Source organism: Camelus dromedarius, chromosome 5 (assembly GCF_036321535.1).
Source record: "Camelus dromedarius isolate mCamDro1 chromosome 5, mCamDro1.pat, whole genome shotgun sequence".
In the NCBI taxonomy this organism is placed as follows: domain Eukaryota; kingdom Metazoa; phylum Chordata; class Mammalia; order Artiodactyla; family Camelidae; genus Camelus; species Camelus dromedarius.
In genome coordinates this window covers 69,016,952-69,160,693 of record NC_087440.1, presented here as the reverse complement: position 1 = coordinate 69,160,693, position 143,742 = coordinate 69,016,952, and the positions used below count along the sequence as shown (strand labels likewise).

The 143,742-nt window shown below is 44.0% G+C and overlaps 4 protein-coding genes across 8 annotated transcripts in view; 2 read left to right on the top strand and 2 right to left on the bottom strand.

Moving 5' to 3' along the window:
• Positions 1 to 24,208: 24,208 nt before the first annotated feature.
• On the top strand, positions 24,209 to 89,701 carry MIDEAS (mitotic deacetylase associated SANT domain protein). 5 transcript variants are annotated; one of them, XM_031454022.2, is made up of 13 exons: positions 24,209 to 24,340; positions 67,581 to 69,262; positions 70,423 to 70,722; positions 75,613 to 75,958; positions 77,918 to 77,984; positions 78,465 to 78,607; positions 78,741 to 78,844; positions 79,315 to 79,390; positions 80,085 to 80,173; positions 82,281 to 82,430; positions 83,603 to 83,815; positions 85,364 to 85,560; positions 85,904 to 89,701. In XM_031454022.2, the coding sequence occupies exons 2-13, from the start codon at positions 67,817 to 67,819 to the stop codon at positions 86,082 to 86,084; spliced, it is 3,312 nt and encodes a 1,103-aa protein (XP_031309882.2). In that variant the 5' UTR covers positions 24,209 to 24,340; positions 67,581 to 67,816; the 3' UTR covers positions 86,085 to 89,701. The 5 variants fall into 5 exon arrangements, with proteins under 5 accessions (XP_031309882.2, XP_064342173.1, XP_064342171.1 ...); XM_064486101.1 differs by lacking the exon at positions 24,209 to 24,340 and adding an exon at positions 47,255 to 47,446; XM_031454021.2 differs by lacking the exon at positions 24,209 to 24,340 and adding an exon at positions 48,458 to 48,981.
• A 685-nt stretch (positions 89,702 to 90,386) lies between these two features.
• On the top strand, positions 90,387 to 93,046 carry PNMA1 (PNMA family member 1). The gene has a single exon (XM_010976535.3). The coding sequence runs from the start codon at positions 91,215 to 91,217 to the stop codon at positions 92,274 to 92,276; it is 1,062 nt and encodes a 353-aa protein (XP_010974837.1). The 5' UTR covers positions 90,387 to 91,214; the 3' UTR covers positions 92,277 to 93,046.
• A 6,265-nt stretch (positions 93,047 to 99,311) lies between these two features.
• Positions 99,312 to 128,920, bottom strand: DNAL1 (dynein axonemal light chain 1). Its single transcript, XM_010976536.3, has 8 exons — positions 128,845 to 128,920; positions 124,265 to 124,303; positions 120,415 to 120,524; positions 117,753 to 117,808; positions 111,648 to 111,703; positions 104,293 to 104,419; positions 103,282 to 103,422; positions 99,312 to 99,870 (listed from the first exon to the last, which is right to left on the bottom strand). Exons 1-8 carry the CDS (start codon positions 128,845 to 128,847, stop codon positions 99,830 to 99,832), a joined length of 573 nt encoding a protein of 190 aa, XP_010974838.1. The 5' UTR covers positions 128,848 to 128,920; the 3' UTR covers positions 99,312 to 99,829.
• A 10,347-nt stretch (positions 128,921 to 139,267) lies between these two features.
• Positions 139,268 to 143,742, bottom strand: part of ACOT6 (acyl-CoA thioesterase 6) — a 5,085-nt gene continuing 610 nt past the window's right edge. Inside the window, exons 2-3 of the mRNA XM_031454016.2 lie at positions 141,447 to 141,649; positions 139,268 to 139,917 (exon numbers count right to left, since the gene is read on the bottom strand). Coding sequence (XP_031309876.2) covers positions 139,312 to 139,917; positions 141,447 to 141,649 — 809 coding nt within the window. The 3' untranslated portion in view covers positions 139,268 to 139,311. The remainder of the gene's footprint in view (positions 139,918 to 141,446; positions 141,650 to 143,742) is intronic.

The following is a 143,742-nucleotide window of genomic DNA, read 5'->3' as shown; positions in this document are numbered from 1 at the left end:
GATATCATTTGTTCAGAGGCATAATGAAGGATTTCCAAACCCAAACATCTTGGCAGACAATGGCTCAGACAATGGCTGACTCGAATAATCAAAACCACTGGAACAATGAGCCACAGATGACACAGGAAGGGCCCTGGGTTGTCGGGCTAGTGGTGAGGTGATGGCTTGCTAAGCATCAAGCCCTCTCCCCCACCCCCGACCTCCCCCACTCCCACTGTATTCTTTCTTCCCCAAGATTGAGCTCACAGGATATTATCTGTCCTGGTTTAAACTACAAGCTTCAAACCATCTCCAAAGTTTTTAAAGCCTAGAGAATCTCTGCTCTTGTTCTGTGGCAGGGTACAGCGTGATGGGAGTCTGGAAAACATATTTTATTACATATGTGTGTTTTTTTTTTGACATAATGGAAGTCAAAGGTTGTTAAACGTATAAATATCTATTTCAAAGAACAACTAAATATGAATAGCTTTATTAAGGATGTGTCTCATCCCAGTGTAAAGGCAACAGATGATGCAGAGATTATTACACCAAAAGACCTGCTATAAAATACATTTGTCCTTGGGAGATGATAAACCAATGAGAGGAGGGGCTCATGAATCTAATATCAGAACTAAAGACTATAAAACTCTTAGAAAACAGAGGAGTAAATCTTCATGGCCGAGGATTAGGCAGTATTTCCTTAGATATCACATTCCAGGTGACAAAAGAAAAAAATAAATAAATTGGATTTTATTGAAATTAAAACTTTTGCTCTTCAAAGAACATCATCAAGAAAGTGAACAGAAAACTCACAGAATGAAAGGTATTATTTGCAAATCATATATCTGATAAGGGGCTTGTAGCCAGAATATAGAAAAACACTTAAAATGCACTAATAAAAAGACAAATAACTCAATTTTTAAAGTAGACAAAGGAATTAAATAGACATGTCAATAAGCACATGAAAAGATACTCAACATCATTAGCCATGAGGGAAATGCAAATCAAAACCCAATGAGATACCACTTCTTACTCACTAAAGTAATAAAGACAGATAATCACAAGTACTGGCAAAGATATGGAGAAATTGGACCCTCATATATTGCTGGTGGGACTGTGAAATGGTACAGCCTCTTTAGAAAACAGTCTGGCAGTTCCTCAAATTTAAACAGAAAGTTACTTTGCGAGCCTGCAATTCCACTCCTAGGTATATACTCAAGAGAACTGAAAACACAGTTTCCGTAAAAACTTGTACATGACTGTTCATGGTAGCATGATTCAAATAGCCAAAAAGTGGAAACAACCCCAAAGTCCACCAACTAATGAGTGAATAAATAAAACGTGTTATACCCATACAATGGAATATTATTCGTCTCTAAGAAGGAGTGAACTACTGATACATGTTACAACATGGAAGAACCTTGAAAACATGCTAAGCGAGAGAAGCCAGACATAAAAGGCCATGTATTGTATGATTCCACTTATAGGACATGTCTAGAACAGGCAAATCCATAGAGACAGCAAGTAGATTAGTGGTTGCCGAGGCCTGGGGGAGGGGAGAATGGGACGGGACTGCTGGTGGGTGTGGGGTTTCTTTTTGGGGGTGATGAAAATATTCTGGAATTAGGTAGTGGTGATGATTGCACAATTCTGTGAATATATTAAAACCACAGAATTTCACGTTTTGAAAGGGTGGGTTTTATGGCATGTGAATTATATCTCAATAAAGCTGTTACAGTAAATACGTAAATAAATTAGGAGGAACATGAATAAATGAATGGAGGTCACTGACAGCCAGCTACCCTCTCTCTGGTGAGCAGGAGCCTGAGGCCCTGGGTACTGACCTGGGGTGGGTGGCAAGGCCTGGCCCAAATATAAGCTGCCAACAGAGGAGTGAGGAGCAAGCAGGAGGAGACACACACAGGCAAAAGTGTCACCAGGGCTTCTCAAGACGTCCCTTCTCAGTGGGAAGATCCTGATAGGTGGCAACCCATGGAAACTGAGGAAACCTGAACCAAGCAAGAGGGATTGGCAGGGAGGGAGGAGGAGGAGCTGGGATAATCCCCAAGTTAAAGAGCACAGCGGATTTTATAGCGGCCTGGAACCGGGTGTGAGCAGAGAGGGAAAGAATAAGGGCATCAAGCAGAAATTTTGTGGTTTTTAAGGAGGCAGTCATCCATTGTACCCAAAGTAATTTGTGACATTCATTTCATTCAGTCAGATTGTGTGCCTGCCAGGTTACTAGTCATCAGCAATAAAAGGAAAGTAGTTCACAGGAGCTCACAGACTGGAAAGAGAGACAGACAATAAATTGCTCTATAGTACAATAGGTGCCATGGTGAAAGTAAGTGCCAGAGCACAGAGAATGGTCACCAGATTCAGGCTGGGTGGTCAAGGAGGGCTGCCTGGAGGAAGAGGCATTTGAGAGGAATCCATGCCTTTGAGGAAATACTGCCACTTCAGGAAACAGCAGCCTGGGGAAGCTGCTAATCCAAGATAGAGGCCAGGCAAGAGCCTAGCCCCTATTCACAAACCAGCCATCTCTCTTGTGCTGAAACCTTCATCTTCCATGAGGAAGGACTCCACCCTGGAGAAGACTGTAGTCACAGGTTCTAGCTCTGATCCTAGACTAGGCACTGGACACCTCAGATCTATTCTACTTGTGAACAATTTCCTCCCCTAAGAAATTAGAACTGTGGCCATTCTTCATGGAGGTGATATAATTTAGGTTCAGTTCTTTCCTTTTGTTCAGGTGAATCAGGTGTACATGGATTTGAGGGAAAAGTCTAGAGCTATCAGATGGAGACCCACTGAGGGGAGGAATGGTGGTGGTAGAGTCAGAGTCCTGCCTCTAGGTTGACATCTGGGTATAATCGTCTAGACCCAGGCTTCCTCCCCAGTGTCCACAAGTAGGTAGGTGTTTGGTGGCCTGAGATGGTGATCTCTTCAGTGTTCAGAAAGCTAGGCAGGGCCTGAGGTGGCTAGATAGGCCCTGTCCCTTTTCCCCGTTGCTTTATAAGTGCCACCTTTTAGCCCTTTGTGTGTCATGATGTAAATAAGTGTGGAAAAGCATCAATCTGGCATCAGTGGTGTTGCCAGCCCTGGAACTCAAACTATTTCCTACCACAAAGGGCCAGAGACTGACGAGCAAATAACTTTTTGGCCCTCGTGATGCATCTGTGATCATAGAGTTTCTGCTCAGGAAGAAAGGGCAGATAAATATTGTCTCCCAGAAATGAGTTACCCACACTTAGCGTGACCCTTGGGTTAGAGTTCCATAAACCAGAAAGGTTTGGCCAATCAGACTTGGCTCATCCACTGGGAAATTCGGTGAACTGGAGCCTGATGATTCATCTGGACTTTCAGAAGGTAGGGGCCAAGCAGCTAACAGTTTATTTCTCTGGGTCATTTAGGTCCCTGAATCCCGTTTTAATTGTAACATGTTCCAAAAATGGCGTCTGTTACTAATTGGGTTGTGTTCCCCTCAAAAAGATATGTTGAAATCTTAACTCTAGCACTTTAGAATCTGACCTTATTTAGAAATAGGTCATTGCAGATGTGATTAGTTAAGATGGGGTCATAGTGAAATAGGAAGGACCCCTAATCCAATGTGACCGGTGTCCTTATAAGAGGATGGTCATGTAAAGACAGATGCACTGGGAAGAGCTGGTGTGAAGATGAAGGCAGAGATTGGGAACACGCAGCTGCAAGCCAAGGAGTGCCAGGGACGGCCAGCAAACCACCAGAAGCTAGGAAGAGACACGGAGGGGTTCTCCTGCAGGTTTCAGAGGGAGCACGGCTCTGCTGAGACCTTGATTTTGGACTTCTAGACTCCAGAACTGTAAGGCAATAAATTTCTGTCAAGTCATCAAATTTGTGGTACTTGTTTACAGCAGCTTAGGAAACTAATAGTCTCCCAAGGCCGAGGTTTTATCGGTGTGCACAAAAAACAGTTTGTAGCCTTCATTTGAAAGGCAGAGTTTTGGCATTTGTTTCCCTAAAAAAATTTTTTTTCAAGTCCCCGGAACTCCAGTGCTCTTCTTGGAAGTGCTGGAGTATCCAGGTGGAGTCTGCTGCTGGCTCTAATTCCTCTTATTCCCATAACATGGACTCAGCTTCTTGCAGAAGCACCTGAAAATGCCATTTTCAGGTTCTATGTGACACTGAATGAATGAAAAAATTGAGCCCCTTTTTTTCAGTCTCTCACACACACTGTGCAACTTACACTTCCTTGTGCATTGATAGTCTTTCTCATTCACTCATTTGTTCAGACCCCGACTGCCCACCTCCTGTGTGTCAGTGATGGGCAGGTAGGGCTTTGCCCCAGTCCAGGCGCCGTCTCACACCACGCCACTGCTGTTGACGCTGTCTCTGAACCCTTCCACGCTTCCTCACTGAGTAACGCCTACCTAACTCACAGCACATCCCCCATGGTGACAAACCTCCATCTTTGAAGGAGGAGACAAGTTTGGGGGGCAAACCAGACTCCTCACAGCCATGTCTGGGGAATGAGGTGTATGAGTAAACTGAAAAAAACTTTAGGTCTTTGTTTTTCCCCTAAAAACCTCAGAAAAAACCCCCAAATATTTTACTAGCAATACCAATGGGATACTTTCATAACTCCTAAGATGATGATATGGAAGAACAATGTTATTCAGATATTTTTAAAATGTCTCCTTACATCATGGTCATGTACGGAGACACTGTAAATGCAAGCTTACTGTTCTCACTCAATAGCCTTTCCCTCATCTTTTTTCTTTGTTTTTTCTTTGTTGTAGATAGAGGAGCAGATGAAGGAGGAGGATCTCCTGTCTCTTCTTTCTCCTCTCTTCTTTCTTTCTCTTGATATTACTCTTGAGTAAACAGATGGTGATGAGTGCAGGGCTCAGAACTTTCAAAGCAGCCAGCCGGTGCTTCTCTGAGTGAGACTCTTGATTGCTCTCATTATTTTTCTCAACTTGTCCAGGGATCTCCTCCCAAGGTCGTCACCTAATTGTGACGTGAGCCTCATCACAGCTGCCGTAACATGTCACAAGAAGCATACACGGCGGACGCTCAGAGGTGAAGCTGCAGGTGAAAACAGGAAGCGAGCTGGGCTTTTCATCACTGAGGAAAATATCTCAAGATGCCTGGGAGAATGTCGCCAGCTTCTGCCTCAGTAAGCTGACCCTGGTCTTTAAGTTTAAAATATTCCTTTATGGTATATAGAAATGGCCAAGATTAAATTCAGTGTTTCATGAAGAGGTATATATCTAATAACCACATTTTGTTATATCAGAAGAAGACCACCATCTCTGCAAAGGGTGAAGGGGGATTCATTCATTCATTCATTCATTCACCAGATATATATGAAGTGACAGGCACTTTGACAGGCAGTGGGAAAGCTAAAGCTGGAAACACAGTCTCTACCCTTGAGGGGCTCATGGTGGGGAGAGATATAAACAGAATCTGGTGTGCTATGGCATGAATGTAACCAGGATTTTGAGCCACCTTGCTATACCTGAAGATCTATCCCAGCATCCAAATCACCCAGTTCCGAAGGCTTTCCACGAGCAGAAAAAAGAGGGGCATATACCACTCATGACCAATAAAACTTCCTCATCACTCCCTTTTTAAAGCACCTCTGCTCCTTTCCCAAAGCATCTCTCACCTTTCAGTGCTGCCTCTTGGCTGTCACCTCATTCCACCTCCAAAGCAGAATCTTGGCTTTTTCTCTTCTCTTCACGTGACCCCTCCATTTGCAGCCTGGCTTAGTAAAACAAGATTTGATCTCAAGTATCTCTCAAGATTGCTTCCAGGAAGCCTTGAGGCCATGTGTCTTGTGCTGCTGGACTGTAGAGTGTCAGGCAGGAGGCATGAGACCAGAGATGAAGCTTGCTCTCACGTGGACCTCCTAAGACAGACTATTTTTCATAGAGGCTGTACCTACCTTTGATCTTTTGAATCAGAGTCCAAACAAACTTCTCTTCTGCCTCCCCCCTCCCCCCTTCTTTTCTCCTCTATTTGTTGAAAACGTATTTATTGAAAAAAACCTATCTGTTGAAAAAAATTGGATGGTCTGTCCTCACAGTCCTTATATTGCTGATGACATGGCTGTGGTGGTGTCATTGAACATATTTCATTGTCTCATCGTATGTCCTGGTAGTTAAATTTTGAGGCTTAATCATATTCAGGTCTGACTTTTTGGACCAGACTTCTAGGGTTGCCAGGCTTGGTAAATAAAGATTCAGGATGCCCAGTTAAATCTGAATTTCAGATTCATAATGAATAAGTATATCTCATGGAATATTTGAGGCATACGTATGCTTCACATTATTTGTCAATTATCTGAAAGTCATCTTTTACTACTTCCTAAGAGGTACTGTGTCCATCCAACAGGAGGCACATAAAATCTTGCTCACTCTCTTCTTTTGCAATGTTTTTGGCCATTGATGATCACAGCCTAGATTGATTATTTCCCTGGAGGTTGTAAAATTGTGATGTTCTAATTGTATTTTTTCTTTTTCTTCATTTCTTAGCTAGACTCTGTCTACAAAGAGAAACTCATCAACTATTTGGTTCACCTGGTCATTTTCATATAGGAAAGGCAGGATATCTGCTTACTTCTTTTCTTTTATTTACCAGTTTTCAGAATAATTGGTCTCCTCCTATCCTCCAAAGGTGGCCAATGAGTTGTGTTCTTTCCTCTAAAAGTATCATCATGAACTCAGGGATTTTGACACATATGGCTTTGGACCTGTTGCTGTCATTATTCTTTTAGACACTCAGGCTGTCCCATGTTTGGGCTCTTGAACTTGACTTCTGGGTCCTTGTGATGCCATCCCTGTGGTCCTTTCCTTGCTGGTGTAACAAGTTCCAGACTTATCTTACACATTTTCAGTCTAGATTTGGAATCAGACATTTCTCTTAGAAACCCCTGTAGTGGGAAATGATATTTAGAGATCACATATTTCTGACTCCCCTATTTTAAATTATAACAACTTCCTGTAACAAACACATAAACATACGCTCCCTGGCATTCCTTTGCTCTGATTTATTTTGTTTCATACCATCTTCTAACATATCATATCATTTACTTTATCATGTTTATTGTCCACCTCTCACCACTAGATTGTAAGCTCCTTGAGGGCAGGGACTTTTGTCTATTTTTTCACTGCTGGTACATAGTAGGCACTCAACAGACATTCCCTGAATGAAAAAATGACTGAACATCACCAAATTACATGTTAATTTTCACTGCTGGTAGAGAGTGAATTTGGGATGCACCATTGTGAAGCAGGGAAGCCAGGCAAGAGCCTATTTCAGTTGCCCAGGTGAAAAATTATGGTGGCTTAGACTTGGAAGGTGTCCGTGGAGATGGAGAGAAAAGATGGGGAGTAAAGACAAGATGTATTGGAGGCAGAACTGACTGAATACGGTGATGGATTGGATGTGGTGGAGGAGGGAAAAGAATGAAAGGTGATTTCTAGAATTTTGGCCTGAGCAAAAAGAGGATAAAGATGCTAAAAGGGTGAGAGAGGAGAGAAGAGGGGGAGAATTCAAGGATGGTGGGAATCGAGGACTCCATCTTGGAAATATGTGATTTGAGGTGTCTGTTAGATAACCAAGTAGAGACATAAAACAGACAGTTGAGTCTGGGCTCAGGGATGGAGGTGTAAAAACAAAGTCATCAGTATTCAGGTGGTATTTAGCGCTCTGGGACTGAATGAGATCATCTTGAGAGATTTAGACAGAGACTAGAAACTGTTTTAGGACCAATCCCTGAGATTCCTCAACATGGAGCAACCAGGTGAAGGAGAAGGAACCTGCCAGGGACACAGAAAAGGAGGCTAGAGAAGCAGAAGGAAAACCAGAACAGAGTAGCATCATTGAAACCAAGAAAGACGAGTGCTTCACGGAGGAGGAAGTGGTCAGCTGTGTCACATGCTCCTGAGGGGTCAAGTTTGATGAGAACAGAGACTCAGTAGATTTTGCAATATAGAAATTTCAGACCAGAAGGCAAATGCCAGGGTGCCTAATCTCTCAAGATCCAAACCTACCTGCTCACAGCCTCCTCACTCTCACCCCAGATAAACACACATATCGAAACTTCACACTCTCCAAAAGCATAGAAAGCAAGATGCATATTGGCAACATGGACAGATGCCCAACTGCCCCCCGGATGGCCTGATCTGGGTTCAAGGCCAGGAAAGCACACAGAGTTTCCTTGTTCCCCCCACTGGATTTAAGTGAGTTTTTAAAGTGCTCTTCTCTGGCTACCCAAGGATTAGCCACATGTTTCAGCAAGTGATTTAAAATCATTACTCGTCTCTTTTGGTTGAACCTCAAACGTCTGAAATGTACACAGCTTGGCAGGCTGGCCAGGCAGCTGAGCGTCAAGAGGACACGTCCCGGCCATCTGTTGCCCTGCTTCATACCAGCCTTCTGCCCTTCCCGCTGCCGAGGAGCCCCGGGCTTGACAGGCAAATGTGGGACAAAGACAACTGCAGCCTTGGCTTCAAACAGTTGCTCACAGGGTGTCTTGGGTGGAGGTGGGGGGAAGGGAAGTTATGGTGTTGTTTTGAAATGCTTTGCCTTGAGATACGGAGTTTTTTCCTCCATCTCAGAGATCCAGAGAGTTTCAGGGACAGAAACAAATGACATGACCTGTGATTTCCTCTCCACCAGAACAGCTCAGACTGTGCTTAGCTACTGTGAGGAGATTCAGGGATGCAATGTGAAGATTAGAATTTCATTTAAGAAAATTATTAAAATATTTCAAAACCTGCTTCTAAAAAGTGGTTAGCCTATAGCAATGTGAATGCATTCAAAAGACACAGTTAGCACACTGAGACCTCAGTGGTTTAAGTTGCATCATCAGATAAACTAACTTTTTTGAGGGGAGGGCAGTCAATTTTATGATTCTTTTTAAGTAACAAACTTTTTAAAATAAAAGTTTTAGATTTACAAAGAAATTGAGCGGATAGTACAGAATTCTCCTGTTACCTACCCCGTCCCCAGCTCTCACTTTCCCCTATTAATAACATTTTACATGGGTGTGGTACATTTGTCACAATTGATGGAATCAATATGGAGACATTATTTTAAGCTAAAGTCCATAGTTTATTCAGATTTCCTTAGGTTTTACCTAATGGCTGTTTTCGGTTTCAGGATCCCATCTGAGAAGCCACATTACATTAAGGTGTTGTCTTAGGCTCCTCTTGGCTGTAACAGTTCCTCAGACTTTCCTTGTTTTGGATGACCTTGTGAGTACTGGTTGAGTATTTCATCCTGCTTGCAATCCCTCCATTGGGATTTGTCTGATATTTTTCTCACGGGTAGACTGGGGATATGGATTTTGGGGAGGATGATCACAGAGGTCAAGTGCCATTTTCATCACCCGTCAAAGGTAGGTACATGCTGGCAACATGATTTATGACTGGTGGTGTTGATCTCATCACCTGCCTGCAGTCGTGTTTGTCAGATTTCTCCACTGCAAAGTCTTCTCTTTCAAAGACTTTATGTCAGGAGGGACTCATGGATATTTACTTTATACTTTGAATTATTATCAGATTGCTTTATTTTATTCCTCAGATTGTTCCAGCTTTGGCCATTGGGAGCTGCCTCGGTTGACTCCTGTGCCCCTGTGACATACTGTCATCAATGTGGTATCTTTTTTTTGTAAATTCGGTTTTGTGCAGACTTTGGCATGAGCTTCTCCTGGTGTCTCTGAGCCCAGGCTGGCCCTGCTAGTGGGTGTGCCTTGCACCAGCCTGGGCACGTCTGCTTGCCAAGTCAGAGCAATGAAGAGCTGAGTACTTCCTGCACTGGGATCCATGAGGCTCCATAAACCACCAGGCTTGTAACAGTGAATTCAGAGTGATCAAATTGTCTTGTTTGTTTAGTACTTGTTGTAAGTTTTAGTTGTTTATTGCCTGACTTTTATGTTTATGATGAGGACGAAGAGCAGTTACTGGATATTTTGATTGTTACTCATTCAACTTTGAAGTAAAAATTTCCACTTCTCTTTCTAGCTTCTAAAGTGGTTTAATGGAAGACTATTCTAATCTCAAAAGACAAATTGTGAAAAAAATACTGTTAGCAGGAGTTAAGAGCACAAACTTCATTGCAGGACGGCCTTGATTTAAATCCTTGACCTTGGGCAAATTATTCCACTTCTTGGTACCTCAGTTTTCTCATCTATAAAAGGGGAATGTTAATGACAGACCTACCTCAAAAGTTTGTTAAGTGAGTTAATATTTGTTAAAATGATTAGAATAGGGTCTGGCATACAGTGGGTGTTATGTAATGGTTTGAATGTATGCCCCACCCCCAAATCACATGTTGAAATCCTAATCCCCAAGGGGATGGTACTAGAAGATGAGACCTTTGGGAGTGACTTTAGGTAATAGGGTAAATCCCTAATGATTGAGATCAGTGCCCTCATAAAAGAGGCCCCACAGATCTCTCTAGCTCCTTCTGCCAGTCTGTAACTTGGAAAAGGCCCCACACCCAACATGCTGGCACTCTGATCTTAGACTTCCAGTCTCCAGAACTGAGAGACATAAGTTCCTGTTGTTTATAAGCCACCCAGTCTATGGTAATTTGTCATAGCTGCCCGAACAGACTAAGTTATCATCCGTCTGTATGATCAGAATTTTCTCAGAACTATGTGACCAAAGCAAAATACAAAAAGAAGTTGGATGCTGAGACTGACAAAAGACCACGAATCGGCTTGGGCCCTGACTTAAAAATGCAACAGGAACTGGCTTTGGACAAGTTAAGCGGAAGAGGAATTCATGGGAAGGATGTCGAGTAGCCCACGGTCCCTGGGAAGGCAGGAGAGCCCGGCTCAGGGCCTGAACAAGAACAAGGATGTGGGTGGCAGTCAGGAGCGTGCCCACAGTGGTGGCACAGAGGCTCTCCAGAGAGTCCTGCCTGGACCTCAGAACCCTGGGAAGCTTGTGCCACAACCGCTGTCAGAGCCTGAATGCGACACTGCTGCTGCTGATACCCTGGAATCTGGACATGGCCGCTATAGCTGCAGCCACCCCACTGTAAAAGGTGATCTCAGAGGCTCCCTCTGTGGTCTCTGACTCAGAATCCAGAGCACTGCCTCGGATTGGCCGAGCTCAGGTCACGTGTTTAAACCCTGCCGAGAAAGGAGGCTGGGAAGTGTCTGCTGGTTTCAGCCTCTGCACTGAGAGATGAGCAGTGGGCTCTAACTGCCACTAACACTCTTAAGTTGGAGTCTTCCATACACCTGGGAAGGGATTCTGAAGCCCAGCAGCCAAAAAGTGACAGATGTCACCCATCATCCCTGCTTTCAAATTTTGTTCCATCATATTAGCATCATGATGGACTTTATGATAAGTAAAAGTTTGAAAAACACTTGCCCAGGAATGTGGTGTCCCTCATATTTTTCAAGTCAGAGGTATAGGTAACTAACTTCTCTGAGTTCTAAGGAAGACAAAAGCTCTGCTGGTTGGATCTGAGTAAAAGTTTTTCATGAAGGATGTGACTCTGGGCCACTAAGGTTGTCGCACCCCTAATTTTTGTAAATGACAGCAGATGCTCCTGTGATTGATAAAATGCAAATTCCTTTAAAAGATATAAAAGCTTTTTTTTTAAATCATGTTGCATTTTCTTTTGATCAACAGATACCAAAAAGACCACTGCCATCCTGTAAAGTCTTTGAAATTTTTTGCTTTGAAAAATAAGTCTTTAGATTGGAAGGTTGGAAACCCTTAGCAATGTCCTAACCCTCCTTTTCTAAATGGAGGAATGGAGGTCCAAGATGTGAAGGGACTTAGCAAGGCTGCACAGCTGGTTTAGAGGCAGGCTCCAGGCCCTGTGCTCCAGGCCTCGTGTCCCGGTCCTCGGTGTTCCCACATTGCCAGCAGCTGGCCCAGGAGCAGGCCCCACTGTCCAAGCCCACAGCCACTGCCTTCCTGAGGCAGGTCTTGACAGGAAACCCAAAACTGCTTTTGAATACTGGCCTGTGGCCACTGCTGCTCTCTTATTCACCCTTACTTTTAGGGGCAGGAAATCCTGAGCACCTTTCTCTTTGCCTTCAGTCTTCTCCCTGGAGAGAAGAAAAAAAAATGAAAAAAATAAAAATAAAAAAGAACAAGCAGGCAATAGCCCCCACGCTGGTGCTGGGCTTCACCTGCTAAACTCTGATCTTTGCTAGCCTCAAATCTGCCTCTTCTCAGTGTGACTGACATTCTGCCCTAACCTTTGATTTGCTCCAGATGCTGGAAACCAGATTCTCTGGTCCCTCATTCATGCTTTGGCTCTCAGGCATGTGGCTAGTTCAGATCCTGACATCTGCTGAGTGCGCCCTGCGAGGGAGCTGCCTATCTCCCTGCCTGGCCAGCCAGATCTGACCCTGGCCACCCCTCAGGAAGCTCCCTGGAAGCAGGGCTCACACTCTCCCCTCAGTACCCAACAGGGTATGGCCCAGAAAACCCTCGTTGAAGGGACGAATGCCCTGCTCTGGTTGGGTGCTGCCCACACCTAGTCATGACAAAGTAGAACCAAGGCAAGTAGAGGTATTGAGACGACAAACTGGGAGAGATTTTTCTTTGACACCACCAGGGCTCTTTCTTACCTGTATTGACACCAGTTGTTTAGAGCTGAAATCTCACTGCCATAGACAAGATTTGGGCTGTGACCTGCCCAGGCCAGAGCAGGGAAAACTGTTCTTGGGAATCCAAAGAGAACTTCAGGATCAGGCAAAGTCAACTTAGCTAAACTAGGGAGAAAGACATTCATTCATTCACCCACTGAGTAAACATGTATTGAGTACCATATGTGTCAGGTTCTGTGCTAGGCACCCAGAGATTCAGTGGTGAATGAGCCACCCTCGCTGCCCTCAAGATGCTTAGAGTGAGGAAGACAAAACAGGGGACTGGTCTTTACAGTAGTTTACGGTGTGTTTCGGTGTGTGCTGAAAAAACAATAGCCAGTATTTATTAAATGCTCACTATGTGCTAGACACTGCACTATGCCATTGACCATGCTTTATCACTTTTAATCTTCACACAAACCCTACTAGTAGGTACTTTTATTATCTCCATCTTACAGATGAGGAAATGGAAGCACAGAGAGGTTGAGTGACTTGCCCAAGGTCACACAGCTGGGGCAAGTGGAATACCTAGAATTTTAATCCAGCTCCTCCGCTGAAATTGTTCTGCCTCACTGTGATAGTAGATGACCCAGGATACTATTGGAGCAATACAGGTGCACCGACTGTGTGCCAAGGACATCCAGAAGCATTCAGAGACTGTAACTAGTGTCAACACCACTGGCTTGTCATAGGGAGAGAATAGGCTAAAGGGTTCAGTAGGCACCAGTTCACAAAGATTTTTAAAAGCCAGGCTGAAGGATCATGATTTTATCCAAAGGATGGTGGGAAATGCTGAAGAATAAGTGGGAGAGTTTCACAATCGGTGGCACTTCAGAAAGCTCAGGGGGGCTTTGTTTGCTTGTTTGTTTGTTTGTTTTGATGGGGGGAGGCAATTAGGTTTATTTTTAAACAGAGGCACTGGGAATTGAACCCAGCACTCTACCTCTGCATGCACTCAACCCCCGAGCTCTATACTCCCCACTAGAAAGCCCAGTTTTAACTGTACTCTGGAGAAGGAATGGAGTCAAGCAAGACTGGTGCCCATTAGAGTTGTCCAGTTGGGAGATGATGGTGGCCTGAAGTGTGGATTGGCAGTAACCCTAGAAACAGCCTAGGTGCTGCCCACACACTGAGTCATGACAAACTAAAGCAAAGGAAGGTAGAGGCTCTGAGAGGACAAACTGTGTGAGAGAAATTACTTTGCTGTAGGGGAAGTCACCATCGAGCCAGAAGATTGGTGGAGACCAAGACACCTAGCTGAGTCCCACAGGGTCAAGGGTTAGCACTGGTCCAATGTCAGGCAACTGGCCAAAGTCCAAACAGGGAAGAGGATGGTAGAAGAAAAATCCAACAGAAGGTGGGGATCCAGCAACCTGAATAAGCAGCCAATGAAAGGTCTCCAGCACCTGGAGGATTGGATGAAGAAAGAGAATTTTCCATTGGACAAGTGGGAACAGGAGAGACAGTGGGAAACCAGGACCAGGAACCAGGGTCCCCGAGGCTGTCCCAGATTGGCAATGAGACCGAGGATGCTCATAAGCAAGACAGGGATTCACAGTTCCTTCTGTGTCCCCGTCTCCCCATCTCTAGCCAGGTGGTTCCTATTTAATCAGGTCTGGCTTCAGAGTTAGTGGGAGGCAGCAATGTGATGATTTGGGAAAAAGCAGATCTTTGACGTCAGAGAAATTGGGGTTTGAACCTCATCTGGATCCACTTACAGGTTCTAAGACTCCAGGCAAGTTACTCACCCTCTCTGAGCCTCAGCTCACTCGTCTGTAACATGAGGGGAACAGTACCTACCGCATGGGGTTACTGAGCGAGAATAACAACACCCACTGCACGGGTTACTGTGAGGATGTGGGAGCTGACATGTGAAAGTCCAGGGCTGGCACCAGGGTGGGTGCTGAGTCAAGTCGTCAGCCTTTTTCCCTTATCACAAGTCATCTCCTAGCTGAGCCCTGGGCTGAGGGTTTCAGGTGTTATGTTATCTCCTTCTTAACAAACCGAGGGAGCTATCACTCTTCCCATTTCGTGGGCCAGGAAACAGTGCTGTCTGTGAAGTGTCTGAGCTTCTCTCGCTTTGTCAAAAAGAGAGATTAGCAAGTATTAAAGAGCCACTGAAGACACACTAGCACTAAACTGAGACATAATCAGAAAAATAAAAAGAAAGTTGAAACTTACTTTTTCACTGTGGGATTTAATGCCACATCCTTGAGCCACCTAAAATCATTTTGCCACTTAGCTAAAGCTGAGTGACTTGTCCAGCATCACACAGCTAGGTAGTGGCAGCCTGGGCCTGGAATTCAGGCTTCATTTTTTCTTTTTTCGCAGTAGTGAATAACTTTATTAGTAGAAAGAAATGTTTTCATTGAAACCCAAACCTAAGACAATTTAACCCATGTTTTATCTAGATCTTATGAATATCCCTCTTCTGTTTCAAAAAAGAGAAAATCAAGTAATTTTAATATTTGAATATTAAAAGACCTACTACACATTTAGTTAATAGTATTTTTTAGAATATATCACCTCTTCATTTTGGAATTCAAGCTTCTTAATTTCTAATGCTATGTTCTCTCTACTATACCATAGTCTTCTTTGCAATTATTCTTTTAATTTAGGTCACATGCCTAGTGTCTGTGCTCAGCAGCTCTGTTACAAGTTTATAAAGCACAAATTTTATAGATGGAAAGAACCTCAGGAATAATCTAATCCAACTCATTTCATTTTACATATGAGTAAACCAATGTGTTTATTTACCTAAGTAGGTTGAGAATTGCCTGTCAGTCAGTTGACTAGAACATACAACCAACAATATAGCCATAAAAAGCCCAGAAGTATGAAGATCCTCCTCTGCTCTTGGGCTTAAACCAAGTCTCCTATATCTCATTCGAGCCCTAGCTTTAGCCTTGCTCTTCAATTTGATCCTTTGGTTTGTCCCCACCTGGGTAAAAGTAGTTTCTCTTTGGCCCCAAACCACCAAGTTGGCTTTAAGGATCACAGACATGAAGGGTATAGTTGGTGGGTCAAGGAGGTATGTTTTATGAGAAAGAAATAAGGGGTTGTCAAGAACTGTGAAGGTGCTCAGATTTTTTTATCCACTTTGCAAGCTAACAAGTTAGCTTGCCACGGTTTCGTGGATGCTGGCAGAACATACAAGACTTCTGGGTCAGAAACAAAGAATTCCTTTATTCACAGCAACAGTAGCAAGAGTATTGGCATTTTCTTACAGTGGCTCCTGAGCCCCAGTTCCCAAAGGCAACACAAAGAGAGCCAGGTGACACCCGCTCACAGTGAGGCCCGTGGAAGAGAGGAATCCTAAGCTTAGGGAACCAGATTTCAAATAATGGACAGTAAGCATGCCTGTACTTTGCTCTGAGAAAGACACTATCTTAAAAAGATAGTTTGGAACAAAGGGCAGTCAATGGCTCTGCTCACAAGGCATGCAGAAATGTAGCGGGCGTGAGCTCACAGTCCTCTAGCTATACCAGAAGGCAAGGGATGGGGGAGATGGGGAAGTGCAGGGCAGCTAATCCTGTCCTTGCTCTATGCATTATTGCTGGTTTCAGTTGCAGAAAGAGCATTTGGAGGTTTGTTTGTGGTTTTTTGGCATGTGTCTCACTTTTTGATGCATGAAGCCCTCAATTCACTGCCTTGACAGGATTTAGACAATTCAAATCATTCCTTTGTGTAGCTGTTAGAAATCTCTAGAAGCTCCATTTAACTCCACAGAAGGGAGAAGAATGTAGCCTTCCATAGGTTATCTGCTTCCTGGAGATAGCTTGTGCTGGGAGAACCCCTGTGGCCACACTGCACTCAGGTGTGGATGTACACCCACCTCTTGCATCATGTCCGTTCATACCTATAAGTGTGGTAAGGTTGGCCAGTCACCACAATACAGTCAACAAGACCCTGACTTGGTGTAGGCTCTCATTTGAAACCAGGACTAGCTGGGCCACAAAGCCAAGCTTTATTTGTTATATGGGCTCCTTCTCTAGGGTAGCTGTTATGAATCTGTAACCAACACCCAGAATCCAGGCCTCTGGCTATTAGCCCTCAAGGCTGTTAGTTTTGTTTCTCCTCCTGGGGGAGGATGAATTCCTAGGCTAAAGGAAGGTGAGTGCAGCTCAGGACAGAAATTCATAGATATTGCCAGAACCACACCAGGACCTGGGATTTGGACCACACAGGGGTTCTGTGGCATTCCACAGGTCCTCCAGCTCTTTGCAGCCACATCAGATGGGAGTTAACCAATCGACTGGAGTCAGACAAGGAGAGTCTGGCAGGTGAGTCAGTGACCACACCTTCCCACTAGGGGCAAAGGGAAAAATTCATGTCAGGAAACCAGGCAAAGCCCAACACTACAGGGCAAAGGCTGTTCAAATGAGATAGCTTTAGAGAGTGATTCTAAATGAGTGATAGAAGGGCCAGAGATGGTCCAGCTGACATGCTGGGCTGCTCTAAATATAAATGTAACATAAATGTAATTTAGAGCTAGCCATCCAGGGTGGTCCTTCCATCTCATTGCCTTCTGGGGAACTCTTTGTAATTAGGAAGTAGAAGGGGATACATTAGGGAGTCCACAGGGCCTTGTGCCCTCTCCAAGAAATCCACAAACTACAGCTTTTATACACAGTTCCTTGGAGCTACTGTGAAGAATCCCACGTTCACAAAGATCTCCAAAGAGCTGTAGCTCCTTATGGACTCTGTATACTGCCACAGTATATGGTCCCTTGTTGTAATCCCCAGATATGACCACTCCCATAATAGGAGGACTTCCTTCTTCCTTTAAGAGATCATGAGACCTAAAGTAACCTCATGAATGTCTAGCAACTTCTTGGCCTGAGAACTCAAATGACACCTCCCACATTAATGCTAAGACTGATGTCCCAGGACCAATATTATGTTACTGGCAGAGGATTGTGAAAAGACTTCCTTCCCACTGTGCAGCGAGCTTAACTTTTGAGCTATGCACACCAATAAATATTTGCCTGTCTCAGACAGGAAAAAATCAACCTGTGCAGGGTGATTGAACCCCAGCATTGCTGCTGAGCTGGATGCCAGGAATGCTGTGCACATTGCCTTGACTCTTAAGTTTGTGTTTTTCTCTTCATTGTGAAAAGAAAGACTCATTTACAAACTCTGGGTGGTTATACAACCTTGCCGGGGAACTGTGGTCATCAAAGGCACGGAATTTCCACAGCAGCTTTTGACGGCTGACTCTGGTTTATTTTTGTTAACCATTTCTATACTCAGCCTCCACACTGTGGCCTGCTAGTACCAACAGTTATCAAGTCCGAGAAGAAGCTCCAAGAAACCATTTGCATATTGGAGTTCATCCCTCAGCCAGAGGACTGTATACAGACTGTACTTTAAGACTACTGTCTCAGAGTAACTTCTTGGCCTGTTGCTCTGGGAACCTCCTGGTGAGCTGGCATCCTGGGACTGCCTTGCCCACCCAGCCAGACTTCCTGCTCAAACTATAATCTGAAAACTGGGGCTTCTAATGCACATTGTAATACATGTATCTAATACATGATACGAATACTTTCCAGAAACTAACACATTTAGAAAATGTTCCCGCCTTAGTTTTCCATGGCTACTGTAACATTACCACAAAACTGGTAGCTTAAAACAATGCAGATTCTTATCTAACAGGCTAAAATCGAAGTGTTGGTACGGCTGCATTCCTTTCTCGACTCTCTATGATAGAATCTGTTTCCTTGCCTTTTCCAGTTTCCAAAGCCAGCTGAATTTCTTGGCTCATGACCCCTTTTTCTCCATCTTCAAAACCAGCAACCTTGTATCTCCCTGACCATTCCTCCATAGTCACATCTCCCTCGGACTCTTTTAAGGATCCTTGTGATTACATTGGCCCACCCTGACAATCCAGAATAATCTCCTTATTTTAAGATTAGCTAATTAGCAACCTTAATTCCCCTTTGTCATGTAACCTAATATATTTGTAGGTTCTGGGGATTTGGACATGGATATTGTGGGAAGGACTGTTATTCTGCCTACCACAGTCCCCTCCTGAATTACATTTGGACAACTGGAGGTAAGTAATGTCTTACTTAAAAAATTGCTCAAGGGGTGGATATAGCTCGGTGGTAGAGCACATGCTTAGCATGCATGAGGTCCTGGGTTCAATCAGTCCCCAGTACCGCCATTAATCAAAAACAAACAAACAAAAACAAACAAACAAAAAACCCCTGCTCAATGTTGGTCTTCCCAGTTGGACTATGCAGAGGGGTCAAATCTTTCAATTTACACCATATCTTAAATGTACAGTCGATAGCTGATCCAGCTTTCTTCATGAGCTGATGATTGAGGGGATTTTTACTGAAAGTCCAATTTGGAGATCTTGGGATCATGTGATATCCTTATAGAATCCTTTTGGTTGGTGAATAATTTATTTATTCAACTTAAATAACACCTATATATAAGAACACTTTATATATAAGAGCTTAAAGAACACTTCATATATAAGAGCTTCACAGACTAATTTAATTCTTAGAACAGCCTATTGTTATCATCATCCTCATTTTACAGACAAGGAAACCAGGGCACTAAAAGGCTAAGTAACTTGTCCAAGGTCACACAAGTAGTATGTGGCAGAGATGGGAATTGAAGCCAGGCAGAGTGTGGGCAGCCCAGAATCTTTGTTCCTAACCACCACCTAACTGTCCTCTTGGTTTCTGCTGGTACCCGTTATGCGGGCCCCGCGGTTATGGTGCATGAACTTGTGGATTCTTCAGCAAGTTCCCCCCCACTCCTCCCACCCCAGCTTCCCAACACTGGCTTCTCCCCTTTGCAGCTGGATGCTCATTTCCCCTGTGTTCTCACTGGTGCAGACCCCTGCCTTTCCTGAGCTTGTTGCAGGGTCACCTTGTTCCACTGGGCCAGTCCCACAGCAGGCTGCTGGCTCTCATAGTAGCAGCCACGCATTGTGGAAACTGCAGGGACCCAGGAGAGCTAAGCCTCAGAGCCTCTCTCTGCCCAACGGCTTGACCAACAGCTTCACTTTGACCTGGCTGCCCTCTGTTGGTATAAAATCACTTTGGAGGCAGCTTCGTCCCAGAATCCCAGCACGGAGCTGGGTGAGAGCCCCCCGTGCTTGCAGGAACACTGACTAGGTAACGCACCTTTCCTGCTCCATTCTGAGACCTGGGAAGGAGGAAAAAGCATGATGCACTCCTGACTCTCTTCTCTCTCCACCTTCCCCTCCCACCATCCTCCAGGCCAGGAAGGGGGTGGCTACTCTTCTACTGCCTTAGAACTGGCCTAGCTGTCCTGGGTGGAAGGGGCCTCTGCTCTTTTCAGAGAGGACTCAAGGAGCTGGTCCTTCAGGCTTGGCCTTGATTTACTAAGGAAGGAGAATTTGGAAGGATTTGGACAATCTCTTAAATCATGGCTTGTTTCTTCAACGAATCAATGGGATAACACTTTAAGGCCTGACCCATCGCAGGCCCTCAGTGTATAGTCATTATTTATCACTGTCTAAACCCAGAACTTTCACACTTCTTTGCCTGAATGTAGGAAATATGTTTTACCCTCTGACCCCATATGAACACACGTATATATTGTACACAATGGAAACAAAAGCTACACAAATCAATGCTTAATATTACTTTATGCAATGCATTTGATAATTCTGAATTTTTTTTAAAGAAAAATACTGATGGTGACCCATAACCCCCCTCTCAAGACAGACCTGCTTGCTTCCTTCTCTGGAATCTCCTAGTGCCCTACCCAAAACTTGATTATAATACTTCTCGTCTTGCGTTGTAATTGATGTGTCTTTCTCTCCCACAGGGAGAGACTTCATTCTTTCAATCTTTGCATCCCTAGCACACCCAATCCGTAGACATTCAATAAGTGTTAATCGAAGGGGTGCATGAAAAAGGCCTGCTTGTGTGCGCCACCGAAAAGGACAGTGATTTCTCTTACTGTGGTCCGCAGCACCTAGTTCTGCCGTTGGAGACCTTGTCAGTGAGCAACCTGGGCTCAAGATGGGATTTTCACAGAAATTAGTACATATACCTCCTGCAGAAAGGACCTCAATGTGTAGAGAAAGAAGACCAGAGACTTTGACTATTTCCCTACCCTTGATTTTTTTTCGTGAGCTGATCTGTTTGTCTACCTTTACTAGGATGTCTTTATTTCCTCTACAGTAATTTAATAACATAAAACTGTGCAGGCTTCAAATTCAGGGCATTTAGCATTTTTGCAAAGCCAGACTCTAGGAAACGTTCCCACTACTGAGCACATTGGATGTGGTTTAGGTAGCAAAGCAAATGACCTAACAAGGAATATATGTGCTGAGCCCAGCTCCTGTTAAATTAATAGATTCATGTTCTGGCACATCTACAACCTCACAAGTCATAGCAACCGGATGACGACATGGCAACACAGCAGCTGTGGCCACTGCACATGAGAAAAATCAGAGCCTAGTGTTTCTGGAGGGAAAACAGAAATGGGCTCTCCAGTTGCCGGCTTGTGCAGGGTTGGCTGAGGGGAGGGGGACATGAGGGACAAACACAAGTAGATGCCTCCCCTGGTAAGGGATGAAGGAGTATAACACCTTTCCTGCTTCCTAAAACTTTATTGTATGTTTTCAAAGTAAATAATTAGCTCCAGTCAGAGAGGAAATGATGCTGAGAAAGATAACTATCACGTGGACAGACTGTTCTTTGTAGCCCTGGAAGCAGTGTGGAGGCGATTCTTATCAGAGATCGTCCACGGCTTGCCCTTCAGCTGCAGAACCACAAAGCTTTTTTTCTAGCATTTGGACCTCCACTGAAATCACCCATCCATTCTGGCTGCCAGGGTGGAACGCCCATCTTTCAAGCTCCCCTTCTAGGACCAAGACCTGACTCCATGGTCACTAGTTGTACGAAGGCCTCCGGGATCAGGGCAGATGCCTGGAAGGGGAGGAAGAAGACACCTGGACAGATGTTAATTCTGGTGACACAGAAGACATCTGCACATACTATCAGGTTGGTGACACCCAATACCAGGGCTGCCTGGGACTGAGCAGCAGCCTACACCCTCTGACCTAGTTTAAATTCAAGGATGACCCTTGCTCTGCAAAATAGGTAAGGGCTGGGCCTTCTGTTCTTAGGATTTACATGTTACATTTAAAAAAATGGTCTGGTTCGGGACCCTGCCTCCTTCTCCATGTTCTGCTTTCCAGGTGAAGGCCCAGGAAGTCTGTGTGGGGTTCTCACTGGGCCTACAATGACTTAATTCTCTTTTGGCTTGTGCATTAGTTATCTGTGGCTGGGTAACAAGTTACTTCAAAACATAGCAGCTTAAGACAAATATTTCCTATCTTACAGCTTCTATGGGTCAGGAGTCCAGGCAGTTGAGCTGGATGCCTCTGTTACAAGGGCTCTCATGGGGCAGCTTTTGGCTGTGCTGGAAGGTTTCTTCTGAAAGCTCGATTGGTATGGGGGAAGGAGGAAGTATCCTTTTCCAAGCTAACTTATGTGGTTGTTGACAGGCCTCCTGTCTACAGATCTGCCTTAGGACACAGCAGCTGGCTTCCCCCCACAGTGAAAGATCCAAGAAAGAGAAAGAAAGAGAGCACCCAAGATGAAAGCCACAGGTTTTTTTTTTTTAATATAACCTAATCTCAGCTGTGACATCCCATGACTTCTGCCACGTACTGTCTGTTAGAACCGAGTCAACTAGTCCAGCCCACACTCAAGAAGAGATTACATAGGCAAGAATACCAGGAGGTAGGGGATCACTATTAGCAGGGGACTGTCTTCGAAGCTACCTACCACAGCTTCTACACTTTGTGGTGCTCCAGCAAATGCTACCCTATACAGAGAAAAAGCAATGCGTGTCTTTGCATAAACAAGTGTCAAGTCTTCACACATTTACACTGTCTGCTAATTATTCCTGGGCATGCAGAAATGCTGAATATTCATGAAATTGTGACTGAGAATTCAGAATCACAATACTGAAACAAAGCAATATTCTGCTCTTGTTCTAACAAATATGGAGTACCACGTGATTGTTTTTAGAAGTCCGCGTGACATATTCTCACTACTCTTCTTGATTATGTCATTACTTGCCTTAAGCAGAATGCATTAAGGAATTACTTCTACCTATTCCAAAACTGAAATGGACAATCCTTCCACATCTTTCCCCTGCCCCACAATGTGTGATGTCATAAAAATTTCAGAGAATTATAATTATTGAGAGCCTAATAGTGCACTTTTTTCTCAAAGCAACATTATTTTTCTTACATGGTATATTTTGTATTTATAATGCTCCATTAATAATATCTCAGTAGAAATCAGAACTACTGCATAAAGGGTTGCAATTTGGAGGATTTCATGTTGCTAGGAGAGTTTCAATCTTCATACTCCTAATCTTTGGGTGAGACTGTGACTTCCCACTAGGTATTAACATAGACCTGGGGATCATTTCTCAGATGTTACTTTCTATCAATTTTATATCCACCTTTCTGTTCAAAGTCTTCAACTCAACTCTATGGTTTCCTGTGCTTTAGTAAAGAGATGAGGCATTGGATGAGGAAGTCCAATGTGCAAGTAGAAGCAGTATTTGGGGAAAAAGGGAAAATTGTTGAGCCCTAACTGATGCTCCTGAACCACCTTTGAAAAGGTCCCTGTTTTCACAACAAGCTACAATGAAGCTAATGTTTCTGTTATGAAAGCTCTCCACTGCAGTTTCAAATGTCTGCTCTTTTTTTTTTTTTAACCACAGTAAAAGCTAACCCGTTTTCTCTCCAACTTTACAGGATCAGGAATTCTTCCCGAAAGACTGCTGTTTAACTACTTTGTTGCTATTTATCAGAAACCAAAACGACGGCTTTTTGTTGTTGTAGTTTTTAATACAGTGAGTAAATTTATTTTGGGCAATGATCAATTTCAGAATTACTAGTGCGTGAAGCTCCTCTTGTCAGGACTCCAGCCCTACCCTCCGAGTCACTTTTGGTCCCTGACGAAACTCGGAATGCAACAGGCCCCAAAGAGATCTGTGAGTTGAGTATAAAGAAAGAGGTGGAAATCGCGGGGGAGGATTAGAACAGAAACTATTTTGCAGCCCCAACTTGGGCGCTGAAATAGCTTCTTGAAGTCTGAAGAATGCTGAACGTCTTGCGCCCTTATAATCAGTGGAAATGATGAATAAGCGTGCAGATCTTTTGGGGGGATGTGGGGAGAGGAGATCCATGTTTTAAGGCCTAGCTTAGGCATTATTTGGTTCACACACACACAGACACACACGCACGCGCGCACACACGCGCGCGCACACACACACACACACACACTGCACGGTGCTTTCTAACATGAGCTTCTAGCTTCAACACCAAACTGAGAAACTTTCTCTTCCTCCTTCCCCACCCTTTGTTTCTCCGGGAACCCCAGCTCTGGGTCCCTGAACCCCAACACCACCTTCCAGATCCAGCCTAAGAGTAGGCTCGACCGCACTTCCGCGTGGAAATAACCGGGCTGGAGTGAGCCTTCCCCGGAGGGGTGCAGACTCGGCGGACCGCTGCCCGCTTCCCCAGCAGCCGAGGGCGCGCAGAGCTGGGGGCGCGGGCGGCTGCCGGGCCCGGCGCGCCACCGCGCGAGCTGCTGGGTCACAGCCCTGGCCGCGCCACCCGCTCTGCGAGGAAGTGACGACTGCGCCGTCCCAAGAGCAACAAAGTTTGAGTCTGCGGGTCGCGCTCGCTTGCGCCCCGCGCCCCTCGGAGCAGCCCCGGGATCCAGCGCGCAGGTGAGCCGCGTGCTCAGTGCCCCCTCCGCCGCCGGGGCGCCGACGTGGGGCCCGGAAGCGTTCCGGGCCAGGGCTCGGCCGAGCGGGCGGGGATGTGGCGGGCCGGTAGGGCCGGCTGCGCTGGGCTTGCGTGCGGAGGGCTCTGCAGGGAGGGAGCTCGGTGGCCAGGATCCGCCGGGCCCGGGGCTGCGCCGCTGTGGTCGCTGTTTTGTCGCGGGACTTAAACCAGCCAAGGCTGCAGCCAAGCAGCTCCAGGCGCCGTTGCGATCGGAATGGTGCAGGAAAGGGGCTTCGCGTGGCCTGCGTCTGGAGCTAGTCCTCCGCTCGGCACCCCGCCATTCCGACAGGCTGGGAGTGGTCGCCCCCTGGACCCCGCCCCGTGCTTCCCAGGGAAGCGTTCTCTTCCTCTTAGCAGCCCTCGCTGAGGCCGCAGGAAGGAAGTTAAAGGAACTTTCCTCCCACTTTTCTTTGCTTGGCCCTCCAGTGACAAAGAGCAGAGCAATTGGGGAGTTTGGGAAAACAACCCTACGCATGTCCGAAAAGCAAAACCAGAATTGCCCCTAAGCCCTCCTTGATCAAATCTGACTCCCCCGCTCTTACTCTTCCCTCACCACGTCCTGAACTTGACAATAATCACTAAGGCCTAACACTTTGCAATTTAGCCATAAAAACTGTCAGCACACCCACATACATATGTGAGTGTTTTCTATATAAAACTCTGAAACTCGCTTCCAGTGGACTCTGCGGCATCTCGCTCTTTTCTGTTTTCTAAAACTGCTCAGGCTTGCAGGAATGTGCTTGGGAACTTTGATGGTGGTTCCCGCCGCCCTTGGTAGCCTCGTGGCGAAAGGTTGTTTCGTTTTGTTTTGTTTAAAGAACAGCTGAGAAGTTTATGACATCCCTGCAAAGTAACTCGGGGCTGGCAGGCCGGGGCGGGTGGCGCCTGGGCTCCTTGGCTTGGAGTCTGCAAGTGTAGCAGCCGCGGCCGCGGCAGGGACGCGTGGTGTGTGCAGGAATGCACCTCCGTGCCATGGAGACTCGGACATGGGATGTCTGGAGGTTGAATGGTGCAGTTCCTAGCAGCAGCTTCCTGCCGGCCTGTAATTACAGCGTGATTGCACAGTCAGGCATTGTTGGCGTGGATGTTTATACACAGGCTATTGTGCAAGACCTCGGTGGCAGCGAACGAAAGGCAGATTTGCATTGCAAATACCCAGGACAGATCTGGGCCTGAGCTGCAATCGCCAAGTTCTTTTGGGCCTTTCACCCTAGCTAGGTGATTTATTTCCTTGCCTCTCCCCTAACCTCGAACAGTTTGCCAAACGCCAGAGAAGTGAAGTGGACCCAAGAGCGCAAGATCCCTCCACTCCCACCTTCTGCGGCCTGAAAACTATCCCAGGAATTGTACCCTTATTTGTGCCTGTAGAAAATGTGGGATGACGTCAGCAGGAAAAGGAGATGGGAGATGGCTATCAACCTCCCTAAACGGGAAAGCAGTTTGAATTAGCAAAATTGCATGGTGGCTGGATTGGGACTGGTTGCAAAGAGGACACGTCAGACATGTGTGACTGCGCTGGTGAGCTAGACTTTGAGCCTTGAAATGTCAGCTGCAGAAATTTAGTAGGTGGGTCCTAGTTCCTTTATTGTGTTCTGGTCAAAGGGAAAAGGGCTGAGTCTTTGACACTGTGTGTCTGTGACAGTGTCTGGGGTGGGGGTGGGGGAGGCAGAAGAGTGATTCCTGTTAATTTTCTCCAGAGGACGCCCCCCCCCAAGCCCCCTTTCTGAGCAAGGCTTGCTGCACAAGGTGGGGGTCCTCACATCTCAGAGCTGCTGTGCTGCAGGAAGGGAGCCAAGCCTGCAAGCATGGAAAGAAGGCAGATAGGTTCTCCCTGAGGGCCTCAGAGGTGGCTAACTGTGGTACAGGGATTAAAAACACAGTCACAAACATGCACAGGATGCATGCTGGCCCATTCTTCTCGCATGCCAAGTCTCAGCCCACTCGCTCCCTGCCCGAGGTAGAAAACGCTGCCAGGGCAGCACTCAGCCCTGCTGAGGGTACTGTGACTCAGTGGCACCGCCTCACTGCTGGGCTCCGGTAGCCTCTCTGCTCAGAGTGGCAGGTACCAATGGCCCTGGCACAGAGGAGCTTCCCCACGCCTGGCCTTCTCCCCAACCAAGTAATTGAGTTTCACCTGGAGGGAAAAATACTGTTTTGCAACCTCATGCCAGCTGTGTGTCACGGGCAAAGTGACCATTTGTCAAACCAAAACATTAGGGCACGGTCCCTGGCAGACACCTATGTGCTTCCAGAGACTCAAGGAAAAACATGTGAAATCAAGACATTTCTGGAAAGTCTGGGACACATGGACACAGTTGCCAGAGGGGAATGAGGGTTAGAGCAAAACACCACTAAGGCAGGAGTTCCCATGAGTTGCACAACCTCTTTTTTTGGGTACGTTTAGCTTTTTACTGAACTTGACTGTCAAGGTCCTGGTTATCTGTATCACCTGACCAGGGCTGCTTTATTAACGTATGCCACCGCCACCATACTAGTCTGGAGAGTCAGGGGAGGGGAGCAGTCCCTTCTGACTCCAAAGGAAAGACAGCCTTGAGTTTGCAATCCTTTGTGTTCATGAGATTAAAAGTACCCAAAGGCCTTCAGGGAATGTAGCTGGAGAGTGGAGGGGAGGGACCCCTTGCAAAGGCCAGAGACACCCAGAGTTGTGGAGCCACCTGGAACAGTTGCCCGCCCATTTCCTTTTTTTTTTTTTTTCCACCCCTTTCTTCAGTTCAGCCTGACTGATTTTTGTGCATAACTCAGGCCCTTCCCCTGGCTTACTCAGCTTTGCCTCTGCATTCACAGAGCTTGCCCTGCAGTTGTACACAGCCCAGTTTAAGACCGGAAACTTAATCCTGACTTCCTCTCCCACCTTACGTAAATGCTGATTTACGGCCTAAAGTTGCTGCCCAGTTCACGGCCCCAGAACAGCCCTGCCTACTGCCTCGCTATGAACAACTAAGAACAATATTGAAAAAGCTCTGAATCAAAACTTGACAGACTTGAAAAATCATTTTATTGTTTTAAGAGGAGAAGCTGTTTGGGAAATTAGGAAGCTCCCAGCAACTTTGGCAAAAACCCCTAGATTCCACTGAGAGGCAGATGAAGGCCCCTGCCAGAGGGTGGTCATGATATGGGAGGCCTTTTACGCTCTCCAGCCCCAATATTTATATTTCTGTTCATCTGCCTCCTCCCAGCTGCCTCCCTACACCACAATCCCATGTTCTGACATCACAACCAACCTCCAAAAAAGGAGGCAGAACCCCTCCAGCCATAAGAGGGCATTCCAGACTCCGAAGAAAGTTTTGCAGTTTTCCAGATGCCTGGCAGTTCTGTCCTGCAAATCTGTTTCCTTCCTTAAGATGTGCCCCCACCTCATTTCTCCTTCTCTCTGAAGCATCTCTTTGTGAGATCCTTAAACCTGTTTTTTTCCTTCGTCTACATGACACAGGGCAATGCTTTACGACTTTCTGTCTCGAGTGCCACTTGAAATACACACAGGTCTTTGAATAAGCCTGGAATAAAGGGCTCCTCTGTAATCTTGCTTAAAATGCCTGTTTGCCAGTGTGACCCTCCTGCTCAGCAACCTTCAGTGGTTTCCCACTGTCTGCACAGTAAGGATCAAACCTCTAGGCTGGCAGTCAGGGCCTTCCCCACAGGGATCTGACCGCCACTGGTCTTCTGCTCTTAACCCTCTGCTCTGACCCAGTGACCTGCTCCGTGTGCTTGTCCAAACTGCTGGTGGAGAACATTTGTACCTCTCCTGCTTCCCCAGAAGTCTGGAATGCCTCCTCTTTCCTCTCTCCTGCTTGGCTCAGTCTTGCTCTCCTTTTAGCCCTATTCATGTTCCCCTCCTTAAGAATTTCCCCTGACCCACCCTGTGGGCCTCTCCCTGGTAACATCCACTGGGGTCCCCTGATGAAGAAAGGCTTGAAACCTGGTCTAAATGATTTTCAACTTCTCCTTTGGAACATAGCTCTGATCATACCCTTCATTTGGCTCCTCAAATGTGCTTTTGGGTGGATCAATATTATCACTTTTCAACTAAACTGGAAGCCCCTGTTTTATATAGCTTTGTATTCCCAGCCCTGGTGTCCACTCATAGCAAATCCCAGGGAATGTTTGATGATGATGTTGGAGACACAGCAAATGCAGTGGCTTGCAGACATTGTCTGCTTGTGCACAGACATGTACCCCCAACCCAAGCACCAAGCACCATGTTCCCAGTCTTTCTGAACATTTACCCACCCTTTCTCCTTCTGCCTGTTAGCCTCTCCCTGACACCTCCTGGTTTTGCACCTCATTGTTCTGCTTCATTTGCAGCACCTCTTCCCCCTGGGTACCAGATAGTGTCTGTCCAGCTTCAGGACTGGCTCCTCCTTGTCCTGACTTGAGTCCAGTTGACCTGCCTCATGATGTCCTGTGCCTGAGCACTGGCTCTTAGGGGAAACCATTTGTTTACTTGGGTTGGTCTGGTCTTCCAAGGGAACCAGACTGGTAGAAAGAGGTAGGGCCAACTCTCAAGCAAGACTTGTGAGGAAGGCAAAGAGATGCTTCCTGTTTGTCTGCAGCTTTGATTTGCTCAAACAGGTATTGAACCTATAAAATTAGGCTAAACTATAAAACTGAGTGTTGGGGAGATCCTGGCTAAACCCTAACATCAGGCTTACCTAGGAGGATTCTGTTGTCTTCACCCAGTTCTCATGCTATTAATTTCAACCTTGCCATATAAGCTAGATTCTTTCTTTTTAAATTAAGATGTAATTCACATACCATAAAATGTACCCTATAAGCTAGATTCTTTAAGTTTTTTTGTTTTATTTAAAAATAAGATCTAGTAGATTCTTTCCCCCCATCTTTCTATTCAAAAACATAATATACAACCCAAGTGCTCATTAACAAATGAATGGATAAAGATGTGGTATAGGCACGTATGCACACACACGATGGAATATTACTCAGCCATGAAAAATAATTTAATTCTGCAATTTGCAGGAATGTGGATGGACCTAGAAAATACTATGCTTAGTGAAATAAGTCAGACAAAGACAAATACTTATATGTGGAATCTAAAAAATAATACAATGAATGTATATTAAAACAGAAACAGACTCACAAATATAGAAAACAAACTATTGATTACCAAAAGGGAGTGGGAAGGGGGAGGGGCAAATTAGGGGTGTAGGATTAAGAGATATAAGCTACTTTGTATAAAATAGATAAGCAACAAGGTTATGTTGCATAGCACAGGAAATTATAGCCATTATCTTGTAATAACTTTTAATGGAGTATATAATCTGTAAAAATACTAAATCACTATGCTGTGCAACTGACATTAACATATTATAAATCAACTATACTTCAATAAAAAAGGTAATACGTACATATCGTTTAACATCAAAAGAGATGTTATATTTTGTAAAGTAAGTCTCAAAAATAATTTCAACAGAGAAGAGATGCAGACATATATATACATATACAAATGCAACTGAATTAGAAAAATAAACATCTATTTTAACTTTGAGGAATGGAAGACCTTCTAAAGAAAGAAACAAAGCAGAACCCGTAAGAAAATGTTGATAAATTAGATAACATAATAACTTTGAATAAGTAAATTTCCCATCCTCTAATGTTCCTCTTTTATTCAATCCTTTAGTGTTCTTAGGCAACTACAGTTTGTCATTTTTCAGCTATGCTTCCAGATGTAGCCTCTGCAAATAGAAGAAAATATGAATATACAAACAAATGCCAGCATACTATACACAGGCTTCTGCATTCTGTGTTTTTCACTTTTAATGTATCTTGGAGATTATTCTATATCAGTGCTTATAGAGCTGCCTCATTTTTTCCAATGGTTAAATTGTACTCCACTGTATGCAAATACCATCATTTATTTAACTAGTTACTGTTGCAGAGAATTTGGGTTGTTTCCAGTCATTTTGCTATTACATACAATATTGCAGTCAATATGTTGAATTCACTTTTAAGTGAAAATTCGTTTTTTTTTTAAGTGAAAATTCTTGATGAACACCCATATATGGGTGAAATTTGGATATACACAGAGAACTATTCCTGAAAAATTAGGCATAAACTGCATTTAAAAATCAATATTTTCTATAATCTACTGTTTCACAAAAATAATAAACTTTTAGAACTGTAGGACTTTTACAACTTTGAGGCCAACTTTTGGGACCTCAGGGACTGTTATCATCCAGCTCCTGTTTTGTAGTAACTGCAGTAACAACATTTCAGAGAATTTAAAGCTGGGAAGGGCACCTGTGGTAACTCATTTTTAACTAAGATTCAGAGAGGATGTGACTTCTCGAAGGTCGCATAGCTGTTAAATGGAAGAATCAGGGCACAAACTCCACATTCCATTTCCTTTCACTATCCTACATCGATCATCTTAATCATCATAATCGTCAGTTCCAGTCTGTGTATTTGTAAACCAAGGATTTTGTTTACAATTCTACCTCTTTAGTTTCCTTAAGGCAGTACACAAAGATTTAAAAGAAGAAACTTGAGGGAAAAAAACAAACAAACCAGGGTGGAGGTGAGGTCTTTTTTAAAAATTTTAATTAAAAAATTTTTATTTTAAAATTGAAGTATAGTTGATTTACAATGTTTCAGATGTATAGAAGAGTGATTCAGTTGTGTGTGTATATGTGTATATATATATATACATTCTGTATATATATATATATATATTCTTTTTCAGAATCTTTCCCGTTATAGATTATTACAAGACATTGAATATAGTTCCCTGTGCTATACAATAGGTCCTTGTTGTTTATCTATTTTATGTATATTAGTGTGTATCCGTTCATCTCTTTAAGAAGAGGGTGGGATGCTAGAGGGCCCAGGAACACAGACTCAGCACCCTTGAACAGCCAGTCAACCCAAGGCTGACTGTCCTCACTGGGCATTTACAGAACAGCTGCAGTGCTCTCAACACTGTCCCACAACAAGGGGTGTAAAGTGGGGTCCCACCAACCCCTTCCCTTCAGGAGGCTGGCAATCAGCCTCTGAGATGGGTTGTACTCAGAGGGAAAAATAGACTCAGGGTAGATCTGTCACCCAGGAGAATGGAATTTGGTGGAGTTGCATTTTCTGGGGGTCAGGTTCTAAAGTCAGTGTGTCAAGTGAAAAATAAGAATATAGTCAAGATTAACCTTGAAAGTCCCTTAGGAGGGCACTGGGTGGGCGGCAGACATACTGGCTCTTAACACTTAAATTCGTCTTAGGCTGTTCCTCTAGTTCTGGAAGAAGCTGCAGTTTCTAAGGTTGAACACCAGATGAAGTGGTTGGCTTTAGTTTGGGGACTCTGTAGTATGAAAATATGTATGTGTTCAGATACTATAGTCTCACTTAGCGTGCTAAGATGCTTATACTAGGATATCCTGCAGGGCAGGCACCAGGCTCAGGGCTCTTAGCCCATGCTCATCCCTGAATAGATGGCGGGTTTATAAATTAGGACTTAACCATAAGAGGTTAAGCAAGAAATGCTCTTAGATCAGGTGAGCGGGGTGTAATGGAGAGATTCGTGGAGTAGATTTTATTTATTTATTTATTTATTTATTTAATTTATTTATTTATTTATTTATTTATTTAGATGGAGGTACTGGGGATTGAACCCAGGACCTCATACATGCTAAGCTGCGCTCTACTACTGAGCTATACTCTGCCCCCAACCCCTTGCCCCGTGGATTGGGTTTTAAACTGCAGGACTGCAGATGAAAGACTTATGCTTGGGGTGACCTGTTATTGGTGTGGGGCTGGGAGGGGGCAGTGCCATGTGTAGCAGACACTTTGCTCTAAGGCCCTAGCCCTCCATGTCTGCTTTCCTTCCTCCCCCTTTCCCCCTCCCTAGCCTCCTGATTGCAGGTCATTGTAAGAGGCCTGCAAGGAATCTACCGCACGAATCTGTGTCCCCCTCCTCTGTGGTCTCCCAATAGCGTATGCTTTGGAACAACTTAGGGACCAAAGCCGCTCCCTGATCCTCACTTCCACTTGCACAGAGGTGGGGAAAGGCTCAGGAATTCCCCCTAGGAAGCTGTGCTGACCTACCTGGCTGGCATTTAGGATCTGAATTCCCCAGTTATGGAGAAAAAGAAAACTGGCAACAGCAGTTGACAGTGGAACCCTGCCCATCATGGTTTACAGAGTGCTTTCCCTCGCGTTCCTTGTTCTTTCACTCATTCATGTCATTTGCATTTATTGAGTCCCTACTGTGTGCTATGTACTGGTAAAGTACCTAGAGGTAAAGAAGATCCAGCCTCCCCTTTCAAGGTGTTCACAGTCTGAGGGAGACACAAAAAGTCTATGCACAAAAGCCAAGAGCAATTAGTTCCACAGATGATAGTGTAAAAGCGTTCAAGGGTCTGCAGGGCTTGGAGGAGGGACAGGTCACTTCTACCAGGCCAGAGGAGAGAGGACCGTTAGGAAAGGTCTAGGATGGCCCCTGTGCCTTACAGGGTACTTGTGCTCAGTGAAATCTGTGGAATTAATGAATGAGAGGCTTTTTGGAGGAGCTGGTGTTCGAGCAGTGTCCCAAGAAACAAGCAGGCATCCACCAGCTGGCAACGGGAGTCAATTAATTGTAGACACAGGGAGCTGCTCAGGTGAGGCCTGGAGTGGATGCATGACACAACATGGTCTGCTTTGGGAGCTGCAAGCAGCAGGGTGTGATGGAGCATTGGTGGAGGGGGTGCAGCAGGGGACTGCCAGAGGTCAGGTCATGGGCCAGCCATTTGTGTCAGCTAAGAGGTTTGGACTTTACCCTGATGGCAGTGGGGAGCCGCTGAGGATCGATGGTGTGTATGTGTTTGTATGTGTGCATATGAGGGAGAGAGAGAGAGGATCAGATTTCCTTTTTAAAAAGCCACTCACTGTGATGTGGAGATTGACTGAAAATGGGGGAAGACAGGCAGCAAAGAGACCATGAGGAGGTCCTTTCGGTCACTGGGACAAGATGGAGAAGTGGGAGTCAGAGCAGTGGGGGAGGAAGATGCCAAGGGAGTTGGGTTGAAAGGCCTTGAGGACCAACCAAAGGTATAGAGCAAGGGAGAAGTCAAAGTGTTGCTTACGTTTCTGCTTGAAACATTGGAGGAGGAGCAGATTTTAGGGGAGAGACAATGAGTCCAATTTAGGACAGGTTTAGTTGGAGGTGCCTGTGAGACATCCAAGATAGCTGTCTAGTGGGCAGGTGGATGCATGGGTCTGGGGCAGGAGATCGTCCAAGGGATGGTAAAGGAGAGTGTTGCCCCCTCCACGAACTCTAACCAAGCTGCCCCAAATAAACATATCATTTCAGTAAAAATGATTATTTACTGTGTAGCTACAGCTTCAAGACAAGTTCCAGACAAACCTGATTACTTCCCTTGAGCCCCTTCTGTCTATCAGATTCTGGAACAGACCCTTGGGAATCACCAGAACACAGAAGGCAGTTGGAGCTAGGGGAGCTGATGGCATCACCCATGGAAAGTGTGCAGTAGGAGGTGAAGGGATGACCGTTTAAGGGATGCTGTATAAGGGGAATCAGCAGTGGAGACCAGGAAGGAACCAATGGTGAGGAAGGAAGAAAACCTGGAGAGTGTGGTGTTATTGAAGCCAAAGGAGGAGGGAGCTTTGCATTTTATGATAAAAGGGACCACAATTTTGTGCACCTAGTACAGCACATGGCACGTGGAAATTTCTCCATCAGTCTTTTTTTTTTTAAATTTTTTTGGGGGGAAGGTAATTTGGTTATTTATTTATTTTTTAGGAGGTACTGAGGATTGAACCCAGGACCTCGTGCTTGCTAAACATGCACTCTACCATTTGAACTATACCCTCCTCCCACATTAGTCTTTATTAAATTGAGTTGAAATCGATCAACTGTTGATCACTGGGGATGTCAAGAGAGAGGACTGAAAAGAATGACTGACTTAGAAATTAGAAGGTTAGTGGGGCTTTGCCATGCGGGCTTCTCTGTTTCTCATTCAACCTCCCTGAGAAATAGGTGGTGCAGGTATCACCTGTCCCAGGGTTGGTGTGACATGTGCAATTTCTAGAATCCAGGTTTCTAGACTCCAAGTCCACCTATCCCTGAGCTGTTGGAGAAATAGGGAAGAGTCCAAGGGATTGGTAATGCCTTTAATTTCTGATATTAATGCCCCAAATCAGGCACCTGGTCAGATCGAGGGGAAGGGTAGGTTGTTATATTCAGCATTTATGACATTTGTTCATATTTGTGATTATTAGGTGCCTGTGATCCTCTCAGATGTGTGAGTATTTAAACTAGACTCTTTTCACAGAGGGAAATGATAGAAGCTTGAGCAGGTGTTATCTCAGGGGGGTCATAGGTCTAGGTAGAAGGACATGCTGGCGTAGTCCAGATCTTTGGTCTGCAAACAGCAGAAGTTGATCCTGGCTAAATTAATGAGAAAAGGAATGTATTGGAAGGATATCTGGTGACTCATGGAATGTCCTGGAATGTCCTGGAAATCTGGAGAATGATGCTCAGAAATCAATCAGGACCTGTTGGAAGTTGGGTAGCTGGAACCAAAGACAAAGTTTTGATGCCACCGGCCTGGCATCACTGCTACCAGCTAACCTGAATGCTCTACCACCTCCAGAATGAGTTCTGAACTCTCCCCTAATTGTTTGTGTCACTCAATCCAGAGGCAGAGGCCAAGATGAGCATCTGATTGGCCAGCTTAGATCACATGCCCATGTTCTCACTGTTGGGGTCCTGAAGAGCAAGGCTCTGGAGGTTATCACTTCCCCAGTGGCAGGTGGAACTCTCCCTCCCACAAGGACTCACAGTGTTAGGTGCTTGAAACCTGGGGACAGGTGCACATGCCAGGTGAACGTGTCCACTATGGAAGCCAGAGCCCATTCTAGCCCTCGGCGCTGGACATGGTGGAGGAGACGGGGCATCCCCCTTATTCCATTGAAAATATCCACATCTTGATTTTAAGCCTTTTGGACACCTTTCTGCATCCTCTAGCCTCCAGCTAAACTTTGGGATTTTTATGTGCTCTAGAGATCTGAGTGTTTCATTAGCAATTGGATTTGTCCTCTGGACTCTGATTCCAGTGGAAAAGAGAGCTCATCCCAGCATCTGGATCCTCCCTGCACATTTGATTCCACTTGGAAAACTTCAGCGCTGCCTTGTAAGGACAGAGGCCAAGGCTTGGCTGTCTCTAGCTAACAGGCAGCTACAACTTGAATTCTGTTTCTCCTCTGGGGCTGGGCAAGACTCACAGGGCCATGAAGTATTTAGGAGGTGCTACCTTGCATTTGACTGAAGGTTGGAGTTTTGGCTTCAGGCTTGGTTTATGGAATGATTGAGGTCCCTGGTGCAGAGTGACAGGACTGGGCCCTTTTCGTATCTTGAAGATGTCAGCCTAGTGGAGATGTTCTATCCAATATCATGCCTGAGAGAGAGCTAAAGGAGCTAGGGCTTCGTCTGCCTGGGGCTGTCAGCACCTCCAGTCACATCCCTACCCAGTTTCCTCACCCATAGAACTAGAGGGTGTTGGTTAAGTGAGCACTGGCTCCCTTCTTACCTCAGATCCTCTGACTATAGCTTTTTGAAGTAAGGGCACCTCAACTGAAATTTTGGTCATTCAGTTCCAAAAACCTTAGATAAAGAAATTCTTTGCTTTAAAAAGAAAATGCAGTTTTGAACTTACTGGGCTCATGGCTGTGGTGGCTGCCAGCATTTTAAGGGTCTGTTCCCCTGGTGCCTGGAACTGGGGAACTGCTGCCTCCATGAAGCTGGTGTGTCAAGGGCTGAGTTCTTGGCAGCTGGACTGAGGTGATTCCTGAGGCTGAGGCTTGCTCACCAGTGTGGGCTCACGGGGGCCCCCAGGAGGGATGGAGCAGGAGTGTTCCCAGCCAGCGTTGGCTCCAGCACAGTTTACACTGACTTGCTCATTTGTGTCCAGATGAAATGGAATCATGTTAAAAACAACACTGAAGCACAAAAGAGGTCTTGAAGGACCTGAGTTCTCTTACTGAAGCACAGCTTTGATCATGTGCCCCCCCACCCCCGCCCCTTAAAAACCTCTGAGAGCTGCCCAAGTCCTACAGGAGAAACCTCACATTCCTCAGAAAGGCACCCCAGGCCCTTGTTGCAGCCCCAGCCCACCTCGCCACCTCTTCTCCTGCCCTACCCCCTTCCCTAGCACGGCCCTGTGTGTTCTCTCTGCTCCTCAATGCACTTCCACGCCTCTGTGCCTTGTGTATTGTTGTCCTCCTGCCCCAAACATCCTCCCTGCCCCTTTCTTCTTGGTGGACGCCGACAGGACCAGCCAGGAGTCGGCTGCATCCTTACCGCCACCTTAGTCTTTCTGCACTCAGGCTCCCCCCATGAGGACGCTGGCATCAGCTGCAGGTGTGCCTCGTTTCCCCCTGGCCTAGCACTGTGCCTGGCACATAGTAGGTGTCCCGTGATGGGGCAGGAAGCGCAGCCTGAGGGGATGTGAGGGAGCTGTGGGCAGGCCCAGGACCTGGCCTAGGTCAGGGGGTGTGTGTGGTTGGTGTTGACGGCCTCTCTTTTGCACCTGCTGGTGGAGCCGCTGCCTCGGTGGCTTTGCTGTTTCTCTGAGCCTGAGGGAGACCCCGGTGAGGGTGAGAAGGGGATTTCAGGCCACAAAGCCCAGCGCCTGCATCCCCCTCACCCTGAGGAGGACTCTGAGGAGATGTCTGTGGTGAGGAGCTGGTTTAAAGGTGGCAGAGACTTCCTTCCCCTCCAGCCCCAACCCTCACAGAAGGATAAACACCAGCTGCCCTTGGAGGACCCCTGAGTGTCCATGCCTGGCACTGTCTGATGGCTTTGCCCAGAGAAAGAACTAGGAAGAACGAGTTGGCAGACCATGAGAGGAGACACTGAGGCTCTGTAAAATGAAAGCCCTGTTCAGCTGAGTGACGGTCAGGACAGGCCATGGCTCTCTCTGTTGGAGGAGGACGAGGAGCACCCCCCTGACAATGACTGCAGGGTGCCTCGGGAGCCCCAGAGCAGGCACTCGGGGTCTCGGTTTGTCCATAAAGTGAAAGACTTGGACTCCATGTGGTTCTTTCTTACTCAGAAATTCCCTGAGCCTGTGAACAGAGCCTAGCAGGCTGTGTCTTTATGGTGCCTCACAGTGGGACCTGGGTTACCTCTCAAGGATGCTTCTGGTGTGAAATAGTCAGTTATCCAGGGTCTGCATGCCATTTAGAGAGAGAGCGCCGTGCAGAAGCATCTTTCCCACCACGGCTGATGAGGTGGACTTTCTTTCTTAAGAGATTTGCTTTCTCAAAGTCGAGCCACCCTGATGGCTGAGCCCACACGTGCAGGGGCTTACTTGACCATTGGTGAGTGCATGGCTTCTGCTGTTTGCAAAATATGTTTCAGAACCTAGAAGCACGTGGTATTTCTAAAATCTCCTTTAGGAACCCATTGAAGTGTGTCTTTGTTCTTGGCCCCAGGAGGATCAGCTCAGAGGAAGCTTGGTTGGTGGGGTGGGTCTGATGTCCTGGAGAGGTGTTGGCTTGTTTTGGGAGGGATCTGTTTTGGGATCTGCCTTTCTTTCTGCCTCCATGGGGCCTGCTCCCTCCTCCTGTCCATCTCAGTCCTCTACCTTCCTACCCACATCTCTGTCTTCCTTCCCTCATCCCTCCCCCAGCAAATCAACTGAGCTACCTCCAACATCCACTCAATCATAGAGTTTGTGCTTCACACGCCCGACCCATTGGGGAGTTGGGAAAAGTGGATTTTAAGGGTAGACCTTGACTGGTAGGACTGGGAAGTGCTGTCAGGAAAACTACTTTGGAAAATAGTCTAGGTACCTCACACAGAACAATATATTTTTAAGATGTAGAACTTGAAGCTATAAAAATGTTAATTTCCTTTTACATATTAGTATTACTCTTGAGAATTTATTCTAGGGAAAAAATTCTAGAAAGGAAAAGAGCTATACACACAAAGATATTAATAGCAACGTTGTTTAAAGCAGTAAAACACTGTAAATAACCTGAGTTTCCCACATGGCTTTATAGTATGTGACACCTAGACTCAGTGGAATGTTGTGCCACTGTTAAATTAATATGAGGATGGTATTAATTCATGGGAAAATGTTGAAGAATTTTGGTGAAAAAGTGGCTTCTGTTTTAGTCGGCAAAATTGCACATATACTTGGTGAGGGCATCAAAACTGATTACATTGGCTCTAGTATAAGTTGGCATAAGGTAAATACAGGATTTAGGTGAAATGGTTATGAATGGAGTATTTGTGTATTTGAAATTGCTTTAGTAATATACACATAGTGTATATAATTTTCTTTAAAAAACACCTTAACGTAGCAGCGTCTTTGGATCTGGATGAGGAGACTCTAAGCGTCCCATCCGTTACCACCTGAAAGAAGGAACCTTATCAGCCACCTGCACTGCAGGAGCTGAAGAGTTCAGATTGGCTGAGTCTTTTCACAACTGGAGGCCTGACTGTATAGGCTGGCTAACTGTATAACTGTAGGGCTCCCAGTGTGGACTCTGCCTGGTGCAGGCGACCCCCAAGTGTCCCCAGGGCCCCAGATGATTGTTTGCACCTGGATTTCCAGGAAACCAGCCCAGAGAGCACGTGTGGCCATGAGCTCTGCCTCTGAGCCACCCACTCACCTCCAGGCTGCCTGGTCCTGCAGGCCCAGTTGCAGCAGGAGGCAGATTCTCTTCTGCAGCTCACACAGGCAGCGGGGAGGGTGTGCTTTGCAAACTGACCTCCTGCAGCCCTGCCTGACCCAGGTGGAGTCCCAGTGACTTCATTTCTCAGCTGTTTGCAGTATTGCATATATTTATTATAGTATGGAAACTTAGAGCTGCCAGCCTCAGAAAGCCCTCCACATTGATCCAGTCTACCTCTGGCTTAGCCGCAGGGCCCCCTGACCCCTCCCATCTTGCCATGAGCTCTGCTGAGACTTGTAGCTGCAGGTGTGGCCTGGTGGCTGAACAGCTGACTGTCTCTGACCACCTTTTCTAATCTCTGGCGTGCTTGGGACGCCTAGTGAACGGCCTTCTTACCCACCACTCCTCCTTGGGTTTACCTCCCCACAGGTAGTCTGTTCTTCTTAGTGGGGAACTTTCTTGTCGTGTGGAGTGACCGTGTGGTGGCCCGTGATCTTGTTTCTCCGTGATTAGCACAGTTCAGGGCAGGAAATGGAGGCTCTTTGTGTTGTTTGGAGTCCCGAGGTGGGTGGGAGCTGGAGAGCCCTGGGCAGACCTCAAGCAGGCAGGTTGGAGCCTGCAAACACAGAAGCCACCGCAGCAGAATGTGCGGAAAGATGGGTTGTCTCAAGCATATATCCGCTAAAGCCAAATCCCAGAACTGTCAAGGATCTGGAGTTTGTTGTTCTACGATTAGACTGAAATAGGGCCTTGTGGCTGGAGGTTTGCCAGGGTCAGAGAGAAACTGGAGAGTGCGTGGGCACTGGGCTTGCCTGGATACTCACGAGGGGTACTTCAGGCCCGTTTCATGTCTTTCACGACACGCAGGCTTGTGTGTGGGTTTGGAGGCAGGGGTGGAGAATATCCCTGTGCTTCCCTAGAATATCGTATTCATTCCTAGATGCCTTGGTCCCATCCCCACCCCCTACAGTGACTGAGAGCCAACTCCAACGGGATCATTGCTGCTGGTGTATTAACTGACACAGAATTTAAGTAACAAGCCATCTTCCTGAGCCCAAGACCCAGCAATAACTGCTCGTCTCAGTTCCCTAATTTAGAGACCACGTGCATGCCCCCGGGTTGTCAGCAGCTCGATTTCTTGAAGCTTGAAACATATTTCCATAGAAACAATGCTATAAATGGTGGCTGGGTTCCTAGGCTAGCCCACAAAGAGCTCTGGTGTCACCTCCGAAGTTGCTGAAATAAGGTATTAGTAAAATTGAGAGCGCAAATGCAGCAGTCAGAGTTAGCACCCAGGATGTTGGAGCTTAAGTGGTGTGGGTTTATTTGTGTAACTTTGTTTCTTTGGGGAGAGGTGTCTTTCAGAGTCTTCCTGATAAGGGAAGCTCTGGGGCCCTCCCCCTGCCCACAGTCTTAACCCCTCCTCTCCCAGTTTACATCCCTTCTAACTTCCTCATTGAGCCAGGGGCCTGGGCCTACAATGCACCCTGGGACCTACACTGGGGTATTTTTATGATGAGGAGATCCTGTTCAGTGACCTTTACAGTACCATCATCATCATCATCATCATCACCATCATCATCATCATTATTTAAACCATCTTGATGAACTTAACAGAATAAACATTACACATTAGCAATTTACATTGTTCAGAATTCTCTTCTGATTGCTGCTGATGTTCCTGTGGAAGTTTTAACATAGTTTAAAAGTCTGCCTCTACTATTTCTTTGTATTGATTTTGTCATCTAACATGATTTCATCAAACGTTTCCATGTGTCAATCCTTTCATATTTCATTCTGTTACCATCCCCTACTGTAATTTGAATGGAGTTCCATTTTGGAGGTCTATATACAGGTGCTATGAGCGTCTTTTATAAAAACTCCTTTGTGGTGGTATTTTAAATTGTTTTCGTGGAATCTGGTTCCCTAACCATAAGGTCTTAAACTCTTACAACATAATGTCAAATCACATTCTAGAAAGATTTGAAGTTTATAGTGGCACAGCAATGTATGTGCAGTTTTTTCCTGATGACCTTGCCAACAGCAGCTTTCTTGTTTAATTTATTTACTTATTTTCATGTTGACTCTGGCCATAATGGGTCCTTAATGGTGTTCTAATTTGCATATCCTAAATTGCTGCTGATACTGTACATTTTTCATCCCGATGATTTACTGTTTGTGTTTCCTTATGTGTCAAACCATACTCATCTTCTGTGACTGCGGAGCCTCCCACTTACATTTATCTCCTTGAACCACTTTCCTGTTGAGAAATACAAAGTCCTGCCTTCCTCTCTCCCTGCCTCCTTGGGTGGGGCCCCGCCCCTTGACCTGGGCTAACTCACCTCCACACCCCGCTGGTTTACCACCTCAGCCACTCCCTCACCACCTGCAGCCCTGGACTGGCTGTGGGTGGGGATGGGAATGGAAGGGATTAGGAGGGACAGACAATGGGGGCCCTGTGATGGGGACCAAGGGGAGGTAGGTGCGAGGCAGGGGCTTGTCTGAGTGGTTCTGAAATAGGTCCATAAAGTGACCTCCTTGGAGGGAGGCAACCTGGGAGATTCTGGGTGGAGCCACAGGCTGTGAGGGCTGGAGAGGGCACTAGAGTTCATCTGGTCTAAGGATCACCCACTCAAAGGCCCATAGGGAACAGGAGTCGGGGGCTGGGGCGGTTGGGGGGATATCACTAACAGAGACTGGCTGGGTGCAAGAAAACAGCACCAGTGAGATGATAAACAATAGTGACCCGTGGCCTAGGAAGGGGTGGAATCACGTGCTACTCCTATTGCAGTGCTGTTCCTCTCATAATGCTACTCCCCTTGCGCCGCTACTTGGCACCACCTCCAAGAAGGAGGGCTCAGTGGGGCCAGTGTTCCAGTTTTTTTCATGACAAACCAGAAATCCTGATTTTTAGCTTAAATCTCCTGGTTTAAATAAATGTTGACAATAAATTTAATTCAATTAAAGTAAAACATATTATATGGGTCAAATACAATATATCTGGGAATGAGAATGGCTTGTAAGCCTCTAATCTGTGACCTCTCATTTTTTGATTTCCTTACTGGGAAAACCCAGGCCCAGAGAGGTATCCTCATATATCAGAGAGAAAGACTCAAAAAACCAGCGGTCAAATTCCGTCTGTCTGACCTTGGAAGAGCTGTTTAACCTTTTTGAACCTCAGCTTCCTTATCTATAAAATGGGGATAATGGTTTCCTCTCAGGGTGCTGGGTGGGTTCATTAGGCTCACATCACGTCAAACATTTAGTAAGTGTTCAATAAGTGTGTTGATAGGTTCTGTGTGTGGTCATCCAGAAAATTAGAAGAAAAACCAGGCTTAGAACTTTGCTCTCCTGACTCCCAGTCCAGAGTACGTACCGCATCACACTGGTCTGCTTTCGTGGGAGTCCACGGGTGTCGGGAGACAGGGGTCTTTCTGATCCTTGGAGAACTGCAGGTCACTTTATGAGAGCTTGCCTGAGAGCTACTGAGCTCAGGTAACGGGGACTTAGCTCCATGGACTTTGCCCTGCAATCCTCAGAACCCAGGAGATCGAGTCTCTGTAGCAGTAGTAGTAGTAGTAGTAATAATAATAATAATAATACCATGCACCATTGAACCTAGGAAGCGAATGATTATAAAATGGCCATTATTTTATGTACAGCTATGAAGGAGAAAATGCCACTAATTAAACCATGATATGCTATCAATTGTAAGATGCATCCTGATTTTGGAGATATTAAAATGGGAGAAAATGTGCATCTTAGAATGGAAGGAACAGAACAGTAATAAAAGTTGTGACAATAATAGTTACATTTTATTGCTTACCTCAAGGTTTCACAAATATTTTACTCATGCATCTATCAACAAGCATTTCCTAAGCACCCACCATGTGCAGGCACTTATGCAAGGGATACAAGGTGACTGACTAGGCTGTGCCCTTCAGAAGCTCTGATCCTAGTAGGGAGATGGTGCAGTAAGCAATGGTAGAACAATGTTAGGGGATAGAGTAAAGATAAACAGAGGATGCCGTGGGAATTAGGAGAGAGAATGGCTGTTCTGGTCCTTAGGGGCAGAGCCTGAGACAGTTCGGGGTCCCTGGGATTGATTTAGGAAGTACTCTCATGAGGAGGGGAGGGAGGAAAGCAGTTCTGGACTGGGGGAAAAGCTAAGCAAGGAAGGATGTGTTGCAGCTGAAGCTACCGAGCTTCAGCCAGATTCCACAGGGAGCGCTGGAACATAAATTGCATCACAACAGATCTGATCTTACCTTGAGGTAGAGGGGGTGGGCCTTTTGGATCCTCCCCTCTCCACCCACCTCCCCGCCCTTCCGCAGTCCATCATTGGCTACAGTGTTCTCTCCCAGCAAAGCCTCCCTTTGTGAAAGGGGCAGTTGCGAGCCCTTAGCAACCAGCACTCACTGTAGCTGGGGGATGGTGCACAAGCCTGACACAGGGGATCTGGGAGGGCGCCAGGGGCCATCCTCTGGTTGGAGGAGTCAAGGAAATTTTCCCGGAAGAGCTGCCATTAAGCTCAAGTCAAGACCAGGGTATGGGTTTACTTGTGGGCGAAAGTGGTGGAAAGAAGAACATGTGGGGAAAAGCAGGCATCTTGGGGAACTTCAGGTTGTTGGGCTGTGTGGGCTTGAAGCTGGGAAGTGGGGCAGAGCCAGATCATTCCAGAAGCATAAGTGCCTAGCAGTCTGGCCAAAAGTCTCAGCTTTTTGCAGTGGATGATGGCAGCTATTGAAAAGGGACATGGTCACTCTGTCGGGAGTGTGGGGGATAAGTGTGCAAGACTAGAAGTTCAGTTAGGAGATGAGAAAAAAATGATAGCCAACACTTATGAAAGACTTAACGAATGCCAGACCGTGTTTTAAGGGCTTACTTATCATACCCATTTCACACATGAGAAAACCAAGTGTTTAAGTAACTTGCTTAAGGTCATCAGGCTCTAGTATGAGCCAAGATTTGGACTCAGGTCTCAGCCTGTGACCTTAACCTGTACATTGCCATGAATCTGAATTTTGGATTATAGTCCAAGATGCATCATTTTTACTTGTTTTCATTTAAAAATACTACTTTAAAGCATGCCCAGTGCATACACTGGTCTCGGAGGTCCCATTCCTCCTGGCTCACAGCCACCACAGCCACAAGTGTCGGGAAGCTGAACTCCAGAGAACTGCCAGTGAAGGAGTCTGCCTGGGACTGGTTCTGCAGGGGGCATAGAACTGTGCTGAAATGAGGCCTTTGGGAAACTGGCAGCTCTGGCTCTGTGAAGAAAGGACGTTCCTGTCCCCATGGCCCTGGCGGCCCACTCTCCCTGGCAGCCACACCTGTTCTGTCCTTCTCCCTGTACCCAGCCAGACATCTCTCCCAGAGTGACAGCAGCAACTGGGGACCTCTGCAGAAGCTCCCTCTCAGGCCTGACAAAGACACTCAGAACCTGACCCAGGCCTGCGAGAGAGGGAGGTGGAGGCGGGGGTAGGTGGGAGGGCCAAGGGATGTGGACAGCTGTGGGCTGCTGTGGCAGGCATGGCCCTGCCCCGGAACAGGTGAAGTAAATGTGAACTGAGGCAGAGAGTCCCCTGGGTTTTCAAGGGTAAAAGAGAACACAGTGAAGGGATTTCTCAGCACATGGTGGCTTAACTTAATGGCTGGGGAAGGACATGGCAAAAAGGGGTGAAGAGAAGACACAGGCATCAAAGGAGTGTCCCTATTCAGGCTGGATGGGTGCACTGTGGACAAGCTTGGTAGGAAAGACACAAAGAGTGGGGACTGGGACAGAAGCTTGGAGAGACACCTGGGTAGGGCACTGAGCCAGTGTTGGAAAGAGTCTCTGGGCAGAGCCCAGCAGAGGATCACCCTGAAGCTGATGGGGTGGACCTGGGGTCTTTTCAGAGGATAAAGAATCTTGCCTGGACTAGATTCTTGAAAGGGAGAAGCTAGTTTTGGGAGATAGGGTTATAGGATAAAGCAGTTTAAAAAAAATTTGTAACCTCTTACGGTACATAGCATGATACATTTATAACGCAGTTTTTTGTCCTTGGGATTCCCCAGAGTCCCTAGAAGGTAGACATTCTTTTATTTTTTTGTGTAGTAAATAAAGTACATCTCTTAGGGTCTTAAGTGTCAACTTTCCTAAGATCACACGGTGATGGGTTAGTTAGGCAGGACCTAAAGTCGGTCCTGGTTGCCTGTTCTTTCTGCAACCTTCTCTTTCTTCTGTTGTAACTGTAGGTAATGAGGTCCTAGAGGTAATACCTTTATTCTGGAAAGGGAAATGAAAACAGGGACACAAGGAACATAAGGGACATAAGGAACCCAGCATTGTGGACTTGTGATTTCCTCAAATGTATTTGTACCCCCAGTTCCCTCCATTCCTGCAAAGGTTAGTTATTCACTTAAATGCACCATGTGTCCTGGCCTCGATGGAAAGTGGAAAGTCCTGACAGAGAAAGGACAATGGAAAAATGACAGGAAAGCAGACATGGGGTTTGGAGTAAGGAAAACTCTTTTATGTTGTGAATGATAGAAGCAGAAAGTTAATGTAGGCAGGTGGGTGGGTAGTGAGAACCTGCCTTCCTTTGAAGTTTTTTTTTCTCTTAATAACAGCTTCATTGGGATATAATTCACATACCACAAAACTCACCCTTGAGGAAGCTGCTTACTGGTCTTAGGTTGTCCCAGAAGTGGAAATTGGTGATGACACTCAGGGTAGTGGGGATCACTCTGAGTGGAGTCCAGAGAGCCGATGTGGTTCCAGGAAGCCTCCGTGATGCCATATTCTGCCGTCATGGGACCCAGAGTTTGGAATCCTGTCTAGGGTGCCTTGCTTCCTGGGGTGTTTCTCAGCAGATGCACTCCCTAGGAACTGGAGTTCTGTCCTCTCTTTCCTGCAGTTTACAAAGAAGTTTGGATGATGGAGAAAAGCCCACTGTATGGGTGAGGTCCCTGGAACACTTTTTTTTTCTTTCCCAAAGGGCACCCTTCTTAGCTGCTCCAGAGGCCTGTAGAAAGGGCTGGGGCTTCTAAAACCAAAACTTTCACTTCACATGTCAGTGATTCTGCACTGTCATATCTGCAGCAAAACTGACCTCCAGGGCTTTCCCGGAAGAGCTGCAGCTTTCTTTACACATCCTCATCTGCCTGCCTCTGGGAGGGAGACTTCTCCTGCCAGGCAGGGGCCATCTGGGACAGTCTTGAGCCCTCCTTCCCTACACACACACACACACTCCTTCTCCATCTCTGAGGTGGCCTGAATTTGGAATTTTAGTTGGGGTGAAGGCATGAGCTGCTCCAAGATGAGCAGGGCTGTTTCAGGTCACCGACTCTATTTCTCATGCATCCTGCCACCTACCTCTACTCCCTGTGCGACTTCCTGGGCCAGGCCCAGCAGCCCGGCGTGGGACAGGGAGGAAGTCCTGGCGGCAAAAGGCTGAGGAGTGCCCTTTGGAGTGGCTCCCACTTGTTCCCTGGAGGCTGGGCCCTGGCTCCATGGTGGCAGGCTCTTCTAGGAATGTGCACCCCAGGCGGGTTTCTGCTTGGTGGGGAACATCCCTGGGCTGGTCTGCACTGGCTCTCCAGGCCTCGCTTTGGGGGCCAGACCCTAGTGGGAGGTCAGGATGGCTGCAGGTCTGCAGAGAAACCTGGCAGCAGTGCACGGGGGACCAAGTGGCTTTGCTTTTGCTTTCCTTGCTTTGATGAGGTGTCAGAGAGAAGGAAAAAAACTCAGACAAATGGAAGAAACAAAAAGGCTTTACACTAAGCCCCTGCCAGGAATCCTGAGAGTCTAGGCTCTACTCTGGGGTCTGCATGCCTGAGTACCCCAGTCCCTCAACTGCTGACTGTCTTTCCTGGGGGAGATGGGAAGGAGAACAGAGAGGTGATGAACCACTAGGTTGCCTTGTGATCTTGTGCAAATCACTCAACCTCTCTGAACCTTAATATTCTCATCCTTAAAATGAGTGGGATGAAATTCTCTCACACACAGGGTTGTTAAGTAGGCTGTGTGTGGGGACATCCTTTGAGAATTTTCAGGAACAATACTGTCAGAGCAGATGCTAAATCTGAGAGCCTGAGCTTTTCTTTGTTGGAGGTGGTTTCCCTGGCTCTTCCATTCATTTTTTACCATTACAGAATCATGGATTTGAAACTGGAAGGAATTTTCAGAGGTCATCTGATCCAGTCCCCTGGCATAATTATCTTTCTTTTGCAGATAAGACTAAGTTGTCATTACTGTGACATACCTGTCACACCAAGGTGCAAATAAACCCTTTTCCTCCTGGGTGAGGTGTGAGCTTCAGATGCACCCAGGTGCTCCCGCCAGCAAAGGGGTGGAAGAGGACAGAAAGGTCATGCCCCGTAGAAGCAAGTGTGGGTTTTTGAAGATTTCAAGGCAGAAGGTATGAGTGTTGTCTTTGTCATTCACTGGGGGCTGCAGGAGGGGTGCTGTGGGGTAGCTCCTTGCCCTGCAGGCTCAGAGGGGCTGTGGGAATCATATTCTGCTGCCCTCCCCTTCCCCTGAGGAAGCAAGGGATGTACCTGCTTCTCAGGACTGGCCACAGGGAAAAAGCAGGTGCCAGGACACAGTGTGTTCTTTCAAGTTTTCCTTCCAAGGAAAACCTCCTTTTGACCCATCTCCTTGGGAAGAACAAAAAACAAAAACAAATGAAAGGAACCAGGAAAAAAGAGCTCCCTCCTCTGGACTTTCTCCTGCCTCTGGAGCCTCATTGAAGGTGGGGGGCAGCGAGAACCTCTTGAGTAGCAGAAATGTTTCTCATCTTCTTAAGAAGTGAGGAGGCGTGGGGATAGTAGGGAAAGTAGGGGAAATGTAGGCATGCAGTGAAAAGCTGCCCAATTCTGGCCTCAGTTGCTAGAACTAAACCCAAGAGCTTTATATCACCTAAGTAATTGAGATATGGGTCTTTTATGGGGGCTGGGACTAGTTTCTCAACAACTTTCACACCACTAGGATGCTGATGAGCCAGAAGGTAAAAGTTGGGGAGACTGTTAATAAAAGCGTCTGGGAGAGGATTGTGCATGCTTTACCGTATCCAAAACCAGAGTTTTCTTTGTGGAAGAAAGCGACTTGTGTCTTCCCCAACATCACACACATACTTTCCTGGCAGGCCCGATGGGTTTCCAAACATTTCGTCACCGTCTCCTCCTGACCTTGGTGTGAAAGGAAAGAGCCGCGTGGCCTGTTGGTTCCAGCAAAGCCCACGGGGGCGCCTGCCTGGGCTGGGGGAGGGTGGCGACTGACTTGGGAGTGGAGGTAAGGTCTGCTGGAAATCCCCAGCCCCGGCAGCCGCCGGAGGTTTGAAGACGCCTTCCCCAGCCTTATTTGGTCGCAGGAAGTGGGCGGCGCCGGGCCTGCTGGCTGAGAGGCCGACCCGAGACAGTTGTGCTGATGAAGTGGTAGAGCTGGTTCCTGCTCGCCGCCGTGCCGCGCGCGCCGGCCGGCCGCTGGGCGCTCCGCGCTCCCAGCCCCGAGTTGTGCAATCCTTTGTAGCACGCCAGAGAGTCCTCCTCCTTCGCTGTTGCCTCTCGCCCTCTCTCTCTTTTTTTTCAAGCTGTGAGCTCAACCGATGAGTCAGAGCAGTGCAATCCTGACACTGCATCGCAGGACTGGGGGTGACACGGAGGGAGGGAGAGCGATCGCGAGGCGGACACTACGGGCGCGGGCTGCGTCGAGGCTCCTGAGCCACGAGCGAGGGGTGACAGCCCGCGCGTGCCGCCCGGACCCTGCCAGCAAACTTCCCAGCCTTTGGAGGCGCGGGCTGGCGGAAGCCCTGCGAGCGCCGCGGGGAGGCGGCGGCGCCTGTTTGTTTTCAAAATCGGGAGTGCGTGCAGGCGGCAGTAGCCTGGGAGGCGACCCGAAGGCGGCGGCCTGCGGCGGAAAGGGGACAGCCGATGCTGGAGCTCGAGCAGGAGCAGGGTAAGTGGGGTTGCCCGGCCAGTGGCTGAGGCCTGCACGCGGCTCGGCGCAGAGCCCGCCCTGGCGGCCGCGGCAGCAGCCAAGGGACCCCGAGCTGCGCGCAAGCGGTGGCGGCGGGGCGCGCGGGCTGCAGCTCTGCAGGCGCGGCCCGGAGCGGGGGCTCGGGGCTGCTGGGCCGCGGCGCGGCAACTTCGGTGGCCTGGGCGGTGAGGGGAGCGCGTGCGTGTGTACGTGCGTTTGCAGCCCTGTCGCCCGCCCCTCGGCGGCCCGCACCCCCGGCCAGCAGCTGCGTGTGCAGCGCCAACCCGCCGTGTTTGTGCAGCTACGCAGCTCGCGCGCGGCTCCCGCCCACCCGGGCGCGGCCCGGGCAGGAAAACCCTCCCAACCCGCGGGGCCCGCGGCGGCGGCAGCGGCGGCGGCGGCGGCGGCTCAGGAATACGGCGGCTCTTCCTCCGCCTGAGCGAAACGTGGTGTCCTCAGGGACCAGCTTGCATGATCCAGCCCGGATCCGGGAGGCGCCGGAGGGGTTCGCGAGCTACTGAAACTTGGCGCAGGAGCCCCTTCCCCTTCCCGTGTGCACCGGAGAGCTGTCGTGGATACTGCGCCCGCGCCGGGAGTTTGGAGGACAGAGGCGGAGTGGCAGGGAACCGGGCCAGTGCAGTAGAGGCCTAAGCTGGAGCGTTTAGGGCAGGCGGGCCGGCCTCACCCCGCGCACCCCGGCACTGCCGGCTGCTGGCGCACCTCAGACCTGTCATCTCTCGCCCGCCCCCGCACGCCCCGCGCCGCTGCGGCCTGCAGAGCACTCCCGCCGCCTCACCTTGTGCTGCGTTTGGTGGTGCTTGTGCGGAACTCGGGAGCCCAGGTTTTGTCTCGACCCTGCATATGGCCGGCTTGGTGGAGACAGTCATACCTCTTTCAGCTCACGCATCCAGGAGCGTGTGCACCAGGTTGCACCTGGAGGGCCCTCACCCAGGCTTCTGGATGAGGGCCTGGGTCTTTCAGGCTTAAGTCCCAAGGAAGGCAGACCTGCAAGAGGTACCTGCCACTCAAAGGGGGGCGGGGGCCGTGGGTATTCCAGCCCAGCCTCCAGAGCCAGATGCTGGAAGGCTGAAAGGGGAAGTTGCTCGCCCCCATTTAAAACTTTGTTGGTCACAACTTTGGTGGCTACTTCCTGCTTCCACCATCCCACGTGGGGCCTGTATGCCAGCCTGTGGAGCCTTGCTCAGGGGAGTGTGGGATGGGGAAGTGCTGGCTGGCCCTGGGTGACTATGGAGGCCACCGTGGCACGTGTCTGCAGGGGATCCCTGTTGGCAGTTATGGCTGGGGGAGGGGAGGTCTAGCTTGCTCCAGCAGGGGGAGCCTGGCCTGGTGGCAGCCTGGAGGTCTGGCCTCTCCTTGGCCTAGCAGCTTCAGGATTGAGACTGGAGGCCTGGTGAAGGTGGAAGAACCACAGCTCTGAGGAGAAGCCTCTCCTCTCTTGTGGGGCGCTGGCTGAGGGGAGAAAACCACCTGACTTGCTCCAGAACCTCCTAGGGATGGTGTGGCTCGGGCCCCTTTAGCATCAGAGAAATGCAGCTTTTTCACAGGCTGTTAGATGGCTTCAGGATGGAGGGGAATGGAGAAACCATCCCGGATTAGGAATTTATGGGTCCTCTTTTTTCAGCTCTGGACAGTGAATAATAGAGGTGTAAATATTCAATTACTATGATAAACCATCTCATTGCATGGCTCTGGCCTAGTCTCCATTCTAATTGTATTGGCCTCTGGCTGGCTACTGTGGTCTGAGTAGCTCCCAGGGGACCAGGGGGTGAAGAACCTGGAGGGTCCCTTCCCCCAACCCCCAACCATGCAACTTGCTCTGGAACAGCCAGACCACGGCCAGTGTGGCTTCTCCAAGCACCAGGCAGAACCCACACTACCCCTGGCTCTGCCAGCCCCTCACCCCACCCTAGGAAAAACTACCTTGAAGTGCCCATGAGGATGAGAGTTCAACTTTTAAATGTGGAATTTAAAAATGACTCAAGTGTTTAGTCCTGTGGGCTGCTGCTTTTAGTAAATGGAGGGGAGAAAAAAAAAGACAATATACAGTTATAGATATCAGCTGAAGCCCTCCTGAGGGTGCAGAACTCAGGGAAGAGCTACCCAGTGGAGCCAAGGCCTCTCTCTCTGGGCCCTTGTCTGCATGGGACAGTGCCCTGGAAGGGGAGTGGGCCCAGTCCAGGAATTCTTGTCCTTGACAGCCCCTCTCCTGCTGTTGAGTTTCCCAGAGGGAAACTTTGCTCATGGTGGAGTGGGGATGGTCGCAAGTGGCTGGGAGATTCCTGCTTATTTCCTTCTAATCCTGTTTCAAATGCCATTTCTTTGGAGAAGCCTTCTTCTGAACACTCATTGCCACCTTTTGTAGCCATTTGTGTATATACTATAGAATAGTGGTCAACAACACAAACTGGGAGCTAGAGTCTCTCTACCTTCTTCATAGAGTTGTGGTGAAGATTCTGCAAGTTAGCACATATACTTCGAATGCTGAAAGCACGTTTCAGCATTATCATAGCCTCTGCTCTAATATGTCCTCTATAATGTTCTCATAATATCTGGCATTTAGTGGGTGTTTAGTAAATGTTAGCTGAACAAAAAGAATGAAAGATCTCCATCAAAAACAACGTGAACTTTGAGGGGGTGGGTATAACTCAGTGGTAGAGCATATGTTTAGTGTGTACAAGGTCCTGGGTTCAAACCCCAGGACCTCCATTGAATAAATAAATGAACAGACAGATAAATAAGTAAATAGAGAGCCAACATTTATTAAAACAACAACAAAACAATGTGGACTTAGCATGTGGTAGGCCCAGTGAGTCCTACTGCTGGGGCTCTCTACTGTGCCATTGGTTTCAGAATGGTTGGTCCATGTGTGATTCTGGTGCTGGTGAAGCCAGTCTCCTGGCACTGCCCTATGGCTGACCTTCTGGAGAGCACGTCCCAGCCATCCTGACCCCAGCAGGACCTCAGGGTGAAAGAGTGTGAAGCCTCCCGCCTGGGAATCTGCTAACTTGGGCATTTCCTTTGGCCAGGCCAATAGGCACCCTTCCTGTGTGTGTGCATGCATGAGTACAGAAGCAGCCTGGGGGCTCCATTCTTCCCTGATACTCTGTAGGCTGCAGGAAATGCAGCCAGAGGTTGAGTTCCTTTGGAAGGGTAGCTCCTGCACAGGAGTGCTCTGACTGTGTGGGGCTGAACTGAATAAAGTGCGAGCTCAGCTGGAGCTGGGTGGAGTGTGCTGAAATCCCCAGTTCTTACTTATGGGATCTTTATTTGCATTCAAAGCAACGTTCAGGATACTGTGAAACTGTGAGCTCACTTTATGAATCAGAAGCATTACAGCATAACTTCGGTGTTGGAAACTGCTATTTGGAATCCAGATCACCCTCCCTCCACCCCCAACACATACACACTTACAGGGGCTCTCACACTCACACTCTTGGGAGCAATAACAGTTAGTGGGGCATCAGTTCAGATTCCAGAGCCATCAAGCAAAACTGTCCACACCTATTTCCACCCCTACACTCAGAATACCATTCCTGGATGGTGTGTGGACGGTAACCTGGCCAGTGGCTCTGACAGAAGCCTGGTGGATGCAAAAGAACAGGGCCTGGGCAGACTTGGGTTCATGCTCCAGCTTCCCCACTGGCTGTGTAGCTTTGGGCATTGCTTAACTTCCTGAGCCTCAGTTTCCTCACCTATAAAATGGGGATAATAACTTTTCAAAGGGTTGCTGTGGAAAAATATGCCTGCAAAATGACTGGCAGATAGTAGGTACTCAGTAGATGATGGCTGGCATTTTACTGGTTCTGACCAAGCCCAGCTCCTATTTGTCTTTCGTTTCTTCCAGGGAAGAAGAAATAAAGGGTTTCTTGCTTGTGGTAGGAGGGTACTCTTCCAGGCTGCTGGGGCTTATGAAAATGAAGCTCATTTTCAAACTCCCTAGGCCCTGGGTGCAACTGTGTGATACACTCTAGCCTAGACCAGCCCACAGCCTGTTGCCTGTGTACCACTGCAAGAGATTCTGTGCCTGCAGCCGAGGGTTAAGGGCTCAACTTCCCAGAGATCACGTTGTGCTCCCGAGAACCTACCCGCCCAGGCCTCAGGCTGAACTGCTCACATGGGTGGGAGGAAGGCTGCTTTCTCAGACTGGGAAAAAGTCCCCTTGTCTTTGCTTCACCTGAAGCCTCCCAGTGTGGCCTCAGTGGAAGTTTGGGTGGAGCCTGAGGTGGGAGTTGTCACTCCTAAGAGCACTTTGGCTTTTTCACCAATTGAAATAGCTGGGGTGGAGTGAGGGGTGGGAGTGGAGTAGGGGGTGGGACAACAAGATGTTATATAAGAAGAAAGTTGCCACATGTCAGAAGAGACCTGGGGTTTTGCTAGGGTGGGGGTGGGGGTTCCCTGAGGGCCTCAACTTGCTGGCTGTGGTTTTCCGGGGCTGGTGGGAAGGAGAGGGGCTGGAAGCCTGAGGCATCCCTGGCAGTGGTTCTTGATCTTGCTCTTCCTGGAACACAGCCTGGTGCTGTGGCCAGCTCGGGAGGGTGCTCCCTGTTCCCTCTGCCGTTCTCTCCAGCCACAGGGAGCTCGTGGTGAGTGTTATTTTTTCCAGGCAGTGCTTCTTCCTCCAGGAGTCTCAGGAAAGGGGGAGGGGAGCAGCCAGGGCGAGGTATGTCCAGGCCGAAGCTTGGAGAGAGGGAAGTACACCAGGCTTGCAGCCAGAAGGGGGTTTCCTCTGAGGCCACCCAACTTTTCTGGGGAAATGGGGTCCAGAGAGGAAGGAAAACAGTGAGGGATTTCGAGTCCTAGCTTTTTCCAGCAACTGGGCCGACAGAGGCCTCAATCCAGCCTGCTGTTGCCAGAATTTGCCAGTTCCTTGGAGGGGCAGGTTCCTCAGAAAGGAGCTCAGAGTGGGGAGGGTATAGCTCAGTGGTTAGAGAACATGCTTAGTATGCAAGAGGTCCTCGGTTCAATCCCCAGTGCCTCCATTAAAACAACTAGCTAAATAAATAAACCTAACTACCACCCACCCCCAAACAAAAACACAAAAACAGAAAGGAGCTCAGAAACAGACCTGAGTGGTAACTCAAAGTCCCAAGAGTGCATATAGCTGGCCTTTCCTTTCCTCCTTTTTTCCCTCCCCCTCCTCCCAGCCTACTGGCAGCTCTTGGGGCGCACACCTGGCTGGCCTCAGCCTCCCACCCACCTCACCTTCTTCTGTCTGACCCTCCAGCTGGTCCCCCGGTCATAGTCCTGGGCTCTCCAGCTCCCAGGAGTCATCCCAGAGCTAGACACTTCAGGACATCTAGTGCAACTCCTTCACTTTCAAATGGGGAAGCTGAGAGGCAGTGAGTTCTCTGAGGTTCCAGTAGAACGTCCCCACTTTCGCCTTAGGAGGGAGGAAAGAGGAGCTGCTCCTATGTCCTGCCCCTGGCCCCTGCCCCTCCCAGCCGGGAAACGGGGCAGGCTCCTTCAGTGCAGGAAGAGCCCAGAGGAATACTGTCTCGGCTCCTGGGTGTGGCTCTGTCTTCAGCTGGCTCCATAGTTATTTATTTGTCTGTTTGTGTGTGTGAGAGCTTTGCGGTTGGGAGGCTGGATCTGAGTGAAAGCAGAAGTGCCCGCGCGCTGTGGGCTGGGCTGCGCACAGCTTGGACCTTACAGGGACAGTCGGGAGAGGAAGGCGGGCAGAGGCCTTCTGTGTGGTGGCCTCTGGGGCTCTCTTTTTGTCCCTGCAGGGTGCTTGCACACTTGAGCGTTAACAGCCCTTCCATGTTGCTAGCAGCTGCCTCTCCTTGCTGGCTTTGGGCAGAAGAGTTGCCAAAAATAACCAGGCGGGCGCTTCCACTTGTGGGACACTCACTGTGGTGGCCTCGGGGCAGGCTTACTTGCTCCCTGCAGGCCCCGGTGCCTCTGGCTTCCCTGCTCAGGCCTTCTGTGGCCGCCCTCTCCCCAGCACCTTCCCTTTTATTGCTTAGACTGAGCCCAGGAGGGTGGAGGCTCCATTGTGGGCTCGGAAGCCCTGCCAGTTTCTGTCTGGGGACTCTTGTCCCACCATGTCCTTGCAGGCCCTGCTGGCTCAGCCAAGCCCAGGGGAGGCCTGTGCTGAGCATGCTCCTCCTGGGGCTGTAGGCCAGATGCCCTGCGTGCCTGCAGAGCCCGACCCTGTTGCGGGACTCCTGATCTCCTTGTCCTGTTCCTGCCTGGCCAGCCCAGCTCTCAGCTGGCTGTGGAGCTGGAGGAATCAGACCATTTCCTTCCCCTCCAGGTGTTGGAGACTAAAAATGATGCTACCCCTGCCCAGCAAGGGGGAAATGAAACCACACTTGTTGAGCCTGTACCTTGTGCCAGGCACTTCATCTTTCATACATATATATACCTTGTTTCATCCCACCACAACTATGAGATGAAGATATTGTGCTCATTTACCAGTAGGGAAACTGAGGAACACAGAGAGGCAGGTGATTGGCAAAGCCAGGACACATTCTGTTTGACCCTAAAGCCATCTTTTTACCACACAGTCCCCACACTCTGTGCTATTTTCATGTACACAGGGGACAGTACTTTGACCCTTGGAATGAAGTGTTGATGGTAGGAATTCAGGCACCATTAGACTGGCTGATAGGGGAGATATTTTGGGCTGGGAAGGGTGGGGAAGACCCCCCTGAGGCCTCCCACTCCAAACACTTCACAGGGCAGCCAGAAGCCCAGCCTGAGCCACAAGGCCCTGCTGTGGAGGATGACAGGCATGTAGGGGTCAGCTGTGTGTGTCTGTGTTGCGGGGGAGGGGTAGGCTGGGGGTGTCACTCATGCATGGGAGGAATTGAAGGGCTCAGATTCGGCCTTCCAGAGACCTCCCAAGTGTCTCCTTCTCCCCAAGTATCCCAGCCTCTGTAGTCCTGAGAATGGCTTTGGGACCACAGGCTGGAGATGGGTGGGATCTTGGGCTTCCTGGCTGCTGGGTCTGACCCCAGGGCCCATCACTCCAGCTGGCTTGGCATAGGTCCCAGAGAGCCTGGCTGGTGTGTACTTGGGGCTTGGGCTGGATGCTCTGCTGGTGCCCGGTGCCAAAGGCCTCTGGGTGTATTTCAGGAACAATAAAGAATAAATCAACACAGGAGAAAATGGCCTGCAGCAGCTGCTGAGAGTCTGGAGAAATGCAAGGAATGTGTGAGCATTTGGCAGAGGCCCTGGATCTTGACCGGGGCCTGAGAAAGGCCATGACACTGACTGGATGGCTGGGCAAGTGGGGCAGGCGGCTCAGCTCTCTGTGCCCACGCTGTCATTCATCTAAGAGGCCCCAGGCAGCCATGTTGAGATCCCCCCCACCGCCCCCGCTGGCAGCAAGTTTTTGTGCTTTTGGTCACCGACAGGTATTGGGGAGCCATATCATCCCTATTCTTTTCCTCCAAACCAGCAGGATTCTGCAACCCCCTCCCCCCCCCCCCCAGAACTCCTCCCCTTCCCTCAGGCCATCAGGTAGATCTTGGCTCTTTCTGCAGCTGGCCAGGCAGGAGAGGCCGAGCTGATGAAGACATCACACACTAGACATCCCCCTACTCCATCCCCCAGCTCGTGCCACCTCCCTACTGAGGAGATGAGGCAGTGCCAGGTCTGAGGGTGTGCTGAGTGTGACAACATTCCCCGGGAGGCCCTGACCACAGCTCTACCCGAGTAATCAGCCGTGTGTTCTTGGGCAAGTCATTTTACCTCTCAGGGCTTCAGTTCCGTTAGCCATGAAATAGAGATTTGGACCAATGATCTTTGGGGTGGCTGGGCACTATCTGTCTCTCTTATTCAGGATGTACAGTGAACAAATGTTATTTTGGGATTTGAATTCTTGAGAGCCCCATTCAGAGAGGTGGGTTGCTGTGGTTAGAGCTGATGCTCAGTGCCCTGGGTGGGGGCCATTGGCACTAGTAGGAACCCAAGCATGGACTGACTTGACACAGACTTCAGGGTGCCAGAGGAAGGGGCAGAGCTTGGGCTGTGAAGATTTGGGGCAAGTCAAGAATTTATTTTTAAAGAGCTGTTGGCCAACTGTGGGTGTGGGGTTGGAGAGCGTGGGAGGGATGTGGCTTCCTCTTGAACTGAAGATGTTGAGCCTTCACAGGTTGGCCTAGTGGTGACAATCACTAGTAGTGCCCTCATCTTCAAAGCTGCTCACCTCCCAGGCCTCTCTCACTCACCTTTCCTGACCAGCCACACTTCCAGGACATGACAGTGGATTCCAGGCCAGCTGAAGCTGCTCTCCAGGGAGAAGATGTGAACAGCCCAGAGGCTGCTGCCATCTGTTCCAAATAGCCTGGTGTGGCCCCCAAGCAGGAGGCTGAGCCTGAAGCCCTGCAGAAAGGGCTCTGGGTTCCAGTCCTGGCATTCTGTCTGTACTCCTGTGATCTTGGATCTTCAGGTGCCTCGCTGAGAAAAGGGAGTGTAATAATTCCTATCTTGTGAGGACTAAACAGGATCATGTGTGTAGAGTGCTCAGCACCATGCTTGGCACTTAGTGGCGCCCTCAAGAAATGTCAGAGGTGGTCATAATGGTGAGGCAGAAGCCTTATTTTTGTGATGTTGGAGTTTCACCTTGGCTTCAAGCCCTGCCCAGTGTCTTGCCAAAAGGCCTCCTAAATGGAGGCCCGAAGCACTGTTATTGGAGTCCTCAATTCTGAGCCACACCTTGCTCCTGCCTGTGTATCTGCAGGGAGGTTTCTCTCCTCTGGGCTGCTTTGTGGAACAAGGAATTAGGCTGAGTGAACTCCAACATCCCTTGATATTTGGAATCTGTTCAGCTTCCCCAGCTGGGCTCTGCTTGGCTGGTTGGCTCTGAAGAGAGGCACCAGCCACCTTTCTCCTTGTGGTTTGGAGATTCTTGTTCCAGAAGAAGACCCTGCTTACTCTGCAGCTCCCAACTCACCTCTGCAGTACCACCACCTCAAAACCTTCTGGGCTCTCCTAGCTTCCAGAGGGTCTTACAGATAGATGCTCCTGATCTTGAGGAGAGCATCTTGAGTTTCTGGCAGACCGAGGCTGGGATTGTTTTGGGGGGAGTGTTATGCTATGCTGTACTTGGAAATGGCCCCAGGAAAAGCAGCCATTCTGGGAGGGAGCATGAGAAAGGGGAGGGTCCACAGCTGGCTTTGTGGGGTTCTCATGTGTAGCGTTCCTTCTGAATGCCCACCAGAAGTGTGGATTTGGGATTTTTCTGGAAGGATGATGGAAAGACTAGGAACTTTAACAGCAGGCAACAAGGATTTGAATCTTGCTTCTGTCATCTTAATAACAGAGCCTCGTTTTCCCTCTGTAGAATGGGGACAATAAGGTGCCTAGTTGGGAAGTCCTTCTTTTGGGAAGGATCCCCCTTTTGGATATTCTGTAGACTGCCTGGGGGAGTGAAAATATTTGCTTGTGGCCATTTTCCCAGGAAGAAGCTGGGCTGCATAGCAAGCTGTTACAGCCCTAAAGGGCCCTCTCTCTCCCCCAGCTGTTTTGATTCTGGGATCAAGCTTGGGGTCAGGTTCAGTGTGTGTCTGGTATGGGAGCTGGGAGAGGGGCTCCCCAGGCATTTGCAGAAGTCTGAGTTCTGTGGCTTCCTTGGGCTGTGCAGAAGGTGTGGAGAACATGGTCTGAGTAAGTAGGGAGTGGCCCTTCTGAGCTGTGAGAACGTGACAAGTTACTTCTAACCTTCACTTCCTGTGTATTCCCCAAATTTCCTTCTATTTTTGATTTCTGTTTTTATCTCATTTTGATTGGAGAACATACTTTGTATGATTTCAACCCTTTTAAATTTATTGAGACTTATTTTATGACCTAATTTATGATTATCCTGGAGAATATTCTGTGTGCCCTTGAGAAGAATGTGTATTCTGCTGTGATTGGGTGGGATGTCACATAGTTATCTGTTAGGTCTATTTGCTTTGTAGTTTTTAAGTCTTCTATTTCCTTGTTGATCTTCTGTTAAGTTGTTCTACACATTATTGAAAGTGTAGTATTGACGTCTTCAACTATTATTGTTGAATTGTCTATTTCTCTTTTCAGTTCTGACAGTTGTACTTTGGGGGCTCTGTCATTAGGTGCATATATATTTACAATTATAATATCCATTTGATGTATAGACACTTTTATCATTAAAAATATCCTTCTTTGTCTATAATAGGAATTTTTGTCCTAAAGTCTGTTTTATCTAGTATTAGCATAGCCTTTCTAGCTCTCTTTTGGTTACTCTTTGTATGGTGTATATCTTTTTCCATCCTTTTACTTTCAACCTGTTTGTGTTTCTGAATCTAAATTGTGTGTCTCTTGTAAACAGTGGGTCATGTTTTTTTTTTTTAACCCATTTTCCCAACCTCTGCCTTTAAATTGGGGTATTTAATCTATTTACATTTAAAGTAATTATTGATAAGATCAGATTTCTGTCTACATTTTGCTATTTGACTTCTATCCGTCTAATGTCATTTCTGTTTCTCTGTTACTCCATCACTGTCTTCTTTTGTGTTAAATAGATAATTTTTTTTAAAGTTTTTTTTGGGGGGGGTAATTAGGTCTATTTATTTATTTAGTAATAGTTTAGGTTTTTTTTAATGGAGGTATTGGGAATTGAACCCAGGATCTTATGCATGCTAGCACACACTCTCGCCCTGAGCTATACCCTTCCCTACCCTTAAATAGATACTTTTGAGTATAGCATTCTAAACCTGTAAAATGAGACAAAGAAGAGTGAGGATTAAATGAGATATTGCCTGCAACACACTCAGCACAGTGCCTGGCAAAATAGTAAGCGCTCAGTAAACACAAGTACTCAGTTGGGCCTCAGGCACTGTAAGAGCCACGGTCAGCCCTAGGACTAGCTGAGAGCAAGGCCCACCCAGGACCCCTCGTGCCTCCTGGGCAGGGCACAGCACCCTGGCAGGCAGCTACCTGGGGAGTGAGGAGCAGTGGATCCTTGGAAACTGCACTGTGTCAGGCCATGACCCTCTAGCCTTTCCCCTCTTCTAGCACCCAGGCACCTCCTGGCTGCTTATGAAGCACTGCAGATTTCCCACCTTGGTCCTGCCCCCTGTTACCAGACCCATGGACCAATCTCTCAAGGGTGGTTTGAGAAGCACTGCTCAACATAGATAGGCAGCAGGGTGTGATGGAGACCTGGTTTGGAGTCAGCCAGCTTGGATTTGAAGCCTGGCTTCTCACTGGTGACCTCAGGCTGTGATCTGGAACAAGTTACTTTTCAAAGCCAACCTTTCCTCGTTTCTCAGATAGGAGTAAGTGGTTATGCTAGTAAGTAGTCCTCACACACATTGGACACGTGGGCAGTGCTGGTGGGTATTATTTCATGTGGCAGTTGCTCATTACAAAGGTGATGCCTGGACTCAGGCCTTGTCCCCCCTGCCCCTCCCTCGGCACCTAAATTCCTCAAAGGTAGAAACTAGTGAGTGGTGACTCCTGGACTAGACACATAGGTATCTGATAGCCAGTTTACTGCCCTCTCCACTGGGCCACACTACCTCCAGGCCCTGCTTCTTCCAGCCTTGGTGCAGAAACAGAAAGGAAAATTAAAGAAGCATTATGGGATAGTGGTTAACACTGAGTAAAAGCTTGAAGATTCAGAAAGGGTGAGAACAGTATGTGCTGGAGGTCTGCCTGGAGGAGATAGGACTTGATAGGAGGCAGGTTGTCAGAGTGGAGGAGGCAGGACTTCCTTCCAGGCAGAGGGAATAGCTCCAACAAAGACTCAAAGTCAGGGAACTCTTCCCAGGGTCACCTGTTCCCTGTGTGTATTTCTAGACCCAGGATAGGCCACCTTGCATTATAATCAATGTGTGTTTCTGTTTTTCTCCCCCACTGGGCTGGGAGCTCTATGTGGGCAGGGACTGTACCTTGTCTCCTGTGTCTCCCCAGAGCCTGGCTTACAGCCAGTGCTGAGCAGATGTTTATTGAGTGGATGAAGGGGCAATGGGCTGATCTGCAGGGCTACAGAGGGTGTGTGTATGGGGGGCAGGGGTGTAGGCAGGGCAAGGCCATGTTAAGGTGGGTCCCTGTGAGTGGCCTTCTCTGTATGTTGGTCTAGGGCAGAGTCTGGCACTGGGGCTCAGGCAGACTCCAGAGATCCCTGCTCTAGACCTGCTGGTGAGCCGGGCCCTTCCAGAAGGGGAAGGGGAGCTGGAGCAGACTCTGGTGGCATGAGCCCTGTAGGGTATGAGAGGGTTGTGAGATCTGCTCCAGGGCTGGCTGCAGGGACACTTGCTCCATCTCTTCTGGGGAGAGCCCAGGCCTGCCAGCTTCCACTTCACCCTGGGAGTCCTGAGTCCTGTGGAAGGGGTTTCCTGGGCTGCCTGTAATCCTCTGTGGCCCTTGCCTAGGAGGGAGGCAGCTAGCCCCCCAAGTGTGGGTGAAAGCTGGGCCTGGAGGCTCTATCCTTTCCTGGCCCTGCCTGGGACTCGATGTTTCCTATCTGCTGCAGCTTCCCTCCAGTAAAACGGACCCGGTTCTCCTGGCTTACATGGACATCCTGGGCTTGTCTGTGGGGCATTGGGGGAGGGGATGATAGAGGTCAACGTCTGAAGGAAGCCCTGGGAGTGCCTCATAAGGCAAAGGATTTCCCTCTCACAAGTATCCTTTTAGAAACATCTTAGTGTTGCCTTTTTTACGGTCAAAGCTCGAACTGCAGCCAGCTCAAACCCTGGCTGAGCCCGGTCAACTTGGTGGCTGAGACCCCTGGGACTCATGACTCCCTGGCCTATCAGCCTGGCCGCTGCCTTTCAGAGCTGAAGTTCAGTCGGGAGAAGTGATAATCCGGGGACTCCCTCTGGACTCGGCATAGGCACATCACAGGGCCTGCTTTCTCACACCCCCAGGGGAACTGACACTTGTGGGAGGCAGGCCCTCATCTCTGTGGCTGGCGTCTCCTTCCTTATTAGTTTTATGTACCCCTTGAGAACGAGACATGTGTGTCCAGAGGCTTGAAGAAATGGGGCCCTTCAGCCTGGGTGTGAACTCCCAGTTAGAGGAGGGCACACAGCATTGCAGATGGTTGCACTGTGCCCAGAGGGAAAGTCTGTCTAGGGCCTGGGCACCTTTAGCTGGTCCAAGATGGCAGTTACAGGCCACTTGCACAGTCCCCGAGTATCTGAGAGAGAGCTTTTCAGGATATGAGCCTGGACTGGAAGGCCAGCTGGGCCATGCTGGGCTCCTCTAAGGAGGGCCCCTTACCACTGCCCCCTGGCATCCTAGATAGACACCTTGGTGTTTTGAGGTCCATCCCAGCCATGTCTCGGCACGAGGTGAACAGATCCACAGGCTCATGTCCCTGGCCATGGTCTAGGCAGGGGTGGGAAGCCTTGAGGGGAAAAAAATGGAGCAGAGGCAATAGTGGGACTGGCACTTTCCCAGTTGTCCTGCATGTAGTGTGGGGGCAGCGAGTGACAGTCAAGGGGCAAGTGGCTTATGGGCCCGCAGTTGGAGAAGGATTTGTGTTCAGCTTAGTTGGATGGATCCTGTGGCCACTGATGGGGTAGGCTGGGGTTGGGTAAGGGGGCTGGGCCTTTTGCTTCATTCTGCATCATGGGGAGCTTTGATATGCATTGGAAGAAAGACCGGAAGTCAGGGCCAGGCAGGAGCCCAGGGTGGATACATCGGCTATGAGTAGTGCCTCTGCCCAGGCTTGGCTCTGACTCACCTCAGGCACAGGTACAAGCCAAGTGCCAAGGTACAGGGATCAGCAAACTCTGCCCCACTGGAGTGCTGTCTGCTGGAGACTAAGAGATAGGTACCTAGAATTCAGTATGCTGAGCACAGTCATGCGGTTTAGAAGTATTATGAACTCAGAGTGTTGTTCCTGGCTCAGCCTTGGGGTGAGGAAAGACTTCCTGGAGGAAGCAGTGTCTGAGACCTGAAGGATGAGTAGGACTTGGTCAGGTGAAAGGGGCGGGAAGGTGTACGAGGCAGAGGAACTGCCTGGTCAAAGACCTGGAAACAAAGCAGGAACAGCCCTGAATGATGGCTCCAGCATGGAATGTTGAGAGAAGTAGCAGGAGCCCAAGTATGCAGGGACTTGTGGGCCAGATAGGAAGTTTAGACTTGGTCCTAAGATAGCCTCTTTGGTGCTCAGGGAACTGGCTGGCCTAGAGATTTGGGGCCTTGTTGGATGCCACATTTTGGTCTGTTTGGCCTTTGAGCTGTGACCTCCTCTTCCTAGTGCTGAGTTTGTAGGGCCAGGGGTGGCACAGGTAAGAGCAGGAGCTTGGGAGTGTTAGCCTCCTGGGGTCAGGGGGGTCCTTTAGTTGTCTTTCAACTCCAGGTCAGAGATGAGCCCCTGGGGCCACTGGGACCAAGCTGGGCACCCCTTTCCTATGTAACCTTGACTCAGAATAGTTTTGTCTCTTGGATGATAGTGCTGAATGCCCCAAGCTTGTGAGTGGCCCTAGTCCCCTCAATGGTCATGACTTGGCCCATTGCCCTGTGCTGAGGGCTCACAGGACTCTCCCAGCCAATGTTGGGCATGTAGCTGGGTTGCTGATGGCACATGGGGAGCAGTGTGTGTTCAGTTGCGTCCTTGGAGGGCATGGTGTCACCACCAGCATAGAACACCCAACAGCCTTTTCAGCACCTTCTCTCATTTGTGTGCAAAACACATGTGTGGGCTCAGCACTGTTTTCTTTTCTTAGTGCACATTGCTTTCATCTGTAGAGAAGGTGCTTCTCACCATAGATGCTTCTGAAAGCCCCATAGGTCCCCAGCCATTGAGATTAGATTCTTGCCATGTCTTCTGCCCAGGGCTGTCTGTGGTGTGCAGCAGCGAGGCTCCTGGAGGAAGGGAAGGGTGAGTAGAGCCCAGATAGACAGTCAAACAGACTGACAGAGTGGGTGTAAGTGTCTGGGGCCCCATGATGTCTGTGGGTTTCCTTTTGCAGTGTTTCTGCATCCGTTGTTAGGCCCTGCAGCTGGTCCCAAGGGTGAGCTGCCTGCAGGAGTTCCTCATTACACCCTCTTCCCCGCAACCTCACGGAGTTGGCCCATCGGTCGGCAGCCTTCAGAAAGGATGGCTTCCTTCCTCTTCCTCATTGTGAGGAAGGCCAGGTTGACTTCCACGTGAGGGACAGAGGAGGAGGGCTGGGGCAGAAAAACTGGGAGGAAGTGGTTCAGTCCTGGCCAGAGTTGCAGGCTGTGAGGTATGCTTGGGGCATGAGGGCTGGAAGCCCCACCAACAGCCACCAGAATTGAGGCAGGGGTGGGCTTGCAGGGGCTGGAGGGTCCAGGCTTGGAGAGCAAGGCTGAAGCAGCCAGTGCAGTCTCAGGCTTCCTTGTGGAGCTCCCACACCTGCTGATGCCTCTGTGGGAAAGCTCCTTCCTCCCCTCCCTTCCTGTCGGACTGAGGGTCTCAGATGAACTGGAGCAGAACAGGAGAGGTTTACCTGTCAACAGTTCAGGTAAGGGTCAGGGGCTTCCCAGTGCCAGTGAGGAGGGATATCCGTGTGCAGAAAATCCTTGCTCTGAGACCATTGAGAGCGTGTTGTGGAAGGAAGGTGTGCAGAGAGGGCCCTGGTGTCTTAGTGGCATGTCTTAGGGATAAGGAATAAGAGCTTGGTCTTTGAGTCAGGCAGACCTAAGTTCAATTCCTGGCTCTGCAACATAATTACCATGTGACCACTGGCAGGTCACTTAACCCCTCTGAGCCTGTCTAGCTCACCTATAAAGTGGAGGTTAAAATAAAAATGCTTTATGCTTCAGTTTCATGCTGTCTTATAAAGCTGTTGTAGGAATTAAACATGTGCGAAGCATTGAGGACCTGCCTGGCACAGGTGCAGCATTATTATTATTATTATTATTATTATTATTATTATTATTATTATTATTATTATTATTACTGGCTGCTGCTGCTGCTTCTACTACTACTGCTCCTCTGTGTCCTGCTGCCTTGGTGTGTCCCTTCCCCGCCTCCCTCCGGGGTCCCCTGTTTTCTCCATCCCCTCAGATAACTGACCTTTCTTCTCTGAGGGTCCCGGATCTGGCTGTCTGTGCTCTTAGCACTGTTAGCCTTCCGATGGGGGTGAAAGGGAGGCCTCTCGAGAAGCTTCTGGAGCAATTCAGCCTCCTCAGAATTGACCCATTTGATTTCTTCTAAGCAAGTCCCTGGTCCAGCTTGGAAGCCTACTGTGGTGTCCTGAGGAAAGGCCCTCCTTGATGTGCAGGGTGGCAGGTGGGAGGTAGACCAGCAGAGTCCAGCCTTTCTTGGCCTGACCAAACAGTGGCAGGTGAGCCAGTCTGGGACTAGGGCAGGAGCAGCCCCGCCTTGGATCCTCTTTCACAGACTCCACCTCCATCTCTCCAACCCAATGTGGGGAACCGCTCTCCACTAGGGCTGAGCTGGCCATCCCTGTGCCTTGGTACCCTCCATTGGGCACACACTCACACATGCGCCAGGCCCATCTGCTACGTGGGCCTTCCCTTCCTCAAAGCCCCCAAGCTCAAAAGGCGACAGCGCTGTGATGGGGGATGTCTGTGTACTGTTGGGGGGAGGGGAGGCTCCCTGCTTCCGAGGCACATGGACCTGCCAACTCTCCCTCGGCCCCCTCCCCTCCCCTCCCCTCCCCTCGAGCCAGCATGTTCTTCCTTCCTCTGCAGACACACACGTACTTGTAGTTGGTTCATGCTGATTGGAGAGGCAGAGCCAGACTCCGGTAGCCAGGACAGTCCCACCCGGCAGCTTCACGGTGGCGCCCAGGGTTGTTTTCAGTCTAGGTGCTGGCTTTGGGTTGGCTGTCAGAGAATGAGAGTTCAAAAGCAAGAGAAAGGGGTTTGTTCAGAAGGTGGTTTCTGTGGCCTCGGCACTCTCTGCTTGTCCAAGTCCTCCCCTTGGGCGGGAGCCTGGGTGACTCGGATGCTCTCCTAGTCTCCCCCACCCCCAGCTTCCATAGGCGAGACAAAGGGGGTGCGAGCCCGGAGAGTCGCTCTCACTCACAGCAGGGCCGGGAGCTGAGGAAGGAAATGGAGGAGGAAGTTCCTCCCCTTCTGGGTGCTGGGTGAAAGTGAAAGGCGGCAGGGGGCCGGAGTGAGTCACGGCCGCTCCGGGAGGGGAAGGGCTGGGGAGCTGCGGAAGCCTGCGGAGGAGCGATAGCGCGGCGGCCTCTCTGGGGCCAGGGGCATCGCCGGGTATAGCCAGGGCTTCATACTAGAGCCTGCCCAGTATGCCCAGCCCCAGCCCTCCTCTGCTCTCGCCTGGTTTTCTGGAAACTCCCCAGGTTGCTAATGAAGACCGGAGCGTCTAGGTTCTGACGTCTGAGGTCAGCCTGGTCCTGCAGATTTATTTGCAGGGGCTTCCTGAGTCCTCCTCCCCTCCCCTCCCCTTCTAGATAGACTGGCTCAGGACCAGAATTTTAGCATGGGGAAGAGATGGGCCATGTAGCTCCCACATTTGCCAGCTTCCGAGAAGGGGGAAAAACAAAACAAAAATACCCAAACAAACAAAAAACCTCTGAAGAAAGAAAAAGGTCTTTGAAAACACATGCAAGTTATACGTGTAAGTTATAACTTGCATGTAAGTAATAAAAACACATGTAAATTATAAAATACTGGTCTCAATCCTGTCTGTTCTGTAGCAGGATAAATAGAGCAAACTGTTTTTGTTGTCAGAAAACAAATATGGGAACATTATGAGCACTTTAGTCACGGCATGTCACGGAATAACCTTCTGGACCTAAGTTCTAGCAATCTGAACCCCCTCAATATCATAACTATACAGTTCCTTCGCTACAGATGCCAGGAGCTCTTTGGCAGTGGGGAAGGGTGGGTGGGGACTGCTGACTAGCTACCAGGCTGGATCCCGTCTCCAGGCAGCTGGGGGTTGCAAAACAGGTTCTGTGCTAGTTTGGGGAAGACTCTGGCAGCTACGGTTCCACCCAGCAGCTCCTCCCAGGGGTGGGGCTAGGACTGCACATATCTTTCATGTAGGGGCCTCACCTACATGCCTCAGTGCAAAAGACCCGAGCCTAGCCTTGGGCCCAGGACTCTGCAAGGGCCTGGTGGGGCTCCCAACCCTTGGGCTGCACAGTTGGGAATGATTCCTATTTTCTCTACTGCCTGTTTGAGATGTGCCTGGAGTATCAGAGGAGGCATTGGCTGAATAAAACTACTTGGTCTGGTGGGAGGCTACAGCTTCAACGGATGTGAGAGGATCTGCCGGGCTGCCCAGTGGGCTGAGGAGGAGAAGGGAATCCAATATGGCCTTTGTCACCTAGGGGCTTAGGCTGGATCTCAGCCCCACTGGCCCCCTTGGCAGCTTCCTTGTGCTGTGTGCAGGTTACACAACTAAATGCAATAGATCTGGAGTCTAACTAGGAGGGCAAGGTGGTGGGACAAGAGGAGAGACCCATGGCGCCCTGGGAGGTGCTGGTTCTGGTTACTTCTGGTGGCTCCCCCAAGGTCCTGGCTGCTGCCTCACCAATGCTGCCCTGTGACCTTGGGCTTGTTCCTGGGAGGCAGTGGAAACACAGGGCCCTTGAGGCCCCCCTCGCACTTGAGCTGACATGTGGGGCGTCCTGGGAGGCTGTAGCTGACACTGCTGCTATTCTTGTCTGCAGGCTGCAGGGCCCCGTGGAGCATCATGAACTGGGAAGAGTAGAGGAGCCCAAGAGCCTCTCTTTGAAGAGCAAGGAAGAGCCAGCTGTTCTTTCTCCCTGTGTCTGACCACACCATCCAGCATTTCTGCTGCCCCCACTGGCTGCTGGACTAGGGCCAGACTTCCAGCACGACTGTCCCCCAGGGGATGGGCAACTGGTGAAGTAGGTCTCACTGTCGGGGCCCCGTTGGCCACACCATGAACCTCCAGGCCCAGCCCAAGGCTCAGAACAAGCGGAAGCGTTGCCTCTTTGGGGACCAGGAACCAGCTCCCAAGGAGCAGCCCCAACCCCTGCAAGCCCCACAGCAGCCCCAGGCCCCTCCACAGTCCACCAGAGTGAAGGAGGAGCCTTACTTTGGGCACGAGGGTCCGGCAGGGGCTGCCCCTGCCTCCCAGCCAGTGGAACTCCCCCCTCCCAACAGCCTGGCCCTGCTGAACTCTGTGGTGTATGGGTCTGAGCGAACCATGTTGTCCCAGCAGGTGGGCTCAGTCAAGTGGCCCAACTCTGTGATGGCTCCAGGGCGGGGCCCGGAGCGTGGAGGGGGTGGGGGGGTCAGTGACAGCGGCTGGCAGCAGCAGCCTGGCCAGCCTCCACCCCACTCAACGTGGAACCGCCACAGCTTGCCCCTCTACAGTGGACCCAAGGGGAGCCCTCATCCTGGCATGGGGGTCTCTACCTACTATAACCACCCTGAGGCACTGAAGAGGGAGAAAGGAGGGGGGCCGCAGCTGGACCGCTATGGAAACGCAGTGCGGCCAGTGATGCCACAGAAGGTGCAGCTGGAGGTAGGGCGGCCCCAGGCACCCCTGAACTCTTTCCACATGGCCAAGAAGGCCCCCAACCAGACGCTGCCCCTGCAGCCCTTCCAGCTGGCGTTCGGCCACCAGGTGAACCGGCAGGTCTTCCGGCAGGGCCCGCCGCCCCCCAACCCTGTTGCTGCCTTCCCGCCGCAGAAGCAGCAGCAGCAGCAGCAGCAGCAGGCAACCCTGCCCCAGATGCAGCTCTTTGAGAACTTCTACCCCATGCAGCAGCCACCCTCTCAGCAGCCCCAGGACTTTGGCCTGCAGCCGGCCGGGCCACTGGGGCAGCCCCACTTGGCTCACCACAGCATGGCACCCTACCCCTTCCCGCCCAACCCTGACCTGAACCCAGAACTGCGAAAGGCCCTCCTGCAGGAGTCGGCCCCGCAGCCTGTGCTACCTCAGGCCCAGATCCCCTTCCCCCGCCGCTCCCGCCGCCTCTCTAAGGAGGGCGTCCTGCCTTCCACCGCCCTGGATGGGGCTGGCACCCAGCCTGGGCAGGATCCTGCCAGCAACTTGTTCCTGCATCACTGGCCCTCGCAGCAGCCACCACCTGGCCCCCTGGGGCAGCCTCATCCTGAAGCTCTGGGATTCCCGCTGGAGTTGAGGGAGTCACAGTTGCTGTCTGACGGGGAGAGACTGGCACCCAACGGTCGCGAGCGGGAGGCTCCTGCCATGGGCAACGAGGAGGGCGTGCGGGCAGTGGGCACGGGGGACTGTGGGCAGGTGCTACGGGGTGGGGTGATCCAGAGCACGAGACGGAGGCGCCGGGCGTCCCAGGAGGCCAACCTGCTGACCCTGGCTCAGAAGGCCGTGGAGCTGGCCTCACTGCAGAACACAAAGGTGAGAGTGGTGTGGGCTGGGGCAGACCTGGCACAGGGTGGGGGAGCCGTGTCTGGGGCTGGGGGAGAGCAAGTGACTCCAGGTCCACGAGGGTGGTCTTCTTACTTCACTAAAGGAAATGCAAGAACCTATCCATTTCAGGGAGTTCTGAATCTCTGTGTAGGTGTATTCACACCTGAAGGGAAGATGGGGTTTAAACACATGCAGGGTTGTGGGCAGGAAAATGCAGTACCCTCCTGTGGGTTGGCTTCTTCATTTGGGATTTGCAGGATTGGGAGAAGGGAGAAGCGGAACCGTTTACAGATCAGTGGATTTCACAGATAAGAATGTGGTAGTGGTTACACAGGTGGTTGTACTTGTCAAAATGCATTGAACGATAATTAAAAATTGGTGCATTTTGTTGTATATAAATTATACTGCAATAAAATTGATTTAAGAGAAAAAGACAATCTAAATGGGGAAGAAGAATGAACAGAATTTGAGCACCTGTGTTGTACGTGGAGTTTCTTATACTTGGTCACAAGTAATTTATCATCAAACCCTATGAGAAGGATGCTGTCATTTGTCCTATTTTATTGCTAAAGAAGCTGAGACCCAGTTGGGATTTCCCAAGGTCACAGGGGTAAGATAGAAGCCTAGTATCTGACTCCAAAGGCAGTGTTTGCCCCTTCCTTCACTAGAGGTCTGAACCTTCAAAGCCCACTGGGCCAGGCTGATACGTAGGAAGCTGCAGAATTTGACTTCATGCCAGCCAGTTGCCAGTGAGGAAATAGATACAGAGACCACCCTTACTTTGCCACAGGTTCCTTGCTTACTTTCTTTTGCAGAGATACGTTTTGACTATTGAGATACTATTTCACATGCCTCTAACCGTGTAGGCAAAATAAAAAACATCTGTAAAGCCACTTGTGGCCTGAGATGGCCATCTGGGGACTCCTGCTCCAGGCCAGGATGGGAGAACCTGGCAGAAGGGAGGTTTTGGAGAGTATTAAGGAATATGGTGGGGGAAAAGGTAGCCAGGGAAAGGCCAGGTTACCAAAGACCATTGGGAACCATCATGAGTGTTTGAATCCCTGAATCAAATGGGACTAAGGGTCCCAGACCAGCAAATCAGGACTTACCTTCTAACTCTCTTCATTTCCCCCTCCCTCCTTCTCTAGGATGCCAATGGCTCTGAAGAGAAGCGGAAAAGTGTACTGGCTTCAACTACCAAGTGTGGGGTGGAGTTTTCTGAGCCCTCCTTAGCTGCCAAGCGAGCACGGGAGGACAGCGGGATGGTGCCCCTCATCATCCCAGTGTCTGTGCCTGTGCGGGCTGTGGACCCAACCGAGGCGGCCCAAGCTGGAGGTATTGATGAGGATGGAAAGGGTCCTGAACAGAACCCCACTGAACACAAGCCATCGGTCATCGTCACCCGCAGGCGGTCCACCCGTATCCCTGGTACTGATGCCCCAGCTCAGGTATGAGAGACGCTCCATGCAAACACCTCCAGTACCTGGGTGCCCCTGGGGACCTAATACTGTACGGGGAAAAAGGAGAACGTGGCCGTGTGGGAGGGATTTAGGTGACCCATGGGGATATTATTTATATTTCCAAATGAACCTTTTGAGCAAATGTACTTACGGGGAACAGAGAGACAGTTTTATACTTGAAAGTTGGTACTGTTTAGGAAAATCTAGGATGTGTGAATCTCTTATTTTAGGTCAGCAAATTTTGATTGGGCCTCTAATATGGGTCAGGCACTGTGCTAGGCACTGGGATGTAGAAATGTTTGCTTATTCTATCAGTACAAACATGTATGTTGAAATCTCTCTCTTAGATTGAGGTTTTTTCTATTTCTTCTTAGTTCTGTCACTATTTGTTTTATATTTTTGATGCAATTTTATTAGTTGCATACTCATTTAGAACTGGATTAGACACTTTATCATGAAATGTTTCTTTTTATCTAGTAATTTTTTTGCCTTCTAAAGTCTGCTTTGTCAGATATTTAGCATTCTTTTGGTTAGTGTGGGTGGGAGGAGGACGGGATGTTTATCTTTTCCATCTTTTTACTTTCAGCCTTTCTGTATCCTTCTGTCTAAGGTGTATCTTTCAAGTGGCATATAATTGGGGTTTCTTGTTATCTGTTCTAACAACCTTTGTTTTCTCACTTGAGCATTGATACAGTTCACATTTAATATAATTACTGATATATTTTGGCTTAAATCTGCTATCTTCTGTTTGCTTTCTATTTATCCCATCCTGCCTTTTCTTTCTTCTTTTTTCCCTTTTTGTTTTCCTTTGGGTTGATTGCGTTTGTTATTCCATTTCCTTTCTTTGTTAATTTATTAATTATATACTTAGTATTACTCTGTTAGTGATTACCCTAGCAGCCTTTCTTGTTTTTGTGAGAGAACTAAGCCCTGCAGAAAGGGATTTGAGTGACTGTTGCCTCAGTTATCTGGAGGATAGTTCATAGCACCATTCTAAATGCATAGAAGAGAAGTTAACTCATTACATAGTGAATGCCTTATGACATTAGAGCTTAATTCTCTGGTTGAGAAGTGTTCCTAGAAATTAAAATGCATTCTTGGCTTATTGAAATCTACTCTTAATCTAATCCAAGAGTACTTTAACTCTTCTTGGACAATGCAAAGTTCTTATAACCCTTGAACCCCATTTTCCACCAATCCCTAACTTACAGAACTATTGACATGAGTTTTCATTCTCTATATATTTTAACATTGACAGGGCATTATAACATTATTGTAATGTTCAGTTGTTCATTTTAGATTTATCCAAATACTGAGTGTTTTGTTGCTTTTTGTTTCTCCTCATATCTCCAAGCTTCCATCTCAGATCATTTATATGCTGCTTGAAGAACATCCCTTAGCATTTCCTTTAGTGTGACTCTGTTAGGGATAAATTTTATTAGTCTTTGATGGTCTGAAATTGTTTTTATTTCATCTTCATTTTTGAATGATAGCTTTGATGGGTAGAGAATTCTGTGTCAGTAGGTTTTTTGTTTTTTGTTTTTTCTCCTTGGCACTTTAAAGATATCATTCCATTGTCTTTAGGCTTCTATTGTAGTTACAGTGTTGGGAAGTCGCTACAAGCCATCTTCTTGTTCCTTTGAATGTAAGGGTTTGGGGGTTGGGTTTTTTTTTTTTTTTTGGTCATGGTTTTCAGTAGTTTTGCTGTAATACCTAAATATCGTTCTCTTTGTATTTATCCTGTTTAGAGTGCTTCTTGAATATTTCTTCTGCCCCACTTCTGTCTCCTCTCCTTCTGGGACTCCAGTTACACATTTTTATTATTTTTGTTTTTTTTCAAATGGAGGTACTGGGGATTGAACCCAGGACCTTGTGCATACTAAGCATGCACTCTATCACTGAGCTACACCTTCCCTGCCTGGTTACACATTTTGTTAGAGCTTTTCACCACATTCCTTATTTTGTCTGTCATGTATTTTTCTATGTTTTCCATTTTTTTCAGTCTGACTTATCTTTCAGTTCACCAGTTCTCTCTTTAGCTGTGTCTAATATGTTGTTAAGCCCATTCACTGAGCTCTCATTTTTAGTTATTTTGTTTTTCAGTTACTGAATTTTCATATGGTTCATTTTTAGAGTTTTTAGTTCTTTGATGAGAGTCACAACTTTGCCTTTTATTTTATTGCATAACTTAAGCATAGGTTTCTTAAAGTTTATGTCTGATAACTCCATTAATGGGATCCCTATGGATCTGTTTCTATTATCTGCCATTTCTTGTTTTTCAGTCACATCTTGCTCTCTTGTATATCTGGTTATTTTTTATTGAATGTCAGACATTATACATAAAACATTGTTGAGGTAATTAAAGATTCTGGGTGACGTTCTTCTCTACTGGAGAGGATTTATGGTAGCAAAGAGCACAAGCAGTCCTGGATTACTTTAAATCAGATGGCTTGAAGCTGGGCATTATTCCATTTGAGAACAAGTCTCAAATGTTTCTGATGCACCTTTATTTCGAGGATATAGCCCTTTGGAGTCCCAATCCAAAGCCTGGGGGTTTACCAGGGTCTCCTTCCTTGGCAAGCTTTAAACTCCAGTTTTTATTCTGCTGGCTCCTTGAATTTATTAAAAACTCTACTCATTTTCTCAGCCTCTGAGTTGCCTCTTCCATAATAGCATCTATCTCTAGGGAAAATACAACTTACCTTTTTTGGTGTTCCTCTTTTTCCTGGATCTTGGCTCTTTAATTCTTTGCGAACTAATTTGCTCTCTGATACCTGCAAAACTGTGGTTTTTGTACTGAATCTGGATTTTTTCATTATTCTTAGCTGGGGAGTCAGCCTGCATGCCTGCTGTCTGTAACAGAAAGGAGAGCTCCAAGGTTAGCATGTGCAGCACAGTCTCTGCTCTCTGGGGTCTTGTTCTCTGGTTAGGGAAATGCTTGTATTAGAGGCTGGAGGCTGGAGGTCTGGGCAGCTTGTCCTGAGGGTGGCAGGAAGGAGCTTGAGCAACTACACAGCTCAACATGTCCATTTCATAGATGAGGAAATAGATCCAGAAAAGGCAAGGGGCTTGCCTAAGGTCACACAGCCAAGTAGTGGCAGAGCTAGTCCTGGAATTTGAATCTCTTGAATCCTGCCCGAGTACTTTCTGGGGAGGGAGGTCTGTCTGTCTGTCTGTCTGTCTATCTATCTATCTATCTTTGTAGACATTTTCAATCATGTGCAAAAGTAGAGAGAATGGTATAATGAACTCTAATATTCAGCTGCCCACCCTGTTTACAGTTCTCAAAATATAGCCTGTCTTCTTTCATTTGTACCTCTACTTCTCCCTGCTACTGGATTTTTTTTTTTTTTTTGAAGCAAATCCCAAATATCACATGATTCTATCCATAAATACTTTGGTTTTGTATCTTAAGTACATCATACATAAGGATTCTCTTTCCTTCTTTCTTCCTTCCTTCTTTCCTCCCTCATTCCCTCCCCTCTTTTCCTTCCCTCCTTCAATCTCTCTCTTTCTCTGTTTCTTTCCTTCCCTCCCCTCTTCCTTCCTTCTTCCTTCCTACAATACCATTATCACACCTAAAAAATCAATATTGTCAAATATTCAGAATAGTTTTAAATCCATTTTCCCTATTATGAAATCACAAATCATTACAGCTAGCTGAGTTCGTGTTGGATTTCTCATCTATCAAGTTTGGGGGCTTTTGGCGTCACTGCATTTTTTTTTTTTCTGTGTAGTCATATTGTTCCCCTAAGTGGGGAAGCATGAACAATGTCATTTATTCCTAGTCTTAAAACAGCAGAGGGTACAAATAGCTAACCGGCATGGGCAAGGCATCATGGGGAGTCAGGGCCCTCTGCTGGAAGATTGTGTGGGAGCTGGAACCTGAGAGGAGAGGAAAACCTGTTGTTCCCAGTCCCACTCAGTCAATGTGGCCAATCTTACCTGTGTACCCAGGGAGGTGATTGAAGTCGCTCACCCCCTATAGGGCTTCATTCTCTTTTGAGCCAATGATAGGCCCCCATTCCTCTACAGCCATGCCTTCTACTCTGTATGGAGCCCATGAGGTGTACCAAGCAGGGAGAAGTGTAAGCCAGGAGGGCTAACCTTTGACAGCACAAGTAGGCTAGCCTGTGATAGTAGGACTAATACTATGAGAATTAAAGTTCTTCAAGGACAAGGGCTGTCCTGTTCACTGTGTGGTCCCTCAGATCTTGGCACACAGTATGGGCCACCATCTAATACAGAGCTTGGAGTGTAAGTAGTGGTAGCAGCCAGTATTGATTAATTGCTATGTACCAGGTCTTGTTCTCAGTGATTCCCACGTATTCATTCATTTAGTCCTCATAGCTACCCCATCATGTAGGCACTTTTTATTCCCCTGTTAAAAATAATGATGCCCAGAGAGTTAAGTAATTTTAAGTGGTAAGTTAAAGAAGTGGATCCCAGTCCAAGTAATCTAGTTCCAGAGCCTGGGCCCTCAACCACTATAGTCCCCTGCCCTAGAGGACTTTTCAGCAGGGGTTGGCAACTATGGCCTGTGGGCCAAATCCAGCCCTAAGAGTGGTTTTTACCCTTTTCAAAGGATTATTTAAAAAGGGGGTAGAGGGCCAGGAAAAGAAGAACATGTACCAAAGAATATATGTGTCTCCCACAAAGCCTAAAATATTTACTCTCTGGCCCTCGGCAAACTGCTGACCCCTGCCCTAGAGGAGACACTAAGAAGGGCTTTTGGACCTGTTCCCTATCTTAGGCTTGCCTCGGTGGGTGTGGTGGGCAGACTAAGTTCCAAAGGTGAGACTGGCAAGCAGTGGTCAAGACTTCAGTGTTCCCAGGACGTAGGAGGCTGAGCCGTCTTGGTTCTGTTTCCTTCCCCAGGCTGAGGACATGAATATCAAGTTGGAGGGGGAAACTTCAGTGCGGAAACCAAAGCAGCGGCCGAGGCCTGAGCCCCTGATCATCCCCACCAAGGCGGGCACTTTCATCGCCCCTCCCGTCTACTCCAACATCACCCCATACCAGAGCCACCTGCGCTCCCCTGTCCGCCTCGCCGACCACCCCTCTGAGCGGAGCTTTGAACTGCCCCCCTACACACCACCTCCCATCCTCAGCCCCGTGCGGGAAGGCTCCGGACTCTATTTCAATGCCATCATGTCGACCAGCAGCATCCCAGCCCCTCCTCCCATCACACCAAAGAGTGCCCATCGCACCCTGCTCCGGTCTAGTGAGTTGACCCCCCAACCCAGACCTGGCAGGAATGTGGGAGGGAAGGCATTGAGCAGGGAAGACTCAGCTTCTGGGGCAGCTGGGGATTGGGCTGGAATGCTGTGGGAAAAGGGGCTCCACACGCTCTCCTCTGAAAGAGAGAAGGTTGTCCTGGCTCAAGTACATTTAGGTGTGGGGGAGAGGAGGTGTCAGCCCAGCTGCGTGGACTCAAATCCCAGTTCCACCATTTACTCCTACATCCCCTGTGGAAGTCATTTAAACTCCCTGGGTCTCAGTTTTTTCAATATTTAAATGAGGATGTTAGTATTTGGTTAATGATGAAATTGTCAATATGTATTCAGCTATTTTTAAATCCACAAACAGCAGTTTCCTATGATTCAACCTAATAGCTTCCTCCCAGGGCTGTGGTGAGGTTCAGATGCATTAACACACGTAAAGCACTTAACACTGTGCCTGGCGTGTCACATTTGTTCTTAATATTATGTGGCAGACCCTGTCTCCTGGGTCTCTTCAACAGTCCTTTTGGCCCAGAGCAGACATTTTGGCTGGCCTGGATGGTGAATTGCTGAAAAATGTTGCCTACTCCACACAAGGGTTCATTTCCTCTGAGAAATGGGATAATCCTTTCTCAGGGTGATAGGATTATGTGTGAGACCAGAGGTAGCACCGGGGTGAGGCAGTGCTGTCCCTGAATTAGCCTCTGACCCTGACCTCACCGTGGCATAGTTCTCTGGTGCCCCCTGGTGTCTGTGGGTGAGAAATGGCTCCCCCTGGGCCTGCTGGCCTTCAGCCCTTCAACTTCTACAGGAAGCTTCGAAACCTCTCCCTGCCTGGGTTGTGCAGGAAGAAGTCACTGTAGAGACCATATTGGCAGCAAAGAAGAGGTCTGTCCATCCATGAATATTTATTTTGCTCTTAGCTGTAAAGTCTGAACTGGGTCCTGTGAGGGCCTCAGAAATGTCTGGGACACCATGGTCTATTCTAAAGAGAATGCAGGGTCATTAATTAGGGAGTCGAAATGGAAGCTTGGAAGACAGAAAAACAGAAGTTCCAGGCACTGTGGGATCAGCAGTCAGTGAGTGAAGCAGACCCTAAGCTCTGAAGCCTGCAGAGTGGTGGTGAGGAAGGCATTTATTTAAGAGAGAGTGGGGCTAGAGCTGTACTTGAACTAGGAAGCAGGTGGGGAGGGCACCCTATGAAGTAATGCAAAGGCCCGGAGGTGGGACCGTGCAGGGAGCGCCAAGAGGGAGTGATCTGCTGGGATCGAGGATCCAGGCAAGGTGGTGGTAGGAGGCATAGATGGAAGAGAAACAGGCCTTGAATGCTGAGCTGAGGAGTTGAGCTTTTCTCTCAGGTTGCAGAGGGAAGTCAGCAGAGATTTTGTTTTTGGAGCAAGGGAGTGTCTTGATCATGTAGGGCATTAACATTAGCTCAGGAGAAACTGAGGCAGAGAACCCAGCAAGGAATTGAGAAGATAATTACGAAACAGTGATCTCCTTCACCACCTTGCTCGTGGGGCGGAAGTTTCAGCCTCTTTACCAGAGCAATTGTAGTTGAATGTTGGAGTTCGTGCTGTGGTGTGGGCGCTCCTGGGGCAGGGACCCGGCTCCAGAAGTAGATCTAGTAGTAGTAGTAATAATAGTAGCTAATATTTTTTGAGGGCTTTGTGTATGATTTCATTCAATCTTCACATCAACCTAGGGAGATAGGTAGTAATAGCCCCTTACAGCAAGTGTGAAAGTGGAGGCACTCACATATTTGGTAAAGTCACAGCTGGTTGTCACAGTTGCAGTCTGCAGAGCCAGGACTCAGGGTGCCTGATTTCCTCGCATGAACCTCTGTGAGTCACCTCTGTGGCTCCTGAGCATACGGAGCAGCCACCTCGGGTTGGGGAGGGTGGCTTTGCTGAAGGGAGGAGGAGAGGGTGCCATTTACTAACCTGCCTTTTGTCCCATAGATAGCGCTGAAGTCACCCCGCCTGTCCTCTCTGTGATGGGGGAGGCGACCCCTGTGAGCATTGAGCCGTAAGTGCAGCCCTGCCTCTGGCCCAGTGGGTGAGGGTGGCCAGGTGGGGTCAATGCGTGCAGGTGGGCCCTGTGGGCTGAGGGCTGAGCACACCTCTCTGGGCTTTTGCAGTCAGGCCTGGGCTTCACTGAACTTCCTCCTGCCAGCTTCTGTGTGGAAGTCACAGGGAAGGAAAGGACCAGCTCAGTTTGAATTTGCTCCTGAAAAGAATTAAAAGGCTAATCCAAGAGACTCTTTCCCTGTCTGTAAACCTCGAGCTTCTCCCCTTTCCAGCCTCTGGGTCTTGCCTTTCTGGCAGCACCAGGTGCCACTTGCCAGGCTGTGCCCACAGAAGCCAGATTCCCTTACATCCAGCTGGGGCCTTGCTGTGCTCAGCCTCTGCCAACTACCCCCTGCATCTTCTCCATCCTCAGGGAGTAAGTCGGGTTCCCCATCCCCACGTGGTGAGGCCTTACTCCCTGCCCTTTCCACCCCTGCAGACGGATCAATGTGGGCTCCCGGTTCCAAGCGGAAATCCCCTCAATGAGGGACCGTACCCTGGCGGCTGCAGACCCCCACAAGGCAGACTTGGTGTGGCAGCCGTGGGAGAACCTAGAGAGCAGCCGGGAGAAGCAGAGGCAAGGTGAGAGGGGCCGGGCCAGCAGGCAAAGCAAGCACGGCCGGCTGCTGGGCAGTGGGTGGGCGAGGCCCTGCCCCAACCTAGCCCTGCTCACCCAGCCCAGCCCTAAAAGTGTGTTGCCTTCCTTCCTCCCCAGTGGAGGACCTGCTGACAGCTGCCTGCTCCAGCATTTTCCCTGGAGCCGGCACCAACCAGGAGCTGGCCTTACACTGTCTGCATGAGTCCAGGGGAGATATCCTGGTAAGACAATGCCCCTTGTGGAGGACGGGCCCCTCAGGGAGGCTGGCATGGATCTGTGTCTGCTGCTTAGGAGCCAAGCCTGTCAGGCCTGCTGATTTGAGGCAGGCGGGAGGGTTTGACCAAGTTGGGGGTGGTAGGGAGTTGGCCCAAGGAAGCTCTGGTTCCAAACTCCAGGCTTTGCTGTGCAGGGTCCACACCAGTCCCTGATTGTGGGTCAGTAGGTCCCCACCCTCAGACAGGGGTGTCGTTGAAGGCCTTCTCCCTCTGTGGCTGCCTGCCTTGGGGGCTGTGTGTTCCCTCTTAAGAGGCCCTGAGCAGGCCCACCCCCCGTGACCTTGCCATCTTGCCAGACCTATTGCTTCTCCTCATCTAAAGGGGCCAAGAGTAAGTGCCCACCCTACTCAGAGACCTGAATTTTGCCCACTGAGATCCTTGCCAGGGCCCTGACCTTTTCTTCACTTCCTTTTTAGGAAACGCTGAATAAGCTGCTACTGAAGAAGCCCCTGCGGCCCCACAACCACCCGCTGGCAACTTATCACTACACAGGTGGGCTGGCAGGGTGGGCCTGGGGCCTGGAGCTTGGAGCCAGAAGGGGGCTCCAGCATCAGTGGGGCCACTTCAGTGCTGAGTCATAGCCTGGGGTGGGGTGTGGGTAGGGAGGTGGGGGACGGATGAGCCCAGAGCCAGAATGAGAGAACTGACACCAATGCTGGGGTAGCTTTCAAGGGGTTTCCTGTGCCTTAGAGTGGAAGGGGGAAGGGGTGAGCCCATCCAGGCAAAAAAGCCCAGGCACCAGGTAGTGCCATCCCAATTGGCATCAGTTGCCTGGAACTTGGACAACCCCCAGAGTGCCATGTCCTGTTCTGGGCGCTGTGCTTTAAGAGGGATGTTGGCCAAGTGGCATAATTGTAGCAGCTGCTGTTATCGACCCCCATTGAGGGTTTCACCCGTCAGTGCCAGGCAGAACACCAGGGGTTCCACATGCGTTGTCTCACTTAGTCTCCACCACAGCTGGGGAGGTGGCTTCTATTATTAATTCCCACTTCACAAGAGGAGAAAGTGAGGCTCAGAGGCTAAGCGACATGGCTAATAAGTGCAGAAGCAGGATGTGGAGCCAGCACTGAATGCCTGCAGAGACGGTGGTTGGATGACTTCACCCTTTTTCCCTAGTCAGAACTGCCCCTCACCATGCTCACACTCCCACTCGCCTCACTCCCCTAGCTGCTTCTTTGCCCTGCAGGCTCCGACCAGTGGAAGACGGCCGAGAGGAAGCTGTTCAACAAGGGCATTGCCATCTACAAGAAAGATTTCTTCTTGGTGCAGAAGCTGGTGAGCTGGGGCTGTTTCAGGGACAAGTGAGGGCCTGCATGGTTTGGGGCTCCCTCTGCCCGTGGGGCACCCTGCAGTTGCTTACCAAGCCCTCTTAAAAAGCATTTAGAGCAATGCTTTTTAAGTAGCTTCAGAGACATTTTTCTAAATAAAACAAAAAGGGAAGTGATCGAGCCTTTCACCCCTTGGTTCTTAAGCCCCCTTCCCTCACCTCAGAGTAGCGTGGCTATACTCTGGGGTCTCAGTCCACAGCGGGGCTTGAGTGGGCACCAGACCCAGGAGCATCAAACTTAAAACAGTGACTTTCTTGAGGAAGAACAGGAAGGAAAGGAGGGCTGCAGGCAGAGGTGAGCCATCCCAGGGGGCTGGAGTCCTTCGAAGGCCGCTATTAGTATGTGGGAGGAGAGGTCACCCTGAGATGAGGGGAGCTGAGATGAGAGCTAGCAAGTGCCTCTAACTGACCTGGGGGCCTCTGCCCACTTCCTGTCAGACCCAGGGCTTCCTTCTGGTAACTCAGCTGACTGGGTGTAGGAGGCCCGAGCCTAGTTTTCCTAGATTTCTCTTGTCCTTTCCCCATGTTCTTCTGGGAGAGTACAGTGCTTTGCTAATCCACCGGTCCTGTCTCAGAGTCTGGGCTGTGAGGAGAGTGAGTTGTGTGGACCACTGAGGGAAAAGGGCTTCCCAGAATGTGCTTTCTCCTCTTGGGATTGTAGGTTGTGCCAGGACGCCCTGGGCCGGGACAGAGTGCTGACAAATCTCCTACAAGGGCCCTGTTGTGAGGACAGTCGTTTGCTGTGCTCCCTGAATGGGCAGTACTGCCGGGAAGTACACGCCTGTGAAGTTCACTGAGGCACCCCTAATGCTTTAATGAAGAAAGCAGACCATTAGTCAGGCAAACAGATGATCGGAGGGAATTGATAGTAAAAGTGTAAACAGGATCTAATTAATACATTTCTGACTTGGCCATTCCTGTGAGATGAATCATGTCTGTTTCCTGCACGCACAGAGGGCCCTCTCTGACCTCTTGGGCTCTGTGGACAGGACCTGCCAGCTCCCAGCCCAGCCCAGCAATTGGCTGAGCAGTCTGGGAGCCTGGGGGGAGTGGGGAGAGTCTGAGAAAACAGCTGCGTGGGGGAAAGCCATCCAGAAACCAAACCCAGTGGCCAAATGGATTTGTGAAACGGGAGGGATAGGGTTTCAGAGTTTGGAAGGCCCTTGGAGATCATCTAGTCTCACCCCACTCACCACTTCCACACCAAGAGACTTGCCTAATGCTACACAGCCATTCAGTGGCAGAGTTGGGAACAAGACTTGGTTTTCAAGGACTTTCATGTTAGTCTCCCTTGAGTTCCTCCCCGGCAGAGGACAATTTGACATTTCTCTGTCCTCGCTTATCCGTCACTGCTGCCTAGAGAGGAATGAAATTGTTTCCTTGGATTGATGTAGAGAGGCTGTGTTGCCAGGTCTAGGCTGGCTTTGAATGTGGATTGTGCCCAGACTTTATCCCCTTTAAACTTTTTCTTTTGAGAAATCTCAAGCTTACAGAAAAATGGAAGGAATAGCATAGTGAACACCCATATACCTCCCAGATTTACCAATTGTTAATATTTGCCACATTTGCTGTCTCTCTGTGTCTATATATAATTGCACACATACACCTATTCCTTCTGTTTTAACTAAGCATTAAAAGTAAGTTACATTAAAAAAAAAAACAACCCACAAAAAGTAAGTTACAGGCATCATGACATTTGACCTAAATATAAGATAAGAATATTCTCTTACAAAACTGTAGTACCATTATCACACCCAAGAAATTTAAACTGATCAATAATGCTCTCTAATATGCAATTCATATTCAAATCTCAATGGCTCTATGTTGTCCTCTTTAGTTTAGTTTTGTTTTTTTTCCAATAGTGCTGAAGGCTTGGTTAATTGAATTAGTCAGTGGTTTGCGCAGAGCAGGCGTTGTTGGAGAAATGCTTGTATTTCCTGGGTTTATTGGCTTTAGTGTTTGCTTAGGTTAAGGGGGACATGCAGGGATGAGAAAGTATCCCCAAACAGGTGAGCTGAACCAGGAACTCTGACCTCTGTTTTGGCTCCAAACCAGATCCAGACCAAGACTGTGGCCCAGTGTGTGGAGTTTTACTATACCTACAAGAAGCAGGTGAAGATTGGACGGAATGGGACGCTAACCTTCGGGGATGTGGATACAAGTGATGAAAAGTCAGCCCATGAAGAGGCTGAAGTGGATATTAAGGTGACTCCCTTCCCAGCCTCAGCTGCTTAGAGCCTGGGCTGGGTCTGATGTGAGGGCTGAGCTGGGAGCCTGAGGCTCATCTCTCCAGGAGTCCCTGGAGGGCAGAGAGAAGGAGGCAGTGTCTCTGACAGCCCCAGGAAGCTGATGTCCTGGGCACTGGCCCTGGACCTTTGGGTTCCCCTCTCTATTTGCCAGTGTCATCATAATACATCGTATTGATGCAGAACATTGGGGGATATTTCCCACAGTATTTACACCAGCATCAACTTACTGTCTCCTCATAGCAGACCTCTAACACTGTTTCCCAACTTTAGTAATACTTGTATCACCTTTATGAACTCTGCTATGTCTGCATCCTACCATCTGTCACCATTACTATCTTTGTCATGTTCACACTTGTGCTATTACTTAATGTTTTCCTTTAAGTCAGCTCATTTTGTACTCAAAAGGGAAGCTTTATATCACAGTCATAAATAGGAAACCAGTGTTGCTTGTCATAGGAAGTACTGGTAAAAATATATATGAAAACGAATGTTACTAAATTCTAGCTAGATACTATGACCTGCCAAGGCTCTAGGGTAAGGCCTGACCCATCCTTGTTGAGTCTAGAGAGGTATAAAAGATGTATTAACACCAACTCCAGACTTTTTCCTTGCCATAATCAGGACTGAAAGAGAGCTGAAGAGAATGTTATTTAATTCTGTGCCCATGTATCCACCTAATATGATCTTGGGGTCAGAAATCCACACTTGGTGACATGCTGCTGTAAGACAGGGAGTGGCTTAGTCCTGATTTGCAGATGAGAAGTGGGTGGAGATATAGAAAACATTATAAAGGTAGCTTTGAATGGAGCTCAAGGCTGCTGCCTGGCTCCACCAGACCACCTTGCCCAAGGATGTGTCTCTTGGACACACCTAGGAGGACAGGTGGCCTGTGGGGAGGGACTGGCATGCCTTTCCCTGCCCCAGCTCTATCTTAAGTGCGCACCCTGAGGATTCCCAGGGCTCAAGACTCTCCTTTTACAGGCAGACTAGCTGTGGGAGGGTATAGGGTCCCAGCACAGGAGGCTGTGCTGGGCCAGGCCAGGTAAGCAGGACTGGCAGGGTCAGAGTCGGTGCAGATGGCTGTGTGACTGAGCTGTAGGCTCACTGGCCTGTTCTTGTCCTCCATAGACTTCTCAGAAGTTCCCAAGGGTGCCTCCTCCAAGAAGAGAGTCCCCAAATGAAGAGAGGCTGGAGCCTAAGAGGGAAGTAAAGGAGACCAGGAAGGAAGGGGAGGAGGAGATGCCAGAGACCCAGGAGAAGGGGGAGCAGGAAGAGGGGCGAGAGCGAAGCCGGCGGGCAGCAGCCGTCAAAGCCACACAGACACTACAGGCCAATGAGTCGGTAAGTGTGACCTCCACTTAGGGAGCGCAGGGCCAGGAGGGCAGCTGGAGATGGGCCTGGGGGTGTGAGAGGGAGGGCAGAGCAGGAACATGACAATGATCATCATCATAATGGCAGGAAATGTACTAAATACTTCAAGCTGTAAACTTATTTAATTTTCATAACCCCATGTGGTAGGTACTGTCATTATTCTCATCTAACAGGTGAGGAAATTGAGGCCCAAGACAAGGAGTAGGCAGCCTGATTCCAGAATTTTTATACTATACTGCTCCTGTATCTGAGACTCAGAGGAAAAAGACTTTGTGAAAACCCAGAAAGAGTATGGGACACTGGGGAAGCATCCGTGACTTATAGCTCAGACGGGGCTCTTCCTAAGAGAGCTTCGACCCTGAAAAGAATGTCTGAAACTCAGCTGAGATGATGAGAATAACAATAGTGGCCTTTCATGCATGTTGTCTGCAAGGTGCTTTCCTGTCCATTATCTCATTAATTCCTCACAATGACCTCAGAAAGTGTTAACCCCCACCTTGCAGATGGAGGAAACTGGGTTCAGAGATGCTAAGTGATTTGCCTGATGTCCCACCCTATGTCTTAGTGCAGTGCTCTGTCCACCACATCACAGGCCAAGAAGCAAGACATATTGGTCAGAGCTGTTTCTTGTCAAGGAGAGGTCCCCCAATAGAGAGTAGGGATGGGAAGGGTCTGTTGGAGAAGTACTATGAGAGTCTTCTTTTGTTTAATTTGTGTTGTACACTTATGCTTGCTTAAAACCCCCCACAAACTGTAGACATACAGCTGTTTTCTCCCTTCTGAGCCTCGGCTGTGCTCCTCCAAGAGCTGTGCTCTGTGTACACACTCGATTGAGTTCTGCTGAATTTTTGTGAACACTTTCCTGTGGGCGTTGACCCAGTGCATGTGCCAACTGGGGGCTGACCCAGTGACTTCTAATGCCATCTGGGGCTGCCCTAACCTGAGGCCCATGGCTCACATACCTTACAGCACCTCTCCATGTCTGCACCGGATGTCCTGTGCTCTCTGGCACCTGCTTGGCATTTCCCATGGTGGCTCATGTTGCCATCAGCTAGCTGTCTGCATGCTTGTCCCTTCCACTAGACTGTGAGCTTTCCGAGGGCAGGGCCTCCTGTCACCTCTGTATCTTCTGTGTAACCTGGCACATTACACAGATTTGAAGGGCACTTACAGAGTGAAGTCATGAGTAGACTAAATGACAGAAAACATGAACCCATGGCATTAATTGAGATACTAAGACCCCTGTCAAATGCATCAAGAAGTCCTGTAGCTGCTAGGACTATCCTACAAAATTACTATACCAGCAGCTTTGTAAAAATAGAGCTGGCCAAAGATAGAAAGGCAGCGAGTGCCTCGCTGAAAAGGCAGCGAGTGCCTTGTCACTGGAAGGATTCAAGAGGATGCTAGGGGACCATTTGGCAGGAGGGTATGACCTTGAAGAGCCCTCTGCTGAGATTCCAGAATTTGGGATCCTGTCTTACCTAAATCTCTCAACTTTCCTTGTATGATCGTCTGCAGGCCAATGACATCCTCATCCTCAGAAGCCACGAGTCCAATGCCCCTGGGTCTGCGAGTGGCCAAGTCTCAGAGAAGCCAAGGGAGGGGCCAGGGAAGTCACGAAGGGCACTACCGTTTTCAGAGAAGAAGAAAAAAGCAGAGACATTTAACAAGACCCAGAACCAGGAGAATACGTTCCCTTGTAAAAAATGTGGCAGGTGAGAAGGCAGGCCCGGTTTTCACTGGGACTAGCGGGTTGGCCCTGGTTGGGGGAGGGGCAGAATCTCGGGAGAAGGAGGAGGAGTCGGTGCTTTCGCTTTGCCTCCTGATTGGCTCAGAGGGTTTCCAGGGCAGTGACGTCCCTTGGCAGCTTTTACCAGAGGGGCGAAGGCACTGGAATCTGGAGCCCATCGTTAGAGGGTGGGGGTTGGGCCACGTGGCGCGGAGCTGACCGAAAGGGCCGAGGAGTCCCCACCGCGGGCGCGCGCGCGTCGTGTACACACGCGTACCCCTTGGGGTGGGGACAGACGTCTCACTGGAGCCCCTCCTGCCCGGCTACAGGGTGTTTTACAAGGTGAAGAGTCGCAGCGCCCACATGAAGAGCCACGCAGAGCAGGAGAAGAAGGCGGCCGCTCTGAGGCAGAAGGAAAAAGAGGCCGCCGCCGCCGCCGCCACCGCGGCCGCTGCCTCCTCCCACCAGCCGGCCCTGCGGGAGGAGAGCGGCGCCGGCGAGAGGGGCTGACACGGCGGGCTCCGGCACCTACCCAAGCCTGCCGACGTCCTGTCAGCACCCGGAATCTCCGGAGGGAGAGATCACGTGGACTAGTCTCCGCAAAACGAATAGGACGATTAAATAAACGGCTCTTTTATTTATAAAGGTCCCAGGAGCAGTGTAAAGGGGCTGCAAGATCCAGTTCTCTTGCCTTTGGTCTGTCGGAAGTTGTCTTCGTGCTTTCCTAGAACTGGGAGAGGCCCTGCTCCCTGGGGCCGCCCACCGGGAGGGGCTCCAGTGCTGCCACCGCTTGCTCTCGCGCTCTCTCTCTCTCTCTCCCTCTCTCTCTCCCTCCCTCTCTCTCTCCCTCTCTCTCCCTCTCTCTCTCTCTCCTCTCTCCCTCTCTCCCTCTCTCTCTCCCTCTCTCTCTCCCTCTCTCTCTCCCTCTCTCTCTCCCTCTCTCTCTCCCTCTCTCTCTCCCCTCTCTCTCTCTCTCCCTCTCTCTCTCTCTCTCTCATGGACCTCCGCTACCGACCTCTGCTACCGTGCTCCCTCTTTGCTCCTGCTGCTCCCTTCTCACCAAGGAAAGCCAAGCACTAGAGCGCCCCTTTGCAGCATTAATCCTCCTCCCCAGGGGACCTGCACGGGCCCTGCCCCAAGCCCCCGAAAGAGGGACTCACTGGGAGGAAGGGTGGTGGCCAGCTCTGAGAGGGAGCTCAGCGTGGCACCTGTGCTGTCTCCTGCAGGACAGTGTTCAGGTCATGCTGCTCTAGTGACTAGATCTTCAGAGAGGCCACCTCCTCCCTAGGAGGGAGGCTATCAGAGCATGCAGGGAGAGAGACCAGGACTGCTACCTATCCCTTTGCTGCTTGCTAGCAGCCTGCTGGGGCTGGGAAGTGTTTTCAGATGTTTGGGGAAGGGGCCACTGTTCCTGTCCAAGCTCTCAGCCCGCTGGAGGGAAGGGAAATGTACAGAGGATAGAAGCTGCAGTTTTGCTTCAGGGTTAGGCCTAGGGAGCTTTTGATAAGTCTTGGCTCTCCCAGCTTGCCACCTTTTTGCCAGATACCTTTGGGCCTTGGAGGCTGCTAAGGAAGCTTAACCTAGGACCTAGGCCCAGCCTGCTCCTTCTTGGTGCAGGTTCCCCGCCTGCTTCTGTCCTGCCCTTGGCAGCTGCCACCTAACCTCACCCAACCTGGTCTAGAGCTGATAGAGCCCAGCCCCTAGTCCTGCATGCTGGAGATTTCTGGATCCTTCCCTGGGAGGGGGGAGGTCTCCTAGCCAGATTGGACAGGAGCCTTCATTCCTTGACTTGTGTCATTTGGGAGCTATTTATTTATTGTTAATATTTAATTTTTAACATCCTCTCAGGGACCAGGGGCTTCCTGCTTTCCAGAGGCCCAAGTGCATTTATCCCAAAACAAGGCACTTTCTTAGCATCCGCCCCCCCCCCCCCCCCCATTCCCAAGACCCTAAGAACCCTCGCGTTGTTGCTCTGAAGTTTTCCCAATAGGAATGATAGTAGCACTGAAAGAGGGTGGAAAGGTGGAAGGTGTCACAAAGCCCCACAGAGACTAGCAGGATCAAGGGAGATCAAAGGCAGTTCTTGTTGCTACCTCTTTTCTGGCTGTACTTTCAAGTTGCCTGAGGGGACTGGCTGAAAGCCAGCATTCTGGTTTTGCTTCTGGCTTGAAGAAGCCATATTTGGTGTGAAGTCACTGAAGTGAAAGAGCTGGAAGGTTCTGGAGGCCCCTTCACTTGCCAGTCCCATAGGAGGGCTGAGTTGTTTTTCTGATCTTGTTATTCAACTTTAGTTGCATAAAAGAAGTTCTAAATGAATGCAAGTATATGATAGGTTAACATGTTAGGAAGAGCCAAAAAAGTATTCATTCTGCTACTCTGATGAGATAGCCTAAAGGCATCGTGTTGGTAACTGGGAGTGGGGAGGGAGTTTTGTTTCTTAACTATGCACTATCTGGTATTTTTTAGCATTCATTTATGCATTAATATGGTTATACAGGAACTCAGCTATGGGAGTAACAAAATTCTCCCCGCCGCCCCCACCAACTCCTGACGGCTACCTAAGACCTCCAACTTCCCAGTTTCTTCCATAGGCTTCTGTATGGAAGCTCAATATCCCAAGATAGCAAAAATTTGGTATACTGTCCCCAAACAGGAGGGTAGCAAATTTAGGCTCTCTTCTAAATCACATGTGTAATATGAGTGCCTTCACAGCTTCTCCCCAAAGTGCTACTTATGTTTCCCAAGGTTTTTTCTATTTAAACCTATTTAGTTTTAGGCCTCTTTTTTGGATATGTGGTAACAGAAACCTCCTTCATCTAAAGTGATTCTCCTCTAAGCTCACGGAGACCAGACCAGGTGAATGTAGGTGAGAAAATCAAGATGGTAACTCTCTGTATTAACCCCACCAGACACCGTATTTTAGAAGAGTTTATGCTCCAGGATGGATTTATATCTAGAATGCAGTGTGAAAGGTAAAATGTTTAGAGGGCAGATGCAATTGTGGCAAGTGACCTGCCAGTAAAGTAGGTGTAGCCGCAGAGGCTGGCATAGGTCTATCCTTTATGGTGCTTTCTCCCTGTGGACACATTAGGCTAATATTTTGTCTTGTCTTTTTCTTTTTTCTTCTATTCAGAGCTCTTTGCTTTAAGAAGTTAAATGACAAACACCTTCAGCTTTATAATCTCCTACCCACACCATCTCACATAGCTCACATATCCATCTCTCAGCCTCCATCTACACTCAGCTAAGGGCATGAAACTGACCTAGTGCCTGTGTTCTAGACCATTTCTGAGGTCTCTTACCTACCCAGGGAGACAGTGCTTCAGCACTGTCCTCCATGCCTTCAGCAGCCCCCTCATCGCTAATGTACACACCCATTCCTTCGGCCACCCCACTTCCACCCCTGGCACAGAGGTCATGTGCTGCTTATGTCTAAAGGGATTCCCTATATTTAACTGCCTCAGTGACCTAATCTATTCTCATGTGCCAGATGTTAAGATGAAGGAGGAATACAACATGGACTCAAGCCTCAGCCATTTAAATATGTTTTCACTGGGGCTCACTTTTCTCGGATGGTATTTATTACCAGATTGGCAAACCTAAGTCCTTAGGTATACAGGAAGTATGCATATTTTTATAAAACAATTGTATGTCCTCCTTATACTTTGCTGTGTTAATATTTGCCTCTAACAATTTGCAGCTGTTTCACCTTTTCCTCATTTGTCTCTTAGTCGAAGGCCTTGTTGGAGGGGACAGAGCACAGGAACAGCCTTGACAGTCTGTAATTATTGTAAAAATATTTTAATAGCATATAAATAAGTATATCCCTTTTATTTTGAAAAAAATCAGACACTGCCTTTTGTGTGTTTGCTGCCTGTGGCACCCTTTTTTAAAGACTGTTACATATTAAAATAGTGTACATATATATAAATATTACCTCTTTTGCTGTACAGTTGTGATAGACCAGACTGAAGATTTTATTTTTTGTGTGCTTTTTATAAAAAAAAAAATTAACACACTAAAGAAAATCTTGCTGATGTGATTGTAATGTACCTATGTAACTTATTTACTTTTGAATGTCCTTCTGTATCTTTAAACCTTTTATTAAATAAGGTTTTAAAAATTCAGAGTTGAATGCTGTGTACCTTTGGGGGAGATTTTTCACCATCTGGCATCTGGGACTGACGTAAGTAGGCCTTGTTTTGCTTGCAAGGGATTACTCAACATTTTTGAACCATAAGGATTCTGTTTTATCAGCCCATTGTCAGTGATGCCAGGACAAGGAAAATAACACACTAGAGTTTACCTGGCTACAAAGGTTACTGGATAGATCTAGATATTTTAACAAAATTTGACAAAAGTCTCAACTCATTGTCTCACACAAAAACAAGGCCCATTTCCAACGTTTTAGTTTCATTGGGATGAAATTTGGCGGGTGCAGAGTGCGATCAGTTGGTACAGGGTATTTTCTTTCAGAGCTTTGAACTCATTGAACGAGCGACGTGAGTAGACAAGTCTGCCTTGATGGACGCATATTATTTTAAATTCACTCCAGAATTGTTACTTTTTTACTTTTTAATACAGTTCTTTGCATTAAAAAATATCTAGAAGATGTGAAAAAGAAAATGCGCCATTAGAGAAATTAACGCTGGGAGCCCCTTGTTGGCACTATGGCAACCGCTCGCCCCCACGGACGGCCGGAGTGCGCGAGCCCCGCGTCGTCTGGGCCACCGTTGCCGTAGCTACGCTCGCGCAGGCTCGGCCGCGGGGGTGGGGCGGGGCGAGGTGTCTTCCGCTCGCCCGCCGGCCCGCCTCCACTGCGGCAGTAACGCGTTGGCTGGCTGCTGGTTTGAGCCGCCTGCCGCCGCGGTGCGCTAGCCTTCTGCAGCCCGCCGCAGCACGGGCACGCGGCCGCTCCAGCCCGCCTTCGCCTCCGCTGCCTTTAGCCTCGCTTCCATATCCTTCCCACGCCTCCGCTGCCTGTGTTCTGGGTCTTCGGCCGTCCTCGCCGCCTAGAGGAGTTCCTGCGTCAGTGAAGAAGCCGCTCTCCTGCTGGCCCCGCCGCGGACGCTGCGACCCCAGGCCAGTCTCTCCCTCCGGGGGCTGCACAGTTCTCGTCTGCAGAGAAGCGGCTCTTCGCCGGCCTGAAAGCCGGGCTCCGACCGCGAAAGCCGGGTCGAAGCCGGGAGCAGTGAGTTCCCGGCGCCCGGGCTGGGGAAACGAGGCGGCCACGCCCCGCGATCACAGCCGGGCGGCCTCTCCGGGGCGGATTGCTCCTGCCTGCGCCACCCACCCTCGCTCCTCGCCAGTTCTCTGCTCTGAGACATCCTGCTTGCAGGTGGAGGACCCGGCCTGCTGACCCCGACCAGAGTCGCAAGATGGCGATGGCCGAGTGACTGGTTTGAGCATCCCCGATGCTTCGCTCCGAGAACGCGAAGGACTGACTTAAGGGGGCAGCGAAAGAATGAGAGCAGGGCGCTGGTGTTCTCTGTCAATCGTGATTGCGTGAAGCTTGCCTCCCTTGGGCATATTGGGTCGGGGGAGGGGAGTGTCCGCTGTTGTCCTAAATCCTAGAGCACCCGGAGCCACAGTCTAATCCGTATTTGTAGAATTGGGACCCTTTATAAGTTGGTTGGGACAATGGCGATGACACTGTTGGAAGACTGGTGTAGAGGGATGGATGTGAACTCCCAGAGAGCCCTGCTGGTCTGGGGGATCCCAGTGAACTGTGATGAGGCTGAAATCGAAGAGACTCTCCAGGCTGCGATGCCCCAGGTGCCCTATCGAGTGCTTGGGAGAATGTTCTGGAGGGAAGAGAATGCCAAAGCAGCCTTGTTAGAGCTCACTGGCGCTGTGGATTACGCCGCGATCCCCAGGGAGATGCCAGGTAAAGGAGGGGTCTGGAAAGTAATCTTTAAGCCCCCGACTTCAGATGCTGAATTTTTAGAAAGGTTGCATCTCTTCCTAGCGAGAGAGGGGTGGACCGTGCAAGATGTTGCCCGTGTCCTTGGGCTTCAGAACCCCACTCCGGCCCCAGGCCCAGATATGCCAACAGAAATGCTAAACTATATTTTGGATAATGTTATTCAGCCTCTTGTTGAGTCTATATGGTATAAGAAGCTGACGCTGTTCTCCGGGAGGGACATCCCGGGGCCTGGGGAGGAGACCTTTGATCCCTGGCTGGAGCACACTAATGAGGTCATAGAGGAGTGGCAGGTGTCTGATGTAGAAAAGAGGCGGCGGTTGATGGAGAGTCTTAGAGGCCCTGCTGCTGATGTCATCCGCATCCTAAAGACCAACAACCCTGCGATTACCACCGCCGAATGCCTGAAGGCGCTTGAGCAGGTGTTTGGGAGTGTCGAGAGCTCTAGGGATGCTCAGGTCAGATTTCTGAACACTTACCAGAACCTGGGAGAAAAGTTATCTGCTTATGTCATTCGTCTGGAGCCTCTGCTGCAGAAGGTGGTGGAGAAGGGGGCCATAGATAAAGATAACGTGAACCAGGCCCGCCTGGAGCAGGTCATTGCCGGGGCCAACCACAGCGGGGCCATCCGAAGGCAGCTGTGGCTGACAGGGGCTGCGGAAGGGCCGGCGCCTAACCTCTTCCAGTTGCTGGTGCAGATCCGTGAGGAAGAGGCCAAGGAAGAGGAGAAGGAGGCTGAGGCCGCCCTCCTGCAGTTAGGCCTGGAGGGGCACTTCTGAGTCCCAGAAAAAGGGGCTTTGGTGCAGACCTAGATCACAGCTGCTTTCGCTCTCTGTGCTGTCCTACAGGCATGTCTCCTAGTAGTGAAGACTTAATTGTGTTTTTTCTCGGGGGAAGTCGGGCCTGAGTATTCATATAACAGTAAAACCATGCATCAGAGCACCAGTGATGCTGCGGTACAAGTGAGTCGTGCTAGCTAGCTACAATGCCCGGGAAAGGCTTGGACAAGAGTGCTCAGTGAAGCTGTCATCATCAGTTGTGAAAAACGTGAACTTGTGACACTTCCCATAGAGGTAATTAAGTATGAAATTGCATGTTCAGATGTTTAGCGCAGGGCCTGGCTGACACAAGTTCAGTAAAAATGTGAACTGTTATTACGACAATCGTGAATAGTTTTTGTTTACTATAAATTGCTCCTGATTTATATTAATGGAAAGAAACGTGAATTGATTAGATATTATTATTCGACTTAACAGTGTAAATTTATTTTTCATCTTTAAACATCTGGATGAGTTTAACTGAAAAGTATTCTGAGTCTACAAAATGGGGTGTTAGAAAAACACTGCACTTATAGAGCTGTGTAAATCAGTTTTCCACTGTACAAGATACAGATATAAATTGCATGGGGAAGTTAATATGAACCAGTTACAGTATCTATTCCCCCATTTCAAATCTTTGACGAGTAGTTTACCTTGTTCATGCTGATTCTAAGTGTTCTAAATTCGAAGTTATCAAATACTTGTATATAAATAAAAATGTTTTAAAAGTTCTGTTGTCTTCTTGTTTTTAAGAAACATGTATTAAAAACTTTAGTGTAATTAAACTCTGTATTTCCTTTTCTTAGGACGACTTCCCCATGCCACTAAAAAAAAAAAAAAATCAAACTTCTATTATTTTACTTTAAGTTTATATCATACTATGTAAGTTTAAATTGCAATACCTTTTAATATATTTTGATTTTTGCCTGTTTTCTACAAGACAAATGTTAGAAGGCAAAATAGACATAAGTAAATATTAACTTACTGTAAAATACTAGAAAATCCTAAAATGGGGTTTGGGAGGTTATCTACAATGCTTTTTCTCACCCTTTAAGACCTTTTCCAGCTAAAAATGTTTTGCTGCAAGAATAACAACTCATCTGATACCTGTGTACGATTAATGTTTCTCATTTACAGCAGCCATGTTGTATCAGGATATAAAAAGGGAAATATGGCTTAAAAACATGTTTATTTGGTTGTAGAGATTCAGTGACTGAAGCGGTCCATCTTTTGAGATCTTACTAAATCCAGAAGTGATTAAATGAACATAAGAGTTCTGTGGGGTTTTTTTCCTAGTAACAAGGCTTTAAATTTATAGCTGGTCTATGTAATAATCATAAAGTATAAATTTATTTATAGTGAATATTGGTATATGTTCTAACAGATTTTTCTGTACACTCATGTCCTTACTACCTGTATATCATGTCTGTTCCTCCCTCTCACTCTCTTCTCAACACACACGTCTCCACATCTTTGACCCCCACAAGCATGCCCCCATTCCCTGCCTTTACCACTCACGTAACTTCCTCCTCCCTTCTCACAGGCATGGCACTGGGTATACTCTCCTCACCTCTCACAATCCTGTCTTCACACATTCACTCTCTCATTGCCCCCAACACTCCATCATAAACATACTCCATCTTCCCACCACGCACACAACATATATTACATTCATAACAAACAATGGATTCTTTATTTTTTTTCACCCGATATGTTATGGGCATCCTTCCATCTGTACGTAGGGATATACCTTCTTTTTATGGCTGTAGAAATGGTTGCATTTTAGGAGGGAGAGTCAACATCTAGTAGTCTTATTATATATAATAATTATATATATATCTGCATGTACATACGTATATAATACAACACATATATAGCATAAAACAATGTCAGGATTCTAGATGTCCACCCTTTGTTCTAGAAAACAATGTGCTATTGTAAATGTGCTATTTATGATGGGAATTAAGGTTTTCCCTTTACAGGCTCAAATTAAAATCTTTCCACTTTTTAAAGAACAGCAGCAAGAAAAACATTCTCACAGCCAAGGAACTGTAGAATAAAGAAGTAGAAACTGTACTATAGAAGTATTCTGTGACCAAAATTACATTTGACTGAGCACGGAATATGTGCTGGGAAAATGTGTAACATTACTGCTATTGCTGGGTTCTTCCTGTTGCTTGTGTATCAAAAAAGGGCTAGCCAACTTCAGGTCATTTCAGACCACAAATCAAGGTCCTACCAGCCAACTTTAACGTTGTACACATCTTGAAGTGAGGAGAGGACTAAGAATGGCCAAGTAACTTGCTGTTCTGGAAGTGTTCTTTCCAAGATCCTAGTCATTTGAAATGGTGCCCAGAGAACTTCTGGGGAAGACTTACAAACCTGAAATAGGAGATTATCATTGGTAGTAAACTACTGAAAAAAAATTTTAGCATAAAGAAATGTCAATCCCTCCCACTCTCTCTCATCCTCTCTCTGACACACAAGCCGTGTGGAATGTTATCCAAAGACTGAATTTCTTTAGAAATGAATATCATTGTAAGTTCACATAGTTAACTCTATATTAGCTAAAACCAATGGACATATAACCAAAAAAGATACACATTCATTTTTTTATAAAATAACACAATTTATTACTATTTTAAAACAAATCTCACAAAATAACATTCAGAAACAACATTTCTAAATAATTTAACATAATAAGTTTAGTCATAAAGTCATGCTACAAAATTCCTGCATATAAAAGTATTAATAGTATTAATAGATGTTAAAATGTTTTTCAGAATGGCCTTGGTTCTAGAAGCCAGATTCTGGAATGATGCTCGTGATCATGACTGGCACCCTGGGAGAAGTAGCTGGCTATCTGTATATTCTCTACGGCTACCAACTCACCAGTCTTGATGGGATGGATCCCTCTAGGCAATAGCACCTCAGAGGCAGGTACCCTTATGACCAAAGAAGCAGAGAACTTTCCACCCTTGTAACATGAGGCACAACTTAATCTAGCCAACATCTAAATTAATTTTTAAAATCTAGATATGGAACAGATAACTCAAAAAGTTTCTATTTGGAGTAGAAGAGTTCTACCTGACATCCCCTAGAGGGATGACTGCTGATGTAGCAGACATGGAAGATGACACCAAGTAGGGAAATAGGGAAATCCTGACCCTGTTTACATCAACAGATGACTACTGCTCAGGTGGGCTTAGAACGAGCAAGGATGAGGTCTGATTCTCTAATATCCACATGCAGGCTACTCAACTGTACTTATCTGTCCTTTAGGAGTACTTTCCACCTACATCCAGTTCATCATTTTAAAGTGCAAATCTACTGAAAAATAGTTTACTCTCCCCTATTCCCCTGTTAAATTTGCTAGATGGTAATTTGGTTGGCTGGTTCTCCTCTAACCTGCCCAATATGGGAAACTAGAATCCAGTTATGACTTTTCCAAGTGTCAAGTGAAAATTTATCTTAGGTCTGAAAAAGGTAAGACTCAGTCTTGTTTTTCTTTTCAATATTCCTTCTTTGCAGTCACTGGTTTTTAAAAAGGCAGGAATAGAGATACAGATGTGGGATTTCTAAAAGTTCAGTGATTTAAAAAAAAACATACCCTTAATTTTCTTATTGCACTTATTTTATAGTTTGAAAAAAAAAACCCCATGCTAAAGTGAAGATAAAGGAATATGGTTAAGTTAGCTGTGTCAGAAGCACCAACTCCACTACACTGAATCTTCTTTTATATTTATTTACAGACACGTTAAGCAGCCCAAATAAAGAAAATGTCTGCCAAAGGAATTAATTTCTGGTAGAGGATAACTTTCAATTTAGCAGTTAGTTTTCTCCTCCCTTTACCAACACATACGTAAGGTCTTTGTGAACTGACAGTCAGACTGCAGTTAGACACTAACTACTCATGACTGATGCTTTAACACTTCCCCCTAGTTTTTAAAAGATAATGATTAAATCCAACCTTTCTAGGACCTACACTTCCCATTTAGCCGTAAAAAAATCCAGGTGGAAGATCCTGGGTCACGGAGACAACTACCTTCAACTCCACTTACACATCACCAACTCTGAGAACAAGTCAACAGTTAAGATTCATTTCTTACTCCTCCTTATTCTACTTCAGACCACTGAAGAAGTATCAGAAGACGCATCTAGTCAAGATAAAATTTCTCTTTCTACACAGGAACCACATTTAAGTGTCTTATATCACCTCTATTTGTGGAATAGATCCAGTAACCATGCCAACGTTATCGGCCAGTTATCATGACCAGACATGCTTCTGATCACATACAAAATCAGTGTCTACACCAGCTAACTTTCATATATGATTACCAAGTTTTATACAACATTTTTCTGTATTTAATGATTGCTACAGTCTGCAAAATTTGTGCATTATTGGACAATGAATGCTTACAGGATGAACATTTAAAGAATAATGTACACTCCATTTTCTAAAGTACATTCAAAATGTTAAACTTTAGAGACAAAGCAAAATCTATCATAAAGTTGGATTCTGTTGATAGTAAGAGAGAGGTAGGTTAATAATTACTGTCCTAAGGTAAGCAAGAATGCTAAATAATAAAAATTGAGACGCTGCTGAAAACATAAGTTGAACCCTTCCAGCCCTGAGTTTCTAGTGTTATGTAAAAATTATTAAAATGAGCATTACAAATGAAAACACCAGTGACCACTTCCTTCCATCCATGATTATTAAATACATCACCTTCTTTCCATACAATAACTCAGGTGGCACATGGCTAGAGAGTGAAAATAAATGGACCCTGGACAAAAGGAATGTTGCTATAAAGAACTGGTTCTTAACCAGGGGCCAATTTGTTCCCAGCCCTCTGCCCCAGAGGACAGATGGCAATGTCTGAAGACATTTCTGGCTATCACAATTTGGGAGAGGGTTCTAATGGCATCTAGTGAGTAAAAGCCAGAGATGCTGCTAAAACATCCTATACTACACAGGACAGCCCCCAACAACATTATCCAACCTCAAATGTTAACAGTGCCAAGGTTGAGAAACTCTGGTTTAAAGGAACGAACTCCTATTAACAGAGAACATGAAAACCATACAAGACCTGATTAGGTAATACAGATATAAGCTTAGAGTTAGGGAACATAGGAAAGTTGAATTCCTTGATAAACTAAATAAAATTCCCTGTGAAAAATTAAAATACTGTACTGATTCTATCATTATGAAAATAGAAGAAATTTAATGATCCACTAAAATGGCATAATGCTTTAAACAAAGAGCACAGACTCCATTCCAAGTAGGTCAAATACCTAATCCAAGAAGCATAAACCAAAAGCATTTAATATCAGCTAAATCTGCAGCAGTAAAGGATGATTTGAGGAATGATTTGAGAGAATATTCTGAACTTCTTCATGTACCTTATCTTCCATTATCTGGTGACATGGATTCTGGCTTTAATTCCAAGAAAAGGATGCACAGAAGTCATTCAAATATCTGTTGAGTGGGACTTAATTATGAAATTTGTGTGAAATGGACACAGAAAAGTACCTTACACTTCTCTGAGAATTACCAATGATGAAAAGACATTAAGAAACAAGGAGAGACAGAGAGATTAGATTCTATATTACAGAATTCGGAAAAACCAAATACCAATACTGTAAGTCATTTTATAAACAAATTCAATATGAAGTCATTCATTCCCTATTATATTCACTTTCAGAGTAACTTTTAGAAAATATATCCATACATAGCAATATGGCTTCAAGTTTACCTACTAGATGAAGTGCAAAGTACAAGAAAAGAAGATCGTCTTCCCTCTTAGCTTATGGGCCTTAAATATTACCAAGGGGAATTCTCATTGCCTATGGTTCACAAAAGACATACCCAAAGGCTTTGAATGTATAAGCCAGTCAAAGTAAATATTTCTTCCCATAAGATTGTAAGGAAGAGCTAAAAGGAAGCTAAAAAAGTGTTGGAATTTTATTTATAATTGATTGTCAAAGCAGTGGTCCCTTTTGATCAGAGTGACTCAGAGAAATTATGTAATTCCTACTTAAATGACAGCTAAAAACTTCTGAAAGCCAGGACTACTTACGCAATCTTTTTTTTTTTTTTTTTTTTTTTTTTAAATGACTGTCCCCTCTTTGACTGGCTTTACACAAGTAAATGGAGAAATAAGAATCAACAGTCTCTGGTTGAGGGACTTTAGGCACAATTTGGCAGAGGGCTTGACTTTTTTCTTGCAGTCTATCAGTGATTCAGTCACAGCCTGCTACGGACTTCATCTGGTTACTGACTACCATTATCTTGTATTTTCCAAAAACAATTTTTTTCTTATATGATAAATTCTAAGCTCTCCATGCAACTATTGCTTTGCAATTTTAAGGTTAAGTTGCCTGCAGTGCTTCACAGAAGAAGCAGTCCTCAAAACTACTGCTATTTGCCTGGGATTCCATAATGAAATCTCTCTTTTCTCTCCACAACCATTTACATAATTCATTTTAAGAGCTGTTTAACTTTAAACTTTTCAAAAATATATTTTGAAATACTAAATTCCGCTTATTGAAAGGTACTGAACCCAGTCTTTACGTTCTATACCCTTATAACAATCACTTCTCCCAACATGAGGGTCAATAGACCGAAGTTATTAGGGCAGATTTTGACAAAAATGAATGGCCAACATTTAGGCTTGGAATTAAAATATAACTACTGCTTTTATGTATTTCCTTATCTAACATATAAGAAACTATAAACCAAAAAGTGTGCCTAAGATCAGGTTCACATTATATGTGTAATAAGATTAAAGTATTAGTCAGAGGAGTGATGATGACAGTCATTTTAACCACTGACCTGAATCATGGAATGACTGGCTGACTGTGCACAGGACTTGAGTGACCATGCAGGTAAACACAACCTAAATTCCAGTTGACAATGCACACATCTTGGGGACAACAAATAAGTAAATATAACATGGGCTATAAGGCCTCCAAGATATTAATTTTTTCCTTTTATCACCATAGCTTTTCCGATTGGACTTTACAGTCTTGATTCTAGGGCTGCTGCTGCATTTCTAAGAGGAACTCTTCCCATACCAAAGGCTTGACACATTTGTGCTTCTGAGTTATAAAGAGACAGACTTTTAGGAAGGATGGCCTATGATCTAAAAGTTAAATATAAATATTCAAATGCCTGGCCTAAAAAAAAAAAAAACTAAACTAACTAAAGAACCATATTTGTTCCTTTGTTATTAAAAATGACTGGTCTATAAAGGTTTCAGTAGATGGGGCCAGATAGTACATAACTGGGACTGAAGACAAAAATTAGAAATTTGTAGTTTCTAAAAAGAAAACTACAATATTTAAAGTTGGGGTTACCATTTTGGGGGAGAAATACTGGATAGGTTAAGAGAAAAAAAGAGATACGTTTTATCTTAAGAACCATTTGCCCCACACAGAATCTTTAAAATAGACAACTTATCTGTAGTTCTTATGAGATTTAAATAAGTTAACACAAAATGGAAAATGTGGTGTTAGTTATCTTCTTCCTCATCCTCTTTAATTACTGGAGTACCTAAAATGAAAAAGAAAATTATTTCTGGTCATTCTCAACAGATTGTTAAATTCTAAATGAAAATAGTTTTCTGTTAACCTGAGGAGCTCTGACATGCTGTGACATGTGCCACAATAAAAATAATTTCACAAAATAATCTCTTTAATTTCAAATTATCCAAAGGAGCCTCTCAGGAGAATCTGCAAATGGATTAATATAAGTAATTATGAACTCCTCAAATGCAGAGTTGCAAATAAAAACGCCCTCAGGTACTAGGCAGAAAAATAAAGCCCTATACAAACTTTGTATGATAAACATAAGCACAATAAAATAGGCAATCTCAGTATTGAATTTTTATGTTACTCTGCCAAATATTAAACATTGGGGATAAAATGGAAAAAAAAAAAAAGAACAAAAGCACAGAAAACAAAATACATTTGCAGGCTTTCACTGGGCCAAGAGCCACCCATTTCTGAGCTCTGGCATTTGAAGTGTGTCCACAGCCTGACCCTAGTCAACTATGCAGTCTTAACTCTACAGTCAGTCCCCCTCCACTTCAGCCAAACTGATCAACTCACTGTCTCCCAAACTAATCTTGCAAACTCCCATGTCTGGACTCTTGGTTAACAAAATTCCTCCATTTTGGATGCCCTCCCCAACATTCCTTTCATCTAAGCTCTACCCTTAATTAGAACCAACTCCAGCGCCTCTTCCTGTGTAATTCTTCCTAAATGAACATTTATGTTCTTTATGGTAGTGAGCAGTTTTACCTCTCTGTAATCCCTACAGCATCTGTGGGGGAAGAGCGAGTATTTTATTGAAGTATAACATACATACAAAATACAAAAATTATAAGCATATAGATTGATAAATGTACACAAAGTGAACACATCTGGTAACCAGCACCGGATTAGGACATTATCAGAACCCCTAAAACTTCCTCGGGCCCTCTTCCAGTCACTATCTCACTATCCTACAACAGGTACATTCGCTCCTAATGTCTAACACTGTAGATTATTTTGTCTGACTTTGAAATTGATATGAATGGAATGATACAGCATGCACTCTGTGTCTGGCTTCTCTTGCTTGACATTATGTTTGTATGATTCATCTATATTGTGTGAGGTTACAGTTCATTCATCCTCATTGCTGTTTAATACTCCATAGTACAAATGTCATAATTTATTTATTTATTCTATTGTTGTTGGACATTTGGGTTGTTTTCAACTTATAGCTATTAAAATGGTGCTGCTTACAAATGGCCAATAGGCACATGAGAAAGTGCTCAATATTGCTAATTATCAGAGAAATGCAAATAAAACTATACCTCACACCAGTCAGAATGGCCATTATTAAAAAGTCCACAAATGATAAAAGCTGGAGAGGGTGCAGAGAAAAAGGGAACCCTCCTACACTGTTGGTAGGAATGTAGTTTGGTGCAGCTGTTATCGAAAACAGTATGGAGATTCCTCAAAAAACTAAAAATAGACTTACCATATGATCCAGCAATCCCACTCCTGGGCATTTATCCAGAGGGAACTTTAATTCGAAAAGATACATATACCCCAGTGTTCATAGCAGCACTATTTACAATAACCAAGACACAGAAACAACCTAAATGTCCACTGACAGATGACTGAATAAAGAAGATGTGGTTATATTTATACAATGGAATACTACTCAGTCATAAAAAATAATGCCATTTGCAGCAACATGGATGGACCTGGAGACTGTCATTCTAAGTGAAATAAGCCATAAAGAGAAAGAAAAATACCATATGATATCACTTATATATGGAATCTAAAAAATAGATAAATGAACTTATTTATAAAATAGAAACAGACTCACAGACAAAGAAAACAAACTTACGGTTACCGTTGGGGAAGGGGGTGGGAAGGGATAAACTGGGAATTTGAGATTTCCAGGTACTAACTACTATATATAAAATAGATAAACAGTAAGTTTATACAATACTGCAGGGAACTCTATTCAGTATCTTCTAGTAACCTACAATGAAAATGGATATGAAAACAAATATATGTATGTATGTGTATAACTGAACTATTATGCTATACATCAGAAATTGACCCAACATTGTAAACTGACTATAGTTCAATAAAAAAAAAAGTAAAAAAGAAAGAAAGAAAGAAAATCACCTACAAAACTTTTTCATACTCTCTAGACCTCCTTCATTCTCTCTCCAGATTCTGAAATATCCCTCCATGGGGATTCAGCCCCAGTTAAGAACAACCATCATAATAAGCTGGTGTGGATAAAAGGGTTGAATACTCAGCTGTAGATGGAGGTGGTAAGGGAGAGATGAAGAGATACAGAATAGGAAGGATAGAATGGCAGGGCAATAGGGGTAGGGAAGAGGGGAGAGAAGGGTTGAGGGACAAGGAAGCCTCAACCACAGACAACTAGGTCCTTTTATTTTGGATGTGAATATCAGTGTGAGTATGGTGATGAAGACAGAGGGAGAATATGCATTTGGTACATGGTATGATGATGATGATGATGATGATGATGTAGCTGGATATTACTATCTGTTTCTTCTAAGTATTTTCTTTTCTCCCCATTCAATGAAGCAGGCTAGTTGGCTCTGTGCATCATTGCTTCAGGAGCCATGTGGAAAGGAGAAACAGACCATCAGACTTACTGGCTTTTGTCTTTGAAAAAAGTGCAAGAAGATCACCGAGAAGACAGAGTTTGTGGGAAAATGTAGAATGATGTGAAAAGGAAGGAGGGGGATAATGATCTCCTCAGACTAGAAAGATATTGCCTTGGGCTGGCAGAAAGGAGGAAAGTCTATGGGTGCTAGAACAGTCAGATCCCTGGCCTGGCTTCCTGTGAGCACCACTGGGAGGAGGAAAGACCCAGAGAGGTCTGTGACTATTACCATTTCTAGTTTTTAGATGACAAAAGAACAAAGTTTGGTAAGATCAATGAACTAGCACAGTAACAAAAAAGCTATTAAGTGGTAGAACTGGGACTTGAACCCAGTCATTCGGGGATCTCTACTGACACTGACACCTATCTTAGATACTGGGTAGCAAAAATTAGGGGGGAGAGAACACTACAATTTTGACCTAATTTTGAAAACAACTGCTTACTATTTATGTGTAATTATTTTGTGTAATTAATTACGTGTAATTAATTTGCAAGACAGTCTCTTTGGGACTTGAGAATAAGTCCAGCTTTCCAATAAGCTTTTGGTTTAGGGATGATCTTATACCAATCTAAACATTCTAGAAGTTTTTCATCTCACCCTGGCCCAAACTTGAACCATAAAATTTCCTATGTACAGAAATGGCCTTGGAGACTAGAAACAACCTATCATTTTCTTTAGTTTTGCTCCCATTCGTGATTCTAGGTTACAAATTCAATTCTTACACCCAGAAAACATTTCCAAGCTGCCTCGGAGACACTCACCATCTAGCTTTTTCAGTTTGGGCACTCTCTTGGTAGCCTCTTCAATCCAGTTCCCCTCAGCAGAATGTTTCTCTTCCAAGGGATTGCCTACAAACACCAGGTCTTCCAGGCATGGCAGCTCTGCCAGCTTCACAAATTCAGCTATAAGTACAAAGAATGCATTCCACATTAAAATGGCAAGTTTTACTGTTATGATTTCAGGGGTTGAATTCCAATATCACTACCCCTCCGTTTGTCACTATTCAGAACAATTTGTTGTTTGAGATTCTGAAGGAAATAAGGGAAGTTCTACCATATGAAGTCATTCTCTGAAGACATTATGGAAAGGGAGGGAAAGGGAGACATACCTCGTCTACCTTTATGCTAGCCTAAGGAAGGGATAAGAAGAGGAAATGAGGTTCAGAATCAACTCAGTCTCCAGTGACAGGTCTTCTCTATGTTGTACTGCATCAGGACGGGCTAAGCTAAACTGCTTTTGTCTCTACTCAGTCCCTCATCTCCGGATTCTTAAAGCAACTCATTCAAGCTTCTATTGTAGAACTTATCACACAGTTTTATAATTATTAGCTTATAAACTAATCTCCCCTAAGATGTGAACTCCTTGAGGGCAGGGATAGTGTCCTATTCAAATAAGTATCTCAAGAGCCTGTCATAGTTCACGGTACATAATAGGGCTTTAAAATGCTGAACAGATAATGTAAATAAAAAGCAAAGCAATGTAGATGTTAAATAAGTCTTCCACCCAATAATTATTAAATTTAAACTGATTCTCTTTAGCCTTTGGACAATAATTTTTTTCACAATTAATAGTACCAGAATCTATTCAATTATAATCATTCTAAGTAAATATTTAAATGTAAATTTCAAGTGTTTAACTGAAATATAGGTACTCCTATAGCTATTTCTCTCTGTGCTTAGAAAGAAATGTCCCCATTTTGCATCTTGTTCCCTATTGGGCTATATTCTATAAGCAGGAGGTAGAAGGTTAGCAAAAAGCCAGCCTCAGCTTACCCCAGTCTTTCACCAGATTATTAGACATGTACAGAATCTTCAGTTTCTTCATTACATGGATCCCTTTCAACTTCTCAATAAAATTGTAGGAGATCCACAGTTCTTCTAACGTGTCTCCTACTGCTTCCTGAAAAAGAAAGCAATTTGATTAACATGATTTTTTTTTGTTGGGGAGGGGGAGATAAAAAAACTAACCAACACAGGTACTGGGGATTGAACCCAGGACCTTATGCATGCTAAGCATGGACTCTACCACTGAGCTACACCTTCCCGCTCTAAATGCTCATTTGAAAGCTTTTCCTTCCATCACCTTCCTTATAAGCATAAAGACAATGGTTTTTAGAGAGAACTGAGATCCACCTGTCCAATGGCAGGATTGCTAAAGACTGTGTGGGAGTTTTTTCTTATTAAGAAAGCCAACTAGAATATTTTCTTCCTCTCTTCAAACTGATCTGAACTAAGAATAGGTACTGAAATCACCAAGAGAGGAAATAACAGCACTACCTTATCACTTTAGATATAATCAATGGTGGTACAAAGATTCTTCCTTCTTTCATAGACAAAAGAGAAAATATAGTAATTATTTCTTCTTTAAAACAACAACAACAACAAACTAGGTAGAATCAATTCAATGCTCAACCCCCTCTTAACCCAAAAGAACTTACCACATTATATCCACATGGTAATGCCTAGAATGTAGGGCCCAGGTCTATGTCCTGGTAACTGACCTTTCAAAGACTACAGAGAATAAATGTACCCTGGATAAAGATCCTTAATGCGTTTTCCATACTGGTGGAGACAAGGGGAAAAGCCGAGAATGGAGTGGCCTGAGTTAGTTGTGTGTGTCATCTCAAGTCCCACAAGTCATCTTAGTTTCAACTTTCTGAGTAGAAAAATAAGCTTCAAATTAAAAGAAATTTTTATAACAGTCCATCCGGGCACTTTTATATCAGAACTTTGTGATTTAACCAACCCCTTCAGCTAGTATTCTGATATCTTCTCTCAAAAGATATAATTAGTATGTCACACATATCTTTTGGAAGAGGGGAATCGGTCTTCAGATAATTTAAACTTTATTGCACACATTTTCATTGTACTGCATCTCCATCCATCTCATGTCTTCAATTTAGAAAGTGTGAGGTAGCAGAAAAAATTAGTGATTACATACTAATTAGAAAATGTAGGCTCAATTCTGGGTTCTGCCACTTATTTAGTGTCATTTTACAAGTGCAGACGAAGACTCTAGGTCAATTTTCACAAAGCCAATTTGATCAATTCACCAAATGGTCAATGTGTTAAATTTATTCTTTTCCTGATTTACTGAGAAATTGTTTACTTACAAATTATAGCAATTCATTTTAAATATGATAGGACAGAATACGATAGAAATCACTTTAGATAGGATAACTTCTGAAGGTATGTCCTGCTTTGTTTACTCTTTTAAATTGCTAATTCAGTTTCAGCTTAGTTTTCAGCCATTTGGATGCAGCTGTTTGGCCATAACCAAATATCAGTGCATTGGGGCACTTTACTTGAGAATATAACTTTGCAGAAGGAGAATTTCTTATTGATTTACAAATGTTGGATAGATTTTGGATGTCCAGGGCACAGTTCTGTCTTTCAATACATTTTTAATCTATTCCATTGTCTTTTGTACTTCTCTAAATATAAGGATTCACTCATCAACTCAGTTAGGATTACTATTTTTCTGTGTTTTAATCATTTGAGAAGTTATCAGTGTCTAAAATATGAAACTGACATTGTACAAAAATGGACTGACAAATCCAACAGCTGGGATAAAACAGCTGCAGTAAAATTAACACTAAATAAAACCTTAAAGAAAAGTTCAAAAGGTGTTGAAATCATTCTAAGCAACACAATTTTCTATATAGTTCTAAGTAGGTAATAAAGACAAGATTTTGGTGAAGCAATCTTGTGAATATTAATCAGTAAAACTTGGCTAAGTTTGTATCAATCAATTTCGTGAAATCTGTCATTCAATAAACTAGGTCTTTGGAGAACTGGACATCGAGTGAATAGGCATTTAGCAAATTGGCCTGCTTCCATGAGTGAACAAATAATTTCTTTTCTTAATTTCTGACTCTGAAATAAGGAGATAGCACCTCATACCCAGTAGGATGACTACTATCAAGTAAACAGAAAATAACAAGTATTGGCAAGGATATGGAGAAACTGGAATCCTTGTGCACTGTTGGTGTGAATGTAGAATGGTATAGATGCTATAAAAAACTGTGGCAGTTCCCTCAAAAATTAAAAACATATGAACCAGCAATCCTACTACTGGGCATATACCCAAAAGAATTGAAAGCAGGGTCAAAGAGATATTTGGATACCAATGTTCGTAGTAGCATTTTTATGCCAAAAGGCAGAAACAAGTAATTTGACAAATAAAAATTTTAAAACTCCATACAGCAATTATGAATAAAGTAAAAAGACAAATTAACAAACTAAAATAAAATACATTTAATAATTCTGAAAACTGTTTGCATTAAATTGCAGTGTGAAATCTTCAATCAGATTGCTTAGATTTGACCATGTCCTCCCCCTCTTCTTCCTCTTCCCTCCTGTACTTCTCTCCTTCACCATCTTCTTTGTTTGTTTCGCTATTCATTTGTAGATGAACACCTGGGTTGCTTCCATCTTTTGACTATTGTGAATAATGCTGCTACGAACATGACTGTACAAATATTTTGTTTGTATTTTTTGGGGGGAGATCATTTGTCTTTTTTTTTTTATTAATTTAAAGAGTAACACACAAGGTAACAACAATAACAAAAATCAAGCAATACAAACAAATATAAATTCTCTTTCTTACCCATGCCCTTTTCCCTTCCCCAGAGATAACAGCTATCACCAGAAATATTCTATGCATATATGTACATAAAATATCCACTTTGCTTCTTTTTACTTAATAATATATCTTGCAAATTATTCTGTTTCAGCACATATAGGTAATTCCTACCTCATTTTTTCCCCTTGATACATATTATTTATTTAGCTAGTTTACCACTGATAGACATTAGATCGCAGTCTTTTACACAAGCTATACTGCAATGAATATACTTGGTCCATCATCTTTGTTCATGTATGTGAGTATGAAAAATTCCTAATATAGAATAGCTGAGACAAAGTAAATACACACTGAGGACTGTGATAGCTATTGACAAACTGCCCATCTCAGTGATAGTGTTCAACAGTGCTTGGGCACTTTACACAACTATCTGAGCCTCAGTTTCTTTATCTTAAAATGAGGATTGAGGATTTTTTATCTTAAAATGAGAACATTATCTACTTGTTGTGAAAGTCAAATGAGATAATCCATGTAGAGTCTGCTACATAGTTCATAAATGTTAACTGCAACAACAATAATAGTAATAACATTCTCAATACTAGATAATTACTAGGAATACTGAAGAATGCCTAGATTTTAATAAGAAAAAGATAAAAGTAGTAAAAAATATGTCTGGTCAAATTAAAGAGGAAACATACATAACTAATAAATATATAAAAAGATGTTCAAAGTCACAATGAACTAAAGAATACAAATTAAAGCATAATACTCCATTTTTGTCTATCATATTGGCAGACATTAGAAGTAAGGATAATACTCAGGATGTTGGGGGTGGAGGGGATAATCCTCACCTATATACCACTGATGGAGTAGACACTGGCATAAGCATTGGGAGCAATCAGACAAAAATTTAAATGCACATAAATAACCTCAGCTTTTCTACTTTTAGGAATCTAGCCCATGTTAACACTCAAATAACTGCTGAAGGATATATGTGAAAAGATGTTTACTATAGCATGATTTGTAACAGCAAAAAAGAAAGAGAGACACCCCTTCCTCAAGAAAATATCTGGAAATAATCTAAATGCTCAGCAGTACAGGAATAGTTAAATACATTGCTGTATAGTGATACTGGAGAAAATCACACTATTAAAAAAAAGAATGCATTAAATCTGCGTGTTTTGACATGGAAGGAGATTCCTGATATACTGTTGAAAGAAAAAACAGGAAAAATATGCCTGGTATAATATCAGTACAAACATACACATATAGGTAATTCCTACACACACACACACACACACACACACACACATACACACACACACTCACACATGCATGCACATGCACACAGACAGATAACTGCTTATTTGTATGTGCACAGAAAAAAATTTAAAGTATACAAATATTTCTGTTACCTCATGGAGTTGGGGAGGCAGGTAGGGAGAGTAAAGATTTTCACAGTACATTCCACATATTTATGAACTGCTTATTTTTATAATTAACACATATTACTCTTAGAATTAAATATTTAACCTAATAGTTATTGTAATTAATAATAAAATATGTTGAATAACTCAACAAATATTTATAGAATGCCTGCTACACGTATCAAGCACTAATGTAGATGCTGATGAACAAAACTGACATGCTTATCAGGACTTGTGTGTGTGTCTCTGACAGAGAGAGGGAAAGAGAACAAACAAATAAGAAAGATGGGAAGAAATTATAGGTGGTAAGAGTTATTGCCTAGAGGAGTGCTTTAGGGACAGGGTAGCTGGGTCTCTTTTGAGGAGGTGACATCTGAGCTGAAGTATGAAAATTAAGAAGGAGTGAGTAGTATGGAAATCCAGGGTTGCAGAGTTTTTAAGGCAGGGGAAATAGCAAGTACAAAGGTCCTCAGGGGGGAATCAACTTGGTATGTTCAACAAAGAGAAAGAAGGCAAGTGGCTGCAGATTACCAACTAGAAAGACGAGTAATATGAAATGAGATCTGAAAAAAAAGCAGAGGCTGGCCAGATCATATATATAAATGGGCTTATAATGTACCTTAATAGTCAGTTTTCCTAAGGCATTTCAAATAAACTCCTTTCCTTCAATTTAACATTCCATGTTTCACATATTTGAGTAGTCATTTGTAACTTACATAGGCAGCTATTTAAATCATGCTATGAGGCTGATGAGTCCAGATGAAGAAATCATTTTGTATGTGAACCTATTCAAAGTCTAGCATCTGTATCCCTATGCAGATTTACTTTTCTTTAGTCTATGCATAAGTAGTAAAGCTTTTGGACTGATAAAATGTTGTTTTTGGTATATTTATAATATATATATACACACACATCCTGGAAAAAAAACCAACTGCTGGGTGTTATTGATAGGAGTCTATAGAAAGTAAAGAGATCTAAGTAAGTGATGGTTCAGCTAAATAATATCTTCATGAATGCCTTTAATCCTGTATTTATAATTTCTTTGTGGTTTTTATGTATATATTACATTTCATGGGAAAAATTATATACCATATTAATATTTGAGAACCTGGTGTTCTGTAAATACCTGGGAGAACAACAAACATCTAGTTTTGGTTCTAAAACTTCCAGGGTACGTTTATTTGCAAATTCTTCCTTTACAGATAACTCAAAGTAATGTTTAGCTTGAAGTATAATAAATTCTGAATTTTTATACTACAATTTAATATTTTATCCATCATGAATAATGTTCCTGTATTTGACACTTTTTATCATCTAAGGCTCAGAGAATGAAGAGAAGGCAAAATGTCTTTAAATTTACCAATCATTTAGAACATAAAAAAATTTTTTTACAGATAATTAGGATTTTACTCATCATATCTAGCTAGAAAGCAAACAATTCATCTACTGGTTATGGTTTTAGGGGAGAAAACTTCCTTTATTTAACCCCAGGATGTAATCTCTAAGAATTTCCAAGCATTTTATAAATTTATTAGTAACACTTTACGTGAGTAAATAGACATGTAGATGTGGGAATATTATTCAGATAATTCAAGATAATTCCATAATTGTACCTCTGAGCACTGACTACTGTTCAGGCATTTTGGCTGTTTCTGTAAATGGGGTGGATGGCCATTTTAGCCTGTCTGGTCTTGGGAGATTACTGTTGGGGAACATTGAAGTTTCAAACTCTTTGACCCCTATGACGCACAAGCTAGACTTACTGGGGGAGGGTGTGGAGGAGGCCAAAGTCACAAAATATTCCAGAATTTTTATGAAGTATTTAACAATAAGCACTTTTTAAAAAGTTGTCTTTTGGGGAACATGTACAAGAAAAAGAAATCAGCTTCATCTTTTCTGAAATTGCTTAGCTTCACAATATTGTTTTACCTGAACTTCTTTGCAAGGAAATTCAAATGGCCAATAAATATACAAATAAAACACACTGTCAAAAACTTGAAAAATGCCCAAGGTTGAAGTGGAAACGGGAACCCTCACAGATTACTGGTGGGAGTATAAACTTACAAACTTTCCAAAGGATATCTTGATAATATGTCACAAAAGCCTTAAAAGAAATGCATACCTTTTGACCCAGCAATTCCATTTTAAGGAATTTATCGAAGGAATTATTCATAGATGTGTGCAATAATACAGCTAAAAGGAGATTTGTAACAGCATTGATTATAATAACTCCAAACTGGAAGTAAATAATGAATAATAAGTAACTGATTTAAATAAATTACAGTACATCAATAAAATAGAATATTATGCTGTCATTAAAAAGGGTATGGTTGAAAATTATTTTAAAAACTCAAGTCATATCCTTTGATCAAAATCCTCCAATGGATTTGCAAGCCACTTGGAAAAAAATCTAAAATCTTATCATGTCTTATAAGGACAGGTTCTTGACTCCCTCTCCAACCTCACTGAGGACAATTCTCCCTCATGCAACTCAAGCATACCAGACAGCTTCAGTTTCAAGATATTTGCACTTGCTGTCCCTCTCAAGTCTAGAGCATTTGTCCCTTGGTCAGTTCTACAGCCTACATCCTCACTTCCAGAGAGGACTTCCCATCTATTTATGTTTTCTTACATGCCTCATTTTTCTTCATTGCATTCATTACCACCTTGTGTATTATATAATTATTTTCTAGTCTGTCTCCCTCCACTGTAATATAAGTTCAATAAGAGCATGGACTTTATTTTATATTCTTCTGTACTTCCAGTGCCTAGAACAATGCCTGGCTTAAAGTAGGCATTCAGAAAATATATTGCATGAATTTGTTGAGTGAATGAATGAATGACATGGGAAGATTATCTTTACATATTAAGTAAAAAAAAAGAGATGCAAAACAATATGTACAGTATGATTTCATTCTCAACATGTCCATCAAAGAATAGAAAAAAAGCAAGAAAGATGTCAATCAAAATGTTAGCAGTATTTAAACTGTCAGTGGTTTATAGATATTTTGTATATTTGCTTTTCTATTTTGTAAAGTTTCAGCAACAGACAAGTAGTATTTATATACTAAAGAAAAAGAGCGTATGCTTTTCTAAAGTAATAAATGAGAACCTACCAGTCCATTTAAGTTCTTTATGTTGTTTCTTCCTAAAGACAATATCCTCAAGTTTTCTGTAGAGGAAATAAAGCAATGTTTGGTTTATTAGAATTATATTATACAATATGTAAATCTAATATTATAAAAGTTTAATAAATTTTGAATAATAAATAGTCTTATATCATAATAAAGGCTGTATGAATAAGAAGTGGTAGTCAAATAGGAACTAACACTGACCTATCATCTAAGGTAAACACTACAATGATAATTGTACATCATGCCAATATTAAATTTTAAAATGGTTAGCTATTTGGAATGTATGGTTTTAAATTGCTGCCAGTAAAACTATTACAAGGATAAAATAAGAGTAAAGAAGATCTGAACTTTAAATTTGGGAGCATATATATTTCAAATCTTTTATAGTATGAGGACTTACAGCAGAAAACAGAAACATATTTACATATAGTTCACCTCACTCTACAAAGGATTAGAAGTGAAATCAAATGAATTAATATTTTTAAATCTTTTACTTTCATTTAAAAAATAATTAGATTGTTATCTGATTAAGAAAATGTCTATTTGAATTTTTTTAAAGGATGTTTCTATCTGTATATCTATAGGCTATTTCTGGAAGAGAAAAAAGAAAAGTAGAAACAGTGGCTGCTTTTCGGAAGGAACTGAGAGTCAGTCTATGGACAGAGAAAGATATTTTTAACTGTAACCTCTTCTGAACTATTTGCATAAAACCATGTAAATATATTATTTTTCAAAATTAAAATAAAAGACTTCTAGTAAAACACAGGAAACTTCATTGCTGTCCTAAAAAACTACTCTGACTACTTATGTTCCACATTTAGTTTTCACAACTTCTATAAATATGCTGTCCAATATGGTAGTTACTAACCACATGTGGCTATTTAATTAAAATTAAATACAATTAAAAATTCAGTTTCTCACTCACACTAACCACATTTCACGAGCTTAATAGCTATATATAGCTAGTGGCAACTGTATTGCGATAGTGCAGATAATTCTATTGGATGGTACTCTTCTATAACATCCATAATTCAATGGTTAAGAACACAAATCCATTTAACTAAGTTCCAATCCTAACTCTCTATGGAAACAACCAAACCCCTTTGAATCTCAGTTTTATCTTATGTAAAATGAGGAAATATAGTATCTATCTTATAAGAATATAAAGATTAAATGAGATAATTGTCTAAAATATTCAGCATAGTTCCTAATTCATGGTGAGTACACAATAAATAATGTGTGTGTATCAGGCATTTATAGTTATATAAACTTTGGGTTTAATTTATTTAATTCAATAGATTATTTTAAATTATCTTATGAGAAACATTTAGCTTTAAGAATGAGGTATTTTTAAAGTGATCTAATTCAAGCTCAATAGTTTAACTATTGAAACAAGACCCCATGTTATGGGTGGAATTGTCCCCACAAAATTTGTATGTTGAAGTCCTAACCCCCAGTACCTCAGAAGGTGACTTTATTTGGAGATAGGGCCTTTAAAGAGATAATTAAGGTAAAATGACATCATTTTAGGTAAAGTCCAATATGACTGGTATCCTAATAAGAAGAGATTAGTACACAGACAGAAACAGAGGAAAGACTATATGAAGACAAAGGGAAAAGATGGCCATCCACAAGCCAAGGAGAGAGGCCTCAGAAGTAATCAATCCTGCCTACACCTTGACTTCAGACTTCTAGCCTCCACAATCGTGAGAAAATAAATTTCTGTTGTTTAAGCCACACAGTTGGTTGAATTTGTTATGGCAGCCCTAACAAATACACCCCATATAACTATAAATGTGTAAAATTTAAATATTTAAGAAAATCACATAATCAACTATTCTTTAAATTTAGTTTCTTGATATGGAAAAATACTATTTTATCTTCTCCTAATTCATACTGAATAAAAAGCTTATTCAAAAAGTTATTCACTCCATACACAATTATTGAGCATCTACTACATGCAAGGCACAGCTATAAGCACTTGCAATATAACAGTGAATAATACAGATAAAAATTCCTGCTGTCATGGAGCTAATATTTGGCAGATAATAAAACAAATAAGTATATTGGATAGTGACAAGTTTAAAGCAGAAAGAAAAGCAGGTAAAAGGAATGAAATGTCAGGAGGTGGGAGCATCTGACATTTTAGATAGAACATGACTTCTAAATAAAGACTCAAAGGAAGCAAAGCAGCTAGCTATGAGGCCATCTGGAGGCAGAACAGGCAGAGGGACCATCAATTGCAAAGGCTCTGAAGCAAGACCATAGTAGAAGTATTCACAAAACATAACCCAGCTGAGAGAATGAGAGAAGAGTAATAGGAGATGAAATTACAAAGATAATAGGCCTTATATGGGGTGACGTGAGAGAGAAGTCAAGAAATCACCAATAAGTTTGGCCTGAGCAACTGGAAGAAGGAGTTGTCACTATCTGAGATACACACAAGTAGCTGGCCTATCTAGAGCTGGGGAAGGATATCAGGACTCAGTTTTGACATGCTAAGCATGAGATGCCTATTAGACATCCACTGGAAATGTTGAGCAACTGAATGTGTGAATGGAGTTCAGAGGAGTTGCCTGGACTAGAGATACAAATTTAGGGGATATTGGCTTGTAGATGGTAAAGCTATGAACTGGATGAGATAATCTAGAGAGCAGGTAAAGACAGAAAAGGGAAGAGATCTAGGGGATGAGTCCTGGGATACGCCAATATTTAAAACGCGAGGACACGAGACTGGAAAGAAATAGCCAGAAAAGCAGAAGGAAATCAGAAAGGTATAGTCTCCTAGAAACCAAATCTTGAGACTGCTTCAAAGAGGAAAGAAATCATCCATGTCAAAATACACTTAGGACTGGAATTTGACACAACACTGTAAAATGACTATAATTCAATAAAACAAAGTTAAAAAAAATACTTAGGTCAACTAGGATAAGAACTGAGAAATGACCTCAGAAATTGGAGATAACAGATATATGCAAATCTTTCAAAGATAATATCTAACTTAATATATACAACTCTTAAAAAATGTACATGAAAATGGTAATGAAAGACTAAAAAAATCTTATTTATTGCTGTATAAGGAAGTAAATTATGACATCAAAGTTAGTAGATTAAATGTTCCAACATTACACAATTATGTACTTTCCATGTTTTATATGTGGCATAAGTAGAGCACCAGTAGAAGGAAAACACAGTTTCTTCATAGGTCCTGACAAAAATCAAAACAGCATCTTAAAGTTTTATATGTTAATATATTTAGTAAACTGAAGGAGAAAAGTATAATTTTTACCAACAAAACTTACTTTCTAATCTTTTATGTGAGTATTAATACTCACATTGTACTGCTATTTAGCCACAGTTTTGAACATAGTCATGTCATACAGTTTTGGTACAATAAATATATATTGCTGTTAGGGTTATTCCACCTTATAAAACCCCTGTGAAATAGGAATACCGACTTATTTCAGATCCTTTCATCTAGTGTAGTAGGTAAGACTATAGTGCTTATGAAAGGAAGGGGGTGGGAGGGAAGCTACAGTCATATATTCAATGTTTTATGTGGATGAGTTGGTTTCTTTTTGCTGCAAAGTCACAGATAAAGTGTATTTCCTCTGTACATTGCAGAAATACCATTTGTTACAAGCAGGACTAAAATGAGATGAGTCAAGTATAGCAAATATACTATATAAATGCCTATCTTCTCCCACTTCATGTCTACATCAGACATCAATAATTGATCAAGGTACTCTTTTCCCCTGAATTTTTGGAACTCTTCTTAATAAGATGTTCTTGAGAGTCACTACTAATTGACCAAAGAGAATGGGTTAAAACCCATTACCAGCCCTATATAGAAGATTATCCATTTTCATATTGTCATAGTCATGTTTTTTATGAAAGAAAAGCATGCTATCTGTACTGATAAATAATATGTTATCAATTTAGTCTCATTTAAGCAAGTTATTTCAATTACAGACAAAGAAACTGAAATGAAGTAGTGAATAAAATGAAACATCTCAAATTGTTTAATGAGTCAGTGAAAACTAGAATAGACTGAACAATCTTATAAACAACTGTAATAGTAAACACTTCTTCAGCTCTATATAAATACTGAATGCAACTTTGAGTATGGTACCGGGGTCGGGGTGGGATAGAGATTTGGAATAGAAAGTAAGAAGATTAATAAGATGTGATGCTTGCCCTCAAGGAACTCATTATCTAAAGAGACAGAACATATTCCTCACTAACTATAACAGGTAATAGTTCTTGAGCATTTATATGCACCAGGCACTATTCTAAGCACTTTATACACACTAACTCATTTAATCTTCACAATAACTATATGAAGAGGTAATTATTATTATAATCCAAGGTAGACTGTAAATCCTCCCAAAGAAGAAGTAATCATGATGGTGGAGATTAGAGAAGTATTTAGAGGTGTCCCTCTAAATAACATTTAAACTCCGCATTCTCGATCTTAATTTTATTTCGTGTAGGGTTCTCCTGTTAGAAGAAGGGGCTGTTCTCAGTGAAAAGCACTGCATTAACAAGTGTACAACATCATGAAAAAGAATGATGTGTTTGGGTGTGAAGAGGGTGTTATAAGCTTTTAGATAACTCTGAATGCAACCTTAAGCCATCTGGTCTTTCCTAGGCAAAGGAGAGTCATTAAAGGTCCCTGATACGGAGAAATAATAATAAGAACAATATTTTTAAAAAGAAAACTCTGGTTCAACTGAAGAACAGAAAGATAGGCAACAAGGAGATAAATTGGGAGGTTATCAACAAAAGTCATGAGTGTCTTTTCAAACTGTGGGTCATGTGAAATCAATTTAGTGGGTTGGGACAAGCATTTTAAAAACACATGAAATCACACTAAAAGTTTTATTAGGAACCTATGCTATAAAGGTAATTATTTTTTTATAAATTTTAATCCAGTTCATATGAGTATACATATATTTGATACATATATTCATATGAATATATGTACTGAATCACTAATTCAAATGTATTTCTTACTGTGGGAAGTGTTTAAAAATGTTTGAAAAACACGACCTAAAGGGGAGATGATGAGGGTCTAAATTAAAGCTGCAGCTCCTGGAAATGGAAAAACAAAAACTTATTTGAAGGCTCTTTCAGAGTAGAGTCAGCAGGACTTAGTGATGAACTTGGATGCAGGGCTTGAGGAAAGTAAAGTGGAAATAGGATAGGTAAATAATGATTCACCAAAAGATACCTACATCCTAATCCCTGGAACCTAGTAAATGTTACCAAATGTGGGGAAAAAGTACTTTGCAGATATGATTAAGTAAGGGATCTTAAGACTCAGAGAGTATCCTTGATTATCCAGGTATTCTCTAAATGCAATAACCTGCATCCTCATAAGAGGGTAAGAAAGAAAGATAAGGCAGAGACAAAAGAGGAGAGGGCAAATTGACCTTTATATTCAAGTGATATAGTGACAAGCCAAGGAATGCGGCAGCCATCAGAATCTAAAAAAGATAAGGAAGAGATTTTTCCCTAAAGCCTCCAGAGAAAGTATGGCTCTTTCAAGACCTTGATTTTGGCCCAGTGAAACTGATTTCAGACTTCTGGCATCTAGAACTGTGAGGGAATAAATTTCTGTATTTAAGCCACCAAGCTTCTGTAACTATAGGCAACTAGCACAAGGAGCCTTGGCAACTGGGAAGGTGTCCACGTCATAAGGAGCAATGGCACAGGAAAAATAGGGATGGTGAGTAATAAACTTTAAAATATAACAATATATTAATATTACAATATATATATAACAAGTATGAAACACAAGGTAAACCTGAACAAAAAGTACAATTAAAAAATCTGATTTTTCTCTTCAAGATAGTTCAGTTCTAACTCTATAAAACCTTCAAAATGTCTTAAATGTTCAGGTTTCATGTTATCTCAAATTTCTTTAGGTAATCAAACTTAAGACACATGGTTTATATATTCTGTCATCTGACAATTATTGTGGTTAAAACAGGTGCCAGCTTCTAAGATTATGTAGTGTCTCTGGAATGTTTGTTCCAAATAACTAAAAAATCCAAGAACCATCTGTTACTGTGGATCACTTACTTAGGCCATTCAGATTTGCAATTTTTTCAATGCAGTTTGTAGACAGTGAAAGCTTCCTAAAAAAAAAAAAAAAAGAAAGGAAAACTTGAATTAATACGAAAAAAAGTTAATGGTATATCAGAAATTATTCTTCTAGTGCCTACAGAAGATGATATTAAGTCACATTTCCTTTTTACACTGAATCCTTTTTTCCTCTCAGACATGGCATGTACTCCTTCACTTAGAAATCCTCATACTTTTTTCCTGATTACAAAGTTAATACACACTCATTGTATAAAATTCAAAAAAACCTTTTTGAGGGCAATTTGGTGTTACCAAATTTTTTAATGCATGTATTCTTTGACCCAATAATTCATTTCTAGGAATATATCCTATTGAAATACTAATACAAATACCAAAAGATATATAAATTAGATTATTTATTATATTATTGTAATAGCAAAAAACTGGGAAAAATCTATAAACACTCATCAACTGAGGAATACAGATAATGAAATACTATTCTGCCACTAAAACAAACAAGATTGGGCTATAGATACCAACTTGGGAACATGTCCATCATATGTATATTATAAAAACTATATGTAATCCTAAGCACCCCATGCATTTCCCCAGAGATAACTACTTTTAACAGTTTGTATATATTTGTCTAGATTCATTCTATACATATTTTAACTGTATAAAAACAAAAGTTTAAAGGGAGCATAATTACACATTCTTAGTCTTCCTTTCTTGACAAAAATGTTTAATATCTTAGTAATATTTCATGGAAAGAATATAATAAAAGCTAATTTTATTGAACACTTAATGTATGCCTAGTACTCTTTTAAGTACTTTACATGTATTAACTATTTTAACCATCACAACAATCCTATGAAATAACTATTATTATCTATATTTTACAAATGAGGAAACAGAGGCATAAGGATGTTAAGCAATTTGCCTGTTACACAGACACGTAGTTACACAGCCAAATTTAAAACCCAAAACTGACTCTAGAACATGTGATCTTATTCTTTCTGATTTTACCTGAAGAGGAATTATTCATTCTTTCTGCTTAAAACAGTAAAAGCGATTACTGTACAGTGTAAATTATTGGTCAAATTTGTGTATTTTCAAGTCAATCCCCACTCCCAAAAACTACCAGTGAAAGTGAAAAACAAGAGTGGAAAACATGAGAATATGTTTGGGGAATAATTCTCTTAATTGTTTTTTAGCCAACCTGCCCAAAGAACTGTCAGCAATAATGTGAACACCTTGACTTTTTCTAAGCAGTTTCCAAGGTACTCTGGTATGGAGTACAAAACCTTCTCAAATGCTTGCCTTTGATATGGCTTTATGATAAAAAGATATTTGACCACTTTGAAATAATGCTCTTTGAAATCATGATTTTGAAGCCAAAAAAAAATCTAAGGTGGATTTTTATATAATACATTATGTTCTGATCACAAAGGACAAGTTGCATGCAACAACTAAATATGTTTGCTTTTCCTTTTAATTTGGAAGACAGATATTAACCTAATGTATGGGTTCACAAATACGTGTCTATGAATCATTCAAGTTGCTTATTATAAATACAGATACCTCGTTTCATCAGTAGATTCTATTTCTTTAAATTTGGAGTGGGGCTTATCTCCACCCAAGGAGATTCTGTAGGAAGTCAGGGGACCACACTTAGAAGAACATAGGATGAAGAAATCAGGAAAAACCCCAAGTGATTCTATAATATTCTACAGCCCTGACAAGAGCATGATTACAAGGTGTCATGGTAAAACTGCCTCATATTAGCCACAGAACCTGCTAAAAAGTATGTAGAGTATTTAGAAATAAGTTAAAAAGAATTAATACAGATCTGATACTTAAAGTCATGGGAAAATAGGATTACCAAATAATAAGTATAATGTGATCCCAATTAGAAAAAAAATTAGAAGACTCTACTAACACTGGTTCTCAAAAGGTGGCATAATTTCAACACTGTAAACTGACTATACTTCAATAAAAAAGAATGCAAAAAAATTTGGTGTAATTTTGGTTGATATTATTTCCTTTTCTTTGTGCTTTTAATATTTTCTAGATGTTTTACAATGTATTTACATAATTTGAAAAGTTTTTTTAAAGCAGTGTTTCTTGTGCCTCTAAGTAAGTATAGTACTGACTTTGGTGGATAATTTTTTTTTGTGTGTATGTCTTTTACTTCATTTACGTCACATTTTATCTTTATTATCTCCTTTCTTTTATTTTCTTTGGATTTATTTTGTTGTTCTTTCCTTAACTTTTTTTTTTTGGTGTCTAATTTTATAAGAGAAAGTACTAGATTTTATGACAGAGTAATAGTTTTATTGTGTTATTTAGCTTCTCCCAAGAAACAGGGAATTTCTATTTTCCAGGCATATCATAAAAATTGTATGTAAAAAATATTGTATTGTTCAGGATTACTTTATTAATAATACTATAAACCAACAGTCCTTTATGTTTGCCCTTGCCAAAGAGAGAATCATATTAAGCAAAAAAAAAAAAAAAAAGAAAGAAAGAAAGAAAGGAAGAAAGAAAAAGAAATGAAGATCACAGAAAACAAATATATTTTTCTGGCTTGTGTATTTAGAAAAAGAAGGGGAACTTAACAGCAATATTAGAAGGATGAAAAAAAGACAAAAGAACTTACTCGCAATTAGAAAGTGTGGACAAGGACGCATCCATCTTCTCTATAGGGGGAATCTGGGCATACAGCTTTATCTCTCTGGCTTCGGATGGCTTCTGACTGGTTTTCTCTTCCTATGATAAAAATTAATTTGGAAGAAAATGACCCCGGATTTTTTTTTTTTTTTGGTAGGGGGAGGTAATTCGGTTTGTTTGTTTATTTTAATGGAGGTACTGGGGATTGAACACAGGACCTCATGCATGCTAAGCAAGCACTCTACCACTGAGCTATACCCACTCCCCTAATGATCTTGGATTTTAATGTGGAATGAAAAAAGGCCAGAAGTTCCCAAGGCTTTTCAATGTTTATTTTAAAACAATTGTTAAAATTTAATAATTCTGTACATTCTTTACAATTCACTTATTGACAACATTTACTTACTGAACCTGATAATTAGGCTTATATGTGGCTGATTAGGATAATTCAATATTAGATCTCAACCAAATGGAAAAGAGGGGGAAAGAAAGTAATTTTTAATTTCTGTAATTTTTAAAATCCTTTAAGAGCCTATCAATTAACAAACAAAAATAAAAAAACAACAACAAAAACATTTTCCTGGGAAGAATTCATTGTCCCTAAATAACCTTTTCCTAAGTATCAGATTCAGACCTGTAAGATCAGCTCTTTTCTTTGTCATCTCATCTTCCTTTTCCTATCTACAGTTTAGTCTGAGCTAGAACCCCCAAATACCAAGAATTTTGGAAGATAGTCTCTTTATAACAGAGCTGAAGTCAAATCTATTTGCTCTATAATTTACTACTAAATTCTACCTTAGAGTTTAATTTCAGTACTAAGTACACAATATAAATTTTAATTACCAGTATATGCTGCCTAATAATATTCTGTAATATATCAATACTTAGAGTTAGCTCTACATCTCCAACAAAGTAAGAAACTCCTATAGCTCAGGAACCGTTTTCTTTGCTTTCCTATGTTTTCTATAATGTAGTGTAATACAAGATACAAAAGAAGCTTATTTTAAAAAATCAAATCGAAACACATCAATAATAAAAAATATATAATCAGTTGAAAGAAATCTAATACACATCCACTCATTACTTATTTTTGTGCCATACATTTGTAGGTTAGGAGAGGGGAGACTGAAATCCAGTAGATTCTCAATAAATCTGGGGTTAATCAGTGTGAGAATGAGCATGATGTCTTAAAATAATCTGAAAGTCAAAGATTTATGGCCATAATGTAATCTAGAAATAGAACCTACAAACCAAACCAAAAAAACCAACCACTTGTTATTATAAATAAATAAAGTCAGTTCTAAAATCTGATTCAAGGGAATCAAATCTAATACTGAGCCTACTTCATACTTTTTTATTAAATAAAACTGATTTTTCATTAACCAAACAGAAATGAAATTTTAAAATGTAATTAGAATACAAAGAAGTTAATAAGCACTAAAACAAGAATTTAAATACTTCATTATCCTACCACCTTGTCTGTTTTCCCTAGACACCAAGTTTCTTGAAAGACTTTTTGTTCAAAGCCCAGCTACAAAAGCAAAAGATACATTACTACACAAAAAACAACTGGTAATATAGTCAAATAAATCATCACTGGGCATAGAAATTGAGAAGCCACCTCTATACTCTATGAAAATTCTATCTGCAATGCTGAATTACAACTGTTCAAATTTTATAGAATGTTATATTCAAAATATTGGTTTATATTTAATGCATGCTTTTTTACAATGCAGTTTCCTCTCTAAACTACTATATGCTTTTTAAAAAAGTATTTTGTGTATGTATTATTTTTCCAGATATAATTAATATACAGCACTGAATACGTTTAAGGTGTACAGTATAATGATTTGACTTATATAATCATGAAATGATTCCCACAATAAGTTTAGTGAACATCCATCATCTCATATAGACATAAAATAGAAGAAAAAGAAAAAAAAATATTTTCCTGTGATGAGAATTCTCAGGATTTACTCTTTTAACAACTTTCATATCTAATATACAGCAGTGTTAATTATATTAATTGTGCTGTACGTGGCACCCCTAGTGCTTATTTCTCTTGTGACTGGAAGTTTGTACCTATTGACCACTTTTCTTCATCCAATTCCCCCTCCCCCCACCTCTGGTTACTACAAATCTGATGTCTTTTTCTATGAGTTTGTTGAAGTATAATTGACCTACAACACTATGTTAGTTCCTGGTGTATAACATAGTGATTCAGTATTTCTATACATTACAAAATGATACCACTTTTTACAGATTTATTGAGATATAACTGACATACACAACATCGTATATATTTAAGGTATATAATGTGATGCTTTGATAACATGTATATATTGCAAAATGATTACCAGAAAAACGTTAGTTAACACATCTGTCACCTCACATAATTATTTCATGTGTGTGCTGAGATTATTTAAGATCTATTCTCTTAGCAACTTTCAAGTATATAATACAATATTAACTATAGTCACTATGTTGTACATTAGATCCTCAGAACTTACTTGTTTTACAACTAGAAGTTTGTATCCTTTGACCAACACCTCCTCATTTTGTCCATCCTCAACTCTGGCAACCACCATTCTAATCTGTTTCTATGAGTTTGACTTTTTTAGATTCCACATACAAGTGAAATCATATAGTATTTGTCTTTCTCTATCTGACTTGTATCACTTAGCATAGTGCATTCAAGGTCTGCCTATGTTGTTGAAAATGGCAGGATTTCCATCTTTTTATGGCCAAATAATATTCCATTGTGTACATATACACATTTTCTTTATCCATTCATCCATTGATGGACATTTAGGCTGTTTCCACACCTTGGCCATTATGAATAACACTGCAATGAACATGGGAATATAGGTATCTTGTCAAGATAGTGATTTCATTCCCCTCAGATATATTTCCAGAAGTGGGGCTGCTGGATCACACAGTAGTTCTACTTTTAATTTTTGAGGAGCCTCCATACTGTTCACCATAGCATCTGTACCAATCTATATCCCCACCAAAGTGCAAAAGAGTTCCTTTTTCTCCACATCCTCACCAATACTTTTCTCTCATCTTTTTGATGATAACCATTTTAACAAGTGTGAGGTGATATCTCACTGTGGTTTTGATTTGTACTTCTCTGATGATCAGTGATACTGAGCATCACTTTAGTATTTTTATTTGATGTCTTTTCAGTTGTCTATGCATGATTTTCACTTGCCCACACTGGCGGTCTCTGTTCCAACTTCCAAGAGGCTAAAACTACCATTCCTAAAACCTAGATAATTTGCGTGACACTCTATCACCTGAAAATGACATGTAGTTTAATGACGGTAATGTTGAAAAAGAAAATGTACTGTAACATAGAGATTCCTGCCATCTTACAATAACAGATTAATCAGCCTTTCCATATTTAAATTTTACAGTGGTCAGATTTTTTTAACTGAATTTTTTACTGAAATATTTGAAGATTCATTTGCAGTTAATAAAAAACAATACAGAGAGATCCCTTATACACTTTTCCAGTTTCCCCCAATGGTAACATTTCCCAAAACTATAGTGTAATATCACAACCAGTATCAATAATGATACAATCCACTGATTTTAATCAGATTTTCCCAATTTTACTTGTACACATTTGTACATATGAGTGTGAATGTTTCTGCATGTGTGTATTAAGTTCTATGCAATTTTATCACCTGTGTAATTCATGTATCCACTACCACAGTCAAGATTGCTAAATGTTCTAATATCACAAAGATTTCTTGTACTGAATGATCAGACTTAAGTAACTACCCAAAAATTCTTGTATGGTTTCTAAAAGAAGTAAAAACTAAAAAACTCACCCATCTGGCTAGGGCTTCTTTGATTGTTGTTGCTTTTGCCTTAAAAAGAAAAGAAAAAACAAGGCTGTCTTTATTGGTGTAATTTGCTGATTCAATTGTCATGCAATAATTAGCCTTGGCATCTACCATTAAAAAGATCAACTTCTTTCCTTAAGATTTTATATGCAAAGAGAGTGTTTTAATTTTCTGAAATCAGAATGATTTATTTAAATGCCTCTCAGAGAAATTAAGAAAATCATGATGTAATGTTGTATACTTTACTCCCACCTGGTTTACAAAAAACACACAGTTTTCAACACTGATATTAAAGTATATCTTATTTCATTGATTCTAAGATTTACATCTTCTTTTACATTTTTAGTATCTCTGAAATTTGGATACATCTTAAAACCAGGAACAATTTATAATTGCTTGCAGCCAGGTAGCAGTGATGAAGTTTTAGAAGAATATTAACCATTTTATTCACTATACATACCATATTCATTTTTATGTTTGTCAAAGGATGACATGATAAAAATCTATATGCCTAAATACATTTAAAATAACTCTGTCAATAAGTACAAAATAAAAATTCTAAGTGACAGGAAATTATGTCATAGACTAATTCCAATTTCTTGTTTTTCTTTCTTAGTGGAACATAAAATAATGTTGCACCTTATAATCAACAATATCTTAGATTCAATTTAATATGACATTTAAAACTTTAAAGATGAGAAAAGGAAGACATCTTTTGAATTATTGCTGGAGCTCATAAAAAAAAAGAAAGAATCCTAAACAATAACAAAAGGAATTATGTCTATAAAGTAAAGACATGCTAATAAATAACCTTTAAATTAAAAAGAAAATTATAAATTAAAGTAAAATAATAAAAGACAAAGAACATGAAAATTTGAGGAATATAACACTTAAAAGAAAACTTATGCTTCAGATACATTCATTTGAAAATAAGATAACAAGAGACAGAAAACAAATAAGCTAAACATTCAAGATATTTGAAAAAGTACATCATGAAGGCAGAAGGAAATATAAAGGAAGAAATCAATGAAAAACAGAATTGGGGGAAAAGGTTAACAAAACTAAAAGTTGGTTCTTAAGTCTGTGGCAAGCCTGCCTGAGCAAAAAAGAAAGATACACAAATTAAAAATATAGAATAATAAGGGGAAATAACATAGATACCACAGAGATTTAAAAAATAAAATATGATAAGCAAATATATGGCAATAAGTTTGAAAGCTTAGACCAAGTATACATTTCCAGAAAAAACAAAAGTGCCAAAACTGTCACAAGAAGAACCAGAAAACTTGAATAGACCCATAACCATTTAAAACATTAAAAAGATAATCAAAAAGATTTACCCTCACCCTCCTCCCCTAAAGCTCCAAGCCTGGATAAATTTACAAGTGAGTTCTACCAAGCTTTCAAGGAACAGATATTCCTTGTAACATAGGAAAGCTGCCAACTTATTTTATGAGGTTAGAATAATCTTAATGCTGTCCATAACCAGATAAGGAGCCCTCTTTACTTCCCAACACAGATTTTCAAATTCTAGACACAATATTAGATCTCCAAAGACAATAGCGTATAATGATCATGATCAAAAATGGCTTATTCCAAGAGCATAAGGATTGTTTAACAACAGAAAAATCTATAAATGTAAATCATTTATTACTGGATTAAAGAGAGAAAATCACATTTATTTCAGTAAGTGCAGAAAAAAACACTTAATAAAGTTCTACATCTCCTTTTAAAAGCTCTCAACTAAGGTTTAAAGTGAAATTCCTTACTTGATAAAAGTTACATATAAAAAAGCTATATCAAACACCATACTTAACGGAGCAATTCATTAATTTCAGCAAATATTCATTGATTATCTCCTATGTACCAAACATTTTTTCACTTGCTTATGTTATATCAGTGGACAAACCAAAGGTCCCTGCCTTCATGGAATTTACATCTATTGGCAGGATACAGACGGTAAATAATATATATAATAAATAAGTAAATTATATAGTAAATTAGAAGGTGACAATTGGTAAGGGGTATTATTAGGATGTGTGTATTTGTGTATGGAGGATATTTATTTTAAATAAGGTGGTCAAGGTGGGCCAAATTAGGAAGGTAACATTAAAAGTATTCTCTTTAAGATCCCAAACACATTAAGGATGCTTACTTACTATCACAGCTACTGTTTAACATGGAACAAGAAATCTTTATCAATATTACAATAAAAAGAAATACAAATTGGAACGATTAAAAGAAGGAAATAAAACTCACTATGTGCCGATGATCATCTATGTAGGAAACACAATAGGATAAACTGACAAATATTAGAACAGATGTAGTACAGCAAATGAAGAACATTGTTGACAAGTTAACAGAAAAATTAAGATATTTTCAACATAAAGCCAACAAAGGACTAATATCTAGAATATACAAGGAACTCCTAAAATTCAAAAACAAACACAAAAAGTTGGCAAAAATACGAAGAGAAAATTCACGGAAACTGAAATCCAGATGACTAACAATGAAGTATTTGAATTTACTGCAAATCAGAGAAATGCAAAGTAAAACAATGGGATACTAAAATACATCCTCAAATTGGCAAAAGTTAGAAAGTTGGTAAGAATGTAGAGAAACAGGAACCCTTATGTATTACTGAAGGAAGTAAAAATTACCACAGCTGTCCTGGAAAGCAGTCTGACAGTGCCTAGGGAAGCTAAGTATGCACAGACCCTATGACTGCAAAACCCCACTCCTGGGTTCATTTCCCAGAGAAACCCTTGCATGGGTCCAAAAAAAAAAAGACACATATGAGAACATTTTCAAGTTGGAAGCAATCTAGCTAAAAGCAATCTAGCTATCTGTAAATTAGTTTAAAAGGTCACTAGTTCCCCTATAGATAGCAGGAATCAAAATCTGAAATGCCTAAAGGACCAATGGACATCATTAACTGTGTAAAGCTGGCCATATAAAGAGGATAACCTCTACTTGGTTCTAGAGAACTGTTGGCAGTTGGGCTTTGGGATAAGAGTTACTCTAATACCACATTTCTTCAAATATGAAAACTCTATTAATTGAAAGTAACTCCTTTATTTTATGTACGATTAAGAAAGAAAAGATGCTGCCAATTATATTACACCATCATATTTCAGTAATACAAAAATGTGGGGGGAAATGACTCCAATGGAGAAAATATGGTATTTCTGATTTTTCAGGGAAGCCAGAAATTTGGGTTTGATGTGAAATATGATCATTTTTAAGATACTGGAAGATAGTTTTTTTAATTAAAAAAATATGTGGGATTGTATTTCTAGAGGCCCCCAGAACTATGGGTTTGAGCCTCAGCTAGTTTAATCTAATTAGTAGTTCTGATTCTCTCTTTGAAGATTTTCGATAATTCTCATGGTTCATGCTTTCAGGATTATTTAGGGCTGATTATTTCTTCACCTGAATATAAATCTAGGTTCCAGAATTTTTCACTTTCCTTGGTTTTCAGCTAAATGCTTGTGGAATAAAGTAGGAAAGCAGAGGAGGAAACTACTTTTAAAGAAGTAGCTTTTAATCCTGTGATTGAGGGCGGGCATGATTTCCTCCTCATCGGTTACAATTTCCTGGGATCAATATCTGCCCACTTACATAGCAATGAAATCACAAAAAGAAGAGTACTAATTATACGCATTCTTTATAAACATTTCCATCCGGCAGGACAATCACATACTTTGCTAAATAGCTTTGGCTGGGTCTATAACCAACCAACAACACCCCTTTTCAAACTACTAGCTGGAACTACCAAGTATGTAAGCAAGACAGTGCTCATTTTAAGTAGGAGCTGAGGAGCATCACTTGGTAAAATCATTACTTCATGAAGAACTTCCGTAGACTGCTGACAGATTTCAAATCTAAGGCAGCAGTATTTCTCAAAGTGTTCTGGGGTGCCCTCCAATTTTATAATCACTTGAAATGCACATTCCTGAACCCCCATTATATTAAAAGTTAATGATCTGCTCTCCAACTTAGGCCAAAATCATATCTATGCATACTGAAACTTGAGAAACACTACCCTAATATATTCTATCAGAGTGTTTTATATAATGTTACCTAATAACTGAACTGGCAGTCATTCAGAGGGCAACCTGGGCACATCACAGGCTACAAATACTGCGGCAACCCATCGGTGTTACACGCATTCCTCTCGTAACCAGCCATCTCCACCTTCCATCTCTCCAGGGGGAAATTACTTCTGTGTAAAAAGATATCCTGATTCACAGTCTCCCTTCCATCACCTTCCCCACTCTAATCCGCCCTTTTTTGAGAATTTTCTGCTCTCTGCCCTCCCTTTTCTCTGCCAGAGTCCTTCCCCATTAACCTAACCTCCAATCCGCCCCAGGCCGCCCTCACCCCAGGCCACCCGGTACCAGGGCTTCTCTTTCGCCTCAGGCCTCTAAATCCATGGAGTTAGCATCCGCTACCGGCTCCCTTCCCCTGTTCGATGACTTCCCCCACCCTCAACACTCCACAGTCAGCCTTTTCCACCTTCAATCTTCTCTCAGCTTTGGCTGCGAGGCCTGGAGGGTACTCACCATTCCGGCCGTTGCTACTGTCACTGCTCTGGTTGCTAGGGCCCGCCGGGGTCAGTGCGCGTGCGCACTTCTCAGAGCTCGCGCAGATCCCTACCCTAGCAGCGGTCCTTTTTCTCCGCCCTCAGGGGGGCGCGAGCGGGGCATTGTGGGATGGCGCGGCGTTTGCCCTAGTCCTCCCGCTGGGTAGCCGCTCTCTTCCCAGTGTCGCAGAGGGCATGGGAGCTTAACCTCGCAGAGTGGTCGGCAGCTGTCTCTTTCCCTTGTGTAAGCAATTTCAGGTAATCTGGAGTGACGTACCTGCCTAAACTTTAAAACTTTAAAATGTCCCTGTAACAGTTGCCCCTCCCATAAAAAACCCTTAAATTCTGTTCCCTTGCTTATTGCCCTTCCGGTTCTCTTGACTCCCTGCTATAATTCACCTGTTGGTCTGTCAGACCGGGGATACCCTAAGCTACACGCGGCTGCATTTCTTCAGTTAGCGTCTTCCCCCAACCTCTTGAGGGGGCCTGAGGCAACTGAAAGCATGAAATGTTGGTTCTTAAACAACCGAGAAGTCTTTTTACCCCTAACTATGAAGTTAGCCAAAAATTGTAAAGATACTCAGAGTTGCTAGGGGTGTGGAGAAATGAGGACGCGTACATACACTGCTGTTTATAATTGATACAGCCTTTCCGGAAGCGGTCGGCAGTATGTATTAAAAGCTTTAGAAACTTCAGCACCTCTGACCCAGCAGTTCCACTTTCTGGACTTCATCCTGAAGAAATAATCAAACAAATGCGCAGAAATATACGTTCAAAGTTAATAGCAAAAAGAAAAACAACCCAAATGTCAACAAAAGAGAATTGGTATTATAAGCACCCAAGCAATGAAATAACATACTTCTGTTAGAAACGTTGCTGAAATGCATCTATTCACTTGCAAAGATAGCCGTCATGTATTCATTTAAAATGCAAGTTATCAAACAAAATAGTATCATCCTCTTAAAAATTACACATAGCACGCGCGCGCGTGCGCGCGCGCGCGCGCACACACACACACACACACATACACATACATAACTGAAAGGATATTACAAGGGTTAAATGTTATGGACTGAGTTATGTCCCCTCAAAATTCATATGCCCTAACCTCCAATGTGAATTTATTCAGAGACAGGGCCTCTAGGGAGGTAATTAAGGTTAAATGAGGCCATAAGAGTGGGGCCTGAATCCAATAGGAATGGTGTCCTTATAGGAAGAGGAACAGATAACCAGGAGTGGTGGGTGGAAAGGAAAGGCCATGTGAGGACACAGTGAGAAGGTGGTTATCTGCAAGCCAAGAACAGAGGTCTCACCAAAAAACACTGTTGTGGTTTGATCTTGGACTTCTAGCCTCCATAACTGAGAAGACAAACTTTCGTTTAAACCCCTTGTCTGTGGTATTTTTTTACTGGCAACCTGAACCAACTAATACAATGCTCATGTTGCTTGTCTGTTTTCTGACTGTTCTATAATGTGGAGGTTTTAAATTTTGAAATAAGAAAAATATATTCACTTTGAAAAAAGTAATTTAATCAATTCATAAAAATAAGAAAAAGTTAAATGTTTACTGAAGAAATATATATTCATAACATATTCAAATTTTGTTCTTGTAGTGTTTTTTGGAAGAGCTTCACATCTCCATAGCTCTCCAAACTAGAATTCTTTTTCACCTGCCAAAATCTCTACCAGTTTTGTTGATGTGACTGTAATGGGAATCTAATCCTTAAATATATCTTATAACCCAGCAGAGTAGTCCTTTTACTCAAAACTGTGGATTACACCATAAGGAGTTGATATTAATAGTGAAATATCATTAATAAATCAGCTTTATTTTCATGCTTGCTCAGAACGTTTTTTCCTACTTTCTCCTTGTCACTGCAGTAGTAAACTTTTAACATGGATATTTACCATCATATGAACTATTTACCACTATATAAACAGAAATCTGCTTGTTTGCAAATGAATTCACAATGTCTTGGTACATTTTCCATCAAGTACATTTTGAGTTTCAGGTACTCAAAGGTTAAAAACTTTCACACAAGAAAAAGAAAGATTATATAACTTAGATCCTTTCTTTGTTTTTTTAATCCTGCAAAATGACAAAATAGATTTTAAAAGTTGTTCATCACAGAATATGGTTGGGTTCACTTGCTCTTATTGCAGGCCTGGGTAAAAGTTGAGAGAAAGGTTAAAAATCTTACTGAAACAGTTTCCGCAAATTCAGAAAATCTAGCAGACCCTTTGAAAAGTGTAGGTAAATAGTGTAAAATGATAGAAAACCAAATACATTAAGAAATATTTAATTTTTAAACAAGAACTTGGATTGACTAAAAGAAAAGAAACACTGTCACAGTGAATAGATGATTAGAGATCGAAAAAATAGCTAAAAGTTACATATCTTAAAGTAAAAAGATTTTTAAAAAGAACTTAAAGCCTAATAGCATCATTAATTCTTAAAGTTAAGAGGTTTATCAGTTCAGATTTAGAATGAGCACTGTGTCAAATTTCAATAGTTTCCCAGATTATGATTCTTATTATAGTTATTTGCTAAAAAGCCAATTTCTCCCCTCACTATGTTTTTGGTCTGTTTTAAAATAAAACTCTTTTTAAAAATCTACATGAATGATCCAAAAATCAGGAGGTAGTATGTGTGTGTATATGTACATATATAAATACTTCTTTGGTGATGCTAATAATTTAAAACATATTCAGTTAAAAAAATAATGTTAATTTTGGAGGGGGGAATTATTGATACTACAAATTAAGATGACAACACTTCATCCTTTGCCAAGAAGAGCCCAAAATATAGTTCTGAACACAAGATCCACTGATCAACCAAAATCAAAGGCTAGTAATTAATACCTTAATCTTTCTCTTCAAGTATGTGGCGGGGTGGGGAACCTAAATAAATTAAAACTAAATCAAAACTAAATTATGATGAAGGCCAGAACTTTTAACATCTTCTAATTCCACATATATTTTTAAAGTTTATAAACAAAACTCAGAACTTCAGCTAGGATTATTGTAATAAATTAAGACTTACCCACAAATTGTAATTAAAATTTTGGTGAAGTTAGTAGAAGGCAGAAGGGATAAACTTTGTCTTTCCCTCAGGTAATTATATTGTCTACATAGGTAATTATCAACTTGGGACTGGGACCTGGAATCAGCCTATTTTTAAAATACTACAGTTTTGAAAAAAGTGGGAAGAAAAGTTTTTAAGGTACAAATATAGAGATAAGGCAACTATAGAGAATCAAAGTGTTTCCTAGTAATTGGTTGCCGTTTTTAAAGAAGTATCTTAGGATCTCTGACTTTCTTTAAAGATCCCAGAACAGGTGGCAACTAGAGAAAAATCAAAGTCTGGTTTACAGAAGAAAGGATTCTGTGACTTCAGTCTACCACGAATTAGCCTCTAAGTCATTTTATTAGAATTCACTCCAACCTCTGACTATTATGAACAAGTTATCATAGCCCAATTGTTCCTCATCATAAAACCATGGGCCTATATTCCTGTATTTACCTTATTTGAAACAGTTTTAAAACCTCTGGGACGGGTATAGGAGGTATCACATGCCAGTTTTAAAAAAATCTTTGAAAGTACAGAGATGACAGGGAGGGTGGTTGGAAAAGTGGGTAAATGGCAGATTGAAAACTGGTTTTCATGTAGCAATTACCTTGAATTCAAGCTCAAAACAAACCAAACATGGAGAAACATAGATAGTATCAAAGCTACAGGCTCTGACGAAGTTGAAGCAAGTATTTTTACTTCTTTTAAAAGCTTTCAGATGCCCATGAGAAGTCCAGATCTCAGTTGTTATTTGTCAAAAATACTCAGTTTGTCCCCCGATTTGTTCTGAGCATATTCTAAACTTAACTGTCTAGCTTGTTAGCCTTTACTCTAGATGCAAGTGGAAAAGCTCTAAGATTATCTTCCAAGACTCAGTCTGAACCACAGCATGAGCTTTGAGCTGCCCACTTCCCAAAACAGGACCCCCTTCAGGATCCAGAGCTACAGAGAAAAAAAGGGTTGTAAGGGGGATCTAGTCTGTGCCCAGCATTAGAGCAGCTTAAAAGAGTGAAATTTGTCTTCTATGCTCTGTGAGGTGCTTCACAGCTCTGTCAGCATAAACAGAGATCTTAATGCCTGTCATCCTCCCCAATGATAAAAAGGGAATGGGCACTGGCTTTCTCAAGGGGGATAGGGCTTTTTAGTAGGCGGATCCCAGGGGTCTTCAATTCTTCTATACTTCAATTAAAAAAAATCAATTGTAATGGGTGAATTGTATGGTATCTGAATTAGGTCTTAATAAATCTGTTATAAAAAGCAAAAACAAAAAAAAATTCAGATCCTTAAACTCATTCTGGCAATAGAGTTTTCCAACTACAGGTTTCAAAATACTAATCTGATTACCATATTAAAATAACTGAGAATTTTTATTTTGTTTCAATTCATTAATTTAATCCCCAGTATGGAAATTTGCTTGGACCTCATAGCTACGAAAATGTCTTAAATCTCTCATTTAAAAGATTCTTAGTTGTCCCTGAGGATCTTGAAGATGAGGGCAGGGGATAAACCAGACTGGGCTTTTAAAAAACCAATTACTCCACTCATTGATTCACTCATTCAGCCAGAGTTTGGAGCTCAGAATTTGCACCCTGTTTTTAGCCTCACCTAGCTAGTAGTTAAAACACTTTAGGCCTTGGTTTCCTCATTTATGCTATAAAGAAGCTGTTTGTTCTTTGATCTATGAAATGAGCAACACAACAGTTTTCTCATCGTGGTGAAGGTCTCCGAAGGTCTCCAAGGTATTAGAATATATGAGACAATAAAAGAAAGGTCATCTTTTTTTTTAATTGAAGTATAGTCAGTTACAATTTGTCAGTTTCTGAACAGCGTAATGTCCCAGTCATGTGTATAGATAAATAAATATATTTGTTTTCATATTCTTTTTCATTAAAAGTTATTGAAAGATACTGAATATAATTCCCTGTGCTATACAGAATAAATTTTTTTTATCTATTTTTATATATAGTGGTTAACTTTTGCAAATCTCAAACTCCCAAATTTACCCCTTCCCACTCCCTTTCCCCCAGTAACCATAAAATTGTTTACTATGTCTGCAAGTCTCTGTTTTGTAGATGAGTTCATTACTGTCCTCTTTTTTCTTTTCTTTTTCTTTTTTTTAGATTCCACGTATAAGTGGTATTATATGGTATCTTTCTTTCTCTTTCTGGCCTACTTAGAATGATGATCTCTAGGTTCATCCATATTGCTGTAAATGGCATTATTTTATTCTTTTTTATCGCTGAGTAGTATTCCATTGTATGAATATACCACAACTAGAAGGGTCATCTTTATCTTAAAATAAAGGCAGTACAAAAGACTGAACAGTATAGTATGACTTCAGTCACCTTGGGGCTTGAACAGATACCAAGCGAATAGTTGCTAAGATTTGTAGCAACTACTCTTGCCATTTTTTTTTACAAGAAATGATAACAAGAAAAATTAAATTAACACAAAGCTCTGCCTAGCAGAGATGGACAAACAAGCATTTAACGCTAGAAAATGTCCACAGTTTTAGGCTTAGTAACAGAAAACCTGCAAGGTGTACATAACGCCTGCAGCACTAGGAGTTAGGATGGGCAGCTGGCATAAGAGAGGTATCCAAGCCTATTAAATTTAAATCCCCGCCACCATTTAGGGGAATGAATGTCCCGCCTCATGCCTAGGCGACAAAGCAAAAGAGTTAAGACACTCCCGTTATTTTCAAATGACAAATTAGCTAGCAAAGCAAGTCAGTTACATAAATCTGTTTCCTGGATCCACTGAAAGTCTGCGTAAAAGGCTTCCGACACCAGGGGGCAGCAGGAAGCCGCCAGGCAGGCGGCCGGCTCGCTGCAGAACGCGGCGCGGCTGGGTCTGGAGAACCAGCTCTGCACCTGGACAGAGGCGGGCGCCCGACTGCTGCACTGCCGGCCGCCGCGGCGCCTGGTGGACGGTGTCCTCCACTCCGATGGGGGGTTTTCATCATGCCCCTCGGCATCAGGCCGAAGGTGGTCCCTGGGGCGCCACTCAGCAAAGAGCTGCAGGAAGGAGCTACTTAGGAAGGCCCAGGATGGGCTGTGCTTTTGGAGGTCCCGGGCTGGGACCGTCCGGAAGAGGCAGGAGCTCACTCCTAGCCTGCCTACCCTTTGACGTGCCGAGAATGAGCAATTAATGATTTTTTTTATGTTGATGATAATTTATTATTTCAATTTTATTTTTTTAACATTTTTTTATTGATTTATAATCATTTTACAATGTTGTGTCAAATTCCAGTGTAGAGCACAATTTTTCAGTGGAGATTCCTCAAAAGACTAGGAATAGACTTACCGTATGACCCAGGAATTCTGCTCCTGGGCATATATCCAGAAGGAACCCTACTTCAAAATGACACCTGCACCCCAGTGTTCATAGCAGCACTATTTACAATAGCCAAGACATGGAAACAACAATTAATGATTTCTGACCGAAAATGCCAGCCACTCGCCTTCTCTAATAGCTCTCTCTGGCCATCAGGGGACACTGTTTCCTAAACCTGGTTGAATGAGGCTACTAGGCCCTAGCTAAATTCCTCTTATTGATTGAAATTATTTTTCAATTAAGATTAAGAAAGACTGTCAAGGTTGAAGTTTAAACGGTTCAGGTGAGGCAGCAGTACAGATGTATACACTGTGGAAGTAATCTGTATTGTCCTGTGGCCTGGCACAGTTATTAAAAATGTATATTTTTTTTAAATGCAAGAAAAAAACTTAACATGACATTTATGGTGTCTCTCTTATTTAAAGAAAAAGGCGTTGAACTCACAAAATAAAACCATATTTTTTCATTCGTACAAATATTCTTATGTACATGTATACAAAGTGGTTCTGGAAGGGTACACATCAATTTGGTAACAGTAAATACCACTTGGAGAAAACCGTAATTGAGTAATGAGTTAAGAGGACTTTTAATTGAATCTTTTACAGTGAAGAATGTATTGATATGTGTAAGTTAAATTTTGTTTTCCACTATAGAATTCTATCTTAATTAAAGTGTACTTGTAAAATGAGGTTAATTAACCCAGGTGAAAACATTCTGTTAAACTGCTATGTCAAGAAAGAAGGGTAAATATACAAATCTTGAATTCTTTTAGGAACAATCTCATTTCCAAATATGTATTTTATCCTACTTACCCCATAAATAAGATCATAATTATTGTGTTTCCTGATTTATGGATGGAAAATATTTGCTACTGAAAGCACATGATTACTGGACCAGTATTTCTGGTTTAGAGCCATACAACAATCCTGTCTTTTTGAAAAGTACTTGTTACAGTCCTTCTGTCTTTGGAGAATATATGCTTATATATGGCTGACTCCCACTTTTAGAAAACAGCTCAAGTAATTTTGACTTATACCCCCCAAATCCATTATTATAGTAGCCATGAATATTGAATTTTGTGCATTTCTGCATATACCACCTGAAAAAATAGAATGCCTTCCACAAGCTTTTATCTTCCCAGTGTTCAAAGACCATTTAAAATGAATGTACATAAGTTTAGCCATGATACTCTGAAAGAATTAAGAAGTCTTTTTGGTTTTCAGTTGGCTGAAATTTGTAACAGGTTTATACAAATATTTTAAAAATAATCAGTGGTTAACAAAAACATGTATTTGCTTTCAGAATGGTCCATTGGCCTTTCTCACCCTGATGGAAGTACATTCAAGGGCATTAGGTGTACAAAAGAAGGCAGAACAATGGGCTAACATAGGATATTTTTTTTTCCCTCTTAGTATTTTTTTTAATTGAAGTATAGCCAATTTTCAATGTTGTATTAATTTCTAGTGTACAGCATAGTGATTCATTTACGCAAATACATGTGTTCCTTTTCATATTCTTTTTCATTATAGGCCATTACAAGTTATTAAATATAGTTTCCTGTGCCATACAGTAGGACCTTGTTGTTTATCATGGCTATATTTTCTGATTAATTTTTTGTTGTTGTTTTCTTTTTTTTATAGTGTCTCCTATTAAGTTTATTTTAGGCTTCAACTTCTTTGAGCCACTAAGCTTTAAGGAAAAATTACTGACAGCCACTTAAAAGCAAAAATATATCAATATGTTAGAATAGCTCCTTATTTAGTATCATTTAAAATCTGAACTCTTCGTTTTGGCTTATGGAGTCTTCATTATGTGACCCTCATTTATCCTTAACTTTCCAGTAACCCGTCATGCAGCTCTGTACTATTTGAGCATGTGTCCTCAGGCTGGAAGGCAGTAGAGCCAAATGGTCAGTGAAGGCCATGGACTTTGGAGTTGGACTGACCCAATTCTCCCATCAACCAGGTATATTTCTTAACCCTCCTGGGTCTCAATTTCCTCATCTGAATTACTAAGCACCAATCTTTGAGAGTTTAAATACGTTAAGTGCTTTACTTGGATTATTTAATTTAACCACAATAGCCCAATGAAATAGTTTCTATTATTATCTCTATTATTATCCCCACTTTATAGAGGAAATGGAGGCTTAGAGAGGTTAACAACTTACCCACAGTCACACAGTAAGTGGTAGAGCCCGGGATTTATATCTATTTAGAGGCAAATTTGAGGGTACGATCCTTTACAACATTTAATGTTTTTACTAGGATACCCTTTGGGAGAAATTGATTTCTAAGCTTTTATTTTATGACTGCTGTAAATTCTGTGCAACTGGTTAGGTTTCCTTCTTTGCATAACCTCTAGAAAACAAATGACTGGCCCAATCTAAGCAAGTATATAGGATTTCATAATAAGCAGTATTGTATTGGCCTCATTTCTGACTCCATTTTATGAATTCTTTTCCTCTTCCTTTTAATTCACATTTACCATATTTTAGGTGGCTTTGTAACAACCAGATACTCTTTTTGAAATCTTAGAGACGGGTGGCCACATATAATCAACTCTGAGGGGAAAGTGACCAAAATACCTTTAGGCGGTGTAGGGCATTTCAAGGCTGCTTTATCAGTAAGGAGGAAATTGAGGTGTGGGGCTGTCCCTACACCTAGTGCTTTAGTATTAAGAGATGGTTAGTAGCCATCCTCATGCTTAGCCTCTCGTGCTACCTTTTTGGCCTTCACTTCTCTCACTCTCCCAGCCATTTTCTTTGTAACTTCCTCTTATGATCCTCCATCCCAAAGGCATCTCTATAGCGTAGCAGGACCGCATGGGAGTGAGTTAAAGCATAGGCTCTGAATTCAAATCACAGAAAAGTATACTATATAGTGAATAACTACACTCAACACAAATTTTTAAAGGTTGGTCAAAATTAAGTTACTGCTAAGGAACCCTTCTTTTCATTAGTTAACATCTAATGGGCATTTGCTTGGATAGACTCAAAATTTGTGAAAGATTTTGTATGCACCCAGCAAACCATGTGATGTGTCTCAAAAAAATCTCATTGCCCTCAGGGAAGATCCTCTGCTCGGGTCTCATGACTCTAGACAGTGCTCAGTACAAGGCAATGGTTTGAGGCAGACTGATCCCAGTCCTTCCCAGTAGGAAGGTAAGAGGAACAGACTGATGGTGCTGAGGAGAAGTTTAATTTGTCAGGTATAACCCTACATCCAAAGATTAAGGCAGTGGCCCACAGGGTATAGTCCTGAAAGTCTTTTGGCATCAAAGAGCCAAGTACTGAGATTGAGAATTCAAATGGCAAGTATAGAGGAAGTAGATCAGTAGTATATATCAATAAACTGTTTTGCTTATAACAAATTTTCTTGTAAAGGATTGAATTTTACTTTGTAAAGTTATTAGTAAGGAAAATACTGAAGTCTAGGGACTCATTCATAAAATAAAAGCAAAGCTTTCATTTCATAAAATAAAAGCAAAGTTTTGCATTCATAAAATAGAAGCAAAGCTTAAGATACTAAGTATGTCAATGCCTCCATTCTTCAGAGTGGGGTCTAGAGACAAGTCTTGAGTACACATTCAGGGTTAGGGTGAGTACTGGCAAGAATGAAGCAGAGTCCACTCCTCAAGGGACTCGAGAGGGCAGGTTCCCAAGGTTCAGACATGGTCACTTAGAGCCCAACAAGTATATGGGACTCTTAGCAATACAAAAGCTCAGTCCTCAGAACCAGAACACAAGGCCAAAGCTAGGGCAGCAACTGAGAGTTGGGCAGGCACTTCTTACATTTCTCCTACTTAAGGTAAAGATTGGTCCTATAGATAAAATCAGGGTTCGCCTACACATTGGGTAGAGTTCAGGGGAGAAAGGGATGAACCCAGTGAAGAAAGGAGAGTTGCAAAGGCTGAAAATCCAAAAGGACCCAGTAAGGAAGCTGATATGATTGCTTCGTTACAAAAAGGTTCCTAGGTGCTCTGGAAAACCCAATACATGTTAGAATGAATAGGATTTTTATTAAATGGTATATTATTACAATGTTACATTTTGCTGGGCTTGACAGATTTTTTACCACTGAGATGTTTATGGAAGAAAGTTTGAATTTTCTGCCAGGCATCAACCTGTGCTCTTGAGTGAGCCTTTGGCTCACCTCCATAGGATACTGGTTGGCTCAAAAATGCATGCACAGAGGCTCTACAAAGAGGAAAATAAGGTGGCCCAATACAATGACCAGTTCCTGGGTAGTAGATTATCTCGGGTCTGTCTTTCCCATGGGCTTGTAACCGTTCACTGGCTAGTTGAGCATAGAATTCACTCTTCCAGTTTTGATCATCCATGCCAACAATAAACAGGAAGGGCCCTTGGGCTTTTTCCAATGGAATAAGACTTTGGTGGTTGGGTTTCTCTAGTGGATTGTTCCAAATATCCACGAAACTCCAAAAGCCTGACTCAGTGATCTTACATTTTGCTGTGTCATTACTGAGATCAGGAATAATCATATCCTTGTAACGCAGCGGAGCTATTGTGTTGGCCACACATGCATTGATAACTACAGTGGCTGTGATGCTCTTCAAGAAAGAGGCCATTGAGAGACACAGGTCACCTCCTTTGGAGAAGCCAAGAAGCCCAACACTAGGGCCTTTCACCTGATAGAGGGAGAGAAAACAAGCTTAGAGTTCATAAATGGAAGACTTAAACTGCCATTTTATATTCTCTGGGAGCTTTATCAAATGCCATTTGCTTTCCTTCCTTATGCAATAATCCACAAAGTTCAAATGTGTCTTCTAATAAGCAAATCAATTAATTTCCTAGTACACAGGACCTCCATTAACATTTATGGGACTGGGTCAAGAGTACACACAGAGGCTTATACACCCTATACCTAAATATTTAAAAGTTATAAATATTTAAAAGTTAATAAAATATATTCTTTTCTCCTACTTTGATAAATACACCTCCATAACAACTTATAAGGTCAGGTCCAAATTTTAAATCTTGCAATTCCTTGGAGTTCATACTGGAACATGACATGGGGGAGAGCCAGGCCCTGGCCCCAGTTCCTGGTCCTTGGCCAACCCTGCTTCTCTTCCCATCCCTGGCTCTGTCATATACCTTGAGGGCCCTCTCACACATATATGTGGACACCCCAGCCTGTATGTATAAGGCCCAGATATATTCACATTAATGGACCCAGAGAAGAGGTATAGGGCCTGGAAGCAGGATCAGAGCTGCATGGCAGATAATTCTGGGGTTCCAGATCCCAAGGGCATGGTGGAAAGAGGACATGAGTTCCAGGTGGACACATTCCCTTGGTCCCTCAAACTCCACACCTTGTGGGCAGAGATGCAGCTAAAGGAAGGCCAGAGTGTGGTCATCTTAAGCAAAAGGTCCAGAGCAGAAACCCCTCTTGCCTGGGTTTAGGGGCAAAACTTATTACTATCTATTTTGGTCTCTTCCTGTTCCTGGAACCTTATCTCCCATAAATAAGCCAATCATCACTTTTCAAGACCATCTAGGTTTTAGCAGCTCTGCTGAAATAAGTCCCTCAATTCTAAAAGAGTTAGACCTTGCAGAACATCTTATTCCTTAACAGATGTTTAGGTTTCTTTAAGTCTGGATAGTAGCAAAGAGTATGTATTCCATTTATAATCATACCAAAATGTTTTAATTAATTTTTCCAGTCTCAGATAAGAACTTTCTCTACAAAACCATAATACCATTAACACATTTAACAAAGTTAATGATTCTTTAATATCATAAAATGCATAGTCCCTATTCAAATGTCACCAATTGTCTCAAAAATCCATAGTCATATTTTTTCCTCTACACATTTACATTAACCTTATAAATGATAAAAACTGAATCTTAGAAAGGGAAATTGCCTTATTCAGGATTATAAGGCCTCTTGTGGTAGATGCAGAACTAGAACTTGAGGTTAGTAACTTTTTAGTACAGCTCTTTGAATTCCAGTCAAGAATTAAAGGGAATAAACAGTTGAGTCTTAAGGGTTTGGAGAGAGATGGGGGGAAATGAAAATAATCCTAACAACTTTGGAAGGAGCCTTTGTGTTTCATGGCATAGTTCCAACCCTGGGTGTCCTGGTAGGGCTTTTGGATCCAGCCCTGGGTCTGCTCTACCCCACCTCCTCTGTATACAAGCAAGCACCAGAAATCACCTTTGGATGCTGTAGCATGAAGTCCACAGCTTCTTCAAAGTACTCCAGGCACACATCATTCAAATATTTAGGGAGGTCTTCAAATCTGAAGAAAGCCAGAGCAAGCACAACAAAACCATGACCAGCCAGGAGGCTGGCCCTGTATTCACAAAGGCCACCACCACTTCCAAACAGATCGATGATTCCAGGGAAGGGTCCTGCACCTGGAGAGCACCACAAATCATAAGGAGTTTTAGACTCTCAAAAGACACTCTTGGGTTTGAGATTTTGGCAGTCTGCAAAGAGAAGTTGTTAAAGCAAGGAAGGTTGAGGGGACCCTTTTTATTTTGTCTTTTTTTTTTTTAAATAACTTTTGGGGAGAAGAGATAGGGAAAAAAAGTCTTATTTTCTCCAGAATTTTTCACGTATTTAAAAAAAATAATATACACAAATTAGAAATAACAGGATGAGATGTACAGTTTCCACCAAATTTTCCTCAAAGAACTCGGAGAATGTTTTGAGAGCTGTAAAACATTCTACATATATAGGAGATTATTAGCATATACTCTCCACCTCCTTCTGCCCTCTGCTTCAGCCTTAAAAAAGGCCATACCTAAATGTGCCATGTTCTCTTTGGCCCCTGAAAATGGTATATACTATTCTCCTTCTCTCTCCATCTTTTTGACCTGGTTGACTTATCAGTCTTCAAATCTAAGTTTAGATCTCTCTTCCTGGAAGCCTTCACATCACACCCCACCCCAAGGCTGAGTTGAATTGGATAGCTTTTTTATGGGGGGGTGTTTTTTTTAGGGGAAGGTAATTAGGCTAATTTGTTTAATTATTTTTTTAATGGAGGTACTGGGGATTGAACCCAGGACCTCGTGTATGCTAAGCATATATTCTACCACTTGAACTATACCCTCCCCACAAGGTAGCTTTTTATACATTCCCACCAGCACCCTGGGCCTGTTCTTTCCCTATGATAGCACTTACCATACTGACAGATCCAAGTACAGTTGCCTGTATCCTCTATTAGGCAGTAGGTACAGTGGGGCCATGTCTGACTTTGCTCACAATTGCACCCCAGTAGGTAGGTAGCATAGTTCCTGACTTAATACATACTTGTTAAATGACTGAACTTTTCTGCGTTATTTACAAAAAGCTTTTGAGTCAGAAAACAATAAATTTTAAATGAGCCACACAGTAAATTCTAAAATAGTTAACATAAGATTAACTTGACTGGAATATTAGATACCATCACTGGCTGGTGAAGGTTTTTTTTTTTTTTTTTTTTTTTCAATTAAAGTCTTTAGGAGAGTCTTATTGAATCAGTCAGTATGATTTATTGAGCTCATATTATATCCCTGTGTAAGCCTCTAGGAATATAGAGATAAAAGATGTCAAAGACCCAATTCCAGCTCCAGGAGTTCACAGTTGAGTGGGCAGCAACTAGTTAAGTTTGTGAATTGCTGAAGAGCTGTTAAGAATAAAGCAAGGCCTCTCACTTTGGAGAATAATCACAGAATTCAGTTTAGGGACTCTGCAAGTAGTGGCAACTCCAGCATTTTTATATAGTAGTGGTTTCAGATAGGAATTGGTTGAAAGTGGAGAGTCAGGTGTCTTGTTTACAGACCACTTTTACCTAGCAAGCACCTTGTTTTTATTTATTAGGGTTTCTCAACTTCAGCACTATAGACATTTTGAGTAAGCTATTTCTTTGCTGTGGGGCTGTCCTGTGCGTTGTGGATGTTTAGCAGCATCTATGTCTACCCATTAGATGCCAACAGCACCCCCACCTCAAGTTATAACAATCAAAAACATCTCCAGGTATTGTCTAATAGCCCCTAGAGTGGGGAGAAATCATCCCAGGTTGAGAACCACTGACAGACTGTCTATGATAGGGGGAAGGGACCATCCGGGAGTTTTTCGTTTCTGTTTTAGATTTATGGGGCACTGCTTCCATCCGTGGGTTTTAGCTTCCTTGTGAAAGAAGGCAAAAATCACTCTTGCATACCAGCCTAAGTCGTTGATGAATATGAGTATCTGGGACACAGCTGCATGGCTGGCACATATCAGTTCTTAATAAATTCACTTTTTGAGGATGCTGAATGCACTTTTTAGAGCACAGCATAGAGCTAAGGGAGTGGCAGTACCTCCAGGAAGTGCAGTGGAATTTAAAGGAGAAACTTCCACACAGAATCCATGATAGATTCTGGAACTTGGGGAGTTAGGGGCGTTCCACAGTCGCGTGGTTCCCTGGCCAGGAAAGGTGCCGCCCAGGGTCTCGGGACTCCGGTGGGCTTTTCTGAATAGCCTG

What these genes read in the sequence shown, in the direction of transcription:
- DNAL1 (XM_010976536.3), bottom strand. An exon ending in AAGAAGCCCTAGCCAGATGG is followed by an intron (nt 120,525 to 124,264) that starts GTGAGTTTTTTA and finishes TTTTTATCATAG; the next exon opens with GAAGAGAAAACCAGTCAGAA. An exon ending in CAAACTGAAAAAGCTAGATG is followed by an intron (nt 99,871 to 103,281) that starts GTGAGTGTCTCC and finishes TTTTCATTTTAG; the next exon opens with GTACTCCAGTAATTAAAGAG.
- PNMA1 (XM_010976535.3), top strand. Translation starts at nt 91,215, where the DNA reads ATGGCGATGACACTGTTGGAAGACTGGTGTAGAGGGATGGATGTGAAC.
- MIDEAS (XM_031454022.2), top strand. Translation starts at nt 67,817, where the DNA reads ATGAACCTCCAGGCCCAGCCCAAGGCTCAGAACAAGCGGAAGCGTTGC. An exon ending in TCTTCTTGGTGCAGAAGCTG is followed by an intron (nt 80,174 to 82,280) that starts GTGAGCTGGGGC and finishes GCTCCAAACCAG; the next exon opens with ATCCAGACCAAGACTGTGGC. An exon ending in CCTTGTAAAAAATGTGGCAG is followed by an intron (nt 85,561 to 85,903) that starts GTGAGAAGGCAG and finishes GCCCGGCTACAG; the next exon opens with GGTGTTTTACAAGGTGAAGA.